Source organism: Abramis brama (genome assembly GCF_963993115.1).
Source record: "Abramis brama genome assembly, chromosome: 16".
Classification (NCBI taxonomy): domain Eukaryota; kingdom Metazoa; phylum Chordata; class Actinopteri; order Cypriniformes; family Leuciscidae; genus Abramis; species Abramis brama.
Genome location: NC_139978.1, coordinates 24,685,227 through 24,812,788, shown reverse-complemented (window position 1 = coordinate 24,812,788; position 127,562 = coordinate 24,685,227). Strand labels below are relative to the sequence as shown.

Genomic DNA, 127,562 nt, shown 5'->3' with positions numbered 1-127,562 from the left:
ATGTGTGGGGTGAGAGCGTGTGAAAAGTGTTTGCGTGTGTCTCACGGTTAATGCGTGAGAGTTGGAAGCTCTGGTTACGTTGGCGCTAGCTTGGTCAACATCAGCGAATGCTGTCTGTCAAATTAATGTAATTCAAACTAACAATAAAAATGTAATATGAACAAAACGAATATGAACATATTCACTGGTAAAGGTGAAGGGGAGTAGCTTGAAGATATTCATACTCTAGAGTAGACCAACTCACTTTCTGGAGGTATACTGCCCCCATCTGGTATGGAATGTGGAGTATGAATTTATTTATTTTTACACAAGGCACCTTTAAGGGCGCATGCTTGGCCATAATGTAGCGTGAGCACAACGCACACACACTTTGATTCTCTCATCTACACACAGACGCTAGCAGTTCACATTTTTGCAAACCATACATTATTACAAGCAAAAATATTTCACATGAGGGAAATCATTGTTGTGTTCATAGATGTGAAAAAATAGGCATAAATCTAGCTTACACATTTACCCAAATTATGATACGCCTGTTTAAGCGAAGCTAATCTGGTTGTGTTTCTCCATCCCCAATGTCACTTCTCTGTGTTTTATGGCCCTGACGAGAGCGTTGCTCTCCTCGGCTGTGAACTGCTCCTGGTGTGCGCTTGGCAAATCCGCCGTTATAATAGCAACCACCATGGAACAAGCGCGCCTGCTCTTAAAGGGAATGTAAGATGACGCTCTGATTGGTTTATTTCACGTTACGCCCAAACCACACCTATGAATAATGAAGCTACTTCAGACCAACACATTTTAGATTTGCGTCGTCCGCAAAGATCCGCCCACAAAGTTACTACGTGTTTGATACTTGCGTTTCAGATCGTTAAAATAGGGCCCTAAATGTTTTAGCTGTATAATGTGTTGGACTATACCCTTGGCCATTGTTTATTTAGCATTATAATTTTACAGATTTACTATAATTTTACAGATTTTTAAATCATTAAAAATTTGTCAGGTCTCTTACTTTGTTTCAAGTTTGAGTGTTGGAAAGAAAAATTATACTGAGGATGGTTTTTATGGTAATCCTGAAAAATATTGCAAAATGTCCTTCCTGTTAACAGTATGTCATTCTGGCTAACAATGACACGGGCAATTATTTTAACCCATATTTGTGTGTTAGATTACACAACTCAGTTTTTTGTTGAGTTAATGATAAAACAAGTTTTATTTACTTTATTGGAAAACATTTTTAAACATTTTCCAGGTTTTTTTATTTATTTGGTTCTGAATTTTGAGTTATCAGCAGCCAAAAATGAGCCCATGTCTATATGAAATCCCAAATTGATTATATTAATTGTGATTAAAATGTAGTTTTCCGAGCACTAATTGTTTGTTGAGCTCCAAATATGGAGATCCAGTGTTTCCCCTAGGTTTACAGGTTTACAGGGGGGGGGGGGGGGGGGGGAATTGACACAGACACTATCTATCTATCTATCTATCTATCTATCTATCTATGTGTCACATCAATTGGTTGTCTGGGAGGGTAATGCTTTGTAAAAGTTAACATAAAACACAAATGTTTAAAAAAAAAAAGTTAACATAAGATATCTCTTAAAAAAAAAAAAAAAAAACATATTTAAATCTTTTTAAAATTGACTTTTGCAAATAACCCTAAATTTATAGAAGTATTTGTTAATATTAATGGACCAGAGCTTAAATAGTTTTATTTTTTAACTAACAACTAAAAAAAAGATTTATAAATACTAACAAATATATTGCTCATTCATTGTTCGTTAATGTTAGTTAATACATTTATATGACAAACAAATTTTAAATGGGCTTTTTTTGTGAGAAGTGTTTATTTCTATGATGCATTTATTGGAGAGAATAATCCTGTCAGACGCAGCACTGCTGTGAACGCGCGTTCACGTTTAAACAATTTAAACAATGTATTATTCAATGCATTACTTCTATATAATTATATATTAAGTTGCTCAAGCAAGTGGTAAAATATTTAACCATGTATTTATATTAAAATCTTTTGCATTTAAATTTTAATACAATAAATCTTGCATGTCACAAAGAACTTGTTTTTCCACCTCCAGGAATGTCATTATGTCGCCTTGTTGAGGTAAATTGTAGTTTTCCTTGCTTTACCCCGGTTTTAAAGTGAAAAAAGTAGTATTTAATTAAATAAACAAGATTACTACATTTTATTTAATTAATCGCACTTATGGTGAAATGACTACATTTTCAGGTCAATCTGTGTTCACGTTGACCACGAAACATGCGCTGTCACTTTAATTCAGCGTTTGCAGCACAGCAGAAATCATAGACAGTAGTAGACTTGGTGCGGAAACGATCGCTGCACTGCTGTATAACGGTGCAGCGATCGCTGCGCAACTGGAACGGATCGATCATCGACGGACTGCATCCGCGTGCAGTGTGAAAGCTCTGTAAACATGGGTACGGAAAAAAATACTCACCGCACACGCACTGCAAACGAAATATGTGTGAAACGGGCGTAGACTTGGAGCAGGAGAGCTACTCCGGCTGCTACTCGCAGTAGAGCGAGTGTTGCCATCTTCAGTTCAGCGACATATTTCCCGCCGCGCGCTCTCTGTCTGCTAGTGCTCATCTGTATTTGACGCAAGTGTTTGTTTGTGTGTGAGTGTGCGCGCTTGCGCACTCATTGGGATAATTGTAAACGCGCAAACACAGACAGAAAAGACATGCCATCGTGGAAATAAGATAAATAACATATTACTTAAGGGCTATTTAGTTTTTTAAAATAAAATAACAAATTGTAATCTGGCGCTATAAAGAAAATCAAATCAAATTTACTTGACTTCAAGGGGGGCGGGGGGAGCCGTTAGGAGGGCGGGGCGCCCCCCTTATATAATGGTAGGGGAAACACTGAGATCAGTACATTTGTATATGCCAACAATGGTAGAAATATAGTTAATTTAAAAATTCATTACGTTACCCAGGAATGACATTTTCATGGGGAAAAAGATCTGATTCACCAAAAAAAATAATTAATTACATTCTTGAAATGTGTAAATATCATTGCATTACATACACAACACTCTAATAAGTATAGAAAGTCCTACAGTTTTAGTTTTTTACCAATTTTATTTTTCTTCACATTTTAAATCCTTATCCGTCATTCACCCATATATATATATATATATATATATATATATATAGCTGCGAGCAGCGATGAAGGGCCAAAGCCGGCGGCACCGCCACCCCGGTGCCTTTAGGTAACTAACGGCACTGGGGTTGCAGTGCCACCGGCTTGGGCCTGTATATATAAATATATATATAAAAATATATATATATTAAAAAAAAAAAAAAAAAAATATATATATATATATATATATATATATATATATATATATATATATATATATACACACACAGTGAGGAAAATAAGTATTTGAACACCCTGCTATTTTGCAAGTTCTCCCACTTGGAAATCATGGAGGGGTCTGAAATTGTCATCGTAGGTGCATGTCCACTGTGAGAGACATAATCTAAAAAACAAAATCCAGAAATCACAATGTATGATTTTTTAACTATTTATTTGTATGATACAGCTGCAAATAAGTATTTGAACACCTGAGAAAATCAATGTTAATATTTGGTACAGTAGCCTTTGTTTGCAATTACAGAGGTCAAACGTTTCCTGTAGTTTTTCACCAGGTTTGCACACACTGCAGGAGGGATTTTGGCCCACTCCTCCACACAGATCTTCTCTAGATCAGTCAGGTTTCTGTGCTGTCGCTGAGAAACATGGAGTTTGAGCTCCCTCCAAAGATTCTCTATTGGGTTTAGGTCTGGAGACTGGCTAGGCCACGCCAGAACCTTGATATGCTTCTTACAGAGCCACTCCTTGGTTATCCTGGCTGTGTGCTTCGGGTCATTGTCATGTTGGAAGACCCAGCCTCGACCCATCTTCAATGCTCTAACTGAGGGAAGGAGGTTGTTCCCCAAAATCTCGCAATACATGGCCCCGGTCATCCTCTCCTTAATACAGTGCAGTCGCCCTGTCCCATGTGCAGAAAAACACCCCCAAAGCATGATGCTACCACCCCCATGCTTCACAGTAGGGATGGTGTTCTTGGGATGGTACTCATCATTCTTCTTCCTCCAAACACGTTTAGTGGAATTATGACCAAAAAGTTCTATTTTGGTCTCATCTGACCACATGACTTTCTCCCATGACTCCTCTGGATCATCCAAATGGTCATTGGCAAACTTAAGACGGGCCTTGACATGTGCTGGTTTAAGCAGGGGAACCTTCTGTGCCATGCATGATTTCAAACCATGACGTCTTAGTGTATTACCAACAGTAACCTTGGAAACGGTGGTCCCAGCTCTTTTCAGGTCATTGACCAGCTCCCCCAGTGTAGTTCTGGGCTGATTTCTCACCTTTCTTAGGATCATTGAGACCCCACGAGGTGAGATCTTGCATGGAGCCCCAGTCCGAGGGAGATTGACAGTCATGTTTAGCTTCTTCCATTTTCTAATGATTGCTCCAGCAGTGGACCTTTTTTCACCAAGCTGCTTGGCAATTTCCCCGTAGCCCTTTCCAGCCTTGTGGAGGTGTACAATTTTGTCTCTAGTGTCTTTGGACAGCTCTTTGGTCTTGGCCATGTTAGTAGTTGGATTCTTACTGATTGTATGGGGTGGACAGGTGTCTTTATGCAGCTAACGACCTCAAACAGGTGCATCTAATTTAGGATAATAAATGGAGTGGAGGTGGACATTTTAAAGGCAGACTAACAGGTCTTTGAGGGTCAGAATTCTAGCTGATAGACAGGTGTTCAAATACTTATTTGCAGCTGTATCATACAAATAAATAGTTAAAAAATCATATATTGTGATTTCTGGATTTTTTTTTTTAGATTATGTCTCTCACAGTGGACATGCACTTACGATGACAATTTCAGACCCCTCCATGATTTCCAAGTGGGAGAACTTGGAAAATAGCAGGGTGTTCAAATACTTATTTTCCTCACTGTGTATTTATTTATTTATTTATTTATTTATTTATTTATTTATTTATTTATTTATTTATTCCAAACACACACAAACATTTAGATGCTGCATTAAACAAATTCTTAAAGGAAAAAAAATGTAAATAATAAATCAACTCCATAGCTGATTCCAAGTGATCAAGGGCTTAGGACTCCAGTTCAGCCCAATGCAGTTTCCACCAGTAGTGGACATTCGTGCAACGCAAGCAATGACGTACATCCGAGTGAACGAGACGGAGGGAAGTTAGCGAGTGAAGGGCATGACAATTTTGGACTGGAACCAGAGCCCGTCTACGGAGAGCCTTGCCACTTCCTATTAGCCCCATTGTATCGATCTTGGTTGCAGTTCCATTAGAATTCCACTGGAGGTGATCGGAGGTGATCGCGGGCGAGCACAGACTGAATGGGAGTCTATGGGGCTAGACGGCTAAATTTGTCTCTTTCACCCGATTGCTGTTGAGAAATCTCAGAATTTATTGTAGGTTTTGCAAGTTCAACATGGGTTATAGGTCGAAAGTTTAATGAACGAGTACTTATGTCCTTTCGATTTCGTACAGGTTAAGTTGTTGTTGCCCATAACACGCTAGCATTCTGCTAATGAACGCTGATTGGTCAGTGAAGGACTGATAACGACCAGAGATACCGCTTGATGGCATCGTGGCGTCCGAAGCGGGACCAGAAACAAACAAAACAAAAACTCTTCTAGCACGTGTGTTTACCTGTGTCAGCTGTGTTATCGATGCCTCGAGAGAAAAGAAAGTGCAGAGCGCGAAAGCACCAAAGCGACTGAAGGATTGCCGTAAAGCAGTATCTCTGGTCGTACGATGTGTATGACGTCATTGACATTTTAAAAGACTTTTTAAAGCAAATAAGTGACTCTAAAAATTCTAACACCCAGCAATGTGTAATTTCTTTGCATCTCCTTTCGAATACAACATTCAAATGACTAGACAAAAAATTATATCCTGAGAAAAGTGGATTTTGATTGGTAGCGCCATAGACCTCCATTCATTCTGCACTCGTCTGCGAGCGCCCCCGCATGGACAGAGACGTGTTACTGCAGCCAGTCCAGAAACCGGAAGTAACCAGAGAGTCCATTGCATAGATATCATATATAAACGCTAGATGTCTCGTGCGTGCTGCTGGCCAATGGGAGGGAGGGGGGGAAGTCATATTTTTGTTGACCGCTATCTGAAACGCTATACTATGTCTGAGAAACAATTATGGAATGTTTCAATACACAACCTTGTTTGCTTCTCACGATAATAAATGCGCGTGCCATACGAGGATGGGAAGTTCGAATCATTTTACTGACTCTCTTGTTCAATCTCGTTCATCAAAATAAAATAAGCTTTTTTCGAGCCATTTCGTTCATCTAAGGGGCTTTATGTTATACTTTTAACACATCCACCTACGGAATCTTGATTATATTCTGAATTAAGAAATCATTATAATGCAGTCAAAAATAATTTACAACGAACATAAATAATTACTTTACCTTCAGAGTATTTCATTCATGTGTCACGTGACAGACGCAATGAATGGATCGTTCATGAACGACAGATAACAGCTACAAGTCACAAGTGCACTACTTGCTTTATGCAAGCACTATATAGGATAAATCACTATACAGGATTTACCCTATTATACTTTATCGACCCGAATTGATAGGTCAAACAGCAAACATCCACCAATAAATAGTCTGTAAAGGCTGTCTTTGAGTTCACATGAACAATGGTTAAATTCGTCAGGCTACAGAAGAATACCATAATTCCTCCGTTCAATTAGGCCTAAACCATCGAGAGTCACGCAGACCTATAACAACCCAGCCACAACACATTTTGGGAATAACATGCCTTACCTCAACACAGAATGGATTTCAAGGACTTTGCGCGCAGATCAATGGACATCGTTTATATTTTTTTCGACGAATCTGTGAGTTAACATGAGTGGAATTTGCACCGCAGCGCCACCACACCTTGATGCTCATGACAAGAATAGCATAGTTATCTTTATTGAAGTGAATTGCCGGTAGGTTTAAATCGCCGTCCTGCATGAATGAATGATAATTTTGCTATTTTACACACAATAATCCACGATGATCACATTACACAAAACTGAAATTGCACGTCAAAATAACACAGTCAATATTTTTTGAGACCCCCCCAAAATTTCACAAATCACGTTTTCAGGGGAGCCCATGTCTTATTAAGGGGAGCCGAGCTCCCCCTAGCTCCCCCGTAGTTCGCACCCTGCGTGCAACTGCTAATATTAGCTGACAAAACTTCTCTCTCACCTTCGACATCGTTGTCATTCGCACTAGGTTGGCAAAAAAAAAACTGTCTATTTTGGGTAGTTTTTGTGTCGCGACAAACTTCTCCACCTTCTCTTTTCTCTTTAAGGCCCCACTTTTATGTTTGTATTTCTCCATCCTTTAATGTTCAATTAGCTAGCGGCTAGTAACCTCTCGACTCTCACACTGTGTTTTCTTTTTTTAATTTGACGCGGCGATGCAGCGTCATATAAAAAATGACTGCGTAGTTCTACGGCAACCGCGGGGTGCAAAAAATAATAAACATATACAAGAAATTATGGAGAAATTATACATTACGGAGAAACAAGAAATTACTACACATGACATGCATACAAAAATATATTTATTGTGTCCACAAATGAAAAATTAATTCCCTCGTTTTAACTAAAAGTTCCCCATGGGCGGGCCCCGTATCGGCCCGGGCCCATTTGCACGTGCTACCCTGCATGCCCAGACGCTACGCCACTGTAAACAGGTATAAGTAGGCTATGAGAAGACATATAGGATTGTTGCAGGTTAGTGGATATATATTTAGCCTATTTATTATTCAGAATGAACAGTTGGAAAGAAAAAATATTTATAGGAACATTTCAGCAGCCTCAAGATAATTAATACAGAGATCATTATTCATTGTTTTAATCAATTGGCATCCATAAAACGTAGTGATAATCTGCATTCTCATGTATGCATGTGCATACAACATACATGACCGGAATGACTCTAACCGGAAACTCCCGATATGTAATAAGTAGAACACGGAAGTAGTTGTGCAAGTAGCCCATTCTCTATTAGGCCCTGTCCCAATCACACTACGCCCTAAGGTCTTCCTCGAAGTGGACACTTTTTGAAAGTGCACTTAGCGGAGTAAGTGCGCAAGGGCCCGAAGCTGTGAAGAGCAGAATTGGGACAGTTTTGCACACGTCACTATCTACGTCACCTTCTGTTGTGATCAGGAGAGCAAACATGGCGCTGGCTGCAGTTGCGGTATTCGCAGTACTCCTGCTAAAGTTGATCACAACTCACCACCAGTTTCTTACCAGAAGAATTAGAAACCGCAGGAGAAGAAGGCTTCTACACCGGATCCAAATATGTAAGCTGATGCCCGACCAACAGGTAAATTAACTTTATTTTACATTTCAATGTAACGTTACCGTTCATTTACGAGGCTAATGTGTGTGCTGCTAATAACACTGCTGTTATTGTGTCACGAAATGTAGTTTTAAGAATTTTTCAGTCGAGAATGTAGTTGATTAAAGCTCAAATATGTGGTTTATTTATAAATATAGCGCCTATTTTAAAATTTTATCCGACGTTTTCGGGGTTGTGAGGGTTTCTCAAACTCGGTCCTGAAGGGCCACTGTCCTGCAGAGTTTAGCTCCAACCCTGATCAAACACACCTGAGCAAGCTAATCATTGTCTTAAGAATCACTAGAAACTCACAGCTAAGTTTGTTTGTTTAGGGTTAGAGCTAAACTCTGCAGGACAGTGACCCTTCAGGACCGAGTTTGACAATCCTTTGAATGAAGAAACCAACTTTCCTGTTAAAGGAACACTCCACCGTTTTTTGAAATAGGGCTTATTCACCTTCTTTCCTACATTTAGATAGGTGGGCAAATGCATTTTTGTCTCAGTGCATGCATTGTTTTAGTTTGACGGTCGGCGCTAGCTTAGCTTAGCATAATGAATGGAATCCTTTGTTGCCAGCTAGCATGTCCTGAGTAAAAGTGATATAAAAAAAAAAAAACCCCACCTAATTACTTCTTGTGGCCTGCATATTCACAACGAGTACAAATAGCGATGCAGATTAACACTAGGCGATTTCCTAGGCAGATATTGACTTATATATTAAGGACTATATTAGGGGGAAGCACAGGCGAAGCACTGCTACTTGGGCGTGATATCTCTGTGCCCAAGTAGCAGTGCTTCGCCTGTGCTTCCCCCTAATATAGTCCCAAGTCAATATCTGCATAGGAAATCGCCTAGTGTTAATCTGCATCGCTATTTGTACTCGCTGTGAATACGCAGGCCACAAGAAGTAATTAGGTGTTTATTTGTTTTTTATATCACTTTTACTAAGGACATGCTAGCTGGCAACAAAGGATTCCATTCATTATGCTAAGCTAAGCTAGCGCCGACCCTGTCAAACTAAAACAATGCATGCACTGAGACAAAAATGCATTTGCCCACCTATCTAAATGTAGGAAAGAAGGTGAATAAGCCCCATTTCAAAAAACGGTGGAGTGTTCCTTTAATGTTATTCATATTAAAACAGTTTTTGGCTAAGATAAATTGTGATATAACCTAAACTATGAAGTGATGTAGACTATAGGCTACTGCATTATACTGAGAGCTGTTCCTAATATTTTGTCAAAATATCAAGTGTGGCAAAATATCAAGAACAGCTCTCAATATAATTCAGTATAGTTAACATCACCACCACCACAAGTGTGTCCAAAATTACAATGAAAATAGATCAACTTCCTTTAATAAATTCAATTATAAAATGAATAAAAACTTTTTCATGGTGTGATCTGTTTTCCTAAATCTGTCATTCAAATTATTTTTTTGTCTTTTTAAGTTTGGCAGACTGATCAGGTATGCCAGGCTGAATCATACCATGCCTGTCCTTCTGGTGTATTTTGATGTTGAGAGAGACCTTCGACCCGACTACCGCCTTTCAAGAAAATCAATGGATGGCTTGATGGATATTCTGCACAGGCACCAGGACCACGGCTGGGGATCTTATTTGGAAGTCCTAATATTTGTGTATTGGATTGCACATGGACTGTCTTATAGAGTCACTGCCCGGGCGTTCTCTGTGCCAAAATCGACAGTGTGCCGTGTGGTGCACAGAGTTGCTCAGAAATTATGGACATTGCAGGTAAAGTGATTTGCTATCCACACCATGATGAACTTGAAGAAGTTGGCCTGCGATTTGGACGCCTTGCTCGGCATACAGCATTTGACAAGGCTGTAGGGGCAATAGATGGATGCCATATTCGTATCAAGCCTCCAAATCGTAACAAAGAGGACTATTTTAATTACAAACAATTCTATTCTATCCAAATGCAAGCCATCTGTGACTCTCAGGGACGTTTCCTCAACATCTTTGTTGGTTTTCCTGGCTCTGTACATGATACCCGTGTTCTAAAAAAACAGCCCACTTTATGTTAATGCTGAGTACCCCCCACCTGGCTTTTTTCTTCTTGGTGATGGGGGATATCCCTGCATACAGTCCCCCATAACCATCATCACACCCTACAAACTGCCACTTCAAGGAAGGGTCGAGGGACGCTTCAATCACAGCCATTCACGTGCGCGTTCAATTATTGAACGAGCCTTTGGTATGATGAAGGCACGCTGGAGGGCAACACTCTTCAAAGCCTTAGAAGTAAAGGTTGGCTTCTGCACAGAGGTGGTCACTGCCTGTGCATTCTTACACAATGTCTGCCTTAACCATGGTGATGTCCTGGAACCAGAGCCAGCTTATGATGCCTTACCACAACCACCAACAGCAGATTCTGGACAGGAGACAAGTGGCAACCAGCTCCGGGCGAGACTCGCTGCACATGTATCAGCACCCCTTAATGTTCAAGGACACCTTTTGGAACATGACTACATAATTTAATTCAAAGTACCTCATACCTGAACACACACATTGTTGTCATGAGTGTAGAAATTTAACACCTTAAAGGTTGTATCAGTGATTTCAGGCCCAAACATAAATTGTCACATTCATCTAATCTTTCCTAACGATCCGCTAGCTGCCCGCCCCATAAGCATGCCGTCAAAAAAACGTGTCTCTGTAGGCAGCCTAGGCTCTGAGATCTGCACACAAAAACAATTTGTTTCACCAACCACTAAAAACCAAAATAAAGTGTTCCAACCAATCACCGACAGGGGTGGATGTTGTGAGGTATTGTGATCGTGCACGGCTGCCTTAGACGGCTGCACGCGAATACCTCACAACATCCACCCTTGTCGGTGATTGGGGGGTCGGACACTTGGGGGGTCTGCTGTCTCAGTATCCGAGCCTGTTGGAGAATTTACTTCAACCTCAACCTCACTGACAGGTGTCTGGGCTCTCTCTACGCTACTGTGTCCAGATGAGAACAGATAGACTGGCCTGACTGAGGGTCTCTGGCCAATGGCTTCATGCATGGCTGCATAGAAAATCCATGAGGCAGCAGTGACCTCTCCTGCATCTGTCCCTGACCCAGTTTTTGGCAGCGTTAAGTCCTTTGTAAATTGTTATTAAAGGGGAAATTAACATTATTTACATGGGTTTACATTCTAAACAGTCATTAAGTAAGGGATAATGTATAGCGGGGCGGTTGTTATAGCGAATAACAACCCTGACAGGCTGAACTGGACTTCGACGTGAAGCGGAGGGGTCTTGAATCAGCCTGAAGGGGTTGAAATTCACTATAACAACCACCTCCCTATACATTATCCTGCTTATTACATGGCTACCTACAAAATAAATCAATAATTTGACACAAAATATTGATTTAAAAAGGAGTTTATTGATTTAAAAACGATTGTATTGTTGTATTAATACAATATAAGAATTACAAAACATGTGAAAGTGCAATTACCTTGTACTTTTTCTTCAGATTTTCCCACTTCTTTTTACACTGCTGCCGAGTCACTTTCCCCTCCAGCCCCATCATTTTGATAATTTCACTGAAAGACAAACATTCATCCATTAGATCACTTTGCAATGAAGCCCTTACTTTCAAATAAAAAAACTTGTCTGCTCATATTTATGGCCATGTTAACTTACTCATATCCCTGGCTAGAGGCATTTCTGTGCCCCGTGAATAGCCGCTCATTCTCTGCCCTGAACTTTATAAAATCGAAAGTCTGCTCGTCGGACCCTGACAAAAGAAAGTGAAATAATTGTATCATCATGTATTATGTTATTATCGCTCATATTCTGATAAAAAAACTATTTTCACTTACACTTAAAAATAAATTTCTTCTCCATTTGTTTTTCCTCTTGCCGGTCGGCAATATTTTTTTTCCCAGGATGGTAGGGGAAGTCAGTTATAAGTGCGCTGATGATCATCCCTGGAGAACACCATTAGAGTATCGGGACACGCTACGGTCTTGCACCCCTTAGCGAGAACGCGCATTGAGGGGCACAAGGGCGGAAGTGCGGATATTGGGACAAGGCTTAGACATTGGCCCTGTCCCAAATGGCGCACTTCATGCAGACTTTCGGTCTCGTGGACTTGAATTGCGCGTGCTCGCCGAGTCTACGAGTCCGTAGGCCGTCCCATTCAGCATTTTACCGCTCTGAAGTGTGCTCAGCAGCGCCCCCTTTGTACCCTTGAAGCGGTCTTCCGCGAAGCCCGCATAGAAGCAGGCTCCACGCACTTTAACTACCCAGGAATCCTTGCGAAAGGCCAATCAGACAACAGATGGGAGGAGATTTCACTCACGGATAATTGTTGACATGGCTGAGAAGAAAATATTACGGTTTTTATGACCTAAATGTACATTTTACCAGTTGTTACCTACAGTTTATACAAACATTATGGTCATCGACCAGTGGTTGATGTCTCAAACATAATAATAGCGCGTTTAATAATACGATCGCATTATGATTCATTAAATAAATAGAACCGAATGTCAGGGCTTTACTGAGTCATATGTAAACTAGGGATGGGAACGACACGGGATTTGGGAAATCGACTGTCGAGGCCCATGTGTCGACTTTTTGTCGGATTGTCGGCCTTTTTTTTTATTTTATTTTTTTAAAGAGCAGCAGCAATGCGGAGGGTGGAAAATATTCTACATTGTTGTACTAGTTTATTCTAGTCTCAAAAACATGGCTCTAGTGTCAAATTTTGACCATTGAAGCGGTAATAATAAAAACGAGAGAGAGAGTAGGCTAATTTAAAATGTTTATTCAACAGCCTTACAAACACATAAGACATAGGCTACTTTTTGCCGTTCGGAATTTACAGAAATAAAACGGCCTGTCCATTAGTTAATTAGCTCTGTGCATGTAGCCTAAACAATATAGTTTTCCGAATGAAAAAAATAACACTCTATATTATAATTATATAACATTAACATGCTTATCAAACGTGAAAATAAGCAACAATTAATATTGAAAACAGCGTGCCCATTTTTTTTTAAACCACAAAAAAGGAGGCAGCATAATACCATCAACTCAACATAACAAATCAGCAGTGAAAATAAAATATACCAATATGTATCTTTACATTTAGGCCTAATTTTTGTTTAAGAACAGAAGCATATCCACATGTTTGGGTAGAAGGCGACTGCGAAGTCTACTCACGACCAGTCCCGCGGCTGAAAACACTCTTTCTGCTGGCACAGATGTGGCGGGGATGCAGAGGTAGGCTTTCGCTAGACGGCTCAGGTTTTTGAATCTGGACTCATTGAGAGACCACCAGAGCGCAGGATCCTGACTGGATGATATTCCTTCTTCGTTTGTGTAACGTTCTATTTCAGAGTGGTCAGATGTGACCGTGTCCCCCATGAAATAGTCCTCTCCGAAGAATGAAACCATTGCATCCACCGGTTTTGCCCTTTTTGCGGGCCCGGACTCGTCACCTGAGACCACACGGAGCCCGGACAACAGATCTCTAACCTTTTCGTGCACAGCTTCCTTAACCTCGTTGGTCGTGAACTTTAGGTGTTTGTGACGCGGATCCAAAAAGGATGCGACGATGGCTGCCTTCTGTGCGGTGCCGGGATTTTCAGGTTCCATTCGAGAGGTGAGAGACTCTGACACTCTTCTCTTAAATTCTGAGACTTTTGGAGACTCCCCCTCGTCCCGCTGCAGGTGCCTGACAAGGAAGGCAATTATATTTTAATAGAATAATTCTCCCCATATAGACACAGAATCATACAATCGACTAAAAAAAATAAAAATAAAAAACACACACAAACTAACCTAGAAAGCAGAGCAGCTGTAATCGGGTAAACGACTGACACCGACACTTCTTTTTCACTGCACAGTGCGGTTGTGGCCAACTTCAGGGCACGTAAAACTGGCAGCAGTTCTTCCTTGGTATGCCAGTTGGCATCGGTGAGATCCAGGGTCCTGGCATCCGACACTTTGGTCACCTCTCGGTCTGACAGAACTGCTGATATGGTCCAACGTTGCTCGAGCAGGCGTTCAAACATATCATGGATAGAGTTCCATCTTGTCTTTACGTACTGGATGAGACGGTGAGGCTCCTTAAGTTGTATCGCCTGCTTCTTCTTGAGCGCCTCAGACGCAACCGTGCTGTGATGAAAGTGCGAGACAAGACGACTTGCCCCACCGACCACATTGGCTATGGAGTTCAGTTTGAAGCCATCATTGATGGCTAGCTGCAACGTGTGTGCAAAGCATCGGTGTGACTCCCATTCCAGGTGGCGAGAGGTTGCCACAGTTATATTAGTAGCATTGTCGTGAACGCATGCTACAACTTTGTCGGCTATGCCCCAGTCCTCAGCTGCTGCTCTCAGAACATTAGCAAGATTTTCGGCGGTATGCCTCTCTGGCATGGCGCGTGTCTGCAGGATAGCAGTTTTCATTTTCCAGTTCTCAAAATAGTGAGCCGTTACAGTCACGTAAGACTCAGTAGTAAGAGCCGTCCATGCGTCTGTGGTGATGGCCAGGTGTTCTGCTGCACAGAGCAATTTACGGAGAGACGCAGCCTTATCCACGTACATTTTTTCCAAACGCAGAGTCGTCGTTTTGCGACATGGCACTAGATAATCAGGCTCAAGAAAAGCCATTAATTCGCGAAAACCTGCCCCCTCGACAAAGCTGACAGGCAGAACATCTTTAGCTACTATGCTAGTCATTAAACCAGTGATCTTCTCTGCACGGCGTCTGTCCAGCTTTCGCACTCTGAAGGCATCCATACTGCTCTGTGTCGCTGACGGCATCGGGTGTTTTCTGTCGAGGTGAGCCTGCATCCCTGACGTGGATGTGTGGAACGCATAATCTGTGCCGCACAATTTGCACCTCACTATCTTATCATTAATTTTGCTAAAACTCCCCCACACCTTGCACCTTGCCGCTGCCGCCATGTTGACTCTGTTGCCTGTCACACACACACATACACAGGGTCAAGTGGGGTAAACGGTCTAGTGGCTATCCTATTTAGAAAAAATGGATTGTTTTATTTAAAATGTTTTATTTCATTATGGGAAAAGTGGCACTTTATGATGTGTATTTGAATAGGAAATGTAATAAATTAAAAGGCCAAAAAAAAAAAAATGCAATTTGGAAATCCCACAAGCCCCGCCCCCTCGACATGTCGACACTCTATTTTTTTTGTCGAGTGGAGCATGTGTCGAATGTCGGTCGTTTTGTCGATAAAAAGTCCCATCCCTAATGTAAACATAGTATGAATATTGAAACCTGTAAATTGAAAAAATTGTGTTTAAATTATGTTTTAAAATTGTAATCTTAGTTCAAATGGAACATTATGTAGCCTATTATTATGTACAACTGTATACATAATTTAAATAAGCATGATATATCTATTGTTTAATGCCCAGGTGATATGCACAATATCAAAATATAGAACTGTAAAATTAGGATGTGTAGTTGACATGCAGATAAGACGTCGGAGCGCAAAAATGTGATTTCTCCTGTCCAACAACAACCAGGCCGTTATTTCCGGCGTGCCGATCGAGTCTGTCCCAAAAATACCTCTCAATGCGCCCTCGTGGACTCGCGCCAAGGGCCCTATAGGTCTGCACTACATGACGTCACCAAAGTGTGGACTCTGAGGAAGTCCACAAGTCCGGAGTGTGCCATTTGGGACAGGGCCATTCTCTGCTGGAACGCAGCACGTCGTCTTGTCATAAGCATAGACTGTAAAAAATATGGACAAAGCGTCTGTGACGTCACCCATAGACTTTCTGAAGAACGGTTTTGAAGCCGTTTATGGGGGGTATGGGCGGCGCCATCTTGGAAAATCTTGGGAAATCCTAACCCCGCCCACCTTCTGACGCAGCGCGCGTCACTCACCTCGCTCTCCTACTCCGGTTATCTCTGTGTATATTTTAGGCAACGAAATATGTTATAAAACACCATACTAACTCTTTTCGTTTTCATTTAAAGAAATCTTAAACATTATAGCCACACAAATGTGGTTCAGGCAACACGTATTGATTATATTCACTGCACATAACGTTTGCCTATTTATAAAAAACGAAATATAAAACACAAACCTGCCTCTTTTCGTTTTAAATATAATATGAAAATATTAAACATTTTAATATGGTCCAGGCAATATGTGCATTTGTACTAAACAACAGATTTTGCAGTAAACAACTTTACAGAGCATCTTCGTTGTATTAAAATTTAAAATGACAAAACTCAAACCTGTCTCTTTTTGTTAAATTTCACTTTTATCAATATTAGCCATTATAAAAGTATAAGTAAAAGGTACAAGAAGCTATACAAATAAAGCAAACAATTCAGTCAAAAATACAAAGTCAGCGCTCGTCTAACCATACAACGGTAAAGTTAAATAGCTTATAAAGTTATGAAACTTACCCTCAGCCAAAACGATTGCCCAGGGACCAAATAATAGATTCACGAGACCAAAAATCGCCCGTTAGATATAGACAAGACATATATCTCATGTTTAACCACTACAGAGACGCCAGAGTCCGCGGCAAACGCCAGAACGACAAGCCGAGGAAAGGCTGTTCCAGGCGGGGTACATGAACGCCGAGCGCCCGGTCATCGCTGGATCAACTGGATAAAATTTTCAGAAATCTTTAAATAAACCACAGATTTGAGATTTAAACAACTACATTCTCGCCTGATAAACTCTTAAAACCACATTTCATGATACAGAAACAGTAGTATTATATTTCAACTGTGTTAAAAAATGGCGCTTCTTATGTTGTCATTCTCCTTGGCGCAGCCTAAGCTGTCAATCAAGCTGTCAATCAAAGTTAACCACGCCCTTATTTGTCATACATTCTATATCTAAATACGATCTAAACTAACGAGTTAGAAAAAAATTCACCCCCCTCACAGTCAGGCACTCGGAAGCTATCGAAAAATACAATAAAAGTCCATGGGACCAACCTGTAAAAACATGAATTTATGCTGTGAAAACGGACATTTGATTTTAACATGGGGGCTATGGCCATTTGCTCCCTTTTGGGACCTCCCTCTAGCGGATTTTCGATGTATTGCAGTTTTTCGCACTTCCGGGTAGGCTTCATTTTTCGAGTAGGGTATAAACGGAGGTCGGAGCCAGCTGCAAATGGGTGGGTTAGCAGCAAGTGGGTGGAGCTAAGTGGGCTGTACAAACTTCCAGAGGATTTTGATTGGTTTATTTAGTATCACCTGTGTTGTAGTAGCTATTGGTTTATGCTCCACAGTTGGTGGCGGTAATGTGTAAGTTTTGTTGCGATCCATCAGAAAACAAAGAAGAAAACCGCTTTCACATGTTAGCGTGCCGTTGAGATGAAGGGGTAAGCTCGTTGTACAGTTTTTAGTTTTGTGAAAAAGCATAAGTTCTGAAAAAGACCATTTCATAATGGCGTTTGTACACTGTTTTTAGTCTTGATGTATTAAAGAATAAGGGTAAAGTGTATCCAAATAAATTTCTGTAGCCTTTTTAGTAGCACACAAATTACAAAATCTGTAACGTGCATGACAAGATCTTTTCTGCATTCCATTTCTACAATTTGCTCTCCAGATTATGGATTCTGAAGACCATAATAAGGTATTGTGGCAGTGTAATTTTTGTACGTTTTAGGACTGCATTGATTTTCAAATTGTAAATGTCTTAAACGTTTTGTAAATGGATTTGATATTAGAATACAACTCCTAACTTAATTGTACAATGCATGCAATTCTTTTAAAACTTGTTTTTATTGTAATTATGCTTTTTTTCTGCGTAATCCACAATGTAATGTAATTTGAAACATTTTTTTAATATCATAATTATTTTATAAAATGTATTACTCATAACAATCAGTGAAATAAATGTGATTTTATTGTGCTTCTTATGGCTAGAAAGTAAATATTGACATTAAAAAATAAAACGCATAACAAGAACATCATTGATAATGTTAAATGTTATGTTCATATTTTTTTTTTTTTTCACCTCAGGTGTTGCATGCTGGAAAAATAAGTCGTCTCACTACAAACAGCTCTTCTGGAGGATGTACTCAATCTCCACTTGTTTGGAGTGTGGGTTTGAGTACAAATGCTGCACACCTGGTACGTTTTGTGTAAATTGGTGTTGAATAAACTAGTTGTTAGTCTAAAGGAAAACTAAAAATCTAATTTACTTATGTCATCCCTTGGAGTTTAAAAGGTCTGGACACCATTCACTTGCATGGCATGGACCTACAGAGCTGAGAAATTATTCTTAATGTTTGTAAATGTTCAATGTCAACTACAAACCCTAGTTCTTATTGTGCTTCTTGTGTATCCACCAGGTTATGCTGGGAAGGGAAAGCGAGGCGAGCTCCAGGGCATATATTCAGAAACCTTCCACCCTGTATTTTGCAGTTTTCACTGCATGCAGATCAGTTCTAATGAGCTGATATAGTGTCTTTACAAATAACAAAGACTAAAAATAATAAAATAAAATAAACACTTTTGCAATCAATTCTGAGTGACTTGTACATGATTTTATTCATTGAGAAATAATTTATCCACCCTGAGATTTAAATGTAATATGTGTAACACGTTCAGAAGAACATTAGTCTGCTATTTAAAAAAAATTATGCAGTAAAGATGGATGGTAACTTTTTTTTTTTTTTTTTTTTTTTACATTAGCCAAATGTTTTTCATGTAGGCTATTTACACATTCACTTCACTGAGTCCAATTGCATCACATTTTAATGTTCATTTACTTGATACTGTAGAATATATATCTAATATTCAGAAATATGCTTGAATAAGGCCTACAGCCTGATGAATTTAAAACACCATCACTTTAAGTACGGTAAAAGGTGTAAAGACGTGACTTCATCATTGACAGTGAGTGGTATTGGACACACACAATAATAACAAAGCTGTAAGAAATCAGACCATGATGAGGAAGTAATATTTGATAGTTTATTTTCATTACTGTCGCTACTTCCTGCCATACTCATTCACCGCCGTCCTCGGCAATGACAGCTTGGGGATTTCCGCATAAGCTCCTCCCACTTGCGGCGTAAACTCCTCCTACTTGCACATTTGTGAAATCCCTCCTACTTGCGGCATAAGCTCCTCCCACTTGCGGCGTAAGCTCCTCCCACCTGCAGGTCTCCGGGCTGCAGCGATACATACATGCATTTTTCAGATTAGAATGTTGCCGCTTGGTCATAAGTAAGAGACAAAATGGTGGATGGAGTGAACATGAAAGTGACGTCTTCCTATTTCAATATCTGGTAAGGGCGACGACTTAAGTTGTAAAGGTTGTCAGACAATCAACTGATCATAATGTAAACGTTTAACAACAATAACGACAAAACATGGCGAGAGCCCAGGGTATCTTAAACTATCACAGTTGAGTAAAGTTGGCAATAAATTCACAGATTTGAACTTCCCGGGTCAATAACTCGTGAGTTAAACGTTGTTAACACACAAATAACACGTATTTTAAATCGTAGTAACGTAGACAAGCAGCTACAAAGCTTTTCCTCAAAATGAGCTTTCCTTCGCAGTGGACAAAATACATTGATTTGTATGCGCAGGCGGCAGAGAGACAGATCCGAAGGGACCGTCTGCAAAGTGCAAACCCCGAAAAGCGTTAGGCTACTACAAAATCAGTCAATAACTTCAATGTTTCGCACTGTAGTGTCAATGAATTCAGTTCACATATCACTGGTCTCCTGATGGTTATTCTACATCACTTTGTTTATATAAATGTTTTTTTGTATGATTGAAAAATATTCAATAACTTCACTGTAATACACTGTATTGTTGCCATATTCAGTTCACACATCACTGCTGTCCTGCTGGTTATTCTACAACACTTTGTCTGGATAAATTTCCTTTTGTATAAATTGTATAACTAGCGGTGAAGTGTGAACTGAATTTGGCAACGATGCAGTATATTGCAGTTAAGTTATTGAATATTTTTCATAAATAAAAATCACAAAAAATATTAAATTTTGTTTTCTTTGAATATTCTTTAAACGGTTTAGAAAATATTCTATGAAGCGTTAGATGATTCAACGGTGTTCAACTTATTTTGTCTTTTTTGACCATTTTCTTGCTCCTGCTTTCATAGGTAATATGTAGCCATATCAAATGTTCCAAACTTAGTGTACTTCAGAGTATTAATCTGAGCTATTTTATTCTCATATCACACATCAAAACGTTTTGAATGAAATCATGACATTTTCTATATAATGTATCTCTATAATAAAATCCATATGTGATAGGCGTACATCTCACAACAAATGTGGAAGTAAAATGGCAAAACATAAAAAAAATAAACTTGCTGGCATATTTCTGCAAGCACATCCTGATTTTTTTTTTAGTTCAATCAAACTTTCTTTTTTAAATTAATATACTTCTCAAATTCTATCATGTTATTCTTGTTTACTCAAAGTAATAAAAATATGGCGATATATGCAATAAGAATGTAAATCACCATTAAACAAAAGCATGGCACACTTCTTCTTATAGAGTTAGCTTCCATGAGAACTCCTGGATTCAGTGCTCTGTTGAGAATGACCTAGACATGAACACAGGAAACACTGGGGTTGATATACACATAGGGCTGTCTGTAGTAGGTACATATTTTGAAGAAGTAATTACTTCCCGAACGCTAAAAAGTATGTTCTATATAATATGAATGTGTGTAGTATGAACAGGTCCGTAGCCAGCCTATTGAAAGGGGGGGTTCTTTTTTTCAAAAAGTGGACCTTTTTGCAGTTTTTCTCCTCCTTTTGTATTTAATTATGAGGTTCAAATACTTCATTTTGGTGACCTTTTATGCACTAATTTGTGCTGGATTAGCTTGTCTGCTGGTATCTTAACGAGCACACTTTTTGATGCACCTAAAATATTTACTGCATTGTTGTCAAATTGCTTCCTCATGTAACACCTTTGTCAGTCCATACACAGTTCATAAGTTTAAAGACCACATTAACAACAGAATAGATTGAATGAACTTTACTGAAATATTAATAATAATTCTTCTCATCATCATTTCTTGACTCTCTGTCAATGCCTCTTTGCTTGTTGCTGTATTTGTCTTGACACTTATGGATTTAGTACACTGGTCAGTTCCAATCATATTGCACAGCCAATATCACTGAATATCCCACTATGTTTTATTATTATAATTACGCTACGTTTATATGGCTATTATATTGTAGACTATTGAGTGGATAAAATATAGAAATCCTTTTAATAATAAAAAAAAAATATATATATATATATATATAACCCCAGAGTCGGAGCCAGACGATGTAAACATTCGGGGCTCAGCCCAAACCTAGGGGGGTCCGGGGGGCATACTCCCCCGGGGAGATTTTTTTCCCATTTACGTCAGCTAAATGCACTATTTTTCAGGCTGTGTTAGATAATAGAATGCCTAAAAATCTATACACTATCTGGGAAAATGATGATAGTTACTCAGTAAAAAAAAAAAAAAAAAAATCACCCAGTAGAGCCTACAACCTATTTTGTATTTAATTGTTCTCCAGCTGTAGTGAATCCAAAACACCAAAAATGTTAAGGATGACTCATTTTCACCCCTGGCAACTAAAAAGAGGCAACCATTATCTGACTATTTTTAAGTTAGCCTACATAGGTAAAATTGGAATTTAATGTAAACATCATTACATCATATCATTACATTGTCTGCGGTTCGTCTGACGCTGCTTCTGAATCTCTGTGAGGTTTACTGTTAGTGTTCCGTATAAAAAACTTTGATGTGTCCATATTAACTTCAGCCGGTTAGCCAGTAAGCTCGCTACGACGCCGGTGAAACATACAACAGCCCGCCAGCCCCTGATGACAACGACGTTCGTTAGTTTTTATGGCAGTTGGCAAACAAGCTGAGTGATGCGCGATGCATTACCGTCCGCCACCACACACGGTAATGGAGCTTGTGTTTCATTTTTTTGCCTCTCCAGTCAGAAAGACTGAGAGGAAATGAAACAAAGTTTAAGTTATTTGAAAAAACCTAAAAGATTCGGGGCTTTTGACAAAACATTCGGGGCTTAAAGGCACACTGTGGAGAATTTGTGTTTTTGTCAAACAGCGACCCCTAGAGTCGCTGCGGAATACTTGCACTGTAAATACTCCTCCACCCCCCTACCTCCCACCCTGTACACCGGTACCTGCGTAGGGCATGGAACAGGCACACATAGACTCCGAAGACATGATTATTGCAATTTATCATAATAGTTTGCAAATTGTGCTTGTTTATTTACAACCTCTACGTTAGGCTTATTTATGTCCTGATATTTATGTGAGATATTGAAAACTGTTCTCATGATAATCGCAGGAATCAACGTCAACAGCGTCGTCTGATATCCCTCAGGACTACGTGATAAATACACCTCACAACACCTGAGTTCAGCTGGCAAACTAGTTCGTGAGGCAAGCTAGGCAATAAAACATAACGCAAAAAACACGTAAGAGAACGAGTGTTTGTTGTCTGTTAACAGCTCTGATAATCGAAAGCTAGCTAGACATATGTGGAAATTTTTGGACTGGTCTAATTATCAGCAATGGATGAATGAACAGCATGTAAAAAAATGACATACTACAAGCAAGCGCAACAACATAGGCCTACAACATAGAATGCAAACAAGTTTACAAATAAGAGATTTATTTACTGGCCACTTCATGCGTTTTCTCAGATCAGATAGCTATCAGATTTATCAAAACGATTCTATTTACACCTGGTCACATAAATGTGTTTTTGCGAAATGGATTTAAATCCGATCTTCAATTCTCGCGCTATATGCAGATTTAATGGAGTGCACGTCACCGAAAGCAACAGATATGAGCTGCATTTTATTGATCATCATCTAAAATTTGAAAATCAAAGACCGCAATAAGAGAGAGCAGTAACAGCCCTGGTAAGATCATTTCATTTCTTTACTTTTAATGATAATGATGATTGTGTGTTAAGCATCTGCGACTTACTTTCACTTTGATTTGCGATAGTTTGCACGTTGGCTTGATGAATTGATGCTCAGCTTCTCATCTGGTGATGCGTGTTCCAGCGCGTCGTCATATCTGGCAATAACATATAGCCTATAACACGCTCTCACACGTTTTTTTTATTATTATTTATTTTTTAGCATTTTTGGGAGGAGTACAATTTGCATATGTGGTTTCAACAACCAGATGCACACTTGTCCAGTTTCGTCTGGAATGCGTCTCAGACCTCCTCCTTAAGTGGTTTGAGCGATCGGATTCAAATCCGTCTTGAATGCGTTTCGGAGGGCATTTACACCTGGTCTTTTCATGAGAAAACGCATGAAGTGGCCAGGTCTAAACACAACAGCCCCCATGACAAAAACATACGCACGAAAGCCGAAAACAAACGCTGGTTGGCATCTCACGTCCATAGACAGTATATAAACGCTCTCGTCCGAATTTGAGGAAGTGGTGGGGGAAGTGACGTATGCCGTAAAGCAGTCGAATTTTGTAGTTCTTTTTGTGCTCTGGTTACTACCCGAACCCCGAAGTTACATAGTGCCAGTAAAAGCGATACAGACCCCGTCAGGCTCTGGCAGACGTGTCATTCAACCTATTGTAAGTCGATGTACCATCACAAGGGTCTTGGAAATATATTATGAAGGTTGAAAAGTTACACGGTGTGGCTTTAAGCCCAATTAGCGAGAATTACCCCCCCTCATTCAGAGGCGATGCTTCTTCACCGTTTGAAAAGTGCATTGCGAGAACTCTCTGAACTGCACACGCGGCACACACACACGTCCAGCTACAATAATCATATTAATTTGAAATAGCAACCCAGAATATTTGTCACAAGCATTGATTAAAACAATGATGAAAATAATCACATGGAAAAAAAAGAAGAAAAAAAACAACGACTTAAATTCTGGACCTTTGGCAGTGAGGGGGGGTTCGTTCGAACCACCCGAAACCCCCCTGCCTACGGGGTTGATGAATGTAATCTGGACGTACTACATTTGCCATGTTGTTATTATCACATGACCTACGTCAGTTGCGTTGCTTCACTGTCATTCATAAATCCTCTCCCGTGGCGTCATGGGATAGTAAAGTGTCCATCTTATACACACTTCAGAATTTCGCCATTAGTAGTAGATCATCCAGGTACTTTTTGTCTGCTCTTTTATGATACTGTGAATTCAGACATACTACTATAGTAGTTTTTCACCTACTATATAGTGAAGTATGTGATTTCGGATGCAGCCAGGGTAATAGACTAGACAAGAAGACACACCTGGGTAGAATCAGGGAACTAATCTAACAAGAAGACTACAGAATGTGGCATACACGACAGGAAACAGGAAATAAAACAAAAGTCCAGGAACAAGCACGGAGAATAATATAGTATAACATAGGTTGACTGAACTTACTACTGGTCATGTTTTTGGAACTGGCATACCCCAAGTAAGCATGGTCTGGTTTTATCAACCAAAAGTTCAGGTTAGCCTATATTTGATGCTTAGTTAACCTTGCTTTCTGAAATACCCCCCTGTTGTTATGATTTGTCTTCGAATGAAACCCTGCTTCAAATCTTAGGTATGTATGGTGTTTTATATATGGATCTGTTATATATGGAAACACTGTTCCTGTAGCTCAAACAGTAGGACATGGTACCCTGTCATGGGTTCATTACCCATGAAATGCATGAAGTGATAAAAATGTATATCTGTGTGTATACCAATGTAGGACAATTAGGATTAAAGCATCTGCCAAATGCATAAATGTAAAATAAATATGGGTTTAGGTCATCATGTCAGTTGTGTAGGAAAATGATTAAGAACCAATTGTAAACATGTACACTTTGTGCATCTTTAAAACACTTGTCATTTTGTCATTTCAGCTCTAATTTAACTGCCTGCTCAACCATTTCAACTGGAGACACGCAATGTGTGAACTGATATTGAAAGAAATTTAATCTTGGTCTCCAGGAATCCAAATGCTCTACCGACGAACCTGAAGATAAACAACTGATGAGGAATCTAAAGGGCTTCATATTAATCACCTCAACCATCCATGTTGATGAACTGAACCTCAACCAGCACACAGATCATTTTACTGTGGTTTCCTTCTCTAACTTCTTTCTGCACTCCCTTCTCTCAAGTTTAAACCAAAAGAGCTTGACGGCATCACTCGGTGCAGAGAAAACCAATGTGTCTAACAATCAAGTACTTTATCTAATATGTTGAAGAAACCAACTGAGTTTATGAAGTCTGGAGATCTCGCTTGCATACATCCTCTATTGCACCATGATTTTGGGATCGTTTTATTCATTGCTGCTACTTTGAATTTCAAACTGTGCTTCAGTGCGTGTGCTCGTGCTGAATATGAGATAAATGGAGAATGCTGCCCCATGTGTGCGCCAGGTACAGTATACACTGTGTAATGTTTGGTTCTGCCTAAAGAACTGACTGAATCAGTGAAAAAGCTTAAAGAATTTTCAGATTTTATCAAGCAAACAAAATTAAGTTATGTTTTAGATTTTTCAGTTAATCATATAGTCCAGCTGTTAGAAAATGTACATCTCATGTAAACTAAGTACATTTTTTTGTTTGTTTGGCTGTAACAAATGTCTGCAAGAAAAAGTAGAATGATTATCACTTGAGAAAGTAAAGTTATCCCTGCGGAAAAATCCAGCTGGTCACTAGCATAAAGTATGTTTTTTTGCATGCTGGGACCAGCAAGTGATGCTGGTTTGCTGGTCCATGGCATGAGAATCGGGCGTGCTGGTGGACCACCTACACCAGCTCAGTTTTGTTTGAGAACATAATGACTATGCTGGTCCACTACAACTACCAGCTCTAACCAGCCTGGATCAACATAGAATTCATGCTGCTTTATGCCGAGTTTTTCAGCAGGAATATACTTATTTGACAAGACAATCCTCAATTTATATAAATATTTGAAACTCATGATACACTGAGGATGTCACTGCATTATCTTGACAGAGCATGTTTTACTTCCCATTCCCATGTCTTATGTAGGAAACTGTGTTTATTGGCATTGCACTGGAGATACCAGCACCACTTGTGTTCCCTGTCCTGCATCAACCTACACTGATGAACCCAACAGACTAGTGAGATGTTATTCCTGCTCTGTGTGTGATGCAGGTGAGTGTGTTCCACAAATTGAAGACTTGAAATAAAGAAGTGATTTAATTTATAAACATTATAAAGTGTGTTATTTTTTCCACAGAACAAGGACTTTAAAGTACTAAAGTTGCTGCTCAGCTAAATAGGCCAATAATAACTATTAACTACTATTTCTTTTAATTATTCAAATGTCTCATTAAAACGCCTTCAAGTGTATAAAAGTTGTCAGAGATCAGGTAAATACCATGGGCAATTGTTCAAAGGCCCGCCACTGGGTGGCGATCTCAATGAATCTGCATGATGCAAGGGTTCACAGTCACAGAGATCATCCCCCCCAGCGGTGAACCATTGAAATTTCGAAACGGTTATGAAGTAACGAATCCTCTTACTGGTTTCGAAGCTTCATGAAGCAGTGTTTCGAAAGCGCCCATCAGCCATCACTAATTAGGCAATTTGCGTTTTGGATAATTAATTTGGCACCATCAGGGATTCCAAAGTTATGATCCTATAACTCCAACAATAATGTATTTTCAGAGCTTACAGCCGATTGGTTCAATTTGCATACTATTTGAACGAAGCAGATGAGTAAATGATTCAGATAGGCTACCCATTCATAAATACAGTCGTTTTCTAAGTTAAATGAATTAGTATTTTGAACAAATTGGTTGTAGTTGCCGACTTGCCGCCACCTACTAGCGGTTATAGTTTCATATTTAAAAAGCATATTATTTCATTTTTTTCAATCATTTAATATTTCTAGATTAAAAAGGTTATATTTAAAACATTAATCTCTTAACATTATTGTGCAATTATAATTGCTATGCAAATCTATTTATGCCACATCTGAGCTGCATTAAACAATATTATGTGTAAATCCAAAGATGGATTTTGTTGATACTGATTTCATTTGATTGGTAAGAGCCATACAGTGTCTTTTTGCCTGGATTGAATTTATTGATTACATTTAAGAATCTGGATTAAGAGGAAACAGGTATGACAAAATAAATAAATAAAAATACCGTTAATAAGTGCTTCACATGCAAAACTGTTGAAAGTATGTTTATTTTTTATTGTTTTATGTATTTTTATTTGAAATATTGCATTATTGCCTATATACAAAAGTGTTGCCATATGTGCTCTTGTCTTTTAGGTCAAGGCCTTTACATTCAGAGTAAATGTACTCCAAAAAGAGACACCATCTGTGATGTACTTGATGGATATTACTGCATTGAGGACTCCAATTCACAGTGCCGTCATGCTATAAAACACCGTGTTTGCAAACCAGGACAAGAAACAAAAACACTAGGTATTGTTTCTCAATGCTTAAAAACAAATTTCATTTCCCCCACATAATTTAGTCTAAATCATCCTACATTTTAAGGTTCATTTATGAAAATTTTCACTCTCTGTGTCTACTTACAGGGACAAAAACAGCAGATACAGAATGTGAAAACTGCTCTTTTGGGTTTTATTCTTCTTCTGGGCTGAACTGCACCAAGTGGACAGAGTAAATGAAGTGTTATTTTTTGCTATGTCGTCTTTGAATTTCTGTTATGTATTATTATTATAAAGAATTGTTGTCATTTTTTAAGCTGTGCAGCCAGAAATGAGATTCAAAGTGAAGATGGCAGTCCTGTAAAAGATGTCAAATGTGTACCGAAGAGGAAAATATATTTTCTTCTAGCTTTCTGTCCTCCTGTCATATGTGCAGCTGTTCTAGCAGCACTATACGGGAGGTCATGCTCAGAAGTTCAAAGAGTCAATAATGGTGAGTGGAAACAGAAGTTATTTTTACTAAATTTGTGTCCAAGATCTCTTGAAGCAATTTTATGTTAAAGTAAAAAACTATTGTATGCTTATTGATCCGCTTAAATTGTACCAATCTGACCCTGTAGAGTAAATTTAATAAATCTAATTTGAAAAAGACCTTGTGAGAAACATAGCAATTAAAGGGATAGTTCACCCACAAATATTTCATTATTTACTCACCATTATGTATTTCCAAACCTGTATGACTTGCGTTCTTCTGTGAAACACAAAAGATATATATATATATTTTTTTTATGAAAGTCAGTGGGCTTCGCCATTGTTTGGATCCCAGCTTTCTACAACATATCTTTTGTTGCAATAAATAACTGCCTAGTCTCAACCTCAGGTGGCATGTCTATGGACCACCCACAGTCTCTTTACTGACCTTCTGATGCATATTCAGGGTTCCCGCGGGGTCTTAAAAAGTCTTAAATTTGACTTACTGAAACCTGCAAGAACCCTGATATTGCATCAAAACCTTTTTTTATGCTAATCTGTTACTGTTTCGTTCCTAATTCATAGTCTAGGGGTATAATGGAAACAAACAATAACAGTTAATGTTGATGTACCCGTCTCCAGACCCAGAGTCACAAGACACATTTTGTTTCTCAATAAGGACAGTCATAACGTCTTTTATTTAACAGACAAAAAGAGAAAAAAATATAAAGGGTAATTAGTGAAAATAAACAACAGATACCTTAGGAAAAGGGACCCCAAAAATAACAAAATAATCCGCTAACTAAAATGAGAAGAAAACTAATTTACCTAATGAAAGAAAAATCCGACAAGAAAAATTATCCCATGTCTATCCACAAAACAAGAGAAAATGTTAAAAAGAAAAAAAGGACGTCCGACTTTACCCATAACACTTATTTTCAGTACATTGGTACTGTAGTTTGATAAATGCAAAAATTACACACCATTGTGAGTTTAGGAAAAAAGTCAAGCGAAGCGAATCGTGTCCCCTCTCTGGACTGCTTATATCCTGATGCTACTCCACTATGAGCCAGTCGGATAATTCGCAGCAGTTACCCGGTAATCAGGAGCAGATGTCCGCAATCTGTACAGACAGAGGAGAGAAAAAGAAACAGAAAAAACAAGCAAACACCAGAACTCACTAAAGAAAAAAATGTCACAGGACGCAAGTTATTGTAGTATGGTCTATTACAGCTATTCTATGTGATTGTGGTTGTTGCTTTACATGTCAGTCACACAATCTTTTCCTTTTTAAGAGGAATAAGCTGCAATATGGAGCAGAATTTGTTAGTTAATTGTCTGGCTATGTGAGGCTATTTACTGTCCATCTTATCCAAAACATTCAGATTTTTATCAGTACTTCACTTCATTGAGGTTTTAAAATGACAGTAATAAGTCAAATGATATTGCTGTGTAACATTTATAACATTTAAAATGTATTTTATGCTTATTTTAACTACAAATGTAATTTCTTTTGGAATGTTTTCCAGGTGACAAAATAAATGGGGTAAGTTTTCTAACCATTAATAGCCTCTTAAGGCCTTATGCCACTACATCACATATTGTGCTGCTGTTTCCTAATGTGACAAACTAGTGTAATTGTAATCTTTATTAGTCCAAATAGGCTTTGTTCAGTTTTGTAAAAAACTTTCCTCTGTTTTTAGTTACGGTAAGAACAGTCTTCAAACATTGTCATGACTTGACTGGGTTTTGGTTTTGTTTACTAGCTTCCCATTGAAGAAACAAGCCCGGAACCAGCGACAACAGGTCAAACACTGTAAGACTAACTTCCCCCTGTATTATTTTCCTAGTTGTGAAGGTGACAATGTACTAAAAGCCTATATTGTGTATTGTTTGTTTACAGGGAGGAAAACAATGAGAAACCAACAGATGATACTTGAAACTGTATCTTATTCCTCCTGCAATCCTCCTCTACCTCTTATGTGTCCAACACAACGGTGATGGAGAAGTGAGAGCCTCCAGGACTCCAGAAAAGTGCTTGTAAATGTTTTCACCAGAGCATCTTCAGCTAGGAGAGCAGACTAAACGCCTGTTCACAATGACAATGATCTGCAACAACAATTGATTGACATGGGTATGTCCTGTAATATGAGAAACGATATGAAGAGCAATGGTCCAATAAGAGTGGAGATAGAGGGGCATTTCATGTGCAAAAATATGTGCACATATTGACGCATGTTCTGGACCCTTTGGCGTCACTTTTTAGCGCACAGGACATAGGGTACGCCATTTTTCGACGCGCTGGGTACCACATTGCTATCAATGAGAAAACTTTGGCATCATACACAGGAACATTGGGCATGGGAATGTCATCATCATTCCCTGGGGGAATTGTTATTGTCATTCTCCTGGCAACCGCCAAACCGAGACTCGTTCATAGGATTGCCAGACAGAGAAGCGTGATTCATCACTCCAGAGAGCACGTCTCCACTGCTCTTAAGTCCAGAGGCAGTGTGCTTCACACCACTGCATCCGACGCTTTGAATTGCACTTGATGTAAGGCCATGGAAACCCATTCCATGAAACTCTGTATGTTCTGTTCTTGAGCTAAATATACAATTAACATGTCAGAGTTGACACAATATATTTTTTTTCCTTTCTTTTCCCCTTCTTTACACCCAGTGAATTGAGAAATAAAAAAATAAAAAACTGTTTACAATAAAATCAAGAAATAAATCAAAAAGAGAACATAAAAATAAAATAAATAATTAACAGAAGGAAATGTATACACATACATACACGCATACATACCTACATACATATATACATATACATACATATCCAGACGTACATCATATATACACCCATATATTCATATATACATAAATATATGCATACATACATACATCCCTATATACATGTTTACATACAGACATACAAATTTCCATATAGCTGCATCATATATCACAGAGATTACATCCATGCCTCATCTATTTACACAGGTCCAAATCCATGCTTGTTTTTTTTTTTATAATGCATTTGGTTAGCATATGCGAACCATCTCATCTTAAATAACTTCATTTCGCCTCTCATCTTATGCGTTATCATTTCATTTTCATACAAGTTCTCTACAGCCTCAATCCATTTATCCAACCTGGGTGGATCAGTTTTTTTCCAACCTCGAGTTATGTTTAATAGCAGTAGTTCTCAACACCCAGAAGATATAATAATTTTCTTTGTTTAAACCTTTCGGCTGTATGCCAAGCATGACATGTAGTTGTTCGAAATTAGTATTTTGACCACAGATTTGCTTCATTAATTCCAACACATTAACCCAATATGGCTGGATTTTTGAGCATGTATAGAGGACATGAGCCAAGTCAACATTACATTCACCACACTCTCTCCAATAGTATTGTTTGGTTTGTATATTTACTAATTTTTAGTGGTGTTCTAAAAAATCTAACCAATAGTTTCCACGCATATTCCTGCCAATAGGGGGACTTTACATAACAGAAAACATTTTTACCTGCCTGACTCCACTCCTCTTCAGTTACTGTTATTCCAATGTCTTTCTCCCAAGAGTTTAAAATATTGTTATTATTTAAAATATTATAAATTTGTCCCATTACATTTACATTTTTAAAGCTCGACTTTTCATAGACTTTCAAGATATGCTCCACGATAGGACTGAGGTCTTGAAAAGACTGTATATTTGTTATTATATAGCTCCTTACTTGGAGGTATCTAAAAAAATGGTTACCCCCCCCACCCCCCCCCCCCCCCCCCAATCCATTATCTTCTCAATATTCTGACTTAGTTCCTAATAGACTTATCTGCTATCTAGTTACAAGAACAGAACCCAAAACATGAGGATAATCCATAATTAACTGCAGAAAATCAAACCAAGAAGGAAAAAAAAAATTGAGGATTACACCAAATTCAAAATCTCAGAAAATTATAATATTACATGAAATCAAAAAAAAAAAAAAAGGATTTTAAATACAGAAATGTCGGCCCTCTGAAAAGTATAATCATGCATATGTACTCAGTACTTGGTTTGGGGCCCTTTTGCATGAATTACTGCCTCAATGAGGAGTGGCATGGATGCTATCAGCCTGTGGCACTGCTGAGGTGTTGTGGAAGACCAGGATGCTTCAGTAGTGGCCTTCAGCTCTTCTGCATTGTTCTCTCTCATGTCTCTATGGGGTTAAGGACAGGCGAGTTTGCTGGCCAATCAAGCACAGTAATCCCATGGTCATTGAACCAGGTTTTGGTTCTTTTGGCAGTGTAGGCAGATACCAAGTCCTGCTGGAAAATGAAGTCAGCATCTCCATAAAGCTTGTCTGCTGAAGGAAGCATGAAGTGCTCTAAAATGTCCTGGTAGACGGCTGTGTTGACTCTGGACTTAATAAAGCACGGTTGACCAAAGTCCTCTTTTCTGATGAGAGCAAATTTTTATTCTCATTTGGAAACCAAGGTCCCAGAGTCTGGAGGAAGAATGGAGAGGCACACAATCCAAGATGCTTGAAGTCCAGTGTGAAGTTTCCACAGTCGGTGTTGGTTTGGGGAGCCATGTCATCTGCTGTTGTTGGTTCACTGTGCTTTATTTAGTCCAGAGTCAACGCAGCCGTCTACCAGGACATTTTAGAAGTGAATGGAACACCTGAATTCAATTATTTGGAGGAGTGTCCCAATACTTTTGGCAATATAGTGTATGTACGTCTTGTTTATTTACAGGGAGAGAAACAATGAGGAACAATTATTGTTTACAAAATAAAAATAAAAAAATCAGTCACCCCACCTTCTGGATCTTCATGCCTGAATCCCTGCATGTTTGAATCTCTCCAGTGGTTCTCTTATGGGAGCATGACAACATTGGAGTCTTCTCGGTGTGCTGTGATCTTGACGTAATGGAGAAGCTTGAGTACCACCAGGAACTTATCCCAGTGGAAGCTTTTACTTAAAAAGCAAATTCAAAATATACTTAATTTTTTAAGTGAGGCCCAATTTTCTAAATACTTTTTTGGCTGTTGCACTGAAGAAGGTTGAGGCAGAGACATTGCTGTGTTTCAGTGCACTGCTGTGTAGGACATATCCTCTTATTGAAGAAAGGTGACCTAAGTATTGCCAGACAAGCTGGCAAGGCTGTAAAGTCCCTGCAACAATAACCCAGTTAACATGGTTTTTTGTCAGTTTTCACAAGTGATGTAGAGCTGCAGGAACAAAGAGACGTTTAGGGAAAAACAGATGCAGAGGATATTATATTCTATCGGCAACAACTCAAAGTTGTACATACTGAAGGGGTGGATTCTGGAATCCACTGCTGCTTCAATGTGTATCTAATGAGTGATTATAAGCAAGGTAATAATCAAGGTATTAATATTTTTCCTTCTAAAGATCACATGAGTTCTCTAAACTTATGAGATTTTACTTTGTTATAGAAGTAACCAGTGTGATTACTGATATGTTCTTTTCATGTATTCTCTAATGTCTGTATTAAATATCTGAGAGGTGACTAAAGGGTCTGGCCTTACCTTGAGAGAAAGAATGTATTATCTTGATGTTTTGAGAAGACTCCTGTTTATAGTTTGAGCCTGGCCAAATCCAACCTTGAAGAAGCTGTGTGTGTTAGAATTATTGGTTACAGGTTAAGGAACAAGTGTTATTATTGGAGATTGACAGACTTGTTTTCTTCGACATGTTGGCACCAAGCAACACAGATCTGCGTTGAGATCTACAGATCTCACAGATCACGACCATATCTAAATTCAGGGTCCAAGTGTCAGCTGCATAATTGATGGAGATATGCTTCAGTCTATCTGTTTATGTGTGGAAAATGTGTTTTTATCTATTTCTTAGCCAATCAGAATGATTCGACCTGAAGCAAGGACGTAGCTTAGGCCTCGGTGAGGGGTATAATTGCTGTGAATTTTGTAACTGTAAGCGGGGTGGCCTACGAACTCCGGTGTGATTCTTGAAGCTGACTTCTGTCTGATGAAACTGCAAACTATTTTCAGTAAAAAAAAAATCTTTAATTTAGTATAATTCTGACTCTTGTCTTAAATTGACGGCACTTCTAACTTCTGGTCTCAATTCATCATATCTGGTCTGTAAATCCCTTAAACAATACATATGTTCATTACTGTTTTCAGAGTGATCTTGACAATGTATTTTTGTACAATTAGTAAAAACTGTATTATAACAGTATTATAATGTTTACATTAGGCTGCTTATGAGCACTAATTCCTGTTCTGTATTTTGTATTGCCTTTTGTAAATATTTTATTATATTTTATATGCCTTTTTTACAAATGTTTTTGCACTACTTCTAATGATCTAAGTTCTTTTCTGTTTTGATCTGTAGTATGCTCCAGTGTGACAAAAATGCAAATACCTAAATAAAATAAATAAAATTAGCAGACAACGCATCAAGCTGAGGAACAAGTTGGAAAAACTTGTGTTGGTATCCAAAATGAAAATGTTTTTCTGAGTGTTAAGATGTTTTTAAAGAGATACCTTAAAGGTACTTTTAGAATGTAGCTACTTACTGTAAACTGAGCAGTCAATTGTCTTTGGACAACATATTGATCCACTTGTAACATTCAATGTGCAATTTCAACTTCAATCTAACTAATTTCAATCACTGTGTTGAGATTCTAATAATTCATTATTTGGTATTTACATTAAGCTCTGTGATTGATTTTAATCTAATGTACCTTTTATGAGTAACAGTGTAGCATACATAGTTGCAAGGTAATACAGTAACCTCTACCATACAATGTGTACATAACAATGTTTGTAGTGTCTTAATCAAGAGCTAAAAATAAAAAGTCATTGTGAATCAGCTCTCTGGTTTTCATCTTCAAACCATTTTATCTATTATGAATTTGAAAACACTATCTAACATGTTGGCATTGTAAATAATCTGACACATGCAACGGAGAGAGAATGCAACATAACACCACAAACATTTCTGAATGAAATTGTTTTCATTTATATAAAGACTTTGAAACATTGTCTGAAGCAAAAGGGAGAACATAATAATTTGTATATTGTACCAAGATAACTTGGCCAAGATAAGACGCTGCAAAAAGCATAAAATTGTAGCTTAGTAAGGTAAAAACAATCAACATTTCAGCAAAGCATAGCTGTGTCCAGACTAAACGGGTCTAAATACACTAGTACTGCAACTAATACACAGTTCAAAGTTATTTTAGCAAAACATACAAAGATTTCACTTTTTAATGTCAGGTTTCACAAGCAAAGGGATGTCCAAAAGTGCATTTTATTTATTAAATCACTTTTTTAATTTAAAATTAGGCGGTTACACTATGAATTTAACTACAGAAAAACAAGTATTAATGAAGGCACATTAATCATACAAAGATGTAAAAAAAGATAGCATATAAAGTTGCTTAAAAGTATTGCAACGAACTATAAATAAGACAAACACAAAACACTTAGGTACTCAAACACTGAATAAAATATTACTGGAAACTTGAGATCCAGTAAACAAGTTTAAAAGGGAAAAAAATATAGTAAAGATGCTGTACATTTTTTCTTAAACGTTTAATGGTGGTATTCCCAGTCAGATTCAGTCTCTCATGCAGTGTACAGTTATTTAAACATAAACAGACACAACTAAACATTCATGCTTCGTTGCATCCGCTCCAGCGCAGCCTCTTTCTCCTTCAGGAGATCCTTCAAACGTTTGATCCTCTCCTGCCGCTTTATCTCCTCAGCATCCAGCGTTTCCGACGAGTAGAGCGCTTGGGTTGGAAAGTTGTCTATTTTGGGACCTGGGTGTTTCTTAGAGAATGGTATGATGGGGTCGTTTGATGCTGTCTGCACCTGGCTGGTGTCTTGCTGAGATGTTTCAGCATCCGTGTGGCTGCTCGACATGTTACCGCATTTTATTCCGCTTAAGCACGGTACAATCTGGTTGTTGCAGTCCTGTAAACTGGATGAAGAAGATGCACTTAAACTATTAGGTGAGGAGATGTTATGTGAGGATTCACTAGCAGAGCTTTCTAATGGAGCCATGTCTTTACATGGACTTCTTGATAACCGTTTCTTCATTGCTTTCTTAGCAGGATCTTGATCTTTTGGTTGACGTCTCTGAGGCTGGCGGCTCTCCACTGGGCTTCTTCTTGACCCTTTGTGTGATTCGACAAAAGTAAACGGATTGGGTTTCTCCTGTGTATGGAGTGACGAAGTGGCTTCTGCAAGCCCTAAAACAGTCCCACAGGGACAGGCCGTATGTAAAAACAAATATTGCATCACAATAAGTGTAATTGTGATTGTCAAAATATTTGGTAACTAAATAGAATTTTATTCAGTTCAGTGACAACATGTTACAATGTTTACATTGTACAATGGCTGGTATAGGATACAGTTTTTATTATTGCTTGACAAAAAATTTCAAGATTTCAATTCCATTCTTGTGATTTGATTCCAATTTTGATTCAATATTGACTAATTTGGATACATGTTTATTTTAAATTTTATTTAAAAAAATAATCTCACCTAATGCTGTAAACATAGAGGGCCCAATCTGCTGGTATTATTAAAGGTTAAAAATAACATTAAATTAAATATAATGCAGTTTTTGTTATAATAACAATTATTTAATGGCATAAGTAAAAATATAATAAATATGTAATATAGTGCTCAGCAAAATCTCCTCTCTAGCTATTTTTTCTATTCAATTAACATGCTATGGTCGTTAAATGGCTTTCCTGAGGTAAATGTAACGTTATGTGACATAATTGTTCTCCTGCTGTTATATTGACCTCTTTCCGTGGTTGAAAAACACTAATTGGTCGATATTATGTATACTTTCGGTAAGTTGTACTGCATCTTTAAATAAAAAAGTAACAGATGATCGGGTCACGTGCACTTGAACTGAGGCGCTCAGCGATCTGTCACGTCACATTTACAAGCGCCAAACGTATTTTTGTCTGAATTTCGTAATAAAATTGACGGAATCTAAGAGCTGAGAATTAGTTTAATATTAAAAGTACCTCTTTGCTCCACAATTTTTCTGTGCGTGAGAAAATGGATGTGTGGCGTGAGAGCGTGTGAAAAGTGTCTGCGTGAGTCTCACGCTCAATGCGTGAGAGTTGGCAGCCCTGTAATATTCAATATTCCGTTTTATATTCAAACAGGGTTGAAAACCTGTATGTTCACCATGGTCCATTTGTGTACATAATAAAAATAGTACACTAGCCTACAAAATCGCATCAAGGTAAGATATCAGTGAACATTTGAACCTTTGAACAAAAAAAATAGCCTATATATAGGCCTATAAATTTTATTTTATTTTCATAACTGTTCAAATATTGGGTGCGTCCCAATTTAGAGGCTGCGTCCTGAATTGGTGGATTACACTTTCAACTGTTCAAGTATTGGGTGTTAACTTAAGTAAATAATGTAATGATATATCATTGATATATCATAAGGTATCAACTCTACCTTACACAAAATCTCACACCAATTATACCTTTTCCAAGGACATTACATCATTGCTACTTCTGATTGGCTAAGAGAACATAAAGTCTAAACAATTCTACACTTATGGATAGATAATAGGGTACATCGACATTAATCAAGATAATTGTACAAATAATCAAGATAACAGACACCATAATGCACTTAGAAAGAACTGAAATGCTGACAACAAAATATGATTAAAACTATATGTGAATCACTTGTTGAAAACAGTAATGATTATATAATTTGATTAGTACTTGTTATAGGAATAATGTAAATATTGAAAATGATGTACAGATATATTGACGAGACAAGGGATTCTGACCCCAACCCTTCAGTTATAATGTGTTAAGACAGTAGATAAGAAGTATGCAGTTTATTGTTGTTGCACATGCATCATTGTCTGTATATTACTTTTCATTGTTTAAATTGACATGTATGCATCATAACAAGATTACATGTTGCAATAAAAATTACAATTCATTAGTTCATTGTTCACAGTTAATTCAGCAGTAAATTTATTTTAATGAATTTGTCATCTGATGGATAATTAAACATTTACCTAAACTTTAGCTAATTTGTCTGTGAGATGGATAAGAATCAAATCACTGAGCAACTGAAATTAGTGAGGGTGTTCTAAAGTGTAGGTGCAATAAGCAATGGCTCCACCATACGAATAGTGAGACATTTAAGATTAGTTACAAGTCATTTGACCAATAATTGGAATGGAATTTCAAAAACATATTGCTATATTTTTCTATCAACTTATTAGTATGCATTTAAGCTATCTAAAATTTTGCACCAACAGAGCCTGGGCCGGATTCTGAACTGTTGTGATTCTGTGGAAAGAAAAGGATTATTAATAATTTGCTCCACTGCTAAGCCATTTTTCTCTTTCTCTTCATGTGATCTGTAAAAAGGCCTGTGTGTGTGTCTGTCTCAACATAAAAATGGCCTGTATAATAGCCTACACTTTTTCATCCTTGGTCTTTTGATTTCACTGCACTACTTGTCATGCAAATGACGGAAAGCAGTGAGAGGGTAGACTATAGTGATGGGTGTTAGATTGGCACTGTTCTGAAATGTTTGGAAATTGTGTTGATCTGGTAAACCCATGAATCAGAGACTGGTTTTAACTGATCTCTGGTCAGTTTTATAATTTAGGTTCAGTTTTAATACCATAATGTGTGTATAATGGAAAAATGGAGACTGATTTTTCATTATTATGGCCTGATTAGCCAAGCCCTCTTAAAAACAAAAACAAACACTACAAATTAATTAATGTACCTACACACTTCGTTTTATGATAGATTAGGCCTATATTTAATAGACTTTAATACACTGAAAACATTTACAATTGGTTAAAAAGTGACATTGCACATGTGTTGCTTGTTTTCTTGTTACACTATGTCGCCAGCATGTGGTTTTTCAAGCAATTTTAAAGAGTGAATCACTTGGTTCAATCAATTAAGAGATTTGAATGGCTCAGTTTCTCCCATCATAGTCTAGACAGGAAAAAAATATCTGAAAATAATTGCAGTGTCATGCATATTTATAATTTTATTTTTTCCCTAAAGTCCATTTTGTTCCAGTTTTAAACTGTCAGCAACATACTGCTTGCCTAGTCAGTGATAAAAAGTAACTGGATGTCATTTGGAGATTGTGGGTCATAGATTAAAACATGTCAGGACCTTTACTAGCAAGCACTTTTTCAAAGGAAGAACTACACAACTGGTTTCATTTCAGCACCGTTATAATAAGGCTGATCAGCTGTTGGTTCTTACCTAATCAAAGTTTATCAAAGTAGGTTCAACGAAGTCTGTCCTTTCTGTACAAAAACAGAAATTATTTCAGCAAAACAAGAGCTTTATATACAACTTTTAGACTGTTTCCTATTATAATCCTATTTTACATGTTTAACATAGAACAACAGGTCAAATATTTACTTGGTTCTGGATCATCCTCTGTTGCTTGCGGTGGTGTTTTGTAACGTTCATCTGCAATATAAAAAGTATTAACACTGCTAATGCTAATAATACTAACACGTAAAAATTAGTACTTAATGTAAAAATTAGTACTTAATGTAATTTTCTTATAAGAATTTAGTTCTTACGTTCATTACAGCAACATTCTTTATTTTTTCTGTATATGATGTATGTTATTAAGGGCACCAAAACAGCAACGAGAACTGCAACTGTGACTCCAACTATAAGTCCAACTGATGTCACTTCCCTACATTCAGCATCAGAAGATGTTGTTCCTGCTTTTATTTCTGTAAGTCCCTTAATCTCACATCTGAAAATGTTTAACTCAATAATATTAGTATATCCAGTCTTATTAGAGTAATCTTTAATTAATATTTGTAAATCTGTGAACACTACTCACTTTGAATGTGGTTGGCATGCCATTAGAGAGCCATTTGAATAAGTGCCATCTGTGCAGTCAGCACACACAGTATCAGTAAATGCTGTTCCTGTAAAAATATTGAGAGCCTGAATGAGATACAAAATGTTAACAAAGCTGATACTAAGGTTACTGGGGTAATAAAAAAATATAGATTACCTCATATTTGAGTCAAATTGTTAAATACAGGAAACAAGCGTGTGCTAAATATTAAGTACTAAAAATTATTATTTTCATTATTGTTTTAAAACTTCTACAATTGAGTATACACACACTCACCTGTTTGTTTAATATATTGTCCAGGTTTACATTTAGAGTGTTCCACAGCTAATTTACAGCTGCCTTTATTTGGTTTAATGCAGTAAAATCCTTCATGTGGCTCACAAATTGTGTCTGCAGAGCGTGTGCAGGCTTTCCGCACTCTTAGTCCTTGGTCTGTGGACACAAAAACAAAGCACCTCATCATATCTAAAGTGTAATGCATTAGACAGCACCTTATTAGTAGTTTTAAATCTTTTTATAATAAGTTATTGCATTTATCACTGGGCACACACCCGCATAACACACAGTGCAGGGAAAACATGCCATGAGTCCATTGGGTTGATCTGTGTACATTGATGCAGGACATGGAACACATGTTGTAGTGGTATCTTCAGTGCAATGCCAATAAACACGGTTTCCTAAAAAAAAAAAAAAAAAAAATTAAATTGTGTTTGATCAGCTGAATTCTAGTCATACAGATGTGTGGTCGCAGCCAAAAACATTTACACATAAGATATGACATAGCCAAAACAGCTTCAATGAACGGAATCAAAAGTTTAAAAACAGTGCATCTTTGGGCTTTTGGCACTTAAAGCATACTTGGACTTTGACTTTACAATTTTTATTTAAATTCCTATAAATTCCTACTATGTTATATTGGTTAACAACATTACTTAAGGCCGGAACACATTATTCAGGGGTTCTCAAACCTGTTCTTATAACAAGTATCACTACACATTATATATTTTGAATTAGCTAATTCAACTCATCAGCTCATTTTTAGAGAGAGCATGAACCGAATTGGGTGTGTCAGATGAGGGAGATGTACAAATGTACATGCTGGTGGTAGTTCAGAAAATAGGTTTTATGACATAACCTGGTATGTTTACTCAGAGTAAGCGGATAACCTCAACTTTTGGGTCCAAAACCTGGCCAGAAGCCTAAAATTTGTAGACTTGCTCCGACTTTTGACAACTAGCATTGACTTATCTAGACTGCAAATCAGGGCAAAATCTGTGTAAAATTTGAGTAGTGTATTCTAGTATGGAACCCAAAATAAAAAATGTTTTACTGTACCAGGAGCACACATGGGGCAACATTCTCCATTCATCTCATATTCAGCACGGGCACATCCACAGAAACAAAGTTCAAAATTAGCAGCGATGACAATGCCAACAGTGGATATAATGGTCCTTAACAAGGGCAGGTTTATTTAGTCCACTTGAAAGTGAAGGAAAACGATTCTCCCTCAGACTTCATGAACCTATTTTTTTCACAACTTCACATTAAATAGTAGTTTAGATGTCGGAATACTTTGGCATTCCTGTCGACTGAGAGGTGCTTTAGCTCTGTGTTTATATGCATATAAAGTTTATCTCAGATCCTGATGACAGGCTGTCTGCCTTTAGATGATCAGCATCAGCTTGATGGAGTCTTTAGATGTTTTGGAAGAACACTCCACCAGACATTTCTTCCTCCTCACACTCGGCATGACTCCTCTTCAGTAAGCAGAGTAATCAGCTGAATTCTGTGAAGAGTTGAAATAAAATGGTTATAGCCAATGCTCTGTGTTAATGCACCATTATGAGGCCTGCTTTAAAGGTGCCACGGAGTTGTTTGTTAAAGTGGTCACATCAGTATTTGATACAAAGTAAACATGTTGTATGTTTAAAAAACTAAAAATCTCACTAGTCCAAAAAAGCAGCAAAATCTGAGCAGCAAAAACAGCAAATACATACTCATTTCACATGCAAAGAGGTTTATCAGCAAAAAAAGCCAGTCAGAGGGAACGAAAACAGTCATGTAAAACTAATGTGATAAGCCTTGGCCTCAGAGAAAAGAATAAAATAATAACAAAAATATGCATTTAATAAGGAAATTGGATATGCAGGGTTGTGTTTTCATTGTGGCAATTTTTGACTAAAGGGGATTTAAACGGCAAGATATCTTGAATATTTAGCAACTGTGAGACAAGTTCTGACTCGTTCTTACAAAGCTTACACATGAACAACAAACATGTTAAAACAGATCCAGGCATGCTTACAGTAAATCGTAATTTAACCCTCTGTTGCGGTTCGGTAATTTTTACCAAAAACATTAACGTTTAGTTTTTTTTAAAGAATTTTTTCTTCTCCTGAACTTGGTAAAGTTTTTGGCACTTGTGTGTGAACACACACACAAACACACAATCATGGGCATGACTCATGTTTTTTTCTACTATGGAAGTCAATGGCTCCCGTAAACTGTCTGGTTACCAACATTCTTCCATTCAACCATACAGGTTTGAACAACTTAAGGGTGAGTAAACGATGACAAACTTTTAATTTTTGGGTGAACTATTCCTTTAAGACTTGATAGACAGGCGAACTTGTGAAACGACTGAATTGTTATATCATCGGGCAGTATGGCAAGCCGTTTTGACTTTTATTAATTGCCAGGATGTGAATTCTTGATATCAAAAATGAATTTTTCTCTAGTTAAAATTATAATTCTTGATAGCGGGAATTATATTTCCACTAATAACAATGGCAATTTTTGATATCAGGAATTACATTTCCACTAGTAACAATGCTAATTCTTGATATGAACAATTCCATTTCCACCATTAAAAACTATAATTCTTGATATCTGTAATTGTATTTTCACTAGTGAAATGTCACCATAGGCTGCCATTCAAATTCAATTGTTGATATCAAGAATTAATTAATTATCGCAGGCGATACGTCTGTGATAATTAATGCAATATGGCTCAGCTTGTCAGAAAACTACGGCTCTGTGTAGTAAATGCCGCTCCATTTGAAAGCAGGTGATGGCGATTTACTACTAATCAAGGAACCGGCTTTACTGACGAGATGCGCATAACAATGGCATGCGATATATCGCCCAGCCCTAGTCCATGGTCACATATAGCGTTATTATGTCAAAATGCTAATTTATTTTTCGTTTGAAATGAAACCATTGTAATCCAGATAGTATTCTCATTTTTTATGAAAGTTAACTGTATTCTGATATCTTTGTTTTTTACCTGTAACTAATTACAATTACAAAAATTGTATCCTGGTTATGTAACGCCATTACGAGGTAAAAAAATAAAGCTGCTTGTTTGTATTTTTAATGTTGTACATAGGCCTACATTTAAAAATTGTATCATTGCTGCCACAATAACGACCCATTTGAAATGTTTACGTGCTTTTTTCTCCTTCTCCTTTTTGTTCGATGAGGTGGAGCGGTGATGAAATATTGTTCTTGTACATGCTATCCAGCAGTAATAAAAGTGTACATGTTTAAAATGCATGCAAATTACAGTAAAGCCCAACAGTTATCGTACAGTGCTCGGCAGTGATCAAAAAGGATTTAAGCAGTGAATTTTGAAGTGATCTTTTCTTGTAAACTCAGAGATGTGGAAAATTAACACATGACCTTGGCGCTTGTAAAAAAAACAGTAGGTAATTCAGCCGGAGATTTTTACGCAGGTGGTGGTAAAAATTAAACACTGACATTCTGGATTCGGACAGCAAAAAAACAAACAAAAAAAAAAAATCACCAACTAACCCCTGTAAATGTTGAAAATACCTTTTAACCCCACAAGAAAAAATTACCGTCCGAACAGGGCTTTAGTCATCATTGTGCAGCTATATGCATTTCTGCCTATGCAGCGCTTGTTTTCTCACTCAACAGAACATGTATACCCATATTGTCTGTTTCTCCCATTACCATGTGCAACTATTTAGGGTGAATGTTGCTTTACAATGTATAGCAAGTGTCTTCTTTTCAGCTGTTGTACAACAGCTTTATTGGCATTGGGTGTAGGCCTACAACCTGTAAATTATCTGTTTGGATGTTTGTGTCGAAGAGGGCTCTGCCCTTTTCTCTTGTCTCCTGCTTTGTTGGGGGGTTAATTCATGTATGTTACATGTGCAGCAGCATGTCTTACATGCTCACAGCAATGTCTGTGAAGGTATTCGCAGTAGCAAGTCTCGGTACCTGAACTGCAGCAGCAGCGTATCAGATCTATTCCGCCAAGACCAAATACATTGCCATATCCATTACCATACGAATCTCCCGAGAGTTGTAATGACAGAATTTAATTATACCAAATGTAAAGCTCTGCTTGTCTGTTGACTAGTGCAGTTATGTCACTTTAATAGCTTTTATGACGAAGGTTTACACTATAAGAAACAAAACATTGGCACGCAGCTGCGATAAAATACATACACCTCTCTCTCTCGCGTGCATGCGATGCATCAATATATCAAAAATATCAATATAGGCTAAAAATATTGTGTGAAGTTTTGTGTAGGCCTAAGTCTATTTTATGTTTTTATTTTAACTGTGATTCTCATATAGCCTAGTTGTTTTTGAATATGTTATATTGTGTGAAATTGTATTCTTGTTTGTTTTTATTACCTTGAGTTGCATGTATGAAAAGTGCAATACAAATAAAATATGTATTATTATTAGGCTATATAAATGACAAATAAAATCGGTAGCCTATGTAAAATAAAGTTTTATGTATACCAATATTGTGACAAAATTACACAAAATCAGTCAAAAGAAAGATGCTGTACTGTAGTCTATGCAAAAAAAGTGATCTTTAATATAGAAATATTTCATAAACAATATTTTGCCTGAGTTATAAGCTACAAGTTTTAATAATTGATGCTCTTTAAAGTCTGTGAATTACACAAGTAAAATGTTTTCCATAGCCTACGTCTACGCAGGCACTAAATGCATGCAACATTTTAGTTTCGTTTCACGAGCATAGTTCACGAGTCATTGTGACTCCGAGCCTGTCACGAGCATTCATTATTTTTTCTTTCTTTCTTGTTTTCTCGTGATCGCAACTAAGATCACGAGAAAAGAACTTGGGCTATGGCAAGATCATGAGAGCTCGTGGAAGTAAAAATGTCTCTTTTGCTTAATTTTAATAAAGTGATAAAGACCTTAGCGGCAGTATTGTTATTGTCATGTTAAAAATAATCTTAACATTGAAAAAGCATAGCCAACAACGCAGGCTAGGCTACTCATTTTCATACACACGGTAAAATTAAAAAAGATGTAACGTTAACGTTTATTTATACATAAATAGAGTCGACACTCCTACTAAGAAATCACATCATCATCTTGTGAAATCACAATCAAACGTCTCGCAGTAGGCTAATTCTGTTATCTATACAGGCTAACGTTATAGGCTATATTATTGTTTATTTCTATTCACTAAACGGCCAATTTATAAGTATTTCAGCGAAAAGTTTTATGAATAGCCTACTTTGAGAAAAGTGACAACACAAACAGACGATGATTTAACAATAACGTTATGCCATAACCGGTTTTATAGGTTACTCGAAAACATATGCTAAAGAATTAAATGTCACACAGACATCAACAAATATATATATATAACGTTATATAACGAATTAGACAATCTCAGCACAAAAAGTCTCACCTAAGAAAGTAATTTGAAGAGGAATCACATGAAGAAACGGGTTTATGGAATGATATTCCGGACATTATTCAAAAGGAATTGCAAATTGTATTTGTAATTGCGTTTTCAAATTGTGGACGCAAAAAATGTGACATAGCCTAATCCAAACGCAAATGCAAATCGCGCATTACCGTTTGCATTTTCGTTTAAGCGAACGCACAGTGACTGCCAAATTTAAAATGGAAATGCAAAGTCCGTTTGCAACTGTGTTTCCCATAGTGAATTTACAATTACAAACGTCTCGCAGTAATTCTGCTATATATAATTTTATATTTGTATTCACTAAACTGCCAAGTATTTGAGCGAAACGTTGTATGAGTAGGCCACTTTAAAAAGTGACAACAGACGATGTTTTGACAATATGCAATAACTGATATATATAATTTCAAGAACTGCGTCAAACTTGTTTTTATCCAGGCCTACTCGAAAGCATATGGTAACGAATTAATGTCGCACAGACATCAACACTAGCTATACCAATTGTAAAATCAACGAATTAGACAATCGCAGTAGCCTACAAAAAGTCTCACCTAAGAAAATAATTTGAAGAGGAATCACATGAAGAAACAGGTTAGTCCTCTTGTCTGCCTTTCCAAAATGGAAGGAACAACAGGTAGCCCCAGTCCAGACAGTTTGGACGATGGGGCGGGGTTGGACACATGTCGCTCCGCCTACACCCAATTTGATTGGTTTTAGAGCTGTTGGACTACCTGCTCGCTGCTCCCATGAGACATATCCAGCTGCAGAACCGCAGCAATCAGACATGATAGACGCCCTATTGCCAGCTTTGGAACGTTGCTGCGATATTACGTCAACCCCTCCGCCATATACAATGGTTTGTAAATTTGAGTATCCAGAAATATTTCTTAAGTATTTTGTATGCATGTCCTGATGTGTCATATTTTTCAGTGTTAACAATGCACTAATGTTAAGATTGCACCCCTGTGTTAACATTTTTCAAAAGTACCCTTTTCTGCTATTTGTAGGACAATTCTGGAGAAAATTGGTCTGCTGGGGAAGGTAACTCCCATACAGAAAAAAAAAAAAAAAAAAAAAAAATGGGACAACTTTAAAAATAAAAAAAATTTACAAAGTGAGAAAGTTAATACACATGTCTTTGCTGAAATGTATTGTGCTGTTGTTGTTAACAAGCCATGGTTAATTTGCTCTGCCGGATTGCAAGTGTCCTGGGACAGGTGAGGGTGTGAGTGGGAAACCCACTGCTGGAACTTGGCCCTGGTTTGTCCTCATGGTCATGGATGAGGTGTTGGGACAGAGGCATTGCACCAACCCCCCTGTCCCCTTTACCAATGACTAGGGGCAGCACCACCAGCACCCACACCACCAGCAGCAGCAGGAGCACCAGCACCAGCACCAGCAGCAGCACGAAGGCGGCGAGACAGAAAGGACGAGTTTTTGGACTTGAAGACATGCACCTACAGAGAGAGGCAGAGACGAGGCTGTTTTCTTTTCTTGAGAGAATGATTGAAAAAAATATATATTTTCTATATATTCTTGTTTAACTTTTTTTTCACTTATTTTTTAAAAGGAAAGAAAAATTCTGTACATTATTTATTTTTATGCAACTTTAAATGTGTAAATAAAAGATAATGAATTGTTCTGGACATTGTTTATGTAATGACAATGTTTCATGAAACAAATTCTTCTATATATTTTCTAATAAAATTGGTAAATGAAAATCATTTGAAAATCAATCATTTGGGCTCCACAATAGAGACACCTGATAAGGCCTCTGCTGGTGGGACATCATCTGGGATGGTCTCCAGAGTGTTTGAGTGCATATTTCCACTACCACTAAGTTGTCTAACAGGTTTGCAGGGCTGACTCAATCGACGGCTGCCATGTCACTGAGATTTTTTTCAGAAAGAGTATATTTCTGAAAAAAGTCATTTTAATAACTAATACTGCATTGGGGAAAAACTACAGCTGCGTCCCAGAAAGGGCGCATCTGAAGCGCTCGGACCGGTCTAGCCTACGAGGAATTATTCTTGTCGCCTGGCAACTGTGACAGCTGCCGATGACGGTGATGACATAATATGTGTCCAGACTAAACGGGTCTAAATACACTAGAACTGCAACTGATACACAGTTCAAAGTTATTTTAGCAAAACATACAAAGATTTCACTTTTTAATGTCAGGTTTCACTTTTTCATCTAACAAGCAAAGGGATGTCCAAAAGTGCATTTTATTTATACACATTAAAACTGAACGCACTGTACATTACAACACAGTCTGGATGCACAAATATGCAACTCACCTGGATCATGTGCTGTATTTTTGACTGCAGCTTTGAATCCTGGAGGACTTTACGAAGGCCGTCTAATGTGCGTTTGTTTATGATAAGTCTCTCTGTTTGTTGATCTGGCTTCACAGCCGGCTTTGCTCTTTGCAAGCGAATTTGTACGTCAGAGGTGATGCCGAATTCTTTTTTCAGCTGAAAGTCACTTTTGGGTTGACGACTCTGATCAGAGGCTTGATTTCCAATGACCTGAAACAAGAAGAGAGAAGAACACATCAAATACATATCAGGCTTTTGAAAGATATTACATTACTTTTAACAAAACTTAATTTTGGTATATTACCTTTTCAGTATTATCAGTGGCATGAACACAGACATTTTGGCGCTGTTCCAACAGGCTGACAGTTTCAGCGACAGCTACATCCGCTTGATATCTTGTCTCTGGTGGACTTCTACTCTCCGAGTCTTTATCTGCCTCCATATTCACATTTTCAGAAACACAACTCAAGTTACTTTCAGCTATTTCATTTTCCTTGACCTGCTCATCATCCACATTCCTTTTGTCATCACACGTTTTGGTAGAAGAATTATCCAAAACATCATCTTTTTCCATTTCTGCATTTGCCGTTTTCCCCCCTTCATTCAGAGAGACAGATTTTGTGTTGATCTCTGTGTGTTGAACTTCTTCCCCTTCATTTAGAGAGACAGATTTTGCCACTTTTTCACCTGACTTTGGTGGAATATATTATACTACTTAGAGTCTTCATCGCTCTCATCCACCTCTGTTTGACTCGGTGTGGGCAAATTACCCGGGGCGCCTCCCAGGCACGTGGACGTCTCCTCATCATCATCACAGAGATCAATGATTTCACTAACACTTTTTGGGGGGGCTCGCTTAGAAGAGTTTGACCCCAGAGCGGAGCTGGCGGACAGGGCAGGAGAAGTGCTGACAAACACCTTTTTTTCCACCTTCGCTGATCATCACATTCTTGGCGATCTCCATCTGGATCTTCCCGTTGTGTAGCACTCTCAGCCTGCACGGTTGGAGGTGAAATCCTCGGAAGGTCCCTATCAACAAACAGCTTTTTTATAGCGTTGAACTCCCGTCTTCGTCGGATCGTCTCCGCTGAGAAATCCTGGACGAATGCGAGTTTGGATCCGTCATGTGTAATGTCCAGTTGTCTTGTGGAGCGTAGGACGAATTCTTTATCCTGATAGTTGAGAAAGCGAAGGAGGACGGCTCGGTTCTGATAGGGGACATGCTGAAGCCAGGGTACGGTGGGCTCTTTCCAGTATGAATACTCTGTCGGGTTCGATGCCCAGCCACTGGGGTAACATATCGGTTATACTGGATTCACTTCTAACATTCAATGTGTGTAATTTCAACCTAAGAAACCAGTAATCTCTGAAGAAATGAAATCACTGTGTTGAGAGATTCTAATAATTAATCATTTGGTATTTACATGAACCTCTTGGCTTCTGTGATTAATATTAATCTAATGTACATTTTATGAGAAACAATGTAACATTCATAGTTGTGAGGTAATACAGTTACTTCTACTGTACAATGATGTGTCCATAACAATGTTTGTAGTGTCCTAATCAAGAGCTAAAAATAAAGTCATAGTGAATCAGCTCTCTGGTCTTCATCTTCAAATCATTTTCTCTATTATGAATTTGAAAACACTTTCTAACATGTTGGCATTGTAAATAATCTGGCACATGCAACAGAGAGAGAATGCAACATAACACCACAAACATTTCTGAATGAAATTGTTTTCTTTTATATAAAGACTTTGAAACATCATTGTCTGAAGCATAAGGGAGAACAAATTAAATTGTATATTGTACCAAGATAACTTGGCCAAGATAAGACGCTGCAAAAAGCATTAAATTGTAGCTTAGTAAGGTAAAAACAATCAACATTTCAGCAAAGCATAGCTGTGTCCAGACTAAACGGGTCTAAATACACTAGAACTGCAACTGATACACAGTTCAAAGTTATTTTAGCAAAACATACAAAGATTTCACTTTTTAATGTCAGGTTTCACTTTTTCATCTAACAAGCAAAGGGCTGTCCAAAAGTGCATTTTATTTATTAAATCACTTTTTTAATTTAAAATTAGGCGGTTACACTATGAATTTAACTACAGAAAAACAAGTATTAATGAAGGCACATTAATCATACAAAGATGTAAAAAAAGATGGCATATAAAGTTGCTTAAAAGTATTGCAACGAACTATAAATAAGACGAACACAAAACACTTAGGTACTCAAACACTGAATAAAATATTACTGGAAACTTGAGATCCAGTAAACAAGTTTAAAAGGGAAAAAAATATAGTAAAGATGCTGTACATTTTTTCTTAAACATTTAATGGTGGTATTCCCAGTCAGATTCAGTCTCTCATGCAGTGTACAGTTATTTAAACACAAACAGACACAACTAAACATTCATGCTTCGTTGCATCCTCTCCAGCGCAGCCTCTTTCTCCTTCAGGAGATCCTTCAAACGTTTGATCCTCTCCTGCCGCTTTATCTCCTCAGCATCCAGCGTTTCCGACGAGTAGAGCGCTTGGGTTGGAAAGTTGTCTATTTTGGGACCTGGGTGTTTCTTAGAGAATGGTATGATGGGGTCGATTGATGCTGTCTGCACCTGGCTGGTGTCTTGCTGAGATGTTTCAGCATCCGTGTGGCTGCTCGACATGTTACCGCATTTCATTCCGCTTAAGCACGGTACAATCTGGTTGTTGCAGTCCTGTAAACTGGATGAAGAAGATGCACTTAAACTATTAGGTGAGGAGATGTTATGTGAGGATTCACTAGTAGAGCTTTCTAATGGAGCCATGTCTTTACATGGACTTCTTGATAACCGTTTCTTCATTGCTTTCTTAGCAGGATCTTGATCTTTTGGTTGACGTCTCTGAGGCTGGCGGCTCTCCACTGGGCTTCTTCTTGACCCTTTGTGTGATTCGACAACAGTACATGGATTGGGTTTCTCCTGTGTATGGAGTGACGAAGTGGCTTCTGCAAGCCCTAAAACAGTCCCACAGGGACAGGCCGTACACACCTTCCCTTTTTTAGAGCGCGGTGGCGTCTTCCTTGCAGACGTAGGTGAGAAGGGATGACTAGCAGTCTGTGTTGCGTTTTGCTCGGGTGAGGGAGTAAGACAGCATGTGTTACCAGTACAATCTGCTGGCGTTTCAGATCGCATATGAACCTTATCGGCGGCAGATTCTGTTGGTGAACAAACCTCCTCTTGACAGTTCTGTGAGATCAAACCATTTTCCATGGGAACAACTGAGCATTTAAAGGCAGGTGAAATGTTTGAGGGACTTAGAGAGGGAATGTCGTGACTCCCATCCTGCTCCCGTTTTTTTCTTTTGACCTTCAGACCTTCATCCTCCTCCATTTTTGTGTAGGGAACCTATAGATACAGAAAATGAACAAAAACACATGAAACTAATCAGTGTGGTTGCTATGAGTCCTATCTCCTCCAAAACCTCCTCCAAAGTTCAGTCAGCCAAGTTACTTTTTCCCCAAGGACAAACGAAAGAGAGAAACGTGTAAGAGCTGGGCAGGAAATAAAAATAAAAAAAAGCATAAAAAAGTAAATTTGGTCTTTAATTTATGAAATATTTAAAATAATATTAATTGTAGTAATATTTATATACTATAATAGTATTTATTCATATTTTAATTAGCTACTATTCTTCTATTTTAAGTTTTCATTTTAATTTTAGTTTACATTTGAGAAATTTAATTTGATGTTTGTCATTTTATTTTTGTTTTTAAATATTTCTATTTAGCTTTCTTTTTTTTCAGTTTTAGTACTTTTAATATTTCAACTTAAACTTGTTTTATTTCAGTTGGTTGCCAAGACAACATTTCTAATTTTCATTCATCTAGTATTTATATTTTATTTTATTTCAGACTTATTTCAATTAGCAAATTTTTTTAATTTATTTTTTTAATAGTTTTAGTAAACAATAATACTGATTTGGAAATATTTTCAAATAATATCTTCTTTAATACACATTAAAACTGCATGCACTGTACATTACAAGCCAGTCTGGATGCACAAATATGCAACTCACCTGGATCATGTGCTGTATTTTTGACTGCAGCTTTGAATCCTGGAGGACTTTACGAAGGCCGTCTAATGTGCGTTTGTTTATGATAAGTCTCTCTGTTTGTTGATCTGGCTTCACAGCCGGCTTTGCTCTTTGCAAGCGAATTTGTACATCAGAGGTGATGCCGAATTCTTTTTTCAGCTGAAAGTCACTCTTGGGTTGACGACTCTGATCAGAGGCTTGATTTCCAATGACCTGAAACAGAAGAGAGAAGAACACATCAAATGCATATCAGGCTTTTGAAAGATATTACATTACTTTTTAACTAAACTTAATTTTGGTATATTACCTTTTCAGTATTATCAGTGGCATGAACACAGACATTTTGGCGCTGTTCCAACAGGCTGACAGTTTCAGCGACAGCTACATCAGCTTGATATCTTGTCTCTGGTGGACTTCTACTCTCCAAGTCTTTATCTGCCTCCATATTCACAATTTCAGAAACACAACTCAAGTTACTTTCAGCTATTTCATTTTCCTTGACCTGCTCATCATCCACATTCATTTTGTCATCACACGTTTTGGTAGAATTATCCAAAACATCATCTTTTTCCATTTCTGCATGTGCCGTTTCCCCCCCTTCATTCAGAGAGACAGATTTTGTGTTGATCTCTGTGTGTTGAACTTCTTCCCCTTCATTCAGAGAGACAGATTTTGGCACCTTTTCACCTGACTTTGGTGGAATATATGACACAAATATTACATTAGAGTCTTCATCGCTCTCATCCACCTCTGTTTGACTCGGTGTGGGCAAATTACCCGGGGCGCCTCCCAGGCACGTGGACGTCTCCTCATCATCATCACAGAGATCAATGATTTCACTAACACTTTTTGGGGGGGCTCGCTTAGAAGAGTTTGACCCCAGAGCGGAGCTGGCGGGCAGGGCAGGAGAAGTGCTGACAAACACCTTTTTTCCACCTTCGCTGATCATCACATCCTTGGCGATCTCCGAATTTTTCTTGGCCACAAAATAGACTTTCCCGTTGCACATGACCAATGCGTTGTCCTTGCCCGGAGTGATCTTTTCTTGGCTGGCCTGAGGAGGTGTGGCTTTACTTGCCGTCATTTCATTTGCCGTACCGACTGAGTTGAGATGCTTGACTGCTTTTAAGATGTCAGAGCTCGCGTTGGGTGTCGATAAAGGTACAAGGCAAGGAGCGGTTGCGCCTGTTCCCTCCTGGACAACCCATTTAATGGGAGTGTTCGCTTCTTCATTAGTTTTAGCAACACAAACAGGTGTTTGCAAGTTTTCAGGAGGGTTTATTAGACTCGGCTTAGCAAGCAAAAGCATTTGCTGGTCAGAATTTAGCTTCACAGAGTTCACAGGTGACACAAGCACAACTGTGGGTGGACCCTTCCCAAGGTTAGGAGTGTAATTCACAGAGTTCATTATCCGGCATTTGATGGACTGCGGGAGTGCAGTTGCCGGCAGAGTCCTAACTTTCGCATTCGGTGGGATCTGCAGGAAATGACCGTTTGGGAGAACAGGTGACTTAACGGTGACAGGCAGCGTTTGAACCGCAGTCATGCTCTGTCCATTGGGTTGAGTTGGTAACTGGACTGTATACTGGGAAAGCGAGTGTGTCGTAAGAGGAACATTCACTTGCTTTGGATTGTGAATGGTGAAGTTATTAGTAACACTGGGTTGAGTTTTGATGGAGTTAGTTAAAGTTCTAAACTCTGGCAGGGTTTTTAGAACAACCCGTCCATCTGCTATGGGCTGAAGCGAGGGAAGTCGAGTCTGTGTTTGAGATGAAGACGCAGCAGGAGGATGAACAGATTTTGAAAAAGCTTTCAGTTGTGGATCCACATTGTCTCTTTCCGTATTAAATGGCGTCTGATAAAACTGTCCGTTCACTTTCTGGACAGGGATCAACTTCATGACGTTTTTCCCATCTGGTCCCACTGCAGGCATTGCTTGGTAGTAGACTCCGGTTCCACTAAAAGATGAAGAAAAAATATAAAAATTAATATTGTATTAACTGAAAATACTATACAAATCAGAATGTATATATATATATATATATATATATATATATATATATATATATATATACACACACACACACACACACACCACTGTTCAGTAAAGGGGGTCAATAAGATTTTTTCAGACTTTTAATCAGCATACATTAAATTGTTCAAAAGTGACAGGAATATTTTCTGGCATTATAAATGTATTTACCATTTCAAATAAATTTTTCATAAATGTTGCATTTTTCAAAATCAGCATATCAGAATGATTTATGAAGGATCATGTGACAGTGACGACTGGAGTAATGAAGCTAAAAAAAATCAGCTTTGCCATCACAAGAATAAATAACTTTATAAAATACATTAAAAATTATACTTTTATTTATATTGTAATATTTCACAATATTAATGTTTCTACTATAAATCCAACCTTTCAAAAACATTTTAAAAAAAAAATCTTATTGAGCCCAAACTTATCAATGATGACAACGTATGTTTATGGCTTGCATTATTTAATAACTGTTGTCTACCTGTAGCATTCAAAGTCACAATAATAAATAATTTCAATTAAAAAGATTACTAATAACACAAACATGAAAAATAAAGTAACACATAAGTACTTAATTCGTCAAGTAGGTTAACGTTAGTAACCAAGTGTAAAATTGTAAACATTAAGCATCATTTGAATATTTATTCGGCAAATCTGTCAGTTGTTATTTATCTGTCAGCACACTCAAGGGAACCTTTATAAAAAATAGATCTCGAGTTTCTATTGATGTCTTTTTAAATTTTGATCGGTTTTGCTTGTTTCCAGAGGTAAGATACGCGCGCGCGACACCACTAAAACACTCGCCATTTTAGACGAGCTTGCAACTAGCGAGAAGAACACGCACGATTGTTAATGTGTTGACGCAGAGCTGATAAACTTACCCCTCCATCACGACTACCTGTAGACATCACACTTCAAGAAATAATTATTGTCGATGTTTTCCTCCGCGTACCGTTAGATTTTATCCACAAACTTGAACAGCTCTCTTCACAGGATGTGAAAAACCGGAAATACGTACATCAAAATAAAAGACACCTGACTGAAACCTGTGTAAGGCGATAAGAAGAAAAAAAAAGACACAAGAAAATAGAGAAAATGAACAAAAGAACAAGCAAGAGCGAATTCATTATTGAATGAACAACGAAAGAAAAAGATCAGGAAAGGAAAAAGAAATGAATGACAAACGAAGAAAGAAAGAAAACTAAAGTATGAGAAAGATAATGGGTTAAAGAAAGGAGATTAACAAATGAATAACAGACGAAAAGGGACAGGAAAGAAAGCCAAATAAATGAAAGAAAACAATGAAATTAAATGAAAAAAACAAAAGCACAAAAGAGAAAGAGCAAATGGGACAGAAAAAAAGTGAATGCAAAAAATGATCAATGCAAGATATTGTATAACACAGTGATCACATCAAAGGTTACATATTAAATTGAATGAGTTATATTGTTTAATTATTTAATTAATTAAATAATTAATTATTATTATTATGTACAATATTTAACAGAACAACAATGCCTTTATATTTAGAGGCTTTCATTCTCCAGCAGTAGTTCCAGCTTAGTTGCCTCATTTTAAATTCAGTATATGGTAAAGGTCTGTTTAATTTCATATAACTCACAATGGGAACTCAATTTCCTAATCAGGTAGTGATGAAGAGAAGACAGAACCTGAGATATTCCACAATTACCACTGGATTTCTGCAGTGTCTGAAAATACACTGACAACAGCACCCAAGCTGAAAAAGAGCATTATTTATTTCTGTCTCTATTGTTAGTTGAACAATAAAAATGGTATATATAAAAACAAACACAATGCACATACACGTACACTCAAAACATGAAATACAGTATGCATAAAGATTCCTTGACTTTAATCTATTTTCCTTTCTCTACCCAGGCGAAAAAATTACACCTAGCCTGAGGATTGGAGGCGTGGCCTTGAGGACGGGCACATACAAAAAACTGCCGGCCTAGATTAGGTCCTGCTTTTTTCACAGTCCTTAAAACACAGGGCTCATTGTGTGATTTACAAAGTGGCGGCTGAGGAGGCCCATGCAAAACAGTTTTCCAAAAACCAGTGCATGGCCCTTTCTTACAGTCCTTTGACTTGTCTATGGATGTAGATTCTCCTTCCACTTCATCCTGATTTTCATTCTCCATCTCCGCTGCCTTGGAGAGATTTGTCTCCTTTTGCGCATCACTGGGGCAGCTTCTAGTGTCACTCTCACTACCCGGGCCATCCTGAGAGGATTCTGCCTGTTTCGGGCCCCCTGAAGGTATCAACGGTGTTTGTTTAGGCTTAAAGAAAGCTAAAAGACTTCCTTTTGCATTACTTTCGGTTTTCGTCTGCTTGCTTCTTTTGGCTTTGTGTCCATTTGTGTCTGCTTCTCTATCTGTAGGTCTCTTCTTTGCAACACTGTTCCCCTGTACTACAGGATTCAGGTTTTCTCGAATTTCCCCAGCATCCTGTGATCCAGGTAGACTCTCTACACTCCCTTTAGAAGCGCTCTGTTTCTCAGGAACTTTCACTAAGAAGCGTGAAAGTTTCTGCTGTTTGCCGATGAACTCTGGCATGTGGCGTGTGCACAGGGGCGGGCACTTGGGACTAAACTGGAGGGTACAGCTGAGCTGCGCCCATACAGGACAATGATCGGATCCCTCCACCTCTGGCATAATGTCTACGCCAATAAAGGCCGTCTCCACCAGAGAACGGTCAGAGAAGATGTAGTCGATGCGTGTGCCGTAGTTGGTCTGCCTGGCCCCCGTGAGCGTGGACCAGCATGTGAAGGCGTTGGAGCGCTTTGGGTGAAAATGGCGGAAAGAGTCCACAAACTTGCCACCAGAGGCAGAATTCTGGGAGATGTCTGCAAGATCATCTTCAGTATTTCCAATTTCTGTATTTTCTTCCGTTTCAAACAGGAAATGATCCAGCCACTTCCTCCCAGGATTATCTTCAAAGTTATCCTAAATAACAGAACAGTAATAAGAGAAGGTTTGAGTTAGTTTGCATGTAGTGTAAGACTGGAGAAATTAGAAAATGCCGGGCCGATTACTCCCCGAGAAGACAAATGACGTTTCTGGAAAATTAACATTTGAACTCTCTCTTCCAAAATTAACAAGCCCCATCCAGGCCATCCTAGATACAACGTCTCACTCCAGCATCATCTTAATCTACATCTCTTTCCCTTGACCCCCCATTCCCCCACCCCCCATCCCTTCTCACTCTCACGCTGAGATCACCTGAAATAGCTCTTCCATGTAAATGTAAGATTTTGTCCTATCCAGTCACAACAAGACATTTGCCTGGTCACCTAATTTCTATATTTGTGGCGTTGCATTGGGTGACCACAGTAAAATCTCATTGGTCCAAAATACTGTTCCACATATCATTATACGGAGTGCATCATTTGGGTTCCGGATGTAAAATTTATTTCAGTTTCTCTATAGGGGATTTATTTTTTAACTTATAAACTTTTAAAGACAGACCTACTGTAAGCTATGGGGGTTGTTAAATCAATGGTATATTCTTCTCTCTTAAAGCCATTGAGAGCCATTAGTTATTTTGCCAAGAGATCTCTTATTTATTTTATCATAATATCAAGACATAGGAGAGAGAGACAGTGGACCAAAAAAATGTCTCCGTTCCAGCTTCTCTGTTCCTCTGGGCAAAGAGGTTGGGATTTATATGCTATGCTAATAACCAAAAATACTACTTTACCAGAGGAACATATGGTTTCTATTTAACATGGAATGTATATCCCATCGCTATGCTTCGGTGGAAACTTCATACACATTCCATGTCTCTAACTACCAGCACACACTCTCTCAGCCGCGTTCATGCAGTCTAGCTTGTCCTAGTGTCTCTCACACACACACACACACACACACACACATGTATTCAAGAACACTATGATTCACAAAATACAATGATTATGGATACAAATAAAAAGTAATAATACAGATACTTAATACAACTGATTATGAATATTAACTAGATGTACCGCATCGCGGTACAAAATATGACCGCCGCTCAGGCCTGCACTGGCTTTCCACAAAAATAAATGACGTGGAGTAATTTGGCTGTATTGCGTGTTTATGTATATACCTAAAAAAAGTAATAGTATGTGCATGTCTGTCTGTGTGTGTGTGTGTGTGTGTGTGTGTGTGTGTCTGTGCGTGTATGTATGTGTGTGCGTGTGTGTTTGTGTGTCTGTGCATGTGGATTTGTAAGTGTGTGTATGGGTGTGTGTCTGTGCGTGTGGATGTCAGTGTGTGTGCATGCTTGCATTTGTTTGTATTCCTGCATGTGTGTGTGTGACAGTATCATCCTAAACCAGCAACCCTTCGCTCAACAGCACCATCTACAGGCCGATGAGTGTACAGTCACAAAATGTGCACATAAATGAATTGATTTTATACCCCCCCCATGGATGAAATTCTACAAAACTTAGCAGAGGATACCCCCAGAGGATGTCAAGTTAATCATACACATGAAATATGGTGCAGTTCTGAACATCTCCACTGAAGATAGGGGCGATTAAAGCAGAATAATATTGCATTTTCATTTTTTATGGGAGGGGCGCAAATCACAAATGAGTGATTATGGGCTAGGTTGATGTGGGCCCTTAAGACCAACATACTTTGCAAATTTCTTCATCCTCGGTGCCTCGGTTCAGGTAGTTATTTAGGAAAAACTGCATTTTTTTGGGTTTGGGGGGGCCCAGCGCGGGGTGGGAGTGGCCCCCGGGGACCAAACGAAATTTTTCCTTAGAAGTCTAGTGGGGCTACATGCCCACCAAATTTCATGTTCCCCGGTGCTTCGGTGTCCCTGGTATCGTTGACGAAAAATTTACGGGGGCCCCAGCGCGGGGGGGGAAGTGGCCCCCGGAGACCAAACGAAATTTTTCCGTAAAAGTCTAGTAGACCAACATACCATAAAAATTTCTTCATCCTCGGTGCCACGGTTCAGGTAGTTATTTAGGAAAAACTGCATTTTTGGGGGTTTGGGGGGGCCCAGCGCGGGGGGGGAGTGGCCCCCGGGGACCAAACGAAATTTTTCCTTAGAAGTCTAGTGGGGCTACATGCCCACCAAATTTCATGTTCCCCGGTGCTTCGGTGTCCCTGGTATCGTTGACGAAAAATTCAGTAAGGTGACGAAAAAAAAAAAAAAAAAAAACTTTGACAATCCCTATATGACCGCTTTCGCTAGCTACGCTAGCGGCGGTCATAATAAAAAGTAATAAAAATACTGAAGATGATATTAAATTTGGAAATTTTAGTCTTCACCCGCATTTTTTCAACTTTTTTAAAATAATTGTGTTGAACAGCAGACTTCCGTGTAAATTTCATTACCTAAGATTCTAAAAAGTAATCTTTACCAAAAGAATCATGCCACCCACCCACTACCACGAATCACTGTGCCTATGTATGCATGTATGTATGTATGTATGTATGTATGTATGTATGTATGTATATATATATATATATATATATATATATATATATATATATATATATATATATATATATATACACATATATATATATACATATATATATATATATATATATATATATAGAGAGAGAGAGAGAGAGAGAGAGAGAGAGAGAGAGAGAGAGAGAGAGAATTACTTCTGGAACCAAGGCCACTGAAAAAGTGGAAAGGCATTGTTGCTCTCTATTAAAAATCAAATATGACTGGCTGAAAATGTGCCGCATCATCCAGCTTTTTTGCTTTTATTGTGTGGACTTTTATCACTTCTTGTACCTGGTTAAATTGTGTCAACTAAAATCATGATGAAGGAACATGGTTTAAGGACTTACCACATCATCTGGGTCGCAGTGGTCTATGGGTCTGTGAGAGGTGTTCACATCACCCAAAACAATCACATGACTGAAGAGAGACAGAGGGATGCATTATTCAAACAAAAAGACACGTTATATCTTAGAAGAATCTTGATAACAATTTGAGGACATTTTTTGGTCCCCATGAGGAAAACAGCTTATAAATCATACTAAGTGATGTTTTTTGAAAATGTAAGAATGCAGCAAGTTTTCTGTGATGGGTAGGTTTAGGGGTAGAGTTAGTGTAAGGGGATAAAATATACAGTTTGAACAATATAAAAATCATTATGCCTATGAAAAGTCCCCAAAAAACATGATACAAACACAGTGTGTGTGTGTGTGTGTGTGTGTGTGTGTGTGTGTGTGAGAGAGAGAGAACAGGTAATGGTTTGATCTCTCACCTCCCCGAGCTCAAGATGGCTTCAGCTCTGCACTGGAGGAGTTGGTAAAACTGCAGCTTGTACTGTTTTCTCTCAGGTTTGTCCGGGTCAGCTCGGGGACAATAAACATTGATAACAGTCAGCTTCTGTGGTCCATCTGTGCCACTGAAAGTAAAATAAATATCTGAAGCTTTCACAACTTATTAAGTTTTTTCTAAAACTATTAAATGTCTAAAGTTGAGACCCTTACATGAAGTGATGCTGGGTGATGACAGCCCTTCCTTCATTGTCTAGTGCCAGAAGCTCCTCACTGGACAACTCTACCTGGTCACCATAGCAACCAACAGCCTCTCCCTGATTGGCGAGCAGACCTGTCAATCCTTCCTCGGCCAGGCATGGAGTGGCGGTATCTTTACAGTAGGTCGCGACACCTGGTCACCGAGTAAATGTTCATCTCATACTCAGTCAAACAATACTTGTCATTTGCAATTGGTAGTAAAAACGAGACTAAATATATTTAAAAAAATACAAAATATTGGAATGAATCTAATGCTAAAATCAATTAAGTTTTTAAAGTCCTTTTGCACATTTTAATGAAATAAATGCACTGTAAGCTGCTTTACCTGAGTATCCACCTCGTCCTCGGCTAAAACTAAAGTATGAATTGTAGCCATCAACAATCGCTGTTTTCTCATCCAACAGGTCACCTGAAAACAATGTATGCAATTGCTGAGCTGATAAAGTTGTTAAAAATAAGGCTGCTATTATGAACCCAATTCAAAATCCCGCGTTACTTAAAACACTTACGGGTAACTTTAGTCTCTTGGACGCAGATTATATCGGCATCGAATGAATCCAGAATTTTCTTGATGCCATTTTTAAATGTTCGTATCCCGTTTATGTTCCATGTTACAATCTTCATGTTTATCTGTCAAAAAGGTCGGAGGACTCAAGCAGAACGCAAGTGTGTGAAGCACCGACCTTATTCTCGTAGCTTTTCAAAATAAAAGTCTTTGTATATGCACCAGTTTGCAGTTTCCACCATGCATTTTAGTGAAACTTTTTTTAAATATATGTATATATATATATATATATATATATATATATATATATATATATATATATATATATATATATTATATATAACTATTAATTTATAATATATACATTATATTTTATATATTGTCTAGACTCTAGAGATTAAGGTTGTGTACAGACCCACTTCTAAAAGAAACAATTACAGAAGTCAAAAGTACATGTCATTTAAAAAAAAAAACACACATAGGTCTTAATTTGATTACCACAATTGATTACACATTTTCTATTAATGTTACAACTCATCCTATTCATGTAATATCTGATATTCTTTCAGATAAATTAAGACCTTTAAAATCAGTTACATTTATTATTATTATTTTTTTACATTTAAGCCTATATTTACTGACCAATTAAATCTAGGCAAAATATGTATTTAAAGATGTCACAAAAAATGTATTGCATTTACTCAATTCATGAATGTGTAGTCCGTGCTAGTTTTCTACAAGAAAGCATACAACATGTTTAGTAACTGAAGCCCTGCTTTGGCAGAAGTATATTTCAAATGTAAACATGTTTACTGAGATTCAAAATAATTAGCATCCAAAAAAAAAATATTGTCAGGGGACATCATGCACTGCACTGCAGACAAACACACATACCAACATCTACAGCCGAGTCTGAGTTATCAGTCTTGATCTGAGTGTTTACTAAAGGGAAGGGTTTGTACGTGTTCAGCTAAGTCAAGGATGACAACATGACTTTTCCATGTAGGACAACATTTTCCAAACTGCCTCTTATTGAAGTACAAGGATTTTATACGAGTCAACTGAAGGAATCTTCTGACCATCAGGACAGGTACAGCACACCCTTCCTAATGAATCGTACAGTAATCTGATTTTGTAAACTCCGCAATCTGTACAACTGAATACAGGGAACTTGTAAAACCATTTTTTTTCTCACTGGCATTTTATTGGAGGAATTAGATGTTCTAGAAGTACAGAAATGTTTAGAGAAAAAACAAAGAGCTGATTTATTTTCTTTTAGAATGGAGGTAAAGGTGTTTGTTGAAGGAGTCCAGCGCATTGTTTGTGGAGTCACTGAGAAAACAACATGTCAGGAGGTGGTCATCGCTTTAGCACAGGCACTTGGTAAGTAAATGCCTAGGCCAACATCTCAGAGTTTATCATTCCATAAAGCATATTCTACATAACCATGTAACGACTATGGAAAACATAAACATGAAGAAAACACTTATTAGTTTAAAGGTCTCTTAAAAATCTTTGAAGAGATAGTGCACCCAAAAATAAAAATTCTATCATCTTCCTAATTTACTTAACCTCATGTTGTCCCAAACCAGTATGATTTTATTCTGTGGAAAATATGGATTTTTTGGACCCCATTAACTCCCATTATATTGGCAAAAATATTCATCAAAATATCTTTTTGTGTGCGTGTTCCACAAAACATACAGGTCTGGAATGACAGATCAGATAATGTTCTGATCAAAAAATAAATCTTCTGACTCTCCGGACAGTAAAATACCAGACATTATTCAAGAAACAGCTGGAAACTAATCTCTTCCACAGGCACTTAACTGCATCCTGCGAACTTTAAAATTAAAATAACTTCTGTGCTTTCACTATTTATAATAACCCTCCCTGTTCTAGCTTGTACTATTCTGGACAATGTTGTAAACTTTGTATTGCTAGCACTTCTTGTGTTATTGCCTCCTTAGGATAAAATTGCTTGTTGTTTTCCTCACTTGAAAGTCGCTTTGGACAAAAGTATCTGCTAAATGAATAATTAGTTTATTGTAAATGTATATTCATCCCAAAAATATCACTTTTTAATATTGTTCTCACTCTTAGGTCGCACTGGTCGATATACTCTGAGAGAAAAATTCAAGGAATTTGAACGTAATGTGTCTCCGGATGAACTTCTCCTGGAGTCCTTGGAGAAATATGGTGAGCAAGTTAGGGAGGTGCAGCTCACTTTGAAGCATATTGGCCCATCGCCTGGGGAAGAAACAAACCAGTCCTTGGCCCTATTGAGGCGAGCGGAGGGTACAGGGAGGGCAAGGAGAGGCAGCGGGGCAATCGGCCTACACCGCCAGAGTCTCCCACCGCTATCACACCTCGGCGTACAATCCGAGCCACCCCCTGAGGAACCCAAGAGACCCAAGCGGAAGTCGTTGACGCTAATGGAGGAAGCATGGGGTTGGCTGGAAAATTTGGGCAGGGGTGGGAAGCAGCAATCAGGACGAGATAAGAAGAAAGACAAGGAAGGCAACAAAGGAAATGGGCACTCAGATAACACGTCTCTAAAACCATCCAAAAGTTTGCCAGCCTCTGGGACACCGCTGTCGAGGGGAAAAAAAGACAAAATTAGAGCACCACATCAGCCTTTGATTAGCTGCCTTGGGAACCGTGGGAGATGCACTGATAATAGTTCTGAATGTGAGAAACAGGAGGAAGAGGAACTAAAAGAGGCAAAGGAGGACCTGAAAACCATCAATCCAGTGGTTCCTCTGGTCAAAACAAGCCACGTTGAAACCGAGAGTGAGGAGATTTCACATTTAAGGAGACTAGTTGGCCAACAACAGGCTTGTCTGCAAGAAATAAAGCTCAAAATCGAGTCAACGGACCAGCTGATCCTTGAGCTTGAGCAGCAGCAAGCCACCAGGGAATTTTCCGAGTCCCTGTCGGAAGAAGAGGAACAGCTCAAGTTCTGGCTCAATGAGCTCAAGGCGGAGGAAGTCTTTGAAAGAGACCTTCAGACGCAGTTCTTTCAGACAAAAGAAGCTGCTTCTGAGTGCAAGGCTAAACTAGAGGAGTACAAACAGAAACTGCAAGCAATGGACCTAAGAAACTCCCAGCAGAAAACAGGGCATGAAAACCTCACTGAAAAGAATAGCCAAGTAGACACGCCAAAACATGCCCAAACAAGCGTCAAACAAATACAGATCTCAGCAGACAGATCGCATGGAGACGGTGGAACAAAAAGGGTGGTAACAACGCTTGAGTCCAAACTCCCATATGTGTTTGTTTCAGCAAACCAGATATCACATCCTCCTCTAAGCGGACCAGCAGACCTGAGGGAATGGTGGACACGATGGTCTCAAAGCCAGAATCCAACATCAGTTGGAACAAGAAAACAAAAGATTGTGCATCGCTCTGAAATCACCATACATCTGGGAAGCACCAGAGTTTAAATCACATGAAACCCCTTCTTCTCTGTTGAGGGATATCTCTCTCTTTTTTAATGCCAAATAAGTTTGCAAAGGCATGATTTATGTCTAAGGTTCTGTACAGTGTTTTACTAGAAAAAAAATTAAACATAATACCCTTTTGATTCTCATAAAATGTTTAATTCAATTGTTTCATTCAAGACCATTAACAAAAGTATATAGGAGAACCCTAAGGTTCAACACAAACCCAGAGTGCTCCAGAGAATATTCATGACAGTAATAGCTTCATTTGTCATAAGAAGCACTGCAAATAGCCTCTATCAACATAATTTCTCTGCATGTTTTTAAATTTTTACTTATTACAGTTCTCCCCTTTTCTCAAGTTCTGCACACTTCGCTTGATTTATTTAGGTTTTCAAAAGGTCCACCCAAGTAAAAGCACACAGTACATACAGTATTTCTCAACCCAGAGGTTTGGGGGACGCACACCAGTATTCTCTACTTGGAAGAAGAAAAAAAAAGCCACCCTACAATTGCTCTTATATTTTGGTGGCTGTGTGGGGATAGAGGAGACACCAATTTTTTTGTTTTATTTTTTGTTTTGTTTGTTTTTAGGCACCTTTTTCTTTATTTATTCATTAGCAGATATTGAGTTTAAGAAACTCAAGAAGGAAAAAAAAGAAAAGAAAATGAAAAAAAGTATGTGCAAAGAAAAAGATCTTGGAAAAAAAAAGAAGAAAAAAAGACCGCAGGCTACAAGATGCCATTAGGAATTCTGCACATGCCCAGACGGAGCTAGTGAAATCAGGACAGGAATTAAAAAAGGCTCCTTAAAAAAAACCAAACAATAGAATCTCAAAAATTGGAATTTACACAATCAAAAACCATACACAAGTGAGTTCTGAGCGCAGAGAAAATTTATTCCGTCAAAACCATGTTAAAAGCTACTCAAAGGAATTAGGTGTGGAAACCGTGAGTGAAAAGAACTTTAAGGTCATATTTTATCTCTCACCAGAAAGAGACCAACAATATCTCATTATCACCTGGGTGAGAAACTCAACATGGGGAGAAGTATTCAAGTGATACAGGAAGAATAAAGTATATATAACGGAAATCAAAATACAGACAGGCAAAGCTACTCTAAAACAATAACTCACTCACACAGCAGCAGGTGCAGAATTCCTGGCATTTCAATTTCAGCAGAAATGTAAAATGGGTCAAACAGTCCCCACATCTCAATCTAAAAGATGTGAGAACTACAAACCCCATATTTCCCCTCATATTCTCTGCATAACAATAACAACCTTACAAGTGAACTTTTTCCAAACATATGATGCATACCACACACTCACACAACACAAGGTTTTTTTTCTCAAATTACAACCACACAAAACCATCACACATACAATGAAGACAATGAGATGAGTATTATTTTTTTGCAAGGGATCCTGTGACAAAGGAAGGGACCTGTGTGTGCTAATGTTCGAGTCTTAATGTGTTTGTTATTCTGTGAATTGTTTTTATGGGCGAGAGAGATAAAATGAGAGTGAGAGAAACAGACGCATACAAATCCCTTCCTATGCCCTTTGTCTGATTGCTTTTCTCCAAGGTGTTTCGTCTGTAGTGAAGAGGAGAGGGGTGAACAGTTCTCAGTCAGTAATACCAGGCTGGCGGAGTTTCCTCTCTACACTGAAGCCCTGTATGAACAAAACACCAGGTCAATATCAAGAACATCCAACTGTTAAAATTCCAAAAAATGCTGAACAGAAATGCAGCTTATTTTTACCTTTGAATTGTCTGGGCCACGAGGCTGTCTGATAATGACAAGACGGGGAGCGTTGGTGTCATCCAGAGTGATGCTCTTCAAGCGATTGACAAGCCTGTCAGGTCGAGGTGTTGCTACGGGTTTTGGACCCTCACTGTAAAAAAAAGAAAGAAAAAAGATTTCTGTTTAGATTTGATAAAAAGCAAATATAACTATAACACTATTTACAATAATAATAATAATAACAATAACAATAACAACAACTTTGCATTACATTTAACCGAGAAGTCTTACCTGACTCTGCGAACATTGCAGGCACTGCATTTGCCTGTGCGTTGGTTCAAAATCACAGAAAACTCTACTTCATCACCGGCCTGCAGCTCCAGACCATCCTGCACCTCCTTGACGTGGAAAAACAGCTTCTTGCTTTCTCCAACTTCGTATGTGATGAAACCAAACTGAGGAAACAAAAACCAGACTACTTTTAGCAAGTGTCTAACACTTTCTTGCATCATTAAACTCACAGTGGACATGAGTTTACCTGATCTTTGACACACTCCACCAGGGCTTTGCGCTGAGGAACAATGTTGCAGGCCATCTTTTGTCCTGTCTGGGCCATTGTACACAACTGAAACTTCACCATCTCACCCTTTTGCAGACAGTCACCTTTATTGGCCATACCAACGATGCCGAATGGATAACTCTGACCCTTACTGGAGCCTGGTAAAGTGATTGAGCAGAGAACAGTTATTAAAATGGTTTTGAACACTGTTTACACAAAACTCTAGATACACAAAATATTAAAAAGACGTCAGATGTCACTCACCATCTTCTGTGATCTCAATAAGGCCTTGATACTCTGTCTGAGAAGGGTCCACACTGCGCAAGGGCCGAACCACTTTCCCCAGGAACACAGTATTACTCACATCCTCTCCTACTCCATTCACTGACACACACAGAGTTGTGTTACTTGCATGAACCAAGTATTATTAATGCCAAGCCCATAGAAAGTCTCTAACATACCAGCTGCAACTTTGGTGACCTTCTCAGCACTGATTTTGTTTCCTTTACCCTTGGAGAGAGTGTACTCCACCGTATCTCCCAGGTCCATGTTATCCACATCTCCACACACCTCACTGCAAACAATTCAGAGTAAACCATGACAATCGAAAAACAACAAAACAAGTCGAAACATCAGGTAGAAACTTTACCTGTAGTGGAAGAAGATCTCCTGATCATGATTGGATGTTTCTATGAAGCCAAAATTATCCTTCAGTGTTGCTATGTATCCCAGAAGCCTCTTGGTGCCAACAGCACGATTAAGGACCTTGAAGGACACAGCACTTTGCTGTCCGGTGCGTTTCACCTCACTGATGGAGAATTCCACCTAGTGGAGACAAGGCGGTTTACATTTAATCAAATTACATCTGATCTTACTGATCTTGATTACAAGTCACTTAAAAAAGCTGAAGATTTTTTTTTTTTTAAATATTAGATTTTTTATTAGATGTTTTCTAGATAACATTCATCTCCTAAAATGGTTATAATAAAATGCTTCCTAATAAACAAAATGGTAAATATAAAATTATTCCAATCTTTCAGGTGAAGCGGAGTTTAACATATGAAAAACTACAAGCACAAATTCAGCAAGCACAACAACACTGAGCTGTAGTGCCTAACGTACCTTGTCTCCAAGCTGTGGGTAAATGCCTCCATCCAGGTCTTTAATATGGTAGGGAATAGTGCTTTTCTCTCCACTCTCTTCATACGCAATCAAGCCTTCTTCTGCATCCTGGTGACGGCACAAATACACATTCACATAAGGACCAACAACTTTTAACATACACACAAATTACAGAGTGCACCTCAGCTCTGGTTATGTTGCACTTGGTCATCTTGGACTTACATTGATATACAGCATGAGTCTCATACATATTCATGATTTTAAAAAAAATGGTCAAAAGAAAATACTGAGTGCACCTTCAAGGGTGATTTTAAGTGCAGAAATTATCAATAGTTGTGAACTAACATTTTTATTCTTCAACTAGTGTCAGTGATGATGGCCAGCATCCACACATCAGACTGCAAATACTTGAGAACCATGTAAAGATTGAGACTGTCCAAATACCCACACATGTGGTCTTGGCCACTTGAGAGCACATGCACACAACAGGAAGTGTGCAAAATCAGTGCCCTTGACACACAACAAATACCAGTTCGGAGCAGTATTCAAGGCTAAGTGTATCCCATCATGCATCATGTTCAGGAACTCAAGTGCCACTGAAAGTTCAACAGGAGATGTCAAGGAAAACATTCCACTGCAAGTTAAATTAATTAGATATTAAATATAATTTGGTAGTAAAACAAAATGTTGCCAATTCTATTGGTGCAAAGATGGGTGTATTTTGTTCAACATTTGCTTTTTATCTCTTAATTAGAAGCACCACAATTACTAAATTGTCTAAAACACTTACATTTTTACGAGAAAAGTGTCCTGTCAGGTAATCAAAAGTTCTACACACAGGAAATATGTCACGCAAGACAACAAGTGTGGGTTTTTGGACAGGCCCAATGTGCCTCTGGATATCAGCAGCAGCAATACATTTTGCAACTCCTAACTTGCAAAATAAATATCCAAACAGAAGCAAAGCATGGGGAAAAAATGTGTATTTACACAATGAGTAAATAAAGAAACAAGACATTTGATGAAAGATTTAGTCATTATGCGCACACTAAAACTAGGGGTAAAACTGCTCCCATACAGTTTGCCACCCACGCTTCAGTACATCTGTACCACAGTTGAAAATGTGTATGAATTGTGTGGTATCCATTTTCAAGAGTAATTGCATGAGCAACACAGAAACCGAACCGTTGTACCCCTCACAAAAGAATGCACACAGTGAGTGGCACAGCTTGAGTTGGTATGGTTATGAGGTTAACATGTCTGTATGACTTAAAGCTGTTAAATCATTCCCAGCTCATGCCAACAGGCCTCATAACCAAACAGACAGACAGATCAAACTGACCTTTTCAACTTTACCCTTAAAGGAGAGAAATGCCGAGGATTAGACATCTGTGATTTATTCTAACCAATCGGAACATATTTGAATTGCAGGTGAATCAAATTAAAAATTAAATACTAATTTAAAAATAATTACAATAAGCTAAATCTCATCCTTGGTACTTTAACAATTTGCCTCTTAAATGCGTTAAAGATCATGTTTTCAGAATAGGATTTTCTGACAGCATGACTGAACTGGTCTACATTGTGGAGGAGAGGCAGCATGCAGGAAACAGCAGCCTACCTTGTCTTTTTTCTAATGAAGACGAGCATGGTTCAAAAAAAATAATAAAAAGGGAAAAGGAAAAATAAAAAGAAAGAAAAGAGGGTCAGACAAGAGGCAGTAGCATTTCATAGCACCTCAAAGCCTGATATTGTATTTCGTGCTTGCGTCAATCAAGAGGGAGACAAGCAGATAGAGGAAATGAAAGCTAAAGTCTGGAAAGTAAAATTATAAAAAACAAAAATAAATATTTAGCAACTGAATTCCTCCATGTTCAAAGTCATTCATTTCTAATTATGACTGGTGGTTCTATACCAAATTTCCAGAGATGTGTACTTTAAGGACCCTTAGGGGCCATTCACACAAATACATACATTAAAATCAACTACATTTACACTACCGTTCAAAAGTTTGGGGTCATGAGAATTTTGAAAGAAATAAACACTTATTTAAAAGACATATTAAATTGATCAAATGACAGTTATTTATAATATTACAAAAGATTTATATTTCACAAATGTTGCTCATTGGAACTTTCTTATTAAAACAAATAAACAAATGAATCAAGCTTTCCACAAAGATATTAAGCAGAAATACCATTTTAAACTGTGATAAGAAATACTGTATGTCTATAGCACCATTCAGCATATTAGAATTATATTTGTGGCTGCTGAAAAATCTGCTTTACTACCACAGGAATAAATTACACAGGGATTAAAGTGAAAAAAATTCTTCTGACTGAATTTTTTTTTTTAGGCCAAGTCAAATTCCTTTACCTTTTTAAATAGTCGAGACCAATAGCGTTTTAAGGGGAGACGTTTTAAACCGCTTTAAAGGAGAACTTGGTAACTTTAACTTAATAAAACTGTCTAGAAATCATTTGGATGGTTAAACAACGTGTTCTGGTGATATTGGTGACTTTCCCCGCTCCCCCCAGCGTTCCCAGGCGGAAAACCAACCTTGCAACTTGGGGACTACCGTCCCGGCAAGATAGAAATTGGAAGTCTCGTGAGAAGCAAGAACGAAAACGAGAACGAGCGCAAAACACGAATTGCTTTACGGCAATTCGACATAAACACCCACGCATGTATGATGTATTACCAGATTACCCACCTCGGTAGACAGCTCCACACGATACAGTTGGCTTGCTCCGATCAAAACAAACGCACATGAGCAGCGGTAGAGAGGGGGAGGAGGCCGCCGCAAGTGAGTTTTTTACGACCATGTTGTGAAATATACGCCCCCCCCACAGCTGTAGGGGGAGCTCGTGGGGAAAACATGCGACAACAAAAGGGAAAATCAGCGAAGAAGTGACTAGAGTTCGCTAGAGTTGCCGAGTTCTCCTTTAATATTGCCAGTAGGTGTATCAGTGAACAGTTGCAAAATCAAATTAATAAATAATAAACAGGTTTCTTCACCTAAGTTAGGGCTGCATGATTATGACAAAAATCATAATTGTGATTATCAAAGTTTACACAGAATATATATATAAACAAATTTTGAATGTAGCCATCTTTCCAATTGTTAAATTATATACCACAAATGCATTACTACTACAGCAAATTCAAATGCTCTCTCTGGATCTCCCAGCGCTGTCAAGAGGTTAAAAGTGTCAAGACACGCAAACAATATACAAATGTTATAATGCAGCTAGAGCAGGAATCAAGGCTTCATTGCACGCACGGAGAAGCGAAAGTTATTAGTGATAACTAATGTGCTCACTCACAGAATCAGACACTACTGCTATTTATATAGCACATTTCCTGTTATGAATTATAATACCATTTGGTTCGTTGGGTCGGAGTGCTTTCACACCTCAAGTGAACTGCCACAGAGTTTGTTTGCAATCAGGCCGAAACCACCTCGTTCAGGCGGTCTCAGAACGATTGTGTTGGTGTGGATCCGAGCGTGATTGCCTTGTTCACATATGCCTAAACGAACCGAACCAAGGGAGAAAATGCACCAGGTTCCGAAGCAAACGCTCAGGTGTAAAGGCACCCTTGCTGTATTTTCGATCAAAAAGATGCTGCCTTGGTGAGCATAAGAGAGACTTTTTTCCAAAAACATCTTGCCGACCCCAAACATTAGAAGAGTAGTGTAGCTTCAGGAAGTCAAGAGTTTATTTACCTTCTCTTTGACCTTGCTGGGGCTGTAGTTCTTGTTGGTGGTAGCAGGCACGGCTTCTTTCTCCACCACCCCCATAAAACGCAGCTCAGATTGAGTGTGGAATGACACTGTGCCCTTGGGCAGCTTTTTGATCCGCACGGCATGGTTTCTTTGGGCTGACAGCATGTCCTGATGAAGGCAAGAGGGGGTGTTTTAAAGCTGGACTGAGGCAATGTAAGATCAAGTTTACTTTTGCCCCTGCTTTGTTTACACTGAAAAACCCAGATTGGTCAGCTGTTTGTAAAGGCTAATTCCAATATCTAGAGAGCATGATGTCAGTCAAATTGTCACAAAAAACTGCACTTATTGAAGCTGAGAGAAAATCAGCAACACAAAAGTGGTTCAGGTTCGGTAATATCTAGGAACTCACAGGGACCACAGTGAATTCCACTTCATCAGAAATGTGCAGTTGGCTCTCTTCCAGAACCTCGCTGAAATGGAAGAACATACGGGCGTCACGGTCCACACATTTGATGAAGCCAAAACCATCACGCACGGCAGCTATCACACCCTGCACAAAAAGACACGCAGAAAGACAAAGCCAACATTAGCAAAAAGTAAAAGTATTGCAAGAAAAATCACTAAGACAAAGTTCTGCAGTTGTACCATTTCACGGGTCTCCTTGGTGAAATGGAAGGTGTCAGGGAGGATATCGATATTTGTCGCTCTCTCTAGTTTGTCCCGACGGTCGGTGGATATATTGAATTGGACATGGTCACCCTCCAGCAGTGTCACTTTGGACTTGGTGTCCTTCTCCCCAAATAGCAGCTCTTTGTCAGTGAAATTAATTCTGGCACTGATTCGCCCAGGCAGTGGGTCGTTCTGAGTGAGACAAATGGAGTCTTATTTGATTTAACATGCAAGCAGTATCTATATGGTAATGTTATCAAGAGAGTCAGGGAAGACGAATGACAAGAGCTGATTCACAAACCTGATTCTTGGTAGGAACCTTGGGAATAACCTTGGAGACAGTGCCCTCAAAGGTTTCAATACTAATATCCTCAAATATAACAGTGCCCTGGGGCAACAGTCTCACATCTGTGGCCACTTCCTTGCCCTATGAGGCAAAGAGAAACGTCAATGCGCTGTTTGAAACAGCAACGCATCTCATGCATTTCACTCAATGTACGAAAGTAAAATCTTTTGAAACTTTTCAATGATTATAAAATTCCATCAATACAATTAACATCAATAATAAAGTTTTGCTTTCAGAAGTCCTTTATTTCCACTCAAGCTTACGTTTCTTTCTTTAATGGTGAATTCCACGTCATCTCCAGCTTGTAGAGCCTCCAGATCCCCTTTAAACTCACTGTAGTGGAAGAAGATCTCCTTCACAACATCCCCTCGTTCAATGAATCCAAAGGCCTCCTGCAAGACACAATCATAGCTTTGAAACATCAGGCCAAATATATTTAAATCTATATTTTCAAAATTAAATTAATTTGAGCATTCATAAACTAATTATTCTGGCACTAGTTAGAAATCTAATTTTGAAAAAAAAATGTGCAGCTGCATTCTAAACTGGCAAGTTATAACAATGTTCAAATTAAAAAACCCAAACTGTTTGTCATTACATAATTTTAAAAACAAATTAACAACAACAAAAAAACTTGATTAACCCAGACATAAGAGATAATAGCAGTCTGAAGTACATTTGCCATTCACATTTGCTTTCCCACCAGAGGGCAGGAGATCACTAGTCCTCATTCATTCAACAAAAAAAGCAGCTACTAAACTGCAAAACTCATTTTTGAATCAGATCCTTACCTTGGTAGCACAAACCACTCCCTGACATCTTGACTGTTGCTTATTTACCAATACAATGTTGTGAGCACTAACAGCACCAGTACTGAAAGAAACAAAAATAAATCATTTCCACATAAAAAAAACACCTTTTGAAATTTTACCTGTATCAATTAGACATTAAAGAAATCAACTTACTGCTTGTTGGTCTCCATGTAAAAACTGACTTTATCTCCAGTATCTAAAGAAACATTTCCTTCCACATCATCAGGGGCATATGTCAAATAAAACACTTCCTGTGAGGAAATAAATTCAAACCACAAACATTTTCAGAAACATCGACTACTAAAATCAACGCACCATGTAGAGGCTAATATGAACCATAGTACTGTGCGTTTGTTTAATTCGGTTCGTTTCTCTAGGTTTGCTCAGCTAAATCTGCTTTTATAGAAGTTAAAAAAGGAAAACTGGTCACAAGAGGGGGAAGAAAACAAGTGATTGTGTTTAAAATGTTTAGGAAACTCTGCAAAAGGAGGATAGATGACACATACCCCGTTCCTCTCATAACACACACTGCCTGTGGGCACTTGGCCAGGTGCAGACTTCCCATCCAGGTGAGAGGGGATAGCTGAAACAACCTGGAGAAAGGGACCGTACAGACAGACAAGACAAGGTTAGAGGTTGCATTGGTGAGAGAAACAGGATCAACCATACATGTTAAAATGCTAAAAAGGTCCCTAAACATAGCTTAACATGTAAACTAAATTAGATTTTTAATTAAGAACAACATGAAGGTTAAGATTTGACTTGTACGTCTTAGTTCAAGGAACCAGAGATAAACTAAATATATAAATATATGACTGACAGACTTGACATTGACAACAAATCAAGATTTGTTTCTTCCACAATTGTATATTAAATGAGGATGAAAAGTCCACCCAACAAGACCACAAAACACGAAGACAATCAAGCTCATCGTGAACCCACACAAAACAAAGCAATAACATCAGGCCAGTTAAGGATTGCTAGATGTTATTCCTGATAATTGAAACCAGTGATGCATGTGCATTTGCCTGATCAATATGGATTAAAAATGAGCTTGAAATCCCCAACAATGACAGACATTAATGGGACAAGGACAATAAAACACAAAAGTAAAATGTGTTCCTTAACTGGATGAATAAAACCATGCAGCACAGTTAAAGGAGAGGCGTGCAAGTCAGGCCCCACCTGCCCAGAAATGCGCTCTTCTGGCAACATTTCTGCCTTGATTTTTACCAGCTTCACCGCAATTGGTTTGCCAGTGCGTCTATCAGACGACACCTCAAACTCCACATCATCTGTGGAAATAAGTCAATTCCTGCATTAATATTCATGTTGGAAGCAAAACAAAATATTTACATGTGTGTATTTTTGCATTAAGGTTCCTACTACTGCTTGTCAATATTGAATCTGGCAATACATTCGTGATGATTTGGCAGTGTATATTGTAATGATTTTAATCAGAGCTAACCACAAATTCTAAAATATCAGCCATTTCAACTGAAAGATGAAGGCTACAATAAATGTTGTCCACTAGATATCCAATGATAAAGAAGCTTTTAAGCCTAATCTTTATTGATCAGTTTCCATCCCTTTGAATGGAAAAAATGGATAGATCTAGTTAATTTGTATAACTATGGTGTACTGACTGTATAGTTTTATATAATTAGTGTACATAGAAATCTGTGAAATGCTTATAGATCATTTTAGACCCCAATAAAACATTTTTTCAAGTTGTCAGACACATTTGAATATAAAGCTGTCTTTTTAAAATGAACAGACAATTTTGTGTCTTTTTCACAATAATATATTATAACATTTGTATAAAGACATTTGTTTTGGTACAAATAAAACATTTTAAATGTTGAATATGAGTCCACACAGATATCACACTTATGATCAAACTCTAACATTCAGTGAAGATACAAGATGGATTTAGCTTTAAATCATCATAAGATACATTTCGCTAATCGCTAATCATCCACATGGGCCATTAGGGCTTGGACCCCGATGATTGCTGCTTTATATTATAAATAATAAGATATATTATTTATAAGATAAATAAGTGGCTATATTTATCTTTTTATTTAGCCATAAGCTTCCCAAAAGATTGTCACTAGTCTAGTTTCACAATTCTTCCTGATCACGTAACTCAAGTATGAGATTGTTAAGATGGAAATAAGAGTCTCAGATTTAAACTTCAGTAGCAAAAAATGGTAGAGTGGGTAGATTTAATTCATTTTCATGAATCTGTTCAAACTGTCTATTTTGATAAAGTGATTCTTCATAATGCTGATTCAATGATCAAAAACATTTAATGTTTTTGGTAATGAACTTGGCCAAAATGGTTACTTTCAAAAGGCTAATAAATACACTTTAATTATACTGCTCACAGCCCTAGTTCTCTACTTTCTCCCACCCCATTTGACCCATACCTCCAATCTTAAGCTCCTGTAGGTTGCCATTGTACTGTGAACAGTGGAAGAAGAGACGGGCCTGTCTCTCAGAGCACTGAATGAAGCCATATGATGTAAGCAGTTTTTCAACCACTCCTGTCTCACGGATTCCCATGCTTGTTCCATTGGCAAATCCACCATGGCCATTATTATGCAGCAGACTGGGGTCAAAACTCATCTATGGAGAAATAAGACATGTTCAAAAATTCACTTCAATATTCAACCTTCAGCTCTCTCCACACATATGAATGTTCCACAATAGATCAGAACACAAGTGCGGAAATGGTCAAATGGGATGAAACAAGGTTTTAAATGCTACACACACACAAAAAATAAAGAAAAAAAATATTTGAATGCAGATGTAAGAGTTTTTCTCTGTGTGGCCTGCTTGAACTGGTTCCTTGATCAAAATGACCAAGATAAGTAAGGTAAAACCTGTACAATACTAAAGAAAACAACCCTTAACAAATTCCATTGGTGTCGTATTAAACCTAGAAATTACGTTCATGCATTTAATCCACCCCACACGCATTTAGTTATATATTAGAATATACACGCAAACAAACTCGTCACCACATCCAAAGTTACAACTAAGTCTCTCTGGACAACTTCATCCACAAATAGAGTTAATTGTAAGTCAACGGTCAGCAGGCATGTGGTCAAAGTTAGACAATAAAAAAACAGATATACCATGGCTCTAAAAAGCTTCACAAAGTCAAAGAGCTTGAAAACTCAACTCCAAGCATGCAGTTACAGTGTCAGGTATTGACACTGAGAACATCAAGCCAGCACACACTGTCCCATCATGACCACTTACAGATCGCTGATACAAGGGGGTCCGCTTTTGCTTTTTGCCCCCTAGTGCACGAGAGGAATGGCACGAAACTGAGGCAGAGCGGGGGATTGGCTGGCTTGAGGTGGAGGGTGTGGGGGCAGCAACAGGGGCATCAGAGGCCTCCATCTTGAGTGGGAGGTAGGGGGTGGTGGGACACTGGGGGGTATAAGGGGGGGGGAGTGGATTTAAAAAAAAAACTAGCTAAATGAAGGATCATCAAACAGGAAGAGCCAATACATGGCATCAAACACATTGGAGCAGACTTTACAGAATATTCAATTCTGTAAAAAAAAAAATAATAATAATAAATCACTCTTATGAGGCCTGTCAAAGGGGCTATCAAACCACTGTGATAACTTGGATGGGGTAAAAAACAAAAGCACAAATATATACTCCTTTTGCCTTGTTACGGTGCTGCCAAATGACAAATGGGAATGTCAATATACCAACAGATGACCAAATCCATTACAACAGCTGTACTATTACTGTACTATTACTAACAATATTTTCTTTACACTGCGATGCATTCCAATGTCATGCTATCACGCATTTTACCTTGACTGCTCCGTTCAATTTTAGTGACGGTTTTAATAAAGCATGTGAAATGTGTATTCAGTCAGAGAGGTTTAATTTTGCATTAAAGCATGAGAATGACTTAAACACTTCAGATGTAAACAATCATCTCTGATTCTAATAAATTTCTTCTAAGGATTACAAAAAAAGGTCCTAAAAACATCTGACCCCACTGACTTTCATTGGGCCTCATTCATGAAACAAGCAGAACAAATTTTTGTGCAAATCGTTCGTCAAGCTGTTCTGAAGCAAATTTTCGGATAAATGAAAGCGATTGTATTTTCAAAATGTTGGCATGAAAAATTACACCTGCTTCCTACCACGCGTAAATGGTGCTTAAACATCTGAACGTTTCGTGTTCTTTTAGGTAAATGGATGACTGCATTTTGATAACACTAATAATATTTCAAGCATTTGTTTGCACATATTGGTCATCTTTAACTATTCATACTTTGCACGTGACGTCACAAGTACTGGCTGGCGGGCAAGAACGTCGTTCTCCAGCAACGAAACCCAGTAAACTAATCAAGGATCTTGCCAGGACGTCGCCAGTTTTACTACACAAAAGTTGGTGTTTTGAGGTGTTCACACCACCGCCGGCGAGAGCGGCAAAATTCATTGAAAATGAATGACTTCCGGGCACTTTGACGCTCTCGCCGGTGGCGGTGTGAACGCACAGTAACAGCTGTCGTCTTTTGCTAACAACAAAAGTGTGTGATAGGTTGTTTTGAGGTTTGTGATATCTATGGTTTTCAATGAGAACCAGAGATGAGAACAGTAGAGCTAGATTATTTACGGAGGAATTATTACTGCTCGATTATCTTAAAAAACCTGGTCTGCTTTACACAATTTAGCTACCTTGGAGTTAATCCTAGTCCATAGTTATGCAGCTAGCTCACTAACAGACTTGATAGCTACTAGAAAGACCTGGAACTACAGGACTCAACGTTGAAAATACCCGTTTGTTGCCCGCCAGGTATCCATGGTAGTCACTTGACTGCAAAGTATGAATTGAGGTTAAACGTATTTGGCTCGCTGTCCACAGTGATGGGGCTCGAGAAAGCGGCTTCAACTCGAACTCTGAAATATCCCCAGGGACTACTAGTGCTTGGAAGATAAGTATAAATGGGTGTTTGTCGTATTTTTTCCTAGTCGCCAAGTTGAAAAATGTTGAACTTTGGGTAAAACGCAGCTCTCGTCACTTCACTTTTTAACCAGCTATCCAATCCCAGTGGAGGAGGGGGTGAGACAAATACCACAATGACCAACCATCACAGCCTACTTGTAAAACGACAATGAAATTTATATTTTTGGTGCACCTCCAAAATGCTCAAGCTCCCCTAGCTGAGCATATTCAGCTGGCTAAAAAAGCTTTGGTGCACACACTTTAAATCAGGGTTCACCAATCTCGGTCCTGGAGGGCCGCTGTCCTGCAGAGTTTAGCTCCAACCCCAATTAAACACACCTGAACCAGCTAATCAAGGTCTCACTAGGCATACTAGAAACTTTCAAACAGGTGTGTTGGAGCTGGTTGGAGCTAAACTCTGCAGGGACAGCTGCCCTCCAGGACCGAGATTGGTGAACCCTGCTTTAAATGGAAGATTTTTTTTAGGCATATAGCCCATTAGTCTCTATTGCATTTATGCAATATACTGGAGCCAAACCAGAGAAGGAAGTCCAGAAAATTCCACAGAGTTCCTGGACATGTAATTTACGTAGCTGCAATTCATGGACGGGAGTTATGCTAATTGTGAATGAGAGTGCACGCCCGCCCTATTCACGAATGATTGGAATTGAATTTACATACACACGTTTAACTATCAAATCTGAGGTTTATGAAAAGTTTGTGAATCCAGAAGAGTTTTCAGGAAGATCTATTTTATGTGCAAATTACTCAATTTACTCATTTATGAATATTTCATGAATGAGGCTAATTGTAAGGACATTTTTTTATTATTATTTGTTCCACAGGAAAAAAAAAAAAGGCATAGGCCTACAGGTTTGGAATAATATATGAGAGTATATTATTTTTGTTTTAGGGTGAACTACTCCTTTAATTCTTCTCCCTGTGCTGGAAGACATGCTCAAGGAAAATCAGAATGTGTTAGTTTGATGAAGCAACTGGGAATGGCACTACTAGAATACACAGTAACATAAAATGGTTAGATGACACAGACTCCGACCAGCCTCGACCACTGGGCCATTACATCGAAAGAGATACAGGAGTTTAAACGCCTATAAATACTTTAGATTCACTCTAGTGTCTGAAAACAAAGCCTAATATCCATTTTCTGTCAGTCAGACACGGTTCAACAGCAGCCAAATCAAATGAGTAAAGTAAACATACACATGTACCAACCACTATATTAGTCTTAGCGAAAACAATATCATCGTTCTTGCCTCGCCACCTCTCGTTGCTGCTCGTCTCTATGGCAAGTGATCGAGGCCAGCCTCTAAGCCTGCTGATCAGGATGATGTGGTAAAGGAACAGCGCAGAGAGGGGCAACAGTGTGTGTTCAATGAACGAGTCGAGTTCGGGAGAGTGGGGGAAAGTAGGGTGGAGAGCGGATGGCTGGGCACTTACGGAACGGCCGTAGGGTGACAGGCTGAGACCGACGGGCGAGGTGCTGTTCAGGTCAGCGCTAACAAAAGCTGCAGGTGGCGACGCCGGCAAGGTAAACTCGACAAAACCTTTCCAGGGACTACCCATAATTCTCCCATTCACAGTGGCCAAATCTACTACACCTGGGATTGATCAGATTAAGCCGTTTCCCAGAGTCTAGATTTTATTTAATTTTTAATTCAGTCGTCGTGTTGCAGCTCCTCCCTTCCCCTCTCCCCTCTCCTTTTGGTTACACACCAAACAAAACACCTCTGGATTTCTGCAAAGGTGAAGAAAGGAGGGAAGCTGTGAAAATAAACTGAGGGAAAGGCAACAAGAACAGCCAGTGAACAAAGCAGCACAGTAGGATCAGTCGAGGGCTGTTGGTGTGTGTTGGGGAGAGGACCCTACAGACAACATGCAAGTGTGCCTCATCTGCACAGAAGGTTGGGCCAAGACCTAATAAATTCTTATAAAGACAGCTTAAATTAAGTACTTATGATCTCTTTCCCTCAGAATCTGGAGTATTTTATGCCCAACTAGAAGGAAGAATTGTTGAGCAAATGTATGCCAAAGAACAACTAATTTAGACAGAGGTTGGCACATAAGTAAACAATGAAACCTAGCACAGCTTTAGTTCACTCAATATTCACACTTTGAACAAGACAAACAGGACAAAATGTGTGAAAAATTACAGTACATTCAAAAGAATTTAAAAATTAAAATATTTACCCCGAAATGAAAATTGTGATTTATTCACCCTCATGTTGTTCTGTCATGATTTTTAGAGAGGAGTCGATTTTTTGATTGTTTTTTAAAATGTGGTCGATTCAATATCGATTCTCAAAAACCACGAATCAAGCCATGAAAGCATTTTTATTTCAGCAAACATTGAACATATTATCCGATTTACATTAATCTTATTACTAGTCTTCTCCACTAGATGTCATCCTCTACCTATCGCGATGATACAGAGGGAACCTTTACATGTTTAACATGGCGATGCAAGAGCACCTTTCAGTGTGAAAGACATTCCCCGACAGTTCACTGTCCCGTTCGGGCCAGTGCTGCATGGTCACGAAAGTTTGTCATTTGCACACGTTTTCAAGCCTTGCCAATAAGCATTCAAGCGCAAGAAGACATGCGCGTTGTGTAATAAGTTTTGTGCGCAGTACCTGTAGCGGTTCCTGACAGTACATTTTGGTAGGGCAGATTCTGGGTCTTAGTACTAGTTTATGATAAACATTTTGTAAGCTGAACGCAGAACACTTTTGGCAGAGGTTTCGTTATTCAGCCTAAGGGTGATACTCCAATGTGAATTAGCAGTCTTTAAGTTCAATTTGATACGCAACTCCACATAGTCTGGGTCAGGTCAGTAACTAGTTGGCTTGTCTGTTCTTCCTAATATACACATAGCTGAAGCGGACTGATATCATCTTGGTCTGGAGTGAGGTTTACATAAGGTAATGAGAAAACCTGCTGCTGTCTGTGTTTATGTTAATCAAACTACAAAAAAAGAAATCATTCACTGCTCTTCACTGAATAACTTTTGAAACTTTAATGCTTAATCTTTATTTAATTTATACAGTGAAGATTATATGCAGCAGCGTTTTTTTACATTTACATACTATTCAATTTCTGTACCTGAAAACTAATGTTAGACCTACCTGAAAAGCACTGATTATTTCATTTGTATCTTTGTTCTATTCTAATATTGCCTGTAGCTTGATTATTTGTTCTTTTTTTTTTATTAATGACTGTTTATTTGTCTTTAATAATCTTTGAAATTTATATTAGATAGTAGTTTTAGCTGTGGTATCGAAATTGGAATTGAGAAATGTTAAATTTCACTGGTATCTAAAATGTTGGCGTAATAACCTTATTTATTACAATAAATAAATAAATAAATAATAATAATAATAATAATAATAAATACAAACATTGGTCAAAAACAACAAAAACACTAACGGTTTTATTCATTTATAATTAATTTGTGTGTTGGGGCCAGTGAAAATTTAATCACTGAATTAAACCGAAAATCTCAAATCGAATTGAGATCTTGTGAATCAGAATCGGGACATCTGTATCGATACCCAGAGATTTTCCTAGTCTTCTGAAAAGACATGACTGTCATGACAAATCTTTCATTAAAAACAACTTTGTTTCCTAGATGAACAAAAGTCTTATAGGTTTGGAATGACATGAGGGTGAGTAAATGACTATTTTAATTTTTCAGTGAACTATCCCTTCAATTCCCTATTTCAATCCTTTAACTGCCAGTTAAATTATATGTTGAACTTGAATGTTCTCCGTTCCAAAAGCTAGTGAGCTGCCTACATAAGCAGCATTTAAAGAAGAAATTATTGTGCAGTCAAAATACCTATTAAATATTTTGGCCACATTATAAAGCACGATTGCATGCAAGCATCCTTCATAGAGAAGGCAATCCCATAATGCACTGCTGCAGTGAAATAAAATCCATCCAAGAGGTGGTCCAAGAAAAAGGAATTGATATATATATATATATATATATATATATGCTCAGACCCTGAGCGTCATTGACAAATATCTTATCTTTTAAAATGTGTGGTCAGTGCGTTTAATTCAAAAGTGATTGCAATACCCCAAATATTGATAGCATCTCCCTGACAAATTATATACAATATAACTACCCAACTGTTTGAGACAGAATGCAAAGGTACTGAAATATTTTTTCCTCTCATCTTATACTTTTTCCATTACCATGTCCCTTTAGAGGCTCCGTAGAAGATGTAATTTCTGAAACAGACTATATTATCTAATATTTGGGTTTTAATGTCTTTTTTTATTTGACCCTAAAGATGCTAATGCTAAACTCGTTCCATTTCAGTTAGGATGCTGCTCACTAGTTTCTGGAACAAAGCAACACATTTTCAGCCTTTTTAGATTTAAATTAAGAGACATAAACAACATGAAAAATTGGCCTGATTTGGCACACTGTACATTATAAATAAAAATAAGCCAGACAAATCAGGATTATTCATTAGAAAGTGTAAGGAGGAGTGTCTGGCATGACTTACCTTGTTCTGTTGTCTTGGAAGGCTGTAATGATTTGGACCAATCAATCACTTAATCGATGCTTCAGATTCGTCTCACACACGCGCATGCACACACACTTGTAAGGTTCGGCTCTCTGGCACACGTTCTAATTACAAAAAGTTGCAAAAATAAAGGACAAAAAGCTAAACAAAAAATAAAGAAATTCAAATAAAAAGGCAAGTGCAGGTGTATGAACACTTCTTTTGAAAAAAAAAAAAGTTAAAGACAAGAGAAAGACTAGGTGACCGGGGGGGAAAAAAGATTAGGAGGGAGGGATTCGGTCTGCAATTGACAGAAAGAAAAGGGTCAAAACTGAAAAGACTAGCAGACAGCAGCCCTCTCCGCACCCCAGAAGAGGAAGAGGTGCGGGGAGGATGAGGAGGGCTTGGCGCAGCGTTGGGACGTGTGCTTTTTCAAAGCTGTTGAGTAGGCACAAACTTCTTGTCTCAGATCAGGTCTCGTCTTCGCTGTTAACGTTGATGGTTGGTTGCTACGCTCGTTGCGGCCTGGTTCTGTTTCTTAAATCTTTGGTTTGCTCGTTTGGTTGCTTCGTGTTGCTTTAGTTTTCTCGTTTTGTAGCAGTGCAGTTCTTCGTCTTGGTCTTCAGAGTTGTTGTACCATTGGGTCGTTTTGGGGATGTTTGTTATGTTTTCTTTTTCCTTGACGTTTCTTCTGACCGATAGATGATCTGAACTTGAAGTAGGTTTCAGATGGTACAAAAATCAATTCGGTTTCACTTCATACTGTTTAGGGGAAGAAAACAAACAAACATATTAGATCACAAACAGATAAGTTACACATTAAATGCATCTAGTCTAATATAAGCTATATTAATTGATTTCAGGTCAAATTTTGCCTCCTACAGCATTGGACACACCCTTCAAGGCATGATTTAACAATCAATCCCCTCAGTCACATTCATTTCATGTGGGTTAAAATGGCATGTTACTCTCCTGTTGATACACAGGCCTAAAAATAAAGTTTCCTTGGTGGCCTGGTGTAGAGAGCGAGCAGCTGACTGAAAACACGTGGATCAACAAGTCTCAGCGTGAACCAGCAGTTGGCTGAGCATTTATGGAATACATTCAATTCAAGCAGTCAACAACTGCAGATAACCAGCATGCCAACCATTCAGTTCCCTCTGGTCTATTACACAAGAGGTGGGAGGATCAAAGAGCTTGATATATAGGCCAGTTCACAACTTGATATGATGGATCAAGTAAAGGCTTAAAATGGATGGAGACAACATCTTACCTAGCCAGCCAATTTCGTACACAAGAAACAAAGAGATAAATATTTAAAGTTACAATGAAACTGAAATAGGGACAGATCTTTTCTTCCATATTGTGACATCCGAGTGTAACAATTTATCGAAAAAGGAAAAAAAATGTAGGGCGGGGACTCGGTTCTATGCATTGGTTGTTGATTTGATTTTGCACTCAAAAGTGGAGGCAGGTGAACTTGCAGGAGCAGGTTTAGCAGAATTAACTACTGAAGAAGTCCTGCAAACTTCAGAGAGAAGACTGCCATTTTCACTGGAAGGTCCAGTTGTGACATTATGATTAAACATAACGAGATAAACATATGCATGGATGAATTCATAACATTAACACATACATTTAGAAAATAGAGGAATTTTTATTTTATGCTGATTTTAAAATGGAAGTCATAGGCAGAATTTAACATGTTCCCCATTCTATGTAAGAAAAACACAAATAGTGCCAGACAAACCAACCTTGAGAGCACATTGTGTGCCTAGATTTACAACCTCGTGGTTCCAGTGACAATTAAAGGAACAATTCCCTTTAAATAACAATTCAGATAATTCCAAAAAAATATTCATTTTAATACACTTATGGTATATTATCTTGCCGTTTTACAGGAAAAGATCAACCAGACACTCTGCAATATCTATTTTATAAGTTGGCAATTTCGTATGAATTTTATAAGTAAGGTTTTTATAAGAAAAAACAAGCATGAGGGTACAATTTATTGCCAGGAGTGTTGAAATTACATGAGGGCGAGTAACTTACAATTTGATATTTGGCTGAACTATCCCTTTAAAATGCAATAAAAAAAATACTGTAAACATGCCAATATTGGTACAATCAAAATGTGTGGAAAAACAAGTGAATTGATCCCGCTACAGCGAAGAAGTTCATAGACCTCAGCGCGTGACGTCGACAGCCTCGAGCGCGTGCTGCTCAGCAGGGCTTGACAGCGGCTCAAATATACGAATCAAAAGCTACAAAGTATATCGGAACCACTGTTCTTCGTTCACAAGTTTCATTCGAATAAAAGAAACGGAAGATTTCTACATTTCTAAAAAATTAGGACATGAAACTAAGTGACGCAAACAGCGCTTGAGCAATAGCCTGGAGTGGAACCATCTGGATCTCATCCAAAGACAAAATCACTAGCAATGCCATTTCAGACAAGACTGAACTCCGACGAGCACTTCAGAAAGTGCGCTGTGAGGATAAAGACCAACAACAAACGATTAAAAGAGAATATTTTAAAATATTTCAAATTTAAATGAGAGAATATGACCGTTCCCAACATTTTTAAACAAGGCATTTCCATTTCTTATTCAGACACAACTGGAAAACCATGGAAAGGGTTTTAACAAAGAATTGTACGAATATTGCCATTACAAAGAGCAAGTTCTTTCACCGAGTGAGGCGGAATATAAATTGAAGCATATATATTCATTATAAAATGTTTTTTATAAGGTTTTGTCGATTTGCATTACTTTCCAGGGCCTGCAAAAATCCCAATTCCCAAATTTCCTGTTATTTTCCAGTTGTCATGACAATGGAAACGCTCGTTTTAGTAGTAATTCGGTTGGAAAACAAGTAAACTCTTCTCCTGTCCTGACAAAATGGGGTTTGAGTTGTTTAACTCAAGTAACTGTGTTTCGACATAGATGCACAGACTATGATCCAGACGGGCTTAAAATAAATCACTCATCCCGACAACAAAGGCACCCGGGGCGGCTGTCGGGTCACGCTGGACCGCTGCTGTTGCGTTGGATGCTCGACTGGGCGGTTCATTTCTTGACAAGTGACCTTTGCAAAACATCGCCCGTGACGGATGTGGTCAAAATAATACGTGTGTATTCATGGTTTAAAGCGACTCCTCCACAGTATCAGTGAAGCGCTGGCTAACATGCTAAACCGCTAGAACACACGCAGAGGAAACACTGCCCCCACCCTTAACCGTTTAACTGTCCAAAAACACGCACGGGTATTTAAAAAGAGTGATATAAACGCAAATGTCGGAAGCTCATACGTTCATATACCCGCGTGAGAATTGTGATAGCACAACATTTAATAAATATAGAGGAAAAACTCACCCCAACAGCTTTCAGCACTGTCACCAGCGCCGCCATAAGCAGCACGGCACATTACGTAGTGAGGGGCTGTGCGAACTCTCGCGATATTAAAACAATACCGTGTGAACTGTGGGGGACACGTCTGGGTCACACGTCACTTGTAAAGTACAGATAACTTCTGTTCTACATTTCCTGTTTTTATATAATATCGGTGATTCCTATAAGTGGCCCAAGCTTGGACTTCATGTATCAGATTTTTCCAAATTGATAGAAAATCCCTAACTCACTAAAAGTAGTACCTATAAAATTAACCCACCAAAACAAGTTTTACTGTGGTGGTGTATGACACGACACTATGGTAATGCTATTTTTTGTTCTTACATGTATTTTGGTAGTACATGATGTTCTTTTTATACTTCAGAATTCCATAAAATACCATCACAGTTACACCACATGGCTGCACTATCACCATGAGTGATAATAAGTGGATAAAAGTGCCTACTTGATGTCAGGGAACAAAGTGACCTAAGTGCTATTGAGTAATGCAAAAGATATAATTCAAGAAAAATAGTCATGTTGTCAAACATTTTTTATTAGAAAATAATAAATATTATTGTCAGACCTAATCTAAACTTTTAGGTAAAAATATGAAACATGTTTATCATTCTAAGACATGTACTATAAAAGTAGTTATAACATGGTCACACTAAAAGAAACTAATGCTTTATTCTCTATATGAAGCCATAAAGAGACAAAAACTGGCACAAAAAAAAAAAATAGATACAATTAACACTTAAGATGAACTGCACACTGATTTTTTTGTTGTTGTTTAATTCAAAATTGTACCTAATCTAAATCAAAATAGAAAGAACAAGTATCATCATATTATGACAAAATGATTACTGTAACCATGAGTCGTAAGGCACTTTGTATGGCACTCTTCTCCATGTGAGGGACAGAAGGATGGATGTGGTAACGCTGATTGTTGAAAACGGCAGTCTATGGTTTCTCAGCAAGCATCCACCATATTTCACGTTCAGTGAATGACCCATTGATTGTTTTCAATACTATAGCATTCTCTTTAAATGAGCCAATAAAACACAAAACAGCCAAACATCACCCAATGGCTCGCCCAGTTTAGCTCCGACCACTTTTGAATGGTGTGACTGGCCATGTAACCCTGTGTGGAAACAAAATACTGCGATAAAGCGATAAAGTAGTTGATTTTTTATATTAATACAAAATTGAATTGATTATTAAATTGTGTATATGAAAAAAGAATGCATATAAAAAATTGCTCACCTCCTCAGCGTGCATGTTGTCCATTTCAGAGTCAAACAGTGATCCCAAGTATGTCAGGTGGAATATTGACAACGCACTGAAGAACATGTTAACACCATATACCCACACAGTCTACAATAAGAAAAAAGAAAAAGAGATCTCAATTTAACAATATAACTTCATAAGGAATTGCAGTGGAAATCCATGAACTACAGATTTCACAATACACAAACATTTGATCCTGGAGTGCAGGACTTGGTTAAAATAACCGATCACCTTCTTATTTTGGTGATGGCAGTCACTTGGACAGCGCTTTGACAGTATACAAGCACTGAAAATAGCCGCCAACCGCTTTCTCAGAACTACAAGAAAAACAAAAAACAAAGAGTCTGTATTTCAGTCCTGTTGCCTAGACAACTGATGTCATGTCACTTCAATGACAGATGAATGTCATGTCTACTGGAATGTGTGCCATGATGACTGCATGCATTAATATTAATATGTTAATATAATTGATTTACTGATTGTATCAAAGATCTGGTAATTTTATTGATGGCAAGAATGCATGAATGATTGTTACCAAAATTATTGTTTACCATGTTCAACGTAAGTGATGAATCCCAAAGACAGCAGCACGGCCCCTAGATGAAAGCTGAGACCCTGCCAAACAACACGTAATTAATTAATGATAGAAAATACAGTAACACTACCAATCAAATTACTGCTATCAAAAGTTTGGGGTCAGAAAGGTTTTTTTCCCTTTGAAATCTTAATACTTTTATTCAGCAAGGATGCGTTAAATTGATTGAAAGCAACTGATACATTTATAATGTTACAAAAGATTTCTATTTCAAATAACTGCTGTTCCTTTGAACATTTCATTCATCAAAAAATCCTAAACAAATGTATCAAAGATCAAAGTTTCCACAAAAACTTTAAGCAGCACAACTGTTTCAACATTGATAACAAAAAAAAGAAAAGAAAAATCCTCAACCAAATCAGCATATTAGAATGATTTCTGAAGGACTTGACACTGACTGGTGTAATGGCTGCTTGAAATTCAGATTTGACATTACAGTAATAAATTAAATTTTAAATGTATTCTAAATTGTAACAATATTTAACAATACTACCGTTTTTACTGTATTTTTGATCAAATGAATACAGCCTTGGTGAATATAAACTCATAAACTTCTTTAAAAAACATTACAAACTCTTATTAAACCCAAGTGAATTTAGTGAATGTAGAGCTGGTAAGTCCGCTAACCCCACTGGACCTCTAGGTTGAAAAATCGTCAATGCAATTGAATGTGAGAAAATAATTATTTTCTGGTCTCGTTTGAATTTTGCCATGAATGTGAACATATGTTGTCTGTGAATTTTTAATATAATTTTTCGTGTGAAGAATGCTACAATTTAGCGGGTAGAAGTTTGATACGGTTAGACTTTGTGTGAGAGCACTTTGTGGACTAGAACTAGTTTTTACATCAGACGGGAATCTGAAGAAAGAACAGCCCATTGGTTTGAATGGTGACATTTGGGTACAAAACACACAGGCATCTCGATCTGTCTCCATAGATTATCGCAGCATTAGCACCGTCATTTGACAAGTGGAGGGAAAATGTGTTATGGGTTACGTCACATGGGCGACATGTAGTCTTTCTCGTTATGTCTTTTCCACAACTGCTAGCCAAAGAATCATACAATATACTGTCAAACTCATAACATGAAAAATTATATGTTATAACATGACAACATATGTTCACATTCATGGCACAATTCAAACGGGACCAGAAAATAATTATTTTCTCACATTCACTTGCATTGACGATTTTTCAACCTAGAGGTCCACTTGGGGTTTTACGGTTTTACCTATATTAACCACAAGAGGGCTCCACTCAACTACAACATTTTATGTCACTGATATAGTTGATTACTGTCCTGTGAAGTTCTTAAAAAAATAAAAAATAAATAAATAAATAAATATATATATATATATATATATATATATATATATATATATATATATATATATATATATATATATATATATATATATATCACACAATGTTAAAGGCGTTTTAATTTCATGCTTTTTACAAATTTTTGCCAGAATTATCTACCAAATTGCACCCGCCCCCATCCCTACAACCAAACATCCTTTCTCCAAAACCCACATTAATAGTCAGCAAACCCAAAAAGATTCACATTCACACTTTGTTTTTGATTGTAAGTGTAAAAAAAGTTAAATTTTTGTTTCATTTTTTTAGCCAGAGACATTTCTGATACATTACATGCTTTTATTCTTATATAGCTTATTTATATTCCTAAAGGTCAAACTGGTATTACAGCATGAATGACTTTATCTTAGCTACACAGTGAGTAGCAACCTAACATGTACAACTACAACAGCTCACTAAGGTGACAAGGAATAAGCTGCCAGGGTAGGCAGCTGTGAATGAATTATCTATCCACAACAGCTGTAGACAGCAGTTTAAATCTGGGTCATGGTGTTCAGAGATAACAAACCATCTTTATCCAAGCTGTCATGTTAGAGGGAAACTGTTTTCTGGATCAGGTGTTGTTTTATTCTTATACAAACTCAAATCTGTTTAAACAGATGGAACCTGATTCTGTGCCAACAAACCTTCCTTGTGAAAATGTTTATAACCAGAGAGCTGAAAATCATACTTACATGTAACAATGCACTGGCGGTGTAGGTCACCAAGATGGCAGGAAAGGTGCCGAGTTTGAGTGCATTTTTAAAGACGTCTGTGTGATCAAATGTACAGACAACATTAATATATAACATATGAATCAGTAATATATCACAAACCTGGATAAACATACATACATGCGTTAAGCCACTTGGACATGGGCAGATTCCAAGAGGTGACAACTTCCACCATAGACCTCGGCAATTCCACATTCATAGGCTTAGCTACCGTAATATCCCTTTGAATTAACAAGATGTCACATTAGGTCTCAATAATTCTTATTTTACAAAGAAAGATAAATAAAGAGAGAAAAAGCATAAGTACATGCCATTTTATGTGGTCTTTGTGCTCAGAGAATCCAGCTCCAGACATCACAGTGGTTGTTTCGCTCAAGTAGCTGACAAAATAATTGCTGAAGTGGAAGGACACTGCATTTTCATAAGCGTGAAGCCACCTGAGGACAATAGACCAATAAAAACAATATTAAACAGACAATTTCATTTCCTCTGAATGTGGAATCTCTGAGGAAGGGAGGGAAGAGCAGCTCACCTACGAGGAAGTCCATCTCCGTAGATGGGAATGAAGTAAGGAAAGAGATAAGGAGCAATACAGTTGGAAATAACCAGGCAGATCTGACTCCTCAGAAAGCTCAGAGCAATCTTTCCGAACCAGCCAATGCTCTGCAGGAGATAGTTAGATAGTTACTGAATAACAAGCTCTTTGCTGATGGAAATGCGCTCAGCACAAATCAAGATGATCTTCTCTTCATTAAAGAAAAATGCAAAACACATTCAATTCATTTTAATGTCAATATCTGCATATGCATATAAAGAGACTTTCTGAAAACTGTATTGAAAATTTTTCTATTTGTACATATATTTTTATACAGTTATAAAGATAGGGCTTGGTAAGACTCTTATGCTCACCATATTTATTTATTTATTCATTATCAAAATAGAGTAAAAACTGTAATATTGTGAAATATTATTAAAATTTAAGATAACTGTCTTAATAAATATTAAAGTGTAATTTATTCCTGTGATAGCCATTTCTACAGTGTCACATGATCCCACAGAATTAATTTTAATATGCTGATTTGGTGCTCAAGAAAAATCTTATTATTATCTATGTTGAAAACAGTTGTGCTGAAAAAAACCCCTGCATTTATTTGAAATAGATTTTTTTTGTGACTATGTAAATGTCTTTACTGTAATTTGATCAATTTAATCATCCTTGCTGAAAATGAACATTAATTTATTTAAATAAAATAATGAAAGGAGATAATAAAAGAGAAATAAAATAAAATAATATATTAATATATATAATTTTTATTTGTATTATTTGTATTTTTAAATACAAATACCATTTTTTGTCCATTAATTGCATCTGTGTAGCGGGCGAAACTGATCCATGGGCCAAAGATGACGGTTCCAGGAAAGTAGAGGTATCCCATGAACTCCAGTGGGGAGGGAAAGGAGGCCGCAGCACCTCGATCAAGGTCAAAGGCCAGAGAGATGGCCTTCATGGCCACCACCATCTGAGATCCTGGACGCAACCAAAACAGTCAGTACGGGATGTGATGCGATGGTGAGTGACATTTGAGGAAAATAACATACGTATATATAAAAAAAAAAATTAGCTTGAGTAAAATATGCAGATTAATAATGAATCAATAAAGACACACCTCTCATCTTATGCCAGGTTGCTGCATCTATCATATGAAGCTCCCTATAATGAAAATGAACAAAACGTGACCACTCGTGATCAAATACTAGCTGCGTCTAGTTTTTCCAATTTGAGCCAGGCAGTTTTCTGTGTTCATTAAGCCCTAGCTATGCAGTGGATGACAGACCCCATCAGCATGTAGATGAGGATGACGACGGAGAGGAAGACCCCTCGGCTGCTGGAGTTTATGCTGAGGAGCAGGATGAGGTAGCAGAGGAGACTCAGGATAATAACCCACATCGTGTGCAGCTCAAAGAACACGTACAGCACATACAGACCGCCTGCCAGTGAGCTCAGATGCTTCACATGACACGAGACACCTGTCAAACACAGACACGCCATTAGCACTGCCGCATCAAGACTCAACAGATGGACCGATTCAGTAACATGAGTTCCATATAACAAGAGCAAGTGTGGAAATTTGCGCTACAATTAGGGATGCACAATATTGGAAAAATATTGGACATTGTGAGATTTTGTTTATCTGCAATATATATTGTGATATAAAATAATACAGGAATATTCACCAGATGACTTGAATAGCCACTGATAATAAAAACCTCAAAAGTTACTTTTTATTCTGAAGGCAATTTTTTTTTAGGACAAGTAAAAATATAATTTTAAGTTGTAAATAAAACAAAGAAAGCACTCTTTCTGTAATTATTTGTGAAATTTACTAGCAATTTCTGAGTGAAAATGTCTAGTATATCTTACATTTATTGTTTTATTGTGGTTATTATTAAATAAAATAAAACTATAAAATTACAACACCGATATTTACACCTCAATGCTGTATCGTGAACTATACGTGTGTAAATGATGAGCTTTACTCTGAAATAAGTAGCGCACATATATTTATTTGATTAAATCACAACCTGTTAAATTTGACAATCGCACTAAAGGCCCTTGCACACTGAGTCGCAATTTTAAATCATGCTTACACACTGCCTCCGAAACTTTCGTCCGTCATAAAAAAAATCGTATCAGGTTCGATTTTCACCGTTTTTCGCATCCGTAGCAAGCATTTTGAAAATTCAGAGCCACTGAATCACGAATACGAAAAAACACATGCGAAAATTTCGGACTCAGTGTGCAAGGACCTTAAGCCATAATATAATATTGATTTTATTTTGATATATTGTGCAGCCCTAGCTACAATACATTTAGCTGTGAAACGGGTGACAAAAAGCACTGAAGTTAGCCATACAAAAGCCATCTAGGCCATGCTCCCATCCTTTGGGGTAAGACTAACAGTCTCACAGGTGTTTGAGGGCTGGGGTGGCGCACGATGGATGGACTCACCTAGTCTACAGACGACCCGACACAGCAGGCAGAGGAGCAGAAGCTGCCAGACCTGCTCTAAACCCTGCTGGGCAGTGGGCAGCACACAGCCCTCTGCTAGAGCCTGCAGGAACTCCACACGTCCATAGGAATCCATAGTAATGTCCCTAGAACGCTGTTAAACACAGACTGGGACAAGACAGGAGAAAAAGAGTATTATTCTATTGTATGGTTATTGGATAGATTTATCGTAGGGCTCAACAAGGGCTATAGTGCGAGACGATTTCAGGCCAGTTAATGGAAAAGTCAGCTATTTGCCCAGTGCTGCGTTGTCATTAAATCTTACATATGTTTATCTTGTGCCTTTCATAAATTTGAAAAGGAATACATTAGGTTTTAAATGACTCACTGACCTTTTTTGTTGCAAATGTGCTGATTTAAATGCGTCAACAATGCAACGTTATCTAGCTCATCTATCAGTAATATTCTGCATCATTGCCACTGTTTGCTAGCAAATATGTGTTTATGAATTATAAATGTAATTGAGTTTTTATAAGCAATATATATAAATATACATATACACATACATATAGAAGTCTGCAAATAATATCTAGATACATCTTTGCAATGTGTGTGTGTGTGTGTGTTTGGGGTTCAGGTATACCTTACTTTATGGGGACAAAATGCCCCCACAAAGATGGCAATATCCAAAATCCTTGTCCTTGTGGGGACACTTTTTGGTCCCCATGAGGACAACAGCTTATAAATCATACTAAGTGATGTTTTGTGAAAACGTAAAAATGCTGAATGTTTTCTGTGATGGGTAAGGTTAAGGGTAGGGTTCGTGTAAAGGAATAGAATATACAGTTTGTACAGTATAAAAATCTTTATGGCTATGGAATGTCCCCATAAAACATGAAAACCCAATGTGTGTTCTGTAACACACATAAATACTTTGCTAAAAATAAGATTTATAATTTTTCTGTGGTGGGACCAGTGAAAATATTGGCATTCTGTAGGTTAGAATACGTTAAAAAGTATAAACCAATCACTGATGTTCAGATTGTTTTCAAGCAAAAGTGTGTTTTATTATTGAATATTGCAATATCATTTTTTTATTATTATTTCTAGTACATTTTATTATTTAGCTATAAGCTAATAAAAAAAATACAGAGCTAAAAAATAAAATGCTGAACTGCTAGCCCATCCAGGAAAGCAGGGGGAAATCCTTGTAGCAAAACCTTGTTGTTGAGCCCTGCTTTATGTAGTCCAGGACTGACAGGGAAAGAGCATTTCTGGAATGAAAATTCCTGCATGATAACTGGGCCAGTCTGTGTTCATATAACCGTTTCACATCCCCTGTATTCCTAAACAAAGGTCGTTATATAATGCAGCTGTATGTGGATGAGACGAGCTTTAGCCCTACAACATCACTGACTATCTGAGATTCATTGAATTTGCATGCCATTTAGAAGTAGTTTTATCGTATAGGAACGGTGTTTTGTTTCAGTCCCTACACAGATATGCTACCTTTTGCATCGTGCAAATCAAAATTATAATTCATCGAGATTCATGAACTTGTAACCGAGTTCAAAGAGTTGTCGAAGCGACATGTAACACAACTAAATAGCTCGACTGTGAACGAAGAGCTCGGCTCACTCCTGCACTTCCACGCGATTCTTACCGATCACCAGAAGCACTGAAGTATCATGCGCTTATAGCGCACACCCGGAAGTAGGACGAGGATTTTTCCAGTGGAATGTGCCGTCCAGCTTATCCAGGTGTCTTTTCCATTCCGTTAGCACGATCATAAACATCTGTGAGACTCAGTGCAGAGACGCAGCCGCTGTCGTGGTAATGAACACACCGGAGTTCAACCAAACTTGACTCCCGCGTGCTGCTTCTGCGTTCACTGTTCACTTCCTCCGCAGGGCCGGTGGAGGTGCTGGAGTGCCTGGGATTTATTTATTATGGGAATGATGATTGATGCGATGCATTTTCTGGTTTCCTTTGGATTCATTTATCATTTAAAAATAATTTTAAGGTCTTGATTGAAATCGCGCTTATCTGTTTCCACCCGGGTTTCCTTTTCTTGTTCCTAAAGATGCTGTTGAAATTACTCAGGAGAAATTTCATTTATTATTATCTGATGAAATTGAATTGCTCATTGTTTTTGCTTATTGAAGAAAATCAGTTTATGTGCCTTATCAGGGAAGCTTTGTCAAAAGTCAAAAGTCCAAATGCATAATTGTTTTCTCTAGCAGTAGCCTAGCCTTCGTTGGTTTCACCCTCACCACCTAATTCAAAAACTAGCTCTAAAATAATTATTTTCAAATTGTAAATAAACTAAAATTCCAATAGCAACACATTTTTACTAGGTATTTCCCAGATAGCACACATGGGGCCTCCATTTGCAAGATGTCTGTTAGAACACTTAATCTGGAAAGCATCTGCTGTGTAGGCTACAAACATCTTAGAGACGTCTTTAAGATGTCAGTTTTACATACATTCTAAATCATAAACATCTTAAAGACATTTTCTAAATGTCTATTTAACGTCTGACAGGAAACGTCCAAGAGACCTCGTCCGGATGTAAACACGCACATCAAATAGACATCTCTGAGATGTAGCCTATGTGTGATTATATCAGGGTAGGAATATAAGTTAAGACCTCAATGACCTTGAAAACTACATCCATTCCAAGGTTGTCTAAGCAAAAAAGTATATACGTTTTAACAGTGGTTTCGAAGTTACATTAGTACGAGGCTACGAGCTGGTATTTTCACTTATAAGCGATAATTAGGCGCTCGCAAACAGAAATCATATGTTCGCCTGAGGATGTAACCATAGCAACAGTAGGCGCAGTACACAACACATTATCTGTAATTTTATTATAAAATTATAAACCACAAGTGTATATTAAAAACATTAGTTTAATTCACACAATATGTAAAAGCAAACAAGCTAGTCTAGAGCAATAAACAAAATAATATTTAATAGCATATAATTAATAGCATATTTAATCGCATGTATATTAATAATTAATATACATAATAGCATGTAATTAATTTGGAATAGAAATAGCTTTGATGAATTAGCCTAATGACACCCACACATTTTGACGATTTTTTAATGCTGTTTTGACGGGATGCATCTCCTGATTTAGGGATGCACTGTAACTCTCATCCAGCTACAAGTGAGACACAGGAACAACGTGGCACTTGTTTCCATGGTAATTGTTCATATGACACTGGACAAGCTCAGTCTAAATTTAGTTCCTATATGTAAGACTGCTGTCTCTCATTTCCTGGAAACCTTTTGTAAATATCATTAGCTGTACTGTCAGTTGAAAGCAAAGTATTTTTATAAATATTTATAAAATATTTATATTATTTTGATCTTGAAAAACATCAGCTGGGTGGTTAGATGAAAGTCACGTAAGGATAAAATAATTCAGCTGATTTAAGCCACATTTGCGTATAATCGTGATACGAGAGGTGCATTTCACAGAAATTCAGGAAAAAATACTCCATAAAGGCTGAGTAACGCCCTATAATCTATTTGTTATTCTGTCAAATGAAAAACAAAACAAAAAACAGAAGAAGAAGAGAAACAGTACCAAGATGCATTTCTAATTGCACAAAATTATGAAGCCACCTACTGTCTTCCGGCTGAGAAAGTGTAGTTACAGCTGCTGTGCGCTGGATGTCGCTGTTGCTCACATGGCAAGAAAGATTAAAGTCTGCATGAAATGAACTAACCCAATCTGTTGTCTAAATGCATGTTATATATCCTATTGTGAAGAATTCATCCATGTATGTTTATTTATTTATTTATTTTTTATTTGACCTCGTAATTTTTAGTCAAAATGTCATAACTTGGATGCCTTCAATATATAGGCCTAGTCCTTGAACCAAACCCACTGTCATCCATTTTCAGAGTACCATGTGAAGTTGTTTGCGTCCGAAAGTTGAATAATGTAGTTGAAATATTTGCTTAGTTATCACCAAAGATCGCTCTATTTTGCTGTAGATCATTAAACCGTTACGCTGCCTCAGAAGTCTGTCCAAAAGCAGTTTCGTGCGTAAACGCCTAAGGTAAGGCAGCAAGGCAAAAAGTAAAACTGCCTAACTTAGTAGTTTTCGGATGCAGCCACTGAATTCCTGATAGTCTTTAGCTAGAAGTCTCATTATTTTAAAGTGGAAACATGTTTCACCCCCTATCTTTGATGTGTGGATTAAAGAGTTGTTTACTTGTATAAAGCCAGATTCTCACTCACAGGCTCCTTAAAGACCTTTTGATAAGGTCCCTTTTCGGAAAATGTACTGATGGAGTTAAACTGAGCACTGTTAACTTTTTATTATTTAAATGAATTTGACTTTGTATTTTTTTATTATTTTTTTATTGACTGGTATTTTATTTGACTGTTTTTTTAATTAGTTGTGGTTAGAGTAGGCAATTTTTTTCATAAACACTTTTTGTTAATCTTATTGAAAATCTCTTCACATCCTGCCGTGAATATCGCTCTCTCGATACTTGTCATACACAGATCGGTCTGCAAACACACCTATAGACTTCTCTCTGGTGATGTGTGAAGGACTCCAGCATTTAGTCTACTTTAACCACACCTCTCAAACTCAAGTTCATCTGCCTCCACTTTTGAGTGCAACACCCCAAATCTTAAAAAACAATCAACAACAGATGCATAGAACCAAGTCCTAAATTTTTTTCTTTTCCGAAAATCTGTTACACTCAAATGTCCGTCACAATAATAAAAAAAGATCTGCCACTACAACTTTAATTTCTGCCTGCCTGGACCAACTCTTATCTCGCAGCACTGCCGATCTATGCACCTGGGGATTTGAGCAAGGTTCATTCCCAGCAGCCAAACCCATGCAAACTGCTTTTACCCTTCCCCCACTATGACCCATATGAGACAGGTAAAGGCCTTGATGAATTAGGTCCTGAATCGCAACTCCAGCGTAAGCCTCGGCAGTCTGGAACGTGTGCAAGAGCCGCGACGTGACTGACACACATCAGCCGAGGAGGCTGAAAAATTAATTACAAACCAATGTGTTTGCCAGCCAGTGGGACGAGTTTGCCACACACAGATGTGAGATGGGAATGTAATGGGCATACTGGGTAATTAAATGAACTGCGCTGTGCTGTCCTTGGAGGGAGGACGTGGGTTTCAGCCCTGGGGGTGGCCGACAGAGTTCTGCTTATTGCCTCTCCGCCCTCCAGAGAGACGAGAGGTGCCCTTATTTACGAGCAGTTTGGCTCAATAATAGAGGAGCGGTGGAATTGATCATATCTGTCTGGGTCAAAAGGTCTAAGTTGATTTGAGATGTAGCACACAAGTGAATCGACTTTACTTGATAATAACGTGAAGCTAGTAGGCTATACTACAATATTGCAGAACAGAAACTAAACAGATGAAATCTGGATACTACTGATTAATTCTAAAAAAAATCTTCATTGCAAACTTACCTGAAAGTTGTATATAATTGGTCAAAGCATCATCCACAGGGGGACAAAACACTTTACGGATCAATCTGTCCCTTAAGAATATTAGGTTGAGCCACAAACCACAATTACACATTTGCTTCACCACATTCCTCCTCCCCCATTCTCCTCCATCCTCCCCCAATCCATTCTCCATCTTGTCCATTCCACATACCTCCAGGCTCCTTACATGTACCCCATCCCCCCCCAAAAGCGTTGAGAGGAACAGATCTTTTATGTAATGCAATGTGATTGTGTTGTGAATGTGCAGATGAAGGAACATCTGGTCAATATACAAGCATCAGGCTTAAGATCATATCTGATAGTTGAATAATATGGAATATTATTCAATATAAGAACAGCCTGTAAACTGTGATGTCTGTTGCAGGTTGTGACATGATAAAGATCCTCTTCCTCATCGACTGGCCTCTCCCTCGGATATAAATCTTCAGAGGAGTTCTGCCACAGCCTTGCGTTACATCTGCGCCTGCGTCTTTCATAGTGTTCAAGAGACATAGCAATAAATATTTCCATGAGCACAAAATTCTGATGAATTGTGAGCAAATTTATCTCTATATCACTTGTTTCCAAAGCATTTAAATCGTTTAGGATCAGCAAGGTCTTTCAGTTTTAGAATAATTTTGAGCTGTGGGCTATCTAATTAGAGATTTGTTTAAGCTGCGTAACTATGAATTGAATGTGAAATCCAATCTGTTTCACTTTTTGCTTTGCTGGCTAAATTTATTGCAACTTAAATTCTTGCATGTTAACTGGTGTGTGCTGGCATGAGATCTATCCTCAGGCTATTTTCTGGAGAATCTCCTCCCCCTCACAGATAGAGAAAGGCTGAGTTTTCATTAAGATTGTTGTGGAATTTTCTTCACAACAGGACTCCATATTTTCTCATTGCTGGAAGCATAATGAATTTACATGATATTTGAATGAGTTAATGAATTTTCTCAGCAACACTTCCCATGGGTTTGAGGGGGGCCCTGTGGATTCATATTTGACAACTATATTCCATTGCAATTTTCATTAAGGATGTTGATTTATGAACCTTAAAATTCATGAGAATTTATTTTATTAAAACATTTTATTATTCATACGATACACTACCTTTCAAAAGTTTGTGGTCAGTATATTGTTTTGACTGATATTAATACTTTAATACATTAATGATGTTACAAAAAGATTTATATTTTAAATAAATGCTGTTTTTTGTAACTTTCTAAAAAATATTTTTTATCGCCATTTCCTTGAAAACATTTGGCAGCACAACTGATTTCAACACTGATAATAATAAGAAACGTTTCTTGAGCACCAAAGCAGCATATTAGAATGATTTCTAAAGATCATGTGTCAATGAAGTGCTGAAAATTCTGAGTAAATTACATTTTAAAATATATTAAAATTGAAAACGGTTATTTTAAATTCTAGTCATATTTCTTCGTCTTTTTAAATAAATGCACTGTGAATACAATTGACATTTCATTAGCCAAACATGTACTGTCTAGGTGAAGGATTAGTTCAATCAAAATTCTGTCATTCACTCTCATGACTTTCAAAACAAAAATGTTGGTTGCTTAAAAAAATGGTGCCTTTCTGAAGCGTAAAAGCCACAGTTACCAAATAATGAACAGTACAGTTCAGAAATAAAGTCATATGGGTTTTAAACAACATGAGAATGAGAGTGAGCAGACAATGGCAGAATTTTCATTTCTGCCTGAACTATCCCTTTAATTATAGAGACCGGTGCCTTCCCATCCTGGAGGCAGTAATCCATAACGCTACACTCCTGAAGTGTGTAATTTCTCCTCATCTGCTGCAGATCCACCAACGCTGACCTCTTGTCTCTCAGACTTCAATAACTGCTACTGTAGCATCTCTGTATTATTCTCTCTGTTGCTCTTCTGAAAGCACTGCGCTCGTTTGGCTTCTATAATTGCTTGTCAAATCCCTCACTATCTGAAGTCCTGTAAGATGTCATTTATGGAGGTTCCCTGTGGTATACATCCACTCTATTCTTTCTGCCTCTGTGCTTCCTTTTATTTGAGGCTTTCAGGTCTGCGAGATGAAGCAGTATTTCCAAATTGCTTAGGTATAAATAAATGGGAAAACGGATCTCCCTAACACGGTTCTTCAGGAACCAGCTAAATATCAGAGCGAACTAGCGGTTTAATTCAAAAGCAACATGTTAGCTGTCACCTTTTTCCAACAGTTTACAGCAGGATCTTCTCCAGAGAATTCACAAAGCTAACTGTTTTATTCATGACGTGGAGATCAAAACATTAATATACAGCGGAAGGCAACCACAAAAACACCAGAAGGTCACAGTAGGCCAACAAACAAACAGAAAACTTACTGAGGCAGAAAGGAGGAGAAAACATCAGTAACAGATATGAGTCTTTCTTTCTCTCCTCCCAGAGGTATAAATAAGTAATGAGCATATTGTTAAAATTCATGTTGCACTTTCATTCCCTCCAGTCATTCACACACTCTCTCTTTATGTAGTATAATGCATGCTAATGCCGTGAGATCAGCCCATTACATGTTATTCAAGGTGCAGAAAGAACTCCTGGTAAGTCACAGGCCATGTGATTGCGATTGGCGTCAGGATACAGAACGCATACACAATGGCCAGCTTTCCTCTGAATTTGCATCTCCCCTCTTCCCTCGCTACCTTTGATATTCGGCTGTTCACAAGCAGTCATATTAAATCAGATTTCATTGGATGAAAATAGAAAATATATTGCATATCAAATTTGGAATCACTGCAGACTAACCTCAGTCACTCTTTATCTCCCCACCTCTCTGTTGTTTTATGTTCTTTATCTTGCTTTCTGCCATATTTTATGCTTTGTCTTTGCGCTTTTCAATTGAATTGTCATACTATTAAATTTGAGTTTATGGAATTAAATGCAATAACAACTGTTAACTCAAGAAATACTTCAAAACATTACCAGTAGCCCTTTTTCCATAACAGATTTGCGCAAAACTTTAGCGATATTTTTTAAATGTCGATAAAAACTATTGCGAAATGACGCGTTTCCATTAACCGATGTTATGTGACTAAAACGTCATTTTTAAATCCCGTGATAAAAGTAATTCGGTAGGTTTTGGATGTTGGTAGGTTTATGTATATCTCAGCCACTGCACTAGCCATTATTTTTAAGGATAGGCGTGCTATCCAAGCTTTAATGGCAAGGAAAGCCCCTATAATTGGGAGTGGCACATATGAGGTGTTTCTCCTTCATATCCTTCAAGGTCTTGATAAATTATGGCATTTCTTTGTTGTTTAGAATCCAGTATTCCCTACTTTTGTCTTTTATTAGTTTAATGAAGAACTCTGTCTTGTCTTCTGTACAAACATACCGTGCCATCTCCGTCAGGTAGTGAATGCGCAAAAACAACTTCCGAGCGTAAAAACTTTTATGCAATAATGGGAGTTTTTGCGAAATTGACGTTTCCATTGGCTGTATTTCAATTCGCAATTTGAAGAGTAGGCTAATGGAAACGCGGCTAGTGAGAGGTGTTTCCATGTAAACTGATAAATGTCAGTCAACAGCATGTTATTTTGTTTTGTGTCAAAGGGCATTTCAATGTGCAGTGGAGTGTATTAAAATAAACCTAGTTGTCTGAGTCTCAAAGATGAACTGGACAGATCTAGCCTGAGTCAACAAGGATAATCGCAGCTGGCAATGTCTCTTCAAGATATGTAAGTGTAGTCTAGGAGAAAGAGAGAGAACAGATGCGGACTATGACAGAAAAGGGAAATTTTCTTTCAGCTTTCCGTTCTTTCTAATGGCACATATACACATATTGGCACATGACATATGCATCATTACAAACCAGATTCTTCATTATAAATAATAAAAATGAGAGACATGAATTACATGAGACTGTGATACTGAAGTCAATGAGAACATCACACAAGTGTTTTGTAAGCGGTTTTATATGATTTAGTGTGGTAATCCCTATTCTCTAAATAAATCAGGACCTCACAAAATCAAATAAACTCTTTTAACAGCTCTGGTTTTGCATGACTACCCATGGTGCAGTGAGTCAGAGGGACATTGAGAGATAACAGGTTATCAGCAATACACACAGGGCCTACATCACACCTAATAACTTAACTCATAATAGCTTCCTCAGAACACACCACTGGTGCTCAGCACAGCTACAGGTCAGTAATGACTCCCCTTAGTAGCATCACACACTGGAAGCTAAATCATTTTACCTTGTGCTTGTTAAACATCGCTCTATGATTGCTTAGTGTAAATGATAAAACAAAGAGTTCCCATCCTAGAGGCTGATGCAGCGCTTCAAACTTGCAAAATACACAATATTAGCATGTATGATGCCAAACATCCCATGACCGTGCTGGTCTGAAAACGAGGTGTGTTCCAAGTATTAAAAATAAAAGGATTACAATGTAAAAGGTTATTATTGTGTAAAGATATGGTTGAATCCGGTTTGTCCCGTAGATGGTCTGCTTGCGCGCTTTAACCTCGCGCACGAGCAGATCCGTTTTCTCTCTGGAGTGTTCAGTCTTTCCGATTGCAAATTAGCAATCTAACATGGCACGAGCGCAACTGGCTTTTAAAGGGAATGGGAGATGAGACTCTGATTGGTTTATTGCACGTAACGCCCAAAACACACCCATTACTCATTAAGAGAATAGGGACAACCCTTTTAGACCATGTGCCTGGCGCGCCGACCATTTTTCCCTTCGTTAAACTAGCAAAAGTGGATTTGGACACGCCCTAACTGCACTTGCTCTTGCGCTTTAGACCATACGCTTAGATCGTTAAAATAGGGCCCTATATCTTTCAGTGGAAATAAAATTAAATAATAAAATTAAATAATATAAAATAAACATTCTGTTATTATTTACATATCAGGGACTGTATCTTTTAGTGGAAGGAAAATAAAATAAAAAATAATAATCTAAAAACAAAATGAAACATTCTGTTATTTTTTACATGCCAGGGACTCTACATTTTCTATTGGAAAAAAACTGCATCACACAAAATCAAAAGTTGTCAGTAATAACAAGGTGGTTAAACAGTATTCAGAATCAGTACTATTCATTTCTTTTTAATGTGGAAAAATGACTGCGTGCACCTTCAATATTATTTTAATAATAAATGTATGTTATTGTGTTTTTTTCATTTCATTGTTTTATGAATAACATTTGTACATTATTGCAAACATTCTTGAAGAATGCTTGCAAGATTTCAGGCAAAAAAAAAAGAAGAAAAAAGAATGGCCACTAGAAAGTGTCACGCTTCTCAAAGCTTCTTGGTTTATGTGGTCATAAATTCTGTTTGTGTGCTGACAGCCAGAGACTGACAACAGCCTCAGCCTCTTTCACCACAGGCAACAAAGACCCCGAGTGCAGAGCTGCTCCCAGTACAGGTGACAGCAACGAGGGGCTGGGAAATAAGATACGAGGGAAGCAGGAAAGGAAGGTGGGAGGGTGAAGCTATCACCTATAAGTACAAGAGAGAGGTTGTGCGAGAGAGCGAGAGAGCGAGAGAGAGAGAGAGAGAGAGAGTTGAGAGCTGGCTGGTGAATATTGGCTGGTATTGCTGGGAGAGGAGGGGCCTGCTGTAAAGCTGTAATGGGCTCCAGCTTGTGCAGTGGTGCCGATCCCCATGTTTCCTCCAAGCTAGCAGCTTTTCCTCTCTCTGCAGACACACATGTACGCGCGCTGGGCTGGCGCTGCTCCAGCACAGCCTTGAGACATTCTCAAACGGATTTTTCGGATTCACCATCCCGCCATCTGACTGAATGACTTGGTTTTTCTCTTTGGAAACGCACGGCTCCAGTTCATTCATCTTCAAACGCTCAAGCAAGCTGGATTACATCCCAAATATGCAGACGCGAGCAGCAGAAACATAAGGGAACATCATTAGCAGTGGGCTAATATGCACTTTTTATTGTGAGCCTCTCCTGAATCTGGATTTCTCTCAGAAGCCGAGCAGATGTAGGGCAGCGTCCAATTCATTCCCTGCTGAAGATCAGATACTTCCAGGCTCCACTTCATCCCTTTCAATCATCTGTCCGACATGTGATGGAGAGACCTGTCCTGGTAGACTGACATCTGGTTCGGAGAAAGAGCTGAGCTTACCTCTGTAGTGCGAGAGAGGCTGTTTCTGGCATGATCTGACAGGTGCACTTGCTCATTCATTTTCTGCCATGAACACGCAGCTGGAATTCCAGGAAGAAAGGAAAAGGGCAGGTTTGATGTGATCTGTGAACGACAGACTCTTATCTGCACAGTGAGTGCAAATGAGAGGTGGGATTACATCCCCACTTTATAGAGGACGAGGAAAAGATGATGACACAGTCATAGAGTGCTTTTGTGGATAAATACATGCAGGTGTCAAATACAACATGCTATGAAATTAGGCACGGCATCAGACCTACAGTTATACTAATGGCTAATGAACATCTTAACGCATTCGCATTGTAATTGCAAGAATGTTTTACTGTAGGGAATAAATCGGAACGGAAATACTCAACAAGTCAGTACTGCAGCAGGCTCTAGTCATACTCAAGCAACATGTTTTAAAGCACTTCAAATAGCATGACATGCATGTCTGCGCCTACAGAGTGTTGTTATATGTAAATGAAGGGAACAGGCTCTCTAATAATAGAAACAGAGTGTGAAGGAAGGCATCTCTCAGGGGAAAACGGAGCGGCGGAAAGTAAACATTTGTTTATGGCATCTTTTATTTAATAATTCATGTCTTAGTCTACGACTTTGGCACCAGGGAGTTTACGCTGAGCAGATCTCGTCTTTGATTATATCGTTCAGACACGGTGGGATCTGTGAATTTAATCCTCGGCTCGCTGCTTGTTTCAAGTGCAAAGACTTTGGGGATATGAAACATTTTCAGTCTAATATAATATTATCAGATTTGCGTCATCATAATTCTGTCATAGGTGAAGTTTTAAAGGCTGTAACATTGAACCAGCTTCCCTGAGTGTATATGGTGAAGTAAATTCAAAGCTGGGTAAAAGCACACGGACATCAGAGGCTTCATACATCAGCAATCAAACCTCGACTTTCTCACGGCTGGATGCTTCAGCATCTCTGATACCGCTTCCAGGGTTGGACCTCAATTAAAACAGCAGCCGGGCCTGAATGTGGGAAGCAGACAAAGAGAAGCACATCAAAGCCCTTTCATGGAGTGCAGAGTCTTAACCTCTGATCTCAGGGAAGGATTCGTGTAATTGGAAGGCAGGGATAGGCACCTACATCGGAGAATCAGGAATCGAGGAATTGCACCCCCTCAGGAAATCACAAGCCAGGATGGGCTGCAATATGTGTGTGGTGGACAGGCCGGAGGAACAGTACAGGATCATGTTTCAGGTGAGAGTGCCAACATAAACAAGTGCATATTAAAATTTCTCTTCATTTTTGATTCTGCACGGGCAAACTTAATGCTTATTGGGAATAATCATTAGAAGGTACAAGTTCATAATGCATCATGAATTTAAATACACCATAATGTGACATTCACTTCTGTTCAAAAGTTTGGGGTCAGTAAGATAAAAAAAAGAAGAAATGAATATTCACCAAGGATGCATTAAATTGATCAAAAGTGACAATAATGCAATTACTAATGTTCCAAATATATATATATATATATATATATATATATATATATATATATATATTTCAAAATAAATGCTGTTCTTTTGAAATTTCTATTCATTAAAGAAACCTGAAATAAAAATGTAAAGTACTGAAAAAAAAAAGTACTGTCTGTGCTAAAACTTTTTTCAACATTGATAATAATAAGAAATGTGCAACAAATCAGCATATTAGAATGATTTCTAAAGGATCATGTAATACTATGACTGGACCAATGGCTGATGAAAATTCAGCTTTGCCATCACAAGAATAAATACCATTTTAAAAAATATACACAATTATTTAAAATTATAATATTTTACAAAATTATTTTTTTCTGTATTTTTTATTAAATAAATGCAGCCTTGGTGAGCATAAGAGACCTTTAAAAAACATCTTACTGACCCCAAACATTTGAACGGTATCAAATGTAGCATTAAAAGTAACAGATCAGCTATAGCTTGTTATATTATTTATTAAATGTATTAGGAACACACAAACTAACTGTTAAATATTCAATTTTAAAACCGTGGTAATAATAGGGAGTCCGTCCTCCCTTTGCTGCTATAACAGCTTCAAATCTTTTTGAAAAGGATTCCACTTGCTGAAACATGGATACAGCGATTCGGGCCATCTAGTGTATGATTAAATATAAAAGGGAAATTAGACCTTAAATCAGCTCTTTTGGATGAGGAATTTAAAATGGAGCCCAAATATAGACATCCTTGAGTATTATCACCATTCCATGATCTATAACAGTGAACCATTCCTCAAATGACATTAATAGCTCATCATACAACTATATTTACCTCTGAAATGGTTCTTTGTGTTGGGGTTTAAGGTACTTCCTGTACTTCTGCATGAGGATGCTGTTCTTCTTAGTACCAATGAAAAACTCACATTCTGCTGTCTCATATAACGGCACCAAGGTTTATGTTAACCTTACGGGGATTGTAGATCTGCCAGCAAACTGGAAAATGTTTATCGTAACAGAGCAGCTTTAAGATGTGTCAAGGGGCTTTTAAGTTACGTTGATGCTTTAAGCAAAGAATTTAATGAATTAATCCTGTGTTGAAAACCGCAATCCCCCAAACCACACAAAGACTTCCTACTCAGCATCCTCTAATTGACAAGGCTGAGAGAGAAAAAGTGATGCTCCTTTTTAAACCTCTTCCACTGTTAAGGTGTGAAAGTTTGGCTTCCATTCTGTCATTTTTCCAACCACATGACAGGTCATGTGACTATGATTGATAGCTAGGGGATATTTATACTTCTGGAAAGTAGAGCAGGATGAGAGAAGGGCAGATCTGCTAATAATAAAACCTATCAGGTGTGTAAAATATCTGTGGCACGGATGGAAATGGAATGTTAAAATCAAGGTTTATTGAATTCAGAAGCTGAGTACAAGTGTACCGGAGCAAAACTGATCCTTTAACTATGCAAAATAAAAAAGCAAGGCACGTCTCTGAACACATGGCTTAAAGATGACAATGGAAAGTGGCTGCAGTGTAATGTCACCTTGAATTAAAACTAAGGGTCCAAATCAGTAAGTATCTGTGACACCTGTACAAATAAACTATTTTAGCCTTTTTGCAAGGTCACGTTAATGAATATGCAAATATTAACTCGATTTATATATTTTCGGAAGAGAATGTGAGAATGATGGTCGGGTGCTGTTCATAGTGGTTGTTGGAACGTGTTTGCAAGGGTGTTTCTATTTTCTTTGAATTATAGCAAATAACAGCAAAGTGTCTCCTTTTTTGTAAAAAAAATAATTCAAAACAAAAACTCAATCTGTTCAACAAAACTTAATTATATACATGATTAACATTTAAAGGAGACATATCATGCTTTTAAATCGTTCCTTTTTACATATAAATCATACATTTGTAGTCTATATAAAGCGGAACTGCAATGCTTGGGTCTGAATTCCTCATTATTATAGCTCCACAGGCCCCTTTTCTACCCCTTTTCTGATGTGCGTCTGAGAGCAACTCGTTTTGGTGCGGTCTCTTTAAATACAATTGAGACACTTCATACCCCGCCCCCTCTCCAGGTTGTAGCGGTGACACTCGGTTAAACTCCACCCCGTTCGGCCATTTTTGTAGTTTGACAGCAGAGATACGATTATCTAGCGGCACATAAATGTTTTATTCACACGTTATTAACAAAATGTCAACAACGGAAGACTTGTCCAGCCAGCCTTACATGTTCGAGCCAGAGCCAGAGTCGGAGCCGGAGCGAGATGAAAATGAAGACGACGAACCTGCAGAACAACGTCTTCATATGGATGTATCGCAATGGTGTGTTACTGTATTTACACATGAAACTTTGGTCTTCCGACCTTTTACCACCGTGTCGATTTATTTTGATTAATATGTGCGAGGGAGAGAGAGCAAGACAGCGTCTAGTTTGGAGACGGTGAAGTCTTGTTTACACTTTCGCCTGGCTCCGAAGAGAGAGAGAGTGCGCGCGCGCGCGCGACCGGGTCTCTCTCTCTGCTCGTTCTTTCAGTTAAACATGTGCCCTGTCACAAGCGCGGCAGTTCATCTACATTAGACGGTGTAATGAAGCGTGTGGGTTACTACATCCAACAACCGAACATTTTAACTTACCCTCTCGTAACTTCTGCATCCTTTAGCTTGGACTACAAAATTGCAGCGAGAAATAAAAATGGCGGATTGCTCGAAGTGGTGGGCCGGAAGTCAATGTCCTTATTTGGCAGTTCCGCTGCAAATACTGTGACGTAATAGTTCAAAAAACGTCATAGCCTCCTGGGACCCAGAAAAAAAAGTTTTTTGAATTTAGTTTTTTTCCATGTCATCACATTGTTTAGAGCACAATAAACAAATGGTAAAAAAACATTTTTGAAAAATAATATTTTATTCATACGTTATGCTATGTCCTCTGTAGTGGACGCCAGGACTAAGTTGTTTAAAAAATAAAATGACATGAAATTATATGTATAGGCAAAAACAATGGGATTTTTTTTTCAATCACCAATAAATTTGGGGGTTTCAGGATTTTTTCAACCAAAATTTGTATAAAGATTATTCTCAACTATGTTATGAAATAAATAACGGAATGAATTGATACACCATTTTACTTTATGCAATATGTGGGTAAAATGTCCATAAATTAATATTCCCATTCAATGCAATGTATCTATAAACTGTATCTAATTTGCACCTTAATGTGTTCTTGGAACAACATTTAATGAAAAAAGAAGTAATAATTGGAGTAATAATTGGCAACATTTGAATAATAATATCTAATATTTCATAGGAATATTGATGTATAATTTATTTCCATATTCACTTGTTGTGTCTCACAAAATGCCTGATAAACATGATTTAAGTCCTGGTGTCCTCTACAGTGGACACGTATGAAATCAATGCCCTGTTCTGGAACAGAATTTTTTTTTTTTTTTGAAACCCCTTAACATTTTCCTGAGATGTTGTTTTATGAAATACAATCTGAAAAGTAGTCCAATTTAAATTATAATTACAATATATTATCATATTTCCATAAGAATGCTAAATTTGATCACTAAGTTAATGTCAGACATTTTTAAAGACCAAGGAGAAGTTGTTTTCATGGTGAAACCTCCAAACATTTCGTATCTCTGAAAAGTCCTGAATGTGCTCTTTACAGGACACCCAGGTTGTGTCATGTGACATGTATGATGTCAGAGAAATTCACTAAAATATAATGTCCACTACAGTGGACAAAAGTCTATTCTTGGGTCCCAGGAGGATATAGAACAGAAAAATCGGAACAGGTTGAAAAATATGACCAAAACAGAATATAAAGATATCAACGAAGCACCTGAAGAGAATAATTTCAACTTTTCTGTACTTCTAAACACTCCAAATATACAACAAAATGCATTTAAGGGCTAAAAAAGTGGATTTAGCATGATATGTCCCCTTTAAAACAAACATGCATATACATTTTTTTATGTGCACTATATAACAGCAAAGTGCCTTGTTTAACCTCGCTACCAAACAAAAACGCAACCTATTTTAAAAGCACTGATGCAGTTCAGTTCTCAGTTCTTTCACCTGTAACATTTAAACTCCACTTGACCAAAATCTTCTTCACAGCTTGAGTTTGCAGCTTTGAAGTTTTGTTCAGAGAGCAATTTGCTTTCTCCGCCAGACCGCAATGTCATGCCAGAATAGGTCGAGCTTTCTCTAATACCGAGAGGATCTCCCACTTGATCTGTTCAATCTCACTTCAATTTCCAGCTTCTCTCTGCCTTTTTCTACTCTGCCTGTGGCTCTTCAAAGAGGGTTTTGCTCCTTAACCAGTTTCTTCCAGTGACGGATAGTCCGCTCTGTGTAAGCCTGTTTTAAATGCTGCACACTTATTAGTGGAAAGAGCTGGAAGACACCATAAGCCCCCTGCCAAATCAACTGCATCAACACCGGAAGCCCCCTGGATTTACAAAGGAATAGTGAAGCATATATAATGCGCTTTAAAATGTGATGCAAAATGATATCAGCATGGGAGTGATGCACAAGCTGTGGGCGACATCACCAGGAGACATTACATGTCTTTACTTGTTCCCCCTATATCCTTCATAGCTTTCAAACTGAAATTGTTCAATCGGATAGTTTACCCAAAAATGAAAATTCTGTCATCAGTAACAGCACCCATATCTATCTTTTTATATTTTTGAAATAAGTATTTTTTGCTCAACAAGGCTGCATTTATTTGAACAAAAATATAGTAAAAGAGTAATATTGTGAAATATTACTACAACTTAACTGTTTTCTATTTTAATATATTTTAAAATGCAATTTGTTCCCGTGATGGCAAAGTTGAATTTTCAGCATCATTACTCCAGTCTTCAGTGTCACATGATCCTTCAGAAATTATTCTAATATGCTGATTTGGTGCTCAAGAAACATCTCTTATTATTATCAAGGTTGAAAACAGTAGTGTTGCTTAATATTTTTGTGAAAATCATGATAGATAAATTCAGCATTCTTTGATGAATAGAAAAATAAAAAGAACAGCATTCATTTAAAATAGAAACCTTTTGTAATAATGTAAAAGTCTCTGCTGTCACCGTTGATCAATTTAATGCATCCTTCCTGAGTAAAGTATTCATTTCTATAAAAACTACAACAAACTTTTGAACGGTAAGTTATACCAAATCATGTGACTTGTTGAAGGGAGGTGTGCTATTACTTTTCTAAGCCACAGTGTAAGAAAAAAAATGGAAAAGGTACATGTCTTTCAGGACATTATTTGTTTACGGACACAGCACAATGTGTATTTAAATTACAGGTTAATATGGAAAATTCCTTCATCTTAACACAGTACATTGGGCCCTATTTTTTGCAGACTTTTCTTACAGGGCATTATGATTTATAATCCCACCGGGAGATGATAAAACTGGTGTAAAATCCCTCAGGCTTATACTGACGGAGGGACCCGAGCCATATCTAGGGATCAGAATAGTGTAGAGAAGCGTGGATGTGCTTTTTTAATGTAACCAACCACCTAACACCTTAAAACCACCCAGCAACTGCACAGCAACATGCTAAAAAGCACTCGTAACATATAGCAAAATCAAATCAACATGATCTCCGGTGGACATGGCATTTCTTCATAAAATGTCTTTTATCATTGTAATATTGTCACCGTTTTATAAAAGCAACAAGCCGCCATGGGTTAAGCAGTGTTCAATAAAAACCACAGTAAATCGCACCTCTTGTGGCTTATTGCTTACTCTGAAGTGCTTATCACAGTGACACTGTTTCTTAGACACACATTCTCACTCAGTCTTTCTCTGTGTCATGCTCTATGTATCTGAGTAAGTGGCATTTGCTCTTGTTTCTCCTCTGTGGCTGGGCACACAGTAATGAAGAGCAGACACATCCTGACAGGCTTCATTGGACTCAGGACAAGCTGCTGCAGGCATGAATAATACCATTCACACTGGATCACATTAGCCGGCTCTGCTGGAATAGCCGAGCGCGTGGAATCGCTATCCGTGAACGCCATCGCATTCATTTGGCAGGACCATCTTCATGTGATGCTCATCCGCGCTAATTGCTGCTAAGCTTAGTCTTATGATGAGATTTAAATGAGCTCAGTCTGCACAAAAATCCTGTGCATGTTGAGTCGCTCTAAAATTAGCCTTTTTTTCCACTTTGCCTTTTGTAATCCTGCCTAAACCCCCCCACGACACGTCTGATGAGTTTCCCTCTCGCTCTCTCAGTCTTCCTGCCTCTACCTAACATACCCTGTCAAATTTGTCTCTATGGGATGCCGTTGCCAAGGCAACTGAGGTCATTAAGCAAGACTTATATGCTTTCTCACTGCAACGCACGAAGACGCAATAATGATGGCGAACACAAATAGTCGAGCACACTAAATCAGGCGTTTGGAAAAACCATTGATGTAAATAAACATGATCCACTAGTGCAGGTGAAGTGTACCCTCCACGCTGCAGGAGGTCTCTCCAAACACGCAGCGACATGAAAGGAAAAAAGATAAAACAGTCCACCCTTCACCTGCTCGGAGAATAGGAGGAGGAAAGAAGAAAGTAAAACTAATCCAGACTGACATTTCAGGCACAAGTAACCTTTAGTTAAATTCTCCTCTGGTTTCTAGCGCAACCCTTGCCCTGCCCTGACCGGCAACACTAGGAGCAAAAATTGCTATCGCCCATCTTGAACATACAAACCGTACATCACTGCTCAGGACTCAGGATTGATGGAGGTTAAGGTTCAATCCAGGGCGGAGAGCGAGAGAGAGAGAGAGTTTCCCTCCTCTAAACTCTAATCAAAAGCAAAACGAAATCCTGAGGGGAAGGTGATGGAAAGAGGGAGGGAGGACGGGAATAGAGTTTGGGAACAATGTAAAAGGCACAATTTAGAACCTCAAACTGAGTTGACCTAGTTTACTGCAGTACTTAGAACCTTTGTGAAGACGTTTAGCATTTCTAATACTTTGTTTAACTGGGTCAAGTTGATTGATAGAAGCAAGCTGATTTCAAAATGAAACTCCAAAAAAAAAGAGGCCATAATCAGAATAATTATTTGGGGAGAATCTTTTCGGAAACGTCCCTCTGTTTCTGTATTATAATTAGCAGTTATTGCAGGCCGTCGGTGGAAATGCAACAACAAACAACCTGTCACTCCAATATAAAGCTCATACTTCTGTAATAATAACCACAAGAGGTAATACTCAGAGGTGGCAGAGTAGAAGCATTAAAGCAGTTACAGATGCAATAAGCAGATACAATGTCTAACAAACAAGGCACTTTCTTTCAAGGCACAGTCTACTACTTTATAACATTAGTTAAAATGATTATAGTCAACATTCAACCTATTTTGAATCTTATTGAACGATTCCTCCATTCACACATTTATTTATTTTATTTAAATCAAAATGTCATCACTCCATCTTCTGGCGACAGAGAACCTAGTCTCTGACCTACTTTTTTTTATTTATTCAGAAATATGTTTCACTAAGTATTGTTTTATTGTTTCACTCAGAAACATGTCTCTACTTATGTTACATCGCGACATTGCTGCATTGGGTATGAAACTAAAAATGAACAAAACTTTTTTTTTGAAAAATGAAAACAAATTCTTTTTTTTTGTTATTGTTAAATTCTACAAACAGTATAATGAATGTCAGCCAATGTTGTAATTGAATTTTGTTGTGATGTTTTACTTTATGAATAATTAAAAAACAGCATCTGATTCCATAGCTAGATGAACATTTTCTAAAGTTTAAACATTTTCTTAAAAGACAACAAAATAGATTTTTGCTGCTTCATGCTACAAGTCTTGGAGGGAACCATAATTAATGCAGCTTGTTTGGTAAATCAGACTTTTAATTAATGTGAGATGATAGGGATCATTGGGGTGTGGATGTGGATTGCAGTATCTGTGAGAGCTTTCAGAAGCTCCTTCATTAGCAATGCAAATATTCCACAGGGGCAAATGTACAGGGTGAAGGTCAATAGAGGTGTATCAGAAGTTAAAGAGATGTAATTGCTGTCTCCTGGTATTGAACTGATAAGCACAATCACCCACTGAGTTCTGTATAGGCCACTTGACCATGCAGAGGAAATTCCATCACAGTCCATTCGACACACTCTGTTGTTCCTCTGAAAATACCAAAACAATTATTCATTTCCAACATGCTGCTTCCCTATATAAAATAGCTTGTAATTTCCCCCATGATCTTATGTTTCTAAATTTTAAATACTTAAGTATCAAGCTCATGCTAGAGAATCAGACATCAATAAGCATTTTCTATATGACACATGTAGTTGAATGTATGGAAAAACTCTTCTGCTTGAGAACTCCATGTTTGCCAATATCGCTATTGCTCCATCAACTCTGAATCCCATGAGCAAACAGTCCATTTGTAATCAAAGCTACTGACAGGATCAATAATGAGCTGAACACAATGAAAAATAAATAGGTTTCACCTCTTTTAGACACTGAAAGACTTTCAGTCAAAAAGCATAAGGATTGGGGTGAGACCTGGTCTCTAAGGGTCAGTTATTTGTAGCTCGACTGCTTTGAGAATGATGAAAGACAGAGAGGGAGAGAGGAAGAGAGAGAGAGAGATGGAGAGAGAGAGAGAGAGGGAGAGAGGGAGAGAGAGAGAGAGAGAGAGAGATAATGTCAAACGTACTTTCAGTAGTATTAACCTTATATTGATTGTGGGTTGTATTCATGAGGGTTAAATCACCTCTCATCTGTCCCTCCCTAAGGCCTGTCATCGTACGAACTGTCCCAATGCACAAATCCAAATCTGCACTATTAGAAATTACACTAACTGACACTGTCAGTTATAATTATAATAAATAAATCAACAGCCTAAGAGTTATTAACCAGCATCCACAACAGCACATGTAGGACATGGTATAATCTGTAATATATATATATACATATACCAGAAAGGTCTTCCACACAGACCATATGGCCAGCTTCAGCTCCATTCCGGCATGATGAATCTGATCTTCAATCAAAAGGAACTGGATGAATATTTGAATGCTACTGATCCCGATCTGAATTCTGACTTGTGATGCAGCCTGAATCATAATCACACAGTGTTCGTTCGCTAGCCATGAAAGAACTGACCCCCCGACTGAGCCTGGTTTCAAGGTTTTATTCTCCATTCTGTCACCTGATGGAGTTTGTGTTCCTTGCCACTGTCGCCTCTGGCTTTCTTAGTTTGGGACGCTTAGTGCTTTGGGACACAGTGAGTGATATTTAATGATATTATTGATCTGACTGTACTGACGCTGTTGTGTGAGAACTGAACAGAGATGGACGAAAACATCACTGTTTTCTGCAGAACTGCTTTACAGATGAAGTGAGCTAATAATTGATTATCTTTACAATGAAACTGAATCCGTACTGAACTGACTTCAGCTGAACAACAGCTGAAATGCATCATTTTCCTGTTATCACTCTTAAGTTCCTTTGAAACAATCTGTAATGTATACTATGTAAATAAAGGTGACTTGACACACACAAAACAAATTATGTTGGAAAACTCAAACACTGATCTGTATAAAATATAAAAATAAATCTCTGATACATAAACAATATTTTTCACGTTTTGTAGCTGTCATAGTACTCAAGAATCAGTGATGTGCAACAAAATAATCCTGCCAAAACATTAATCATAAACTGTTTTTTTCTTTTCTTTTTAAAGCTGTGAATATTTACATCTTTTAATCTGTCTCTGCTTGTTTTTTCTCCATAGAAGGGAAACACTCTGCGTCCCATTGATGCAGAAGTAAAGGTAGGACACATACCACTCAGATCTGATATTTGTCTCATCACATGTCTATACACTACTGTTTAAAATTTGGGGTCTTTATTAGGGAAATTAGAAAGATTTCTATATATATATTAAAAAAAAACCTTTTTAACTTTCTATTCAAAGAATCCTGAAAAAACAATTCTGTTTTCAACATTGATAATAATAAGAAATTCATTTTAATGACCAAATCCGCATATTAGAAAAATGACATGACATTGAAAACTGGAATAATGGCTGGTGAAAGCTTTGCCATTACAGGACTTACATTCTTACATTTAAAAGGAAAACAGTTCTTTTATTTATATATATATATATATATATATATATAAATGTATATATATATACACACACACACATGATATAATAATATTTCACAGTATCACTGCTTTTATTGCATTTTTTTATCAAATAAATGCAGCCTTAGTGAGCAAGAAATGACCCCAATCTTTTGAATGGCAAAGCAGCAGCTGTAAGATCAGTTTCTTCTTTCTATGTCCGTTTGTGATTGGATGATGAACAGCTCTTGCTTGTCTTGCACAAGCCATTTTTGCTGGTTTGCAATGTTACTTCTCACCAAGGAGGAGCAGAACTACATCCTTCCTTGAGTTTTGCTTATTTGTGCATTTATCTTCCCTCTCTCCTTATCTCATTTTTCTTATCTGTCTCCCTCCCTTCCACCCCAGTCTCTTTATAGTGCTGCTTCAGCATTTTCAGAGGTGTCAGATTAAACAACCAATCATTACATTATATTTAATGTGGACATACAATTGCATTAATCCTATATGGTAATTATTTTCACTACCTGCAGCTCAAAGGCAGAAGAACATCTCACCTGTCCCAGGACAAGGATGGGCAGCCTCATGATCCTCTGCTGCTTCAGGTGGTACGCAAGGGTCACAGGAGGAGATTAGGTGCGGCCGCTGGCACGGCTCGGCTCATGGCTATCACAGACTGCATGGACAACGGCACCCAAACCGACATTAGCTTCCAGAACTTCCTGAATGGGGACAGAGGGTCTTACCCAAGTAGTGGATCACCAATGCCTCCACCCTCCCCTCCCCTCGCCCAGCTGGTGGAGCCGTACCTGCTGAATGACCTGTGAGCGTCTTCACTGTCCTCTGCCTCTTTATCAGTTCTCATTAGTGTCTCTGCGGGTTTGTGAGGTGGACAAATGTTGCATGCACTGAAAACCTGCTGAAGAAACATGTGTCTTTTCACAGTGGTTCTCTGGGGCAGGAATATAGTGATCCAAATGACTACTTCAATGTGGCTAACCATGAGGTGGATCAACAAGAAGAGCTGGAATATGAGGTGGGAACACCAACTAATCAAAATAAATCATTTACATTTAATTACAAATAATCAACCACTACATTTACCGAATTAAATACTGCTGATAAAATTGGTGAGCAAAGTTACGATTTTTTTTTTTTACCTGGATGGTGATAGTGGCCAGAGCTGTTTCATTGTTTGATGTCAAAGTCAAAGCTCCAATATAAGTAAATAAGTAAAACCTGTCAAAATATAGAGAAACACATTATATAGTTAAAAATGTAACATAATATAATATAAAGTTATTATTATAAATAACGTTGTACATTGTAAATAAAAGTAAAATGCAAACATGCTCAAAATCTGCAAACAAAACAAAACAAAAAAATTGGCTGATTCAAAACATGAATTTTTGTAACATGAAATGAAACAGCAAAAATAAATATACAATTATTCTGGATTCCCTCCCCCAAACAATCGACTTATATTGCAAACTGCAATATTCCACAGGATTACAACTGTGACCAAGCACATACTTCCACATTAACCTTTCATTTTTTAGAAAAGGCATGCTGTTTGATTCATTGGACTTTCCAGGAAGAAAAAAAAATTCACTCTAAGGGAAAAAATTGGATTAAATGGGTTAACATAACTAGTTACCCAAACACATTGCAACAACCTACAAAATCTCATACATTTGCTTTGGCTGGCTTTCTGTCTCTGTGCATCTTTAAAGCAGAGGGTTTAATCTTTACCCCATATAAGCAGCTCTCCTTCTATGTCTCTGTCAGGAGGTAGAGCTGTACAAGTCGAGCCAGCAGGATAAACTGGGGCTAACAGTCTGTTACCGGACAGACGACGAGGAAGACCAAGGCATCTACGTTGGAGCAGTGAGTGATCACATGAGGCCGGATGTCATGTTTTACTGCTCAACACAACAGTAAAAAAGTATTCAACTGTGATATTTAAGTTATCCAGCTGATATTTAAACATTCCCTGTTCTTAGGTGAATCCAAACAGCATAGCAGCAAAAGATGGAAGAATCAGAAAGGGGGACAGAATATTACAGGTATGTTTTTTCTCAGATGTGCTCTTAGAGTCAAATGACATCAACAATATTTACAAATTAACTGACATCATAATGTAATGACATCAATGTAATGTTCATCTGGGATGCAGGCCAAGTGATTCTAGATACAATCAGTCTATAAACAGATAATTGGTGAGACTTTTAAGGCAGCCCACAGTTTCTCTAGAGAATAATTACAGAACAGCAAACACAGAGTGACATGATTCCAATGTCTTGACAAGTTCTTGTGTGACACTGACACATCCATTACCTTGGACTGAAACATGACCACCCATTTACTGATGTTTTGATGTTATATTATTTTTGCCCCTATATGATATCATTTTTATTTTTGTCTCTATAAGCACTTGGGCAGCACCTATATCACCCTTTAGCCCAAGAATGGTTGTCCACTGAAGCTAAGCAGGGTTGAGTCTGGTCAGTCCCTGAATGGGAGACCTCCTGGGAAAACTAGGTTGCTACTGGAAGAGGTGTTAGTGAGGCCAGCAGGGGGTGCTCACCCTGTGGTCTGTGTGGGTCCTAACGCCCCCCAGTATAGTGATGGGGACACTATACTGTCAAAAAGCACTGTCCTTCGGATAAAACGTTAAACCGAGGTCCTGACTCTCTGTGGTCATTAAATATCCCAGGATGTCCTTCGGAAAAAGAGTAGGGGTTTAACCCCGACATCCTGGCCAAATTTACCCATTGGCCTCTGTCCATCATGGCCTCCTAATCATCCCCATATATACTGAATGGCTTCATCACTCTTGTCTCTCCACCAATAAGCTGATGTGTGATGGGCGTTCTGGCACAATATGGCATCATCCAGGAGGATGCTTCACATTGGTGGTGGTTGAGGAGATTCCCCCTACAATGTAAAGTGCTTTGAGTAGCCTACCCAGAAAAGCGCTATGAAAATGTAACAAATTATTATTATTATTTTGGAAAAGAGCTGACCTTTGGTGTGTGATGGCTCCATCTGTCCCACATTAGATAAATGGGATGGAAGTTCAGAACAGAGAGGAAGCGGTGGCCATCCTGACCCGTGAGGACAGCACCAACTTCTCATTACTGCTGGCCAGACCAGAGATAGAGGTAAAGACATATAACACGAGAAAGAAAAAGGATTTACAATGTGAACACACTAGAATAGAATGAAGGAGGACAAAGACATATATTTATTAGAGTACATGCAAACAAAATAGAAAGTCTTATTTATCAACTATCAATGTCCTAGACCAGGGGTGTCCAAATCTGCTCCTGAAGGCACTGTCCTGCAGAGTTTAGCTCCAGCTCGCCTCAACACACCTGCCTGGAAGTTTCTAGGATGCCTAGTAAGACCTTGAATAGCTGGTTCAGGTGAGTTTAAATGGGGTTGGAGCTAAACTCTGCAAGTGGATTGGACACTCTTGTAATGTGTTAAATTGAGAGTGAATTGCTGCTTCTCATATTTGACCAGCCCAAAAACGGACCCTGGTAATCTCAAACATGTCTTACATAATTTCGGAAGAGATCTTAAATGTTCAGAAAGTCTGCAATCAAAAATCTGAATTCTTCCAAGACCAAAATTCATTTTAATCTGAAATTATATTATGTCTATGGATGTTTTGTCAAGTCCTACAATATTTTTAATGTGGTAGCATCTAAATGAACTGGATTCATTAAAAATATAAATACATTGACACCATTACTGTATTGTCCACCAATAGTAGTAATTTTAAATGTCATTATCTTTTAAAGGTAACAACCTCCTGTATTTACTTTTTACAGCATATTTAAGTCTGATATTTTGGCATTTCTTATAGGAGAAACCTAAAACAAAGCGGACGTTAAAATGCAATTTAACAAAGATATCCATGAAATCATCTGCACATCCTCTGCAATAAAACGGTCCTCTAGGCACACACATTCAAGCACAATGCACATACACACAAAAATTGGCTTTTTGAGGCACATGCAAAGTTAATGGACCCACGCTGTCCCCAACGACAGCAGATCCTAAAATTAATGGCTTATTTTGCTGAAGGAAGGGAAACAGAAGTCTCACATCACTCAATGTCTCAATCATGTGATCACTCTTAGTGATGGGCGTCAAGGATTTGTGGCAGTTCCATTAACACTATTCCACAAGGAGGTGAAGAGTGAGAGGGAACAAAGCTGCTTTACAGAATGCATGGGGAAAAGTGCACTATTAGAAAGACATGCAGAGAGGAGGAGTAATTGAAGGAATTGATGGAAGGTATGAAAGAGAGGGCAAATGAAGAGGTATAGAGCAAGGTACTCCAGGCAGAGAAAGGAAATTATTTTTATTTCCACAGTCAGCTGTTTCCAAGGACATAAACTAACACATATGATTTAGCTGTGCACATACACACTCATGTGTCTAGGTATTAATAAAAAACATTATAAATGAGTAAATTGCATTTTTCTCATTATTAGAAACACAATCATCTATTTACTTAAATTACTGTGACGCTATTGTATTAATATGTAAATGTAAAATATTCTTCAATAACCAGTGCTGCAATCTAACTTATGCATTTATATTTTTTCGTTTGGCAGATGTTTTCATCCAAAGTGACTAACAAATAAGAATAACACAGAGAGCAGCAATTAATCTGAACTAAACCTTCAAACTATATCTATTCAAACAAATTTGATATTCTATTTAACATTTAACAGCATTTTTACTCTTGCACCACTCATTTATTATCTGTTCTAAATGACCACCTATTTCAGAGCTGTATATATGGTGCTCTAAATTTATGACTTTGCAACTGTGTCAATTGTTCTGCAATTTCTGGGGATCTAGTGGAGATATTGAAAAAATGGCTGTTGGTTATTGCGTGCAGCCAGCAAAAATCATCTATCATGAGCACAGCCGTCAGCTAATGAATAAAACAGGGAGCTCATTTCAGCCAACGCTCAGCACTAACAAGATCAGAACAAAAAGAGGGCCATTTTGTACCTCTCATTCTCATCACCCTCCCAGCAACACAAAATGATTAATGATGAACTGAAGACCAGAAACAAGTGGAGCTGTCAGACCAAGAGTGGAAGAGATGGATAGAGAAAGAGAGACAGTAATAGAGAAACAGGAAGGGAAAAGAGAATGGTTGACGTAGAAAAAGAGATTACAGGCTGACTAAATCAAGAGGAGAGGAAGAGAGACATATAATCAAGTGACAATTGCAATTGATTATTGTCCTCTGTCTATAGACAAAGATACTCAGGGAAAACAAATCAATCCATCAATAAATCTGTATTCATCAATAAATCTGTAGGATGATATAACATAATTTTCACAAATTAAAATAAACAAATGAACACCAGAGTAGTGCCACTTTGTTATAAAGTATGTCACAAGAAAATAAATGTAAATAGTTTAATTTCCATGTCCAGGTCTCAATGATCATGTAAGAGAAGGCTATACTTTATTTGAAGGTGTTGTTACAGTGTAATTATAAATGCAAGTACTGAGTAATGTTAATTAACAACATGCACTTACATGGTTAGAAATAGGGTTTGGTTTAGAGTTAGTTGCATGCAATTGCATATACTTTACTGTTATTACTATAGTACATGCAACATGTGTAACAAGGACACTATAAAATACAGTGTAACCTAAGACAAACTATATGTATAATAATACAGATGTATAATATATATTAATATACATATTAGAAAATGACTATAAATAACAGGCCCCACAATCCTTGTGTTACAACACAATATGTTGAACACATTTAAACAAATGTTTACATTGCCATCTAGTGTTGAAGTGTATTACTGCATATATGACAATACTGGTGATGTCAACCTCTAACTCTTCCCCTCTTTGCTTGCTTACTTTTTCCCTTTTTTGTCCCCTAGACGGACACACATTTGGACCCAGAGGAGCTTGATTGTGAGTTACCTGTAGAGATGAGTGTGGACAGCCTTAATACTTCACATCTGTCTGGCCTGTACCATTTCCGCCAAAAGAGAACCCAAACAGGCATTACTGAAGAAGCCCCACATCGGGAGACACCCATGCTCAGCCTAGCAACCCTTAGCAACAGTCAGGAGCTCGACAGCGGTGTGGGCCGCACTGATGAGAGCACAAAGAACGAAGAGTCCTCTGAGCATGACATCCTTCTGGGCGACGAGCAGACCAGCGCCTCCAATACAAATGCCACCAACACACCTGGCAGCTTGCGCAAGTTCAGGCCCAGCAGGAACAGTGGAGGAGGGAGCGACACGCCATCTCCGCTGTTCCCTCTCCGAGAGCTCCACCTCAGCACAGACTCACTGGACTGTGGAAGCGTGGGTGGCGGGTACCTTCACGATCCCATCAGCGGGATGATGATGCCGGGTCTGACAGAGGAGGAATGCGAGAGGTACAGGCAACTTCTGGACATCAAGTGTCGTTATGAAAAGAGGATAAAGAAAGTGCAGCAGATTCAAGAAGGGAAGCAGAAAGAAGGAGAGGCACAAAAGGAAGATGAGAATAGGGAGAGGGAGGAGACGCTGGATGAGAACAGTAACGAGAACCTGACTCCACATGAGATGGCGCTTTTGGAAGAGGAAATGAGACACCTTGAGTTCAAGTGCCGGAACATTCTACGGGCACAGAAGATGCAGCAGTTAAGAGAGCGCTGTTTGAAAGCCTGGCTGATGGAGGAAGAAACATCTGGCCGGGCATCTGCAGAACCTCAGGGGTCTCCATTGCATGAGCTATCTGACATCAACGAACTTCCTGAGAAGGAACGGTCGGACAAGGACAGCACCAGCGCTTACAACACTGGGGGAGAGAGCTGCAGGAGCACGCCTATGGTGAGTGAGCATCGACTTCCAGTTTCTCAGTTGGATGAGTCAACAAGCCCTATGCTAATTAGACACAAGGATCGACCAACCTGGTGCGAAAGGGGACGAGCAAGCCTCAACAGTTCATATTCACCAAGCAGCTACAAGAAGTTTCAGACTAACACCCCTATGAACCAGAAGTACTGCTCACTCTCCAGAGAAGGCACCATCCGTCGTATGCCTGAAGGGGTGACACATGGCGCCAATTCTAGGGTAAGCAGCCATGACAGGAATGGTGGTCGTAGTGCAGAGTCAAGTCCTTACTTCACTCGACGCCGTCATTCCAACTGCTTCACTCCAGAACGCTACCAGAGTTGCATGCATCTGGGATCTTCACTTTCCGAAAGTTCCGGACCCTTGGATAGAGCCGTGGAAGGAGAAAGTGAGGCACCAATGGGCGGCAGTGACTGTGAGGGCCATGGGAATGCCACTTTCGGGTCGCTGCCTCACCCCAGCCCAGTGAAGCTTTCTCTGGCTTTACCTTTGCCGCTTCCTCCTGCCTCACCACGCATGGAGTGGAAGGTGAAGATAAGGAGCGATGGGACCCGCTATGTGGCCAAACGTCCCGTCCGAGACCGACTCTTGAAAGCAAGAGCGATGAAGATCCGTGAGGAACGTAGCGGAATGACAACTGATGATGATGCAGTGAGCGAAATGAAGATGGGACGCTACTGGAGCAAAGAAGAGCGTAAGCAGCAGCTGCTGAGGGCCCGTGAGCAGCGCAGACGCAGAGAGTTTATGATGCAGAGTCGTTTGGAATATCTCCGGGATCGTGGTCTGGACGTGGGCAAGGAGAGCCAGTCAGAGTCAGGTCAGAACCCAGCCTCACTCCTAGAGCTCAGTCAGAAAAAGAGCTCCAAGAAACGCAATAGACGCATTCTGGACAACTGGATCACCATCCAAGAGCTACTGGCACATGGCTCTCGCTCTCCAGACGGGACAAAGGTGTACAATCCTCTTCTGTCCGTTACCACAGTCTGAAATGAAAGGATGGTGAGGAAGGACAACAGAAAGAGAATCTATTTTATCCAATTACTATCCTGAACAGTTCTTAACAGTTTCAAAGGATCATCATTCCACTTTACTATTATGGCTGAGCAATGTTTAGTATCTATCACCCTCTTTAATTTAACATTAACATTCTCTGAAGTCTTAATATCTTATGCTGTGATGATTCTCAAGTAAATGTACATTTCAAATCAAAAGACTAGTTAAAACTCATTAAGAAGTTTTTTGGGTGGTGGTACTCTTAAGTCCTTGAAAAACTTGATTTTCTTGATTACTGAATGTGACATTCTCAATGTACATAACTGACACTCCTCTGGGGTCAAGCATATATGCTTTAAAAAATTTCTGTTTAATTGTTTAAACTAAAAGACAGCACAGTGACAAAGACACTTGGAAGTTTATGAATGTTGACTGATCGTACACAGACAAGCACAACAGACACAAACTGCACACAAACACAGGTCTCTTTGTGGGGTTGAGCAGGAAAACTGTTTAGTCTAAATCTGCCCATTGCAAGTAAACATATAGAACAAATGGAATTCATACGGTAATTTCCTTATAGCTGAACCAAAAGAAAAACAATTCAATTTCTTAACTGCTGAATTCTTGATTTTCATCGACAATAGCAGGATTGGATAACAATGAGACTTTTGTACAACTTACCGCTCTAACTACAACATCATATAAGTGCTTAACCTGTGCAGACACAATCATGCTAAACTTTTCTACAGAGACGTGGTGCTGAACTGAGATTTGTACTGCTTATTTGTGATAGTCTGTTTACACTATTCTCCTGTACTGTTTATTAGGACCCAAATAAGACAAAAGCACAATGTAAGCCACATTATGCTTCTTAATTTTGAATGTATGGTAATTGTTTTCCCTAACACCCCAAGTCATCACAGAGAGACTTTCACAAGCCTATGTGGCCTAATGCGAACACATACTAATCACCAGCAAAAGGGGAAGCACAAGACACTCCGGAATCCTATGAAATATAACCAGCTACAAAATGAAAACAGATCGTACATTTTAATATACTGTTATAAGGAGCATTTAACCTGAAGTGGTTCACACAACAGTGTAGCAAAGAAGCTAAAAAATTAAAGGATATTCTTACTAACAGACAAATGATTGATATACAATTTTGTTAGCATATTATAGCAAGTGTTCAAAACTGTTTGAAGATTTTTTAGAAAATGGCCTTAAGAGTTTTGACCAGTTTGGTGATGAGAGTCACTTGTTCAGCTCAACTAATTTTGCATGACTTTAACTATGATTCTGACTATATTGTACATGCCAGAAACACAATGAACTTTAGTGGAAATTTAACTTCCATTTCTCAGTATACAAATGTATGTGACCAGAGGACTTTATCCAGCATTTGTCATTTCTGTCTTGGTGTTAGATAAAAATGTAGAAACCTACAGCTGTACTCGTATGGTACCTACCTGTTGACTGATATCAATAGTCCTAATTATACAATGTGTAATGTGCATTAGTTCTTGAGTGGTAATTTCAATGCATTGCTGAGACAGTATAAAAAAATATAACATTTTAGACAAATAAAATGATTTTGTATGCTTAATATAAATCTGTCATTAGCTTGATTTCATATACTAATTGCACGCATACACATATACATCCATACTGTACACACACAGCCAAACAGTCACTCAAAAATATTTAAAAATAATATTAATAAAAAAACAACTTTCCAACAGCAAGAACATGTTTTATAGAATGAGAGCAATAAATTATCACATCATTTCTCTGAATTAGTTCTGCATCGAAACCTCATACATATATACAAATAAAACTTGATACAATTAATCATTTTAAATATAGGAACTGCTCTTACACACACATACTGATACAATTTTACAATTACAATTTGTTCCAATCCCCTCCCCCATCCCCAGGTCCTTAAAATGTAAACAATGGTTCATGTTCCCATTCCCAGCCAGATATTGATTCCTCAGTCCAGTGCAGAGTAAATATGGCATAATTATATCAGCTAATATATACATTCAGGTTTATACAGCATCATTCAGCTAAGTGCAGACATGCAACACAGGGCACGGTGGCGCAAGACATTAGCGTGTCAGAAACCAGAACACGCATCTCAAAAAACTACTGGATCATTTTTTATTTATTTTTTACCTCATACATCTCTGCTTTATTTGTGTTTGAGCTCAGCATGCCCCAGCACTCAGGACTCTTAATACAAGCACAAGAGCAAAGCGTTAGAGTTAGAGAGAAGCAAAACCACCCATAGGAAAAAAATGTGAAATGTATGGAACGGCCCTCTAAATTCAGATCACACCATAGCTTATGAATTCCTGTTTGTCTACAAGGGCCTTAAGGTTTCCAGTTATGGATAACGCTAGCAGATTTGAAGTTCTGGAATCAATTACCTGAATAAACAGTATTATGTATTTTATACAGGCAACGAAAATGATAATAAAAAAAATAAAGGGATGGGCCTAGCAGCAGAGATTAATATTCTTATTTAGGATGTTTTCATCCTTATAGGACTTTTAATTGTATAAGTATAAAAATAACTCCTCAACACAAACATCACTAATGTAATACTTTGAATTATTCTGCTTAATGGAGAGAGAATGGCCCATTTTGGTTGTCGAGGGGGGAAGT

The 127,562-nt window shown here is 38.1% G+C and overlaps 9 protein-coding genes and 1 pseudogene across 12 annotated transcripts; 3 read left to right on the top strand and 7 right to left on the bottom strand.

Moving 5' to 3' along the window:
* Window positions 1-13,588: 13,588 nt before the first annotated feature.
* On the bottom strand, window positions 13,589-15,408 carry LOC311098524 (E3 SUMO-protein ligase ZBED1-like; the record flags this gene model as incomplete). The annotated part of the gene is made up of 2 exons (XM_084138755.1): window positions 13,589-14,171; window positions 14,279-15,408. 2 exons carry the CDS (start codon window positions 15,406-15,408, stop codon window positions 13,589-13,591), a joined length of 1,713 nt encoding a protein of 570 aa, XP_083994881.1.
* Window positions 15,409-19,222: 3,814 nt separating this feature from the next.
* On the top strand, window positions 19,223-31,070 carry LOC311098284 (tumor necrosis factor receptor superfamily member 5-like). The gene is made up of 9 exons (XM_084138409.1): window positions 19,223-19,740; window positions 25,359-25,881; window positions 26,500-26,625; window positions 27,758-27,913; window positions 28,030-28,114; window positions 28,200-28,375; window positions 29,883-29,899; window positions 30,120-30,169; window positions 30,257-31,070. The coding sequence occupies exons 2-9, from the start codon at window positions 25,698-25,700 to the stop codon at window positions 30,291-30,293; spliced, it is 831 nt and encodes a 276-aa protein (XP_083994535.1). The 5' UTR covers window positions 19,223-19,740; window positions 25,359-25,697; the 3' UTR covers window positions 30,294-31,070.
* Window positions 31,071-35,645: 4,575 nt separating this feature from the next.
* LOC311098523 lies at window positions 35,646-49,260 on the bottom strand (annotated as a pseudogene). The gene is made up of 4 exons (XR_014609517.1): window positions 48,601-49,260; window positions 48,276-48,506; window positions 47,305-47,432; window positions 35,646-36,615 (listed from the first exon to the last, which is right to left on the bottom strand). The product of XR_014609517.1 is annotated as an uncharacterized misc_RNA (transcript).
* Window positions 37,662-46,669, bottom strand: LOC311098289 (tumor necrosis factor receptor superfamily member 14-like). 2 transcript variants are annotated; one of them, XM_084138421.1, is made up of 9 exons: window positions 46,527-46,669; window positions 41,589-42,039; window positions 40,805-40,930; window positions 40,530-40,685; window positions 40,233-40,320; window positions 39,961-40,142; window positions 39,794-39,844; window positions 39,632-39,675; window positions 37,662-38,686 (listed from the first exon to the last, which is right to left on the bottom strand). In XM_084138421.1, the coding sequence occupies exons 2-8, from the start codon at window positions 41,620-41,622 to the stop codon at window positions 39,632-39,634; spliced, it is 681 nt and encodes a 226-aa protein (XP_083994547.1). In that variant the 5' UTR covers window positions 41,623-42,039; window positions 46,527-46,669; the 3' UTR covers window positions 37,662-38,686. The 2 variants fall into 2 exon arrangements, with proteins under 2 accessions (XP_083994547.1, XP_083994548.1); XM_084138422.1 differs by lacking the exon at window positions 46,527-46,669 and adding an exon at window positions 45,958-46,000 and having other exon boundaries at window positions 38,081-38,686.
* Window positions 49,261-50,013: 753 nt separating the features above from the next.
* Window positions 50,014-55,437, bottom strand: lrif1 (ligand dependent nuclear receptor interacting factor 1). Its single transcript, XM_084087864.1, has 4 exons — window positions 55,296-55,437; window positions 52,681-54,331; window positions 52,356-52,586; window positions 50,014-51,685 (listed from the first exon to the last, which is right to left on the bottom strand). The coding sequence occupies exons 1-4, from the start codon at window positions 55,301-55,303 to the stop codon at window positions 50,705-50,707; spliced, it is 2,871 nt and encodes a 956-aa protein (XP_083943990.1). The 5' UTR covers window positions 55,304-55,437; the 3' UTR covers window positions 50,014-50,704.
* Window positions 55,438-56,153: 716 nt separating this feature from the next.
* Window positions 56,154-61,630, bottom strand: apex2 (APEX nuclease (apurinic/apyrimidinic endonuclease) 2). Its single transcript, XM_084087865.1, has 6 exons — window positions 61,448-61,630; window positions 61,264-61,347; window positions 60,891-61,071; window positions 60,662-60,805; window positions 60,240-60,309; window positions 56,154-57,380 (listed from the first exon to the last, which is right to left on the bottom strand). Exons 1-6 carry the CDS (start codon window positions 61,560-61,562, stop codon window positions 56,292-56,294), a joined length of 1,683 nt encoding a protein of 560 aa, XP_083943991.1. The 5' UTR covers window positions 61,563-61,630; the 3' UTR covers window positions 56,154-56,291.
* Window positions 61,631-62,589: 959 nt separating this feature from the next.
* Window positions 62,590-65,613, top strand: rassf11 (Ras association domain family member 11). Its single transcript, XM_084087360.1, has 2 exons — window positions 62,590-62,826; window positions 63,547-65,613. Exons 1-2 carry the CDS (start codon window positions 62,724-62,726, stop codon window positions 64,887-64,889), a joined length of 1,446 nt encoding a protein of 481 aa, XP_083943486.1. The 5' UTR covers window positions 62,590-62,723; the 3' UTR covers window positions 64,890-65,613.
* On the bottom strand, window positions 65,024-86,875 carry csde1 (cold shock domain containing E1, RNA-binding). 2 transcript variants are annotated; one of them, XM_084087358.1, is made up of 20 exons: window positions 86,765-86,875; window positions 83,391-84,152; window positions 76,301-76,499; window positions 74,997-75,163; window positions 74,375-74,461; window positions 74,022-74,119; window positions 73,848-73,929; window positions 73,320-73,448; window positions 73,012-73,137; window positions 72,687-72,902; window positions 72,451-72,591; window positions 72,042-72,209; window positions 68,315-68,422; window positions 67,842-68,017; window positions 67,654-67,766; window positions 67,457-67,576; window positions 67,172-67,350; window positions 66,925-67,088; window positions 66,652-66,784; window positions 65,024-66,562 (listed from the first exon to the last, which is right to left on the bottom strand). In XM_084087358.1, the coding sequence occupies exons 3-20, from the start codon at window positions 76,497-76,499 to the stop codon at window positions 66,515-66,517; spliced, it is 2,454 nt and encodes an 817-aa protein (XP_083943484.1). In that variant the 5' UTR covers window positions 83,391-84,152; window positions 86,765-86,875; the 3' UTR covers window positions 65,024-66,514. The 2 variants fall into 2 exon arrangements, with proteins under 2 accessions (XP_083943484.1, XP_083943485.1); XM_084087359.1 differs by having other exon boundaries at window positions 75,054-75,163.
* A 442-nt stretch (window positions 86,876-87,317) lies between these two features.
* porcnl (porcupine O-acyltransferase like) lies at window positions 87,318-95,685 on the bottom strand. The gene is made up of 13 exons (XM_084138644.1): window positions 95,432-95,685; window positions 93,769-93,936; window positions 92,594-92,786; window positions 92,426-92,469; window positions 92,105-92,286; window positions 91,291-91,421; window positions 91,070-91,195; window positions 90,879-90,979; window positions 90,720-90,796; window positions 88,621-88,684; window positions 88,301-88,386; window positions 88,046-88,156; window positions 87,318-87,923 (listed from the first exon to the last, which is right to left on the bottom strand). The coding sequence occupies exons 2-13, from the start codon at window positions 93,902-93,904 to the stop codon at window positions 87,825-87,827; spliced, it is 1,350 nt and encodes a 449-aa protein (XP_083994770.1). The 5' UTR covers window positions 93,905-93,936; window positions 95,432-95,685; the 3' UTR covers window positions 87,318-87,824.
* Window positions 95,686-104,869: 9,184 nt separating this feature from the next.
* Window positions 104,870-126,542, top strand: pdzd4 (PDZ domain containing 4). Its single transcript, XM_084087517.1, has 8 exons — window positions 104,870-106,633; window positions 116,651-116,689; window positions 117,519-117,808; window positions 117,931-118,021; window positions 118,774-118,872; window positions 118,989-119,051; window positions 120,048-120,149; window positions 122,928-126,542. Exons 1-8 carry the CDS (start codon window positions 106,574-106,576, stop codon window positions 124,878-124,880), a joined length of 2,697 nt encoding a protein of 898 aa, XP_083943643.1. The 5' UTR covers window positions 104,870-106,573; the 3' UTR covers window positions 124,881-126,542.
* Window positions 126,543-127,562: the final 1,020 nt, after the last annotated feature.

What these genes read in the sequence shown, in the direction of transcription:
- LOC311098284 (XM_084138409.1), top strand. Translation starts at nt 25,698, where the DNA reads ATGTTGAAGAAACCAACTGAGTTTATGAAGTCTGGAGATCTCGCTTGC. An exon ending in AACTGCACCAAGTGGACAGA is followed by an intron (nt 28,115 to 28,199) that starts GTAAATGAAGTG and finishes TCATTTTTTAAG; the next exon opens with CTGTGCAGCCAGAAATGAGA. An exon ending in GCGACAACAGGTCAAACACT is followed by an intron (nt 30,170 to 30,256) that starts GTAAGACTAACT and finishes GTTTGTTTACAG; the next exon opens with GGAGGAAAACAATGAGAAAC.
- LOC311098289 (XM_084138421.1), bottom strand. Translation starts at nt 41,622, where the DNA reads ATGAATGGAGAATGTTGCCCCATGTGTGCTCCTG. An exon ending in GCATGCCAACCACATTCAAA is followed by an intron (nt 40,143 to 40,232) that starts GTGAGTAGTGTT and finishes AAACATTTTCAG; the next exon opens with ATGTGAGATTAAGGGACTTA. An exon ending in AGAATGTTGCTGTAATGAAC is followed by an intron (nt 39,845 to 39,960) that starts GTAAGAACTAAA and finishes TTTATATTGCAG; the next exon opens with ATGAACGTTACAAAACACCA.
- lrif1 (XM_084087864.1), bottom strand. An exon ending in CCACTGATAATACTGAAAAG is followed by an intron (nt 52,587 to 52,680) that starts GTAATATACCAA and finishes CTTCTGTTTCAG; the next exon opens with GTCATTGGAAATCAAGCCTC. An exon ending in AAATACAGCACATGATCCAG is followed by an intron (nt 51,686 to 52,355) that starts GTGAGTTGCATA and finishes CTGTATCTATAG; the next exon opens with GTTCCCTACACAAAAATGGA.
- apex2 (XM_084087865.1), bottom strand. Translation starts at nt 61,562, where the DNA reads ATGAAGATTGTAACATGGAACATAAACGGGATACGAACATTTAAAAAT. An exon ending in CCAAGAGACTAAAGTTACCC is followed by an intron (nt 61,348 to 61,447) that starts GTAAGTGTTTTA and finishes CATTGTTTTCAG; the next exon opens with GTGACCTGTTGGATGAGAAA. An exon ending in AGGACGAGGTGGATACTCAG is followed by an intron (nt 61,072 to 61,263) that starts GTAAAGCAGCTT and finishes CTCGGTGACCAG; the next exon opens with GTGTCGCGACCTACTGTAAA.
- rassf11 (XM_084087360.1), top strand. Translation starts at nt 62,724, where the DNA reads ATGGAGGTAAAGGTGTTTGTTGAAGGAGTCCAGCGCATTGTTTGTGGA. An exon ending in CGCTTTAGCACAGGCACTTG is followed by an intron (nt 62,827 to 63,546) that starts GTAAGTAAATGC and finishes TCTCACTCTTAG; the next exon opens with GTCGCACTGGTCGATATACT.
- csde1 (XM_084087358.1), bottom strand. Translation starts at nt 76,499, where the DNA reads ATGAGTTTTGACCCCAGTCTGCTGCATAATAATGGCCATGGTGGATTT. An exon ending in ACCCACAGCTTGGAGACAAG is followed by an intron (nt 68,018 to 68,314) that starts GTACGTTAGGCA and finishes TGTCTCCACTAG; the next exon opens with GTGGAATTCTCCATCAGTGA. An exon ending in TGGAGTGTGTCAAAGATCAG is followed by an intron (nt 67,089 to 67,171) that starts GTAAACTCATGT and finishes TTGTTTCCTCAG; the next exon opens with TTTGGTTTCATCACATACGA.
- porcnl (XM_084138644.1), bottom strand. Translation starts at nt 93,904, where the DNA reads ATGGATTCCTATGGACGTGTGGAGTTCCTGCAGGCTCTAGCAGAGGGC. An exon ending in AACCTGGCATAAGATGAGAG is followed by an intron (nt 92,287 to 92,425) that starts GTGTGTCTTTAT and finishes GGTTGCGTCCAG; the next exon opens with GATCTCAGATGGTGGTGGCC. An exon ending in CATCACTTACGTTGAACATG is followed by an intron (nt 88,387 to 88,620) that starts GTAAACAATAAT and finishes TTTTTCTTGTAG; the next exon opens with TTCTGAGAAAGCGGTTGGCG.
- pdzd4 (XM_084087517.1), top strand. Translation starts at nt 106,574, where the DNA reads ATGGGCTGCAATATGTGTGTGGTGGACAGGCCGGAGGAACAGTACAGG. An exon ending in AAGAAGAGCTGGAATATGAG is followed by an intron (nt 118,022 to 118,773) that starts GTGGGAACACCA and finishes TGTCTCTGTCAG; the next exon opens with GAGGTAGAGCTGTACAAGTC. An exon ending in AAGGCATCTACGTTGGAGCA is followed by an intron (nt 118,873 to 118,988) that starts GTGAGTGATCAC and finishes CCCTGTTCTTAG; the next exon opens with GTGAATCCAAACAGCATAGC.